Below are 144,179 nucleotides of genomic sequence, written 5' to 3' on the forward strand. Positions count from 1 at the left end.
TCTTCTGATACTGGTAATGGTGGAAATTCGCCTACTTCAATTATAGGTGTAGAAGAATATTTTCTTATTTAATTCGCTTTTTCCAAACCTTTTACATAGACTAGTTCAGCTATATCTGTTATTTCTTTGATAATTTTTTTAAATTCGTACAATGGGGTATAACCTTCATTCCAAGAGATGCAGTGATGGTGTTTACTTAACCATGACACCTGCTGAATTAAATTGGGAGGTAACATTAATAACACGCCAATTCTTTACAAATAAATTTATTATTCTCATTTTTAAAACCTTGGATGTCAATAACAAGTTTAATATTTGCAATTGTTTAAGTTTTCGTATAACCTGTTTGAGGTTCTCGTACTACTGAATTTGTTTTTTAAAGTTTTTTAAATTATCTATGAAGTTGTTTATTGTGTTTTCGTGTAAACGTTTCATTATCAGCTAACATTTTTAATTACAGTATACTCCCTTTATAACGAACACGGTTATTACGAGCTTTCGCTTATAACGAGGTACATTAGATGTCCCGTGAAATTTCTATTGAACTATAACCCTTTATAGCGAGGTAAATTTGTTTATAACGAGAGAAAATAAAATTGCAAAACGTGTTTTTTACGTTTTGGCCCGGCCCTAGCTATAAATAAATACCCTTTTTAACTGCGGGCCGCCCGCAATAAACTTCTTACAATTTATGATTCTTAGTCGGAAATGTAAAATTTATGATTCACAAGTGTCATTGTATTGGGTTGACCATTCACACCTAATAATATGGGTCCTAATAGACAAGATGTGGAAAGTGTTTTAAAGGTTGTCAGAAACTTTATCCAAAGACAAAACGCAAATGAAGAAGCATAAAACTGTTTCACATCTTTAGAAAATATGATAGAATACTGGACAATTTAAAGCAGTCAAAAATGACAAAATAACTTTATACGCTTTATACATATTTACAGAATACAGATTTTTTGTTTTAACATATATCATTGACAGTAAAAGTAAACAACTCTTTTTTGTTTTAATGCATTTCATTGACAATAAAAGTAAACAACTTTGTTTTAAAAACGCCATTCAAACAATATTTATTAGCATCTTATATTGCTCCGAATGGCTTCACTATAGAAAGTTAATGTTTTAGAAAACTACATATTCATATGTATGCACAATATTATTGTTTTTGGATATAACGAGATCCGCTTATAACGAGGTAATTAGTCTGCCATTTCAGTTCTCGTTATAGAGGGAGTCTACTGTATTACTATTAATTAACATACAGTTATAACGCATGCGTATTAATACTGCTTTACTATTTTTGTTAATGGATTATATGTGAATTCCTTCTCATGTAAAATTAAACAATATGCTGATACATCAGATGTTGAAGGAGCATTTGTTTCTAATTCGATACGTAGAACAATGGATCCATTTTGGATCACTTCTTTCTGTCTAGAGCAATCTATATGTACGAGCGGTGTTTTAGTTTTAAAATCTTGCGTTCTAAATATCGGTTGGTTTAAACTTAAATTATAATAACTTGTCTGAAAACTTCCAAACATCTCATAAATTTGAGCGAATCTGTTGGTGTCAAAATCTATTTGTAAATCATTATAAGGGTATCTTTCAGAATTCAAAAATACCTTTATATTTTTGAGGTCGTTATAGTCAAATTTGCTCATATCTTTAGTAATTTTTGATTTTCTTCCTTTTTGGAATGCGATAATGATATGTCTCGGTGTCTCAATGTTAGTACTAGTTTTTATCGCCCACGTATGCCGTGTTGTATTATTTAATGATGGATATTCAATCATTTGCCACGAACGGAATTTAATTGGTAGCTCAATATTTTTATGAGCTATGCCATTCCATTGTAATTTTGTAATTTCAACTTTAGGTCTTTCGCTGTCGTCTTTACTCACCACTGAGTCTACATCATCATTCGATCGTGTTAAAATAAGCTCTTGCTTTACATTCATAATAATTTTTCTAAAATCTTCAAAAAATCCTGATAATAATCGTAATGGGATACACACGTTAAAGTTTCCATGGGCGTCCACTATTATTTTTTCATCCCCTGCTTTTGGAAACCATCCAGCATTTTGGAACAGAATACGTTAAGACTTAAATAATTTTTAATCGTTGATACCCGTTCAACCTCTCGAACAGAGTCTATAATAACAAGGAAATAGCGTTATTTAGGAATTTAAGTTTTGTTGTCCTTATCGTCGTGGGTGAGTAGTTTTCCTTCTTGGGCTTTTTTCTTGAGCTGGTTTCAGTAAAGTGTTTTTTATATTACACCACTTTTTATTTACATCCATAATTTGTTTGTTGTTAGTTAGTGTTTTTTGCATATTAACATTCACATTATTTTTCAATTCGTTTTTTATTTCTTTGTTTTGTAGCATTCTTACATTAATTTTTGGTTGTTGTTTTCTGAGTTCAATTCTTTTTAATTTTATTTTCACGTCAGCCACTAACGCATTGTAGTCTGAGTTAACATTTGCTCCAGGATAAGATTTAGCTGAGGTAATAGAGTTTTTATATCTGCTATTTACGAGTATAAAGTCTATCTGGTTTCTGACAATGTGGTTTTCTGTATGTGAAGGAGATGTCCATGTATATAGTCATAGTTATAAATCATAGTTTATTAAAAATGTATTGCACTTTTTTAGATTATCATTAAATCTTCTGAATAACTAGTCATATTTTTATAGTAGTTTTAATATTATTGAGTCCGGCCATGATCCCACCGCCATATTGATATCACAGTTAGCCACGCCTACCTACGCCGTTTTTAGTACATACGTTAATATGCTCATAGCTTCTCCATAGATTCTAACTCGATGGGTCGAAGTGAGGTCGTTTTTAGTCACCTGATGCCCTCTCCATAGATTCTAATCAATGCTCACAATGTAAACAAATTTTTATTTGGCATTTGACAGTATTTTAAGTACTGCTTTCTGATTGGTTCCGGGAATACAACGGAAACGGGAAAGTTGAAAAATGGGCAACTTTCCCGTTCTCGTTACCGGACGGCTTCTCGTTCTCGGTTATTGTGCATCTAAACATTGATTTACGTAGAGGTTAACTTTTTTCCCGTTCCCGGGCAATTGTGCAGCCGCCTTCACCTATGTGGCGAATTTGTGGGTCCGCAGTCATATAAACCTAAACAAACAACAACTATAACCTATGGACTACCTTAGCTCTGACGTCAAAATGGGCGGAGCTTTTTAAAATCTTTCCAAACATTTCTAATTTGTGTCTATTTGTCCGATAAGAAGTTGGATATACTGGTTTCTTAATTGTTTGAAGAATAAGGTATTTTGCTTAATGCATGTTTAAAATGAATTCTTTTTCAAGTGTTCTGGTACATGTTACCTTCTTTTCTCACCCAATATGATCTAGGTTCATTTGCCTTTTCTAATACAATTGCTTTATGCCAATAATTATTTTTTGAACTTCTTATTACTACACTATCTCCCTTTCTAAACTCTACTGGTTCTCTTCGTGATGTCTTATCATAATGTAATTGTTATTTTTCTTTTTCTCTGCACAAATTCTCATATACTTGTTTTTGGATTGTATGTTCTAATTTATTAGCTGTAGTTGGTAATTGTCCTCTCAGGATCATGCTCTGTAAAATTTAAGCTGGAGATGCATCGAGATTTATTATGCAGGTATTATTATATTCCATTATAAGATCTCTAAAATCATTATTTTCCTCATGGCTTTTTTTTAAATTTGCTTGCTTATATTGACTGCTTTTTCTGCAAGTTCATTACTCTGGTGGTAATGTGGGGTGCATGTCATAATTGTAATGTATTTTTCTCTATAATAATTTTTACATTTCGCTGAGGTAAATGGTAGATTATCTGCAATTAAAATTTCTGCATATCTGCAGAAATGAGTTGATTACTGAACTGGAGGTTTTATCTTTTAATACTGAAATGTCCAACCAATGCGAAAAATAATCTACAATTACTAAATATGCCTTTGAACCATACTCTAAAATGTCTGTACCAACTTTATTGAATCTTAGTCTAGGAATGTCATGAGGCATCATTGATTCTTTAAAATTATTTGGTCTATATTTCTCACATATCCTGCACTTTTTTATATAGTTTGTTATATCATCATTAAGTCCTGGCCAATAAAATATACTCCTGGCTTTTTTTATAGTTTTACTGACTCATATATGGCCCTTATGAAGCAATTTTATCATGTCAAGTCTAAGTTTTCTCGGAATAATTATTTTGTCATGCATGAATGCAATACCAGCTTCAAAATCAGTGAATCTCTTATACCATAGTACTTTTTACATACTTGAGGAACATTTTTTTCTTTTGGCCACCCATTGTAATAAAATCAAAAATTACTGCCAATACTTCATCCTGACTAGTAGCTATGAAATTTTTGTAGCATAATATATTGCCAATAGTTCCTTCTCAGTTTGACTATAATTGATCTCAGTATCATTCATATTTCGTGATGCACAAGCTACTAATTTTAAAACTTTCTCATATTTCTGGAACATACAAACACCTAAGCCATTTTTAGATGCATCACATTGTAAAATAATTTTTTGATTAGGATCATACGCTGGTGACTAAAGCTGGTGATTTACAAATGATGTCCTTTAAATTATCGAAACATTTTTGATGTGAAGGGAGCCACACCCATTCTACATTATTTTTAAGTAATTGACAAAGAGGTTGAATATGTTCAGCCATATTCGGAATATACCGTCTAACATAATTGAATGCACCCAAAATTCGTTGCAATTCTATTTTACTATTTGGTTCTTTGAGTTTGCAAAGTGATTCCACTCTATCAGGATCTATTTGCATCCCTTTGTGTGAAAAAACTTGGCCCCTAAATTTGACCTCTTCTTGACAATATTGGAATTTGTCACTATTAAACTTCGCTCCTACTTCTTTAGCCCTTTCTAAAACTTTTTTAACAGTTGTGCCATGTTCTTTTTTTGTTGTTCCCATAACAATCATATCATCATGACAAATCAATAAATTCTCTATACCTTTAAATTTATCTTCTACTACTTCTTGAAACAGATCCTGGGAATTTGATAATTCATACGGCAATACTTTATATCTGAAAATTCCATATGATGTTGCAAAACAGCATTTCCAGGATAATGCCTCAAGTTCCAAATGATGATACCCTTCAGAGAGATCAAATACAGAGAATATCTTTTTACCCATCATTTGTGCACAAACATCTTCCAATTTATGTACTATTCTTGGTTTGCGGACAATTTGTTTATTTAAGTCTGATGGGTCTAGGCATAAACGTAACTTACCATTTTGCTTTTCCACAATAACAATACGGTTTATGCTTGCCCTCGGGTCAATTTTGTTAACTTTGGAACTCTAATTGCAACAGGTACATTTATGGGTGGGTAACTTACTGGTTCAAAATTGTCTACTGTAGTAATCCTATGTTTACCATAAAATTTACCATGACCCCTAAAAACATCAGGGTTAAGGTTTATAAATTTATTCCTTTCGGCTAGTTCTAAAGTACCACAACTCTCAACATTGTTGATTCGTTTAACTAATCCCAAATCAACACATAATTTACCACTTAAAAGAACTCGAGTTGCCCCATCAATAATAGTGAAGTCATCATAAACATACTTATTTTTATATTTACAAACTAAATTTACAACACCTATTGTTTTAGCCTGAGTACCGTCAAACCCTTTAAGTACATACTGATTATGCCTAATTTTAAACTGTTTATCAATTTTCTTAAAAATTTTTAATGGAATTATACTTACATCAGCACCTGTGTCAAGTGTTACTTTAATTCATTTATTTTCAATTTCTATAATTTCATCCCAAATATTTTGACAACTTACATCTTGGTATACTTTATTAACATTTCCTACAAAAATATCAGATGATCCATCACTGCTACCTTCATCTATGACATCAATATTCTTGACTCTGCACGACTTTGCAAAATTGTTTAAAATCCCATATTTCTTTCCATATGCTGGACATTCTCTGGCTCCATGAGTTAATTGACACCGTTTGCACTTGAATTTTTCATTAGTGTTGGTTTTACTTTTAGAGTTATTATAGTTTCTATGGCCCTGGAACTTATCTTTATTCCTTTCTTTATGAACTTGTCCTATATCCACATCTTTCGTTTCGTTATGAAATTTCAAATTTTGGTTTTTACTTTGCTCACTAGTTCTACAAAATTCGATGGCCTTTTGTAGGGTAAGTTTGTCTACTCTCAATAAAGCTTCTCTAGTGACTGAATCTCTGATGCCCATCAATATCTTGTCTCTCAGAGCTTTATCTTCGGCTGTTTGTTTTGGATCAATTTCATTATAATTACATGTTCGAATCAAATGTCTACAACTAGTAAGAAACTGCTCAAATGACTCTCCTTTCTGAACTCTTGTGATAAAATTGTATCTTTCAAATGATTCGTTCATCCTGGGATTAACATATTTGTCGATTAGTGACATCATTAAATCGTACTTATTGGTTTCGTCTTCTGGGATGGCAAATGTGGACATAATTTTGGCAGACTCAGTTCCAATTATATTTCTTAAAATTGACAGTTTTATTTTATCTGCTGACTGGTCTTGTCCTGTTGCTAGTAAGTAATCTTCGAAACAGGTTTACCAAAACTTCCATTCACTTGCCGCATTTTGTCCCTGTAGGTCAAAATCTGGTGGTAATTTTACACTTATTCCCATTACCATTTTAGGTTATGTTACCTCGTGCCTCACTATGTTCTTAAAGTTTTTTTTCTTTTATGGTAAAATTTAGTTTTTCGACTGTACCCAGCTAACTGTTTGACTGCGCCATGTTTTATATTTTATGGGTTTATCAGTTAAACAATATTGTACAAATTAAACTTATATTTTTTTACAATCTTATACAATATCAAAAACATGCCAATCTCATGTAGGTTGATTGTTGTTTGTTGGCCGGCCTGAAGTAAGCCATGCCATGTGTATGTAACGAAGCCCCCTGCTACACTGTTACATAGCTATATATTACATTAAACAGAATGTTCGTAACCAAAAGAACTAATTTATCCTTTAAACAAATAAAAAAACCAATATTTCCAACTTCTAATGGGGCAAATACACACAAATTAGAAATGTTTGGAGGAGTTTTTAAATCCCGCGCATTATAACTTCAGACTTGAGAATTTCATTCAGGATCGGTTATCGAGAGCTCTCCGTGCCGTAATAGTTACGACGAAGACCGACTGAGGGCGCTAGCGCTTATTGTCATTGGCGCAAGAAAAACCATAACATAATCATTTAAATTATTGCTATTTAAATAAAGCTGTTGTAATCGATTATAATCAGGGAACAGCGATTTTTTTTAATATGGCTGTTATGTGTAAAATTTGTAAAAGAATTCTCTCCAGTCAATCATGCTTGAATAGACATAATAAAAAGTTCACAACCGTCCGTGTGGATGTTGTCTGTCGCCCATCGGACGCGTCCCCAGGTGGTGGATAGGGGAACGCCCTAACCAGTCCTAGGACTGGCGGGTAGGTGGGAAATAAAATACCACCCGTGAACCAAAACAGACTGGCATGGCAACCCAACAGAGTCCCTGGCCCTCCAGGTTGGGGGTTAGGCTAGAGGCTAACAACCTCTTCCTGTAAAAATCATATGTTACGGAACCTCAAGGACTATTAGCCGGACGGAACTTACGACGACGACACTGCAAACGAAAAATGGAATTAAGATTAGGAACATGGAACACCCGAACCCTGTACCGAGCTGGAGCACTCGCATCTCTACTAGACATAGTGAACATGTACAGAGTAGATGTTTTGGCACTGCAGGAAATGCGATGGACGGGAACAGGCATTCTTGATAAGAGAACCCACTCCATATATTACAGCTGCAATGAAAACCAACACATAGATGGAGTGGGATTTATAGTAAACCAAAGAACAAAAGGCCTAGTTATTGATTTTAAAGCCTACAGTCAAAGAATGTGCTATTTACGCTTAAAAGGTAAATTCTTTAATTACAGTTTAATTAATGCACATGCCCCGACCGACGACAAACTAGAAGACATTAAAGAACAGTTTTTCGAAGACCTAGAACAAGCCTACAGAAGATGCCCCAGAAATGACATTAAAATAGTGCTAGGTGACATGAATGCAAGAATAGGACGAGAGCATGTTTTTATGCCGACTATAGGAAGGCATAGCCTACACAACATCAGTAGCGATAATGGATTACGACTGATAAACTTAGCAGCAGCACTGAACATGACCGTCGCTAGCACCTATTTTGAACACAAGAATATACACAAGGTAACCTGGACCTCCCCTGATTTAAGAACAACTAGTCAGATTGATCACATCTTAATAGATTCAAGACACGTAACGGACATAATAAACTGCAGAATTTTTAGAGGCGCAAACATAGACTCAGACCATTGTTTAGTGATCTCAACACTAAGGGCTGGAATTTCAAACTCCAACAAAGAAAAAGAAATAAATAGAAAGAAATGGAATGTACAGAAGCTGAGAGATGCAACTGTTGCAAAACAGTACTGGGAAAATGTTACCAATAGGTTAAGAAATCGAAGTCTAGGCGAAGAAGACCAGAGAGATATAGACTCATTCTGGAACAGGATAAGGGAAGATATTGAGTCAGCAGCACAAGATGAAATAGGAACAGAAACTTGTACCTGAAAAAATCACTGGTTTGACGATGAATGCAAAGACGCAACACAGAAAAAAAATGAAACCTATGCAAAAATGCTTACCCGCCGAACTAGAACAAGTATAGAGAATTACCAGACAAAGAGAAGAGAAGAAAAGAAAATACACAGAATGAAGAAACGAAACCACTTAAAAAAGAAACTTCAATATATAGAAAACCTCAACAGAGAGAAAGAATTCAGAACATTCTATAAGAAAGTTAACATCAACAGAAAAGAATTTAAGGCAAACACAAATCAATGTAGAAGTTTAAATGGCGATCTCTTAACAACAAGAACAGACGTACTAAACCGATGGACGGAATATTTTAACCAGATACTTAATATAGAGGAAGAAGAAAACCCGGAAGACGAAAGCTGCGAGGTAAGCGGAGCAGACGAGAGGGAGGAGGATCCACCAACAATCCTGGAAGTTAAAGACGCTGTAAACAAACTAGCCAGAAACAAATCACCCGGAATAGATAATCTCCCAGCGGAATTATATAAAGAAGGTGGCCACGATATCATAATAGCGCTACAGCAGCTTATAAAAGAAATATGGATACAGAAGTCCCTTCCCAATGATTGGAATATTGGAATACTTTGCACCATACACAAAAAGGGAGATATCTTTGAATGCTCTAACCATCGAGGAATTACGCTCCTAAATGCAGCGTATAAAATATTCTCCAATATACTATGCCATCGTATGGCACCATATGCAGAGCGAATAATAGGACAATACCAGGCTGGTTTCAGAGGTGGTAAATCAACAATTCATCAGATTTCAACCCTAAGACAAATTCTAGAGAAAACACTGGAATACGGTGTAGACACGCACCACATATTTATAGACTACAAGGCAGCCTACGACTCTGTAAATAGACGAGAATTGTTTAGAGCAATGATAGACCTAGGAGTACCAAATCAGTTGGTAAGTTTAACCAAACTAACCCTTGAAAAAGTTGAATGCAAAGTACGAATCCAGGGGAAACTCTCTGAATCTTTTAAAACAAATAACGGGCTACGTCAGGGAGACCCACTCTCCTGTATACTATTCAATCTAGCTCTGGAAAAAGTAATACGTACGTCACAAATCACAACTACCGGTTCAATATATAACAAATCTGTGCAAATTTTAGCATATGCTGATGATATCAATATTGTTGGGAGAACGGAAAACGCAGCACGAGAGGCGTACGTAGCATTAAAGGAAGCGGCTACAAAAATGGGTTTAATAATAAACACCAATAAAACAAAATACATGAAAATAGGTACGCAACCACAAACACTACGGCCACTTATTATAGAAAATGACGTCATCGAAGCAGTTAACGAATTTGTATACCTGGGAACGCTCGTCAATACTGAAAATGACACTACCGCAGAGATAAACCGCAGAATTTGCACGGCTAATAGATGCTATTTTGGGCTTAATCTCCTTTTTAAATCTACAGTTATATCAAGAAATACAAAAGTAAAACTCTACAAAACAATAATACGCCCAGTCCTAACATATGGTTCAGAAACCTGGACTTTAACAAAAAGCAATGAAAGCATGTTAGGATGTTTCGAAAGAAAAATACTAAGGCGCATCTATGGAGCGGTAAATGAAAACGGTGTCTGGAGAAGACGATACAACTTCGAACTCTATAGGATATACCAGGAACCAGATATCGTAAAACACATAAAGATAGGACGTCTGAGGTGGGTAGGCCACGTAATGCGGATGGAGCAAACTGACCCAGCTAGAAAAACGCTCCTTGATAGACCTATTGGTCAAAGAAGAAGAGGAAGACCCAGAACAAGATTCCTAGATAACATCGATGAAGACATGAGAAATATGGAAATACGTGCTTGGCGGAGGAAGGCGATGGATAGGGACGACTGGAGAAAAACTCTTGGGGAGGCTAGGACCCACACAGGGTTGTAAAGCCAAAATGATGATGATGAAAAGTTCACAACCAGAAAGAGACTGAAATAATCGTATACGAGTTAAATATGTTTAAAAAGTGTTTTGAAAGTGCAATTTCTTTTAAATTTATTAAGGATTTACGCACACACCTACAGGACAAACACAACGTAGCAATAGAAATGATCGAGATTAACTTTAATGCTTCTAAAGGTAAGTATTTGTACAACAAATTGTGTTATTAAAATAATAAAATATATTTTTAGAGTTTGACGATTGGTTGGAGGATATAAATAAAAAATAGAATATGTTTTGACAAGAGGATGCAAATTGAGGAAAACTGATGATGACACTGTTAAAATGTCTTATTACCACTCTAATAGAAGCTATAAGAAATGTAATGCATAAAACGTTTTGAATAATAAATGTTTTTCTAAATACTGTTACGATAACTATCCTGGCCTAAAAATAACTGTAAAATATATGATGACTAATGCTAATATGTTTTAGATTTTACGAGAGACTTCGATTTACCTGAATGACCTTCCGGAATAAGGGCGAACCGATGCGAGGGAAATCCAGTTTGCCTTTACCGTTTCGCCATCGAAGGTTTTAGACTTTTCGAGATAACGGCACTGGTATATAATAACGGAACTCTAATTGAAGGTTATTAGAATCAAGGAACGAATTGACAGTTAATAAAGAAGATTCGCGCTCGCGATATTGTTGTTACGCTCGCCTACTAATAAATTATTGTATATGTAGTGATAAATAAATAAATATCAGTTATTGTGCTTTTTAATGAATTAAGATAAGAACAAGACATTATAAATTAAATAGACATTGAAATAAAATCATCAAAATGGTGGCAGAAGTGGGATCGAACATAAATTAGACTTATAATAATAATACAAGTGAATATTTACAAATTGTGAAAATGACGACGATTTATGAGCTGACAGTGACTAATTTAAGAAGACATCTCGAAGACAGAGAATTAGCTTCTACCGGAAAAAAGGCTGAGTTAGTCCAACGACTAAAGAACGCTTTGCTAGAAGAAGGACTAGATCCAGAGACTTATATATTTGAAGATGCTGTTATCTCGTCGATTTCGAAATTAGAGAACAAAGTTTCTGACGATATTTCGAAGGTATCTTCTGATGTAGCCAAAGTTTCTGGTGATGTAGCCAAAGTTTCCGGCGACATCGCATCATTGGAGAACAAAGTATCCGGCGACATCGCTTCTTTAGAAAGCAAAGTTTCTAACGAGATTTCTTCTCTGGAAAGCAAAGTTTCTGCTAACATCTCTAAAGTCACTTCAGAGATATCTGCTCTTGACGATAGAGTGTCTTCGTTAAAAAACCAAGTTGCTGCCGATATGTTGGCCTTCGAAGAAAAGATTAAAGAGATGGAAAGGAAGATGGAGGAAACAGGGACAGCAGAGAGAGGAAACAATCCAATTACAGTGGAGACAAAAGAAGAGGAGACGAAATGTAAGTTGGAAACACGGCCGAAATTTGAAGGAAGTGGAGGTTCTGTCCATGTGAAAGTCCCAACTTTCGATGGAAAATCGTCATGGAACAACTACATGAAACAGTTCGAATCAGCCGCAAGAGCAAATGGATGGTCTGAAAAAGAAAAGGCTGTAAACCTGACTATCGCTCTTCGAGGAGATGCCTTAGATGTGCTTCAGACCATAGCCGTAGAGGAGACCGATGATTTCGAACAACTGAAGAAGAGGTTAAATATGCGATATGGCCACGAACATTTGGAGCATGTATACCAGTCGCAGCTTAAAAATCGTAGACAGAAGAAAGATGAGGCTCTTCAAGAATATGAGGTAGATATTGCCAGATTAGTACGATATGCTTATCCAACAGCTCCCGAAGACATGATGGAAAAATTGGCCGTTCAAACGTTTATTGATGGTCTTCGTGATCATGAAATGCAGAGAACACTACGATTAGCTCGTCACAAGAATACGAGTCAGCTACGCAGGCCTCTGGCGGGTACAGTAAAGTTAGGACTGTAAAAGAGGAAGGAGATGAAGATAAACTTGACCAGCTCGTTAATATGATGAAAATTATTACATGCAAGAAAACGAAGACCATAAAATCAAGAAACTCACCATCAGGAAAACCAGAACGAGTCGGCTTTAGGGGAGCAGCTTCGACCCAGAACTTTTCCAAAGACCCTCTCATACTAATAGCTTCTTTGAAATGTCGTGAAGATAGTGTATATGTAGATGGAGACATAAATGGTAAAAAGCATACGTTGTTGGTGGATACCGGAGCGACCAGAACCATTATACGCCCAACAGTTATAAACAGCCGTAAGAAACTGTTACCAACGAGGTTACGACTTCGGACCGCTACAGGTGAAAATGCCAACATTCATGGAGAAATCCAGGTACAATTGGGAATTGGGGCAGAAAAGTTTGTCCATACTGTTATAGTTGCTGACATCGAAGAGGATGTTATATTAGGAATGGACGTAATGAATATGCATGGATTCCAATTGGATTTTAAGAATAAGGTAATCAAAGTTGGCAACGAGGAGGTATTTCTCCATCCACATAATGACAACACTGTGCAAGCAGCCATTACAGAAGATACAGTCGTGCCTGCGAAACGATCATAGTAGCGCGACTACAGGGAATTGTAGACGAAGGGAGACCTGTTATGATGGAGCCTTGGAACCACGACGATGAGGTTGGCCGTGGAATCATAATTGGAAAGGAATTGGTGACTTTGGCTAAGGAAATTCCTGTGAGGCTTATCAATGTTAATGACTACCCAGTGACAATCAAGAAAGAGACAAAAGTAGGAACTTGTGTACCTGTGACATCCATAATCCGTCAGGCGACAACATCTGATAATTCCAACGACAAATTCGACCAAATGGTTGCAGTTGCAGGACAGTCTCTAAAACAGATGGAGAAAAGGAAATTAAGGGAATTTCTTCGGCAGTATCGTGATATTTTCGTACCGAAAGAAGGAAAAACGGGAAGAACTACCGTTGTTAAACATAAAATTGATACTGGTAATGCTAAGCCAATTCGTCAAACAGCTCGACGATTACCACAGGCAAAAAGAGAGGAAGCTGAAACGATTGTTCAGGAAATGAAGAAAGACGGGGTGATAGAACCTTCTACGAGCCCATGGGTCTCTCCGGTGGTCCTGGTTAAGAAGAAAGACGGAACGACGAGGTTCTGTGTGGATTACCGTTTGCTGAACAACGTTACCAAGAAGGATAGTTATCCTCTGCCTCGGATCGATGACACATTGGACACATTGGCTGGAAGTAAATTGTTTTCTACTTTGGATTTGAAGTCTGGATACTGGCAGGTAGAAATGGACCCAGTAGATAAAGAAAAGACAGCCTTCACCACAGGATCTGGATTGTGGCAATTCAACGTTATGCCATTTGGACTCTGTAATGCTCCTGCGACATTTGAGAGGCTTATGGAAAATGTGTTGAGAGGGTTATCTTGGAAAACATGCCTGGTTTATTTAGATGACATAATCGTCTTGGGGGAGACATTCGAAGATCATTTGAGGAATTTAGAAAACGTTTTTAATCGACTTAAAGCTGCCCAATTGATGCTAAACCCCAAGAAGTGCCAGCTATTTCAAGGTAAAGTCAATTATCTGGGTCATATAGTCAGTAAAGAAGGAGTGGCCGTGGATAAGGGAAAAATCGATTCTATTAAGGAATGGCCAAAACCAACTGACAAACATCAAGTGAGAAGTTTTCTTGGACTATGTACTTACTACCGGAGGTTTATTAAGAAGTTTGCAGATATCGCTAAGCCATTAACGCGACTTACAGAGGAAGCAAGAGAATACCGCTGGGATATAGACTGCCAAAATGCCTTTGAAACGTTGAAAAAGCATTTAATAACAGCACCAATTTTAGGGTATCCACTGGCAGAAGGAGAGTTCATCTTAGATACGGATGCAAGTAATGTGGGAATTGGAGGAGTGCTGTCTCAGATTCAAGGAGGACAGGAACGAGTCCTCGGATATTTTAGTAAAGTTCTTTCAAAACCTGAGCGGAATTATTGCGTCACGAGAAGAGAACTTCTGGCAGTAGTGAAATCAGTAGAGCACTTCTATCAATACCTCTATGGAAGGAAGTTTTTAATCCGAACCGACCTTGCCGCCCTTAAGTGGTTGATGCAGTTTAAGAATCCAGAGGGTCAGATAGCCAGGTGGATCGAACGACTCCAAGAATACGATTTTAAGATTGAGCACCGAGCCGGAGTTAGCCACAGAAACGCTGATTCTCTTTCCAGAAGGCCATGCCCAGCAGAGTGTTCCCACTGCAACAAAACGGAATCCAAGGAAGCAGCAGTGCTAAGAACGACGATTCTCAACGACGACTGGACGCCTACTAAGATAAGGGAAGAACAAGAGAGAGATCCAGTTATACAGAAAATCCGAAAATGGAAAGAGGAAAACCGTCGACCACCTTGGCAGGAAATATCAAACCTATGCTCAGTAGTTAAGACGTATTGGGCCCAGTGGGACTCATTTATCATCGAAGATGGCTTGCTCAAACGAGTCCTGGAAAATGATGACGGTTCAGAGAAGAGAAGACAGTTGGTGATCCCAAAGAGCAGAATAGCCGAAGTACTTCGTCAGTTACACGACAGTCCATCGGGAGGGCATTTTGGTGTAAGGAAAACCCTTCAGCGAATTCGGGAACGGTTTTATTGGATGAACAGTTCCGACGATGTAAAAGACTGGTGTAAGAAATGTACTATTTGTGCCACGAGTAACGGGCCTTACCGAAAAAGGAGAGCTCCTATGAGACAATATAATGTTGGAAGCCCGTTTGAAAGAATAGCTTTGGACATCGCTGGGCCATTTCCAGAAAGTGAAAATGGAGGCAAGTACATGCTGGTAGTAATGGATTACTTCACTAAGTGGGTCGAGATTTACGCACTTCCAGACCAGAAGGCCGCCACCGTTGCAGATAAGTTGATCCAAGAATATATCAGCCGATTTGGAGTGCCTTTGGAGATCCATAGTGACCAAGGCAGGAACTTCGAAAGCGATCTATTCCAAGGAATATGTGATAGACTAGGCATGAAGAAAACAAGAACTACCGCGTATCATCCGCAATCGGATGGTATGGTAGAACGAATGAATAGGACAGTTGGCAAGTATTTGACAAAGATGGTGTCCGATCATCAGCTAGACTGGGACCAATACCTTCCGTTCTTCACAATGGCCTACAGATCTGCTGTTAACGAATCAACAGGCTAGACACCAGCCAAAGTCCTATTCGGACGCGAAATGCGACTACCTTGTGATCTAGAGTTTGGGTGTCGACCTGGAGAAGATGTAGCGGGTGAAGATTATGTGATCGAATTACGAAAAAGAATGGACGATGTACATGAGTTGGTCCGTTCCCACCTTCAGATCGCTAGCGACCGAATGAAGAAACGGTACGATACACAAGCCGAAAAGGGTTGCTTTAAGAAGAACGACAAAGTCTGGCTGTATAATCCCAAGAAGCGAAAAGGTTGTTCTCCCAAATTGCAGCAGTTTTGGGAAGGTCCATACCTCGTCATGGAGAAAATCAACGATGTCATCTATCGAATAAGCAAGATTCCGAGGGGAAAGCCGATGATAGTACACCATAACCGGCTGGCGTCTTTCGAAGGTGACCACGACGTAGATGAAGAAGTGGAAGTAAACCAAGTCCAAGATGTGTCTGACCTCACGTTTGAGGAATTCATGGGTGCCCATGGAGGTACCGGTAAAGCGAGACATGGTGTTACCACTGAAGAAAAGCAAGATCTACTCGCGCTCCCCGATGACTACTCGCTGGCCCTTACCATCCCGGCCAGTATCAAAGACGCACCAGGGTTGGCATCCGTCTTTCGAAGGAAGTTTGGTCGAGTTGCAGAACTTCAATGCCAAGTGCCAGCTCCCGGTAAAACCTTGAAGCTCCAAGATGCATCACGTTACCTTTTCTACCTGGTGACAAAAGACACTGCCCGTGACCAACCTACCTACCGAGATGTATGGGAAGCCTTACTTCAATTGAGAGAGCACGTACTAGAGTCCGACGTGCAAAAGTTAGCCATACCAAAGTTGGAGTGCCGCCAATTAGATTGGAGGGTTATCCGAAATATGGTGGAGGAGATCTTCAAAGACACCGAAGTCCAGGTGTTAGTCTGTTGCAATCCGCATAGTTACTGGTGCGGAGAGAAAACCGTCCCTTGTCATTTTTATACAACTGGAAGTTGTAAAAGAGGGTCCAGTTGCCGATACCAGCATACAGTTCCGGTTCCAGTCCCGACAAGGTTCCAGGAGGAACCATCTTTTAAGGGGGCAATGTTACGATAACTATCCTGGCCTAAAAATAACTGCAAAATATATGATGACTAATGCTAATATGTTTTAGATTTTACGAGAGACTTCGATTTACCTGAATGACCTTCCGGAATAAGGGCGAACCGATGCGAGGGAAATCCAGTTTGCCTTTACCGTTTCGCCATCGAAGGTTTTAGACTTTTCGAGATAACGGCACTGGTATATAATAACGGAACTCTAATTGAAGGTTATTAGAATCAAGGAACGAATTGACAGTTAATAAAGAAGATTCGCGCTCGCGATATTGTTGTTACGCTCGCCTACTAATAAATTATTGTATATGTAGTGATAAATAAATAAATATCAGTTATTGTGCTTTTTAATGAATTAAGATAAGAACAAGACATTATAAATTAAAGACTTAACAATTAATAAATTCACAACAATACTTTCAATATTACAGGTAACATTTTTCAGGATGAGGTCAGAAAAAGGTTGCCAAAGATGCAAGGTTCAGAAAAACTATCGTTTTCTTGAACAAGTCAAATTATATCAAGCCAACTAAATAATGGAAAATGTATGGTTACATATTACAAAAGTCACTACCACCATGACAATCAAATTCGACATTTGCATTTATTAAAATAGCACATATTTTACATCAGTTATAATTTAAAATATTTTACAGGATACTGGATCAAAAATGAATTCACCTATTAACAAAAAAATATATATACAACATCAAAAATTCTTATGGTATAAGCATATCAGATGATGGTAGAAGAAATGAAAATTATGCTGTCAGTGTGGACATGTGGGTCCAAGAACAACGAAGTTTTGAGGAAAATACGGTCATATTTTATAAAAAGCAGGGTATTGAACATGTTAATCTTGAGCAGAATGATTTCTGTTTAATAATTATGAATAAATCACAGACATATATGTTAGCTTCAACACATGCTTTAAATGGTTATAACTTTGAACTTACAACATTAATGGTTCTGGACGAATTTGGCGAAGGGTTTCCATGTGTATGTATGTTCACAAACCAGCAGGGCACATTTATACATAAGCTTTTTTTTTAAAAACTTAGGGATGCTCTAGGACATATAATTACTCCTAAAACTTATATGACTGACATTACGGGGATATTCTACAAAGCTTGGCAGCGAGTAATTGGCAAACCTTGTTATCAATTATATTTTGCATGGCACATTGACCGTGCCTAGCAACAACATTTATTAAATATCCAACAGTGACAAAAAAAGTGGGTGTATAAAACTTTGAAATATTTGCAATATATTCCAGAGACAGAAGAATTTCAAAGCAGTTTAATTAACACTTTCAATTTATTTTATGAAGATCCAGATACTGTAGAGTTTGCAAAATAATTTAAGAACAATTATAGTACTAATTCCAAATTTTGGGAAGTCTGCTATAGGCGAGAATGTGGAATCGATACCAATATGTACCTAGAGTCTATGCACAAGATAATAAAATACTTTTATTTGCAAGGTACAACTGTAAAACGATTAGATAAAGGCTTACATGCGGTTTTAAAATATATTCGAAATAAAGTTGTTGATAGAATAATAAAAAAGCTAGGGGTAAGCATACTAAACGCATTTCTGCAATTGTTTCAAAACGTTGTCAAGCAATAACACTATCTTTTGAAGTAAATCAGAATGAAAATCAAACGCTTTTATCAACATTTGGTGATGATAATACTTCTTATACTGTTACAAAAGTAAACGACATTTCTTGTGAATTACAGTGCAAATACTGCAGTATATGTGTGCACGTTTACCAATGCTCGTGTGTAGATTACTTTTTAAATAACACAATATGTTAACATATACACTACGTAGGATTACATAATAATAAACCACCGACAGTAAACAAACATGAACATGAAAGTAGTGAAGAAATTAAAATGCACTTATAAACAATGAACATTGTAATATTGAAGTTGAAGCTATGCAGAAAAAAGTTTTTACTTTGCTAACAAATATATCTGAACAAGTAAGGGAATCTTCCAATATAAAGGCTTTACAAGAATGTTGCAGCTACTTAAAAAAGACTTCTTTAATATTAAATGTTGAAGCTAATAGTGTGTCGCCGTTGCTACCCAATACTGTTAGATCTGAACCTACAAACAAGAAAATTGAGAAGCAATTGCAGTTTTTCTCTACAAAGAATAAACAAAAACTTAAAACTTTTGTCAAAAAGCCAAATATGGATGAAGAAAGTTAATTTCGGATGTGTTAAATACACGTCCGTATATTAGCTGAAATGTAGATTACAAATATTGTAAAAGTACTAATAAATAAAATTTACAACAAAATTTTTGTTTTAAAATTCCATAAAATGAAAGTTTTTCAAAACCTGCTTCATTTGATAGTCAACTTTTCTGTAACTCCCTATGAATTTGTCTCTGTTAAAAACAACTATGAATTTTTTCCTTGTCTTAAAACAGGTAAAAGTTAATAAAGAATAACTTTATACCAACCTGTAGCCAATATCACAATGACCACGGAGAGCTCTCGATAGCCGTACCTGTTCATTCGCAATGGACTACCTGACCCTTTAAACTTACATTTAAGACTATAATAAAAAAAATTTGATAGTTTTTATCACGCAGAATTGGTATAAGAGCATAAGGATAATTTTTCTCATTAGAGCAACAGCAAGCATTACTTGCGCATTAATCCATCTTTCTGTCTATTCTAAATAAAATACAAATTAAACTTGTATGTTTTTATTTTTCAATTCTTGCCCAAACAAAAATCGAAATAAATAAAATATCAAATTGGAAAATTTATCAGCTAACAAAAATACATTTTAAGGTAGTTATTTTTTATTAAATAGACTTGAGTGCATAAAATAAATTTCACAAAATTTGATATTAGGGTGTCTATGGAAACCAAAAATTTGGGTAAGTGGTCTACGGAGCAAAAAAATTTGGAAGCCCTACTCTATATGGAAAACCTTTCGTTAAGTTTTATATTGCTGATTAACTGTCGCTTAATTTTTTGCACACTTTAACAGAAATAGCCTCCAGCAAATGTCCCATCCATATAACTAATTCGTGGTAGCCAAGCATTAATTGCAATGTTGATTTTTATCTCAATGATATCTGATATTTTTATCACTGTGAAGCAGAATTCGCTAAACCTTGGATTAGATTTTTACGCTCAGTACAAGAGAAATTCCTGTGTTCAAACATAGTATTTTTTCAAAAGCTATTTTTTTAATTACAGATTCCTAGTGTGCACTCCCAAATATTTTTTAACTTTCGAAGTACTTGTTAGGAAAAACTATTATTTCCTGTAAAAAAAAACAGTTTAAATCAAATTTTACACTTGTGTGCACTCTTAAATTTGTTTCAAAGAATCTGCTTGACTAAACTTTTCACAACAAATTTCTCACTTGTAATGCTTTTCTTCAGTGTTCACTCTCATATGTGTTTTCAAAGAATCTGCTTGGGTATACTGTTAAGAACAAATTTCACACTTAGTGAAAAATAAAGGTTCTTTTTTCAGAGTATACTCATAAATGTCTTTTAAAAGAATCTGCTTCGCTACACTGTTTATAACAAATTTTACACTCATAAGGTTTTTCACCAGTATGCACTCTCAAATGCATTTTTAGCACGTAAATGCAAGTATCTGCTTGATTAAATTTCTTAAAACAAATTTCACACTTGTAAGGCTTTTCTTCAGTGTGCACTAACGAATGGGTTTCCAAATAACTTGCTGAAGAAAACTACTTAAAACCAATTTCACATTTGTAGGGGGCTTTCCCCAGTATTCACTCTCAAATGTGTTTTTAAATTACCCACTTCAATAAATTTCTTAAAACCAATTTCACACTTATTCCGGTGTGTACTTATATGTGTTTTCAAAAAATCTGCTTGGCTAAACTATTCACAACTAGTTTCTCACTTGTAAAGTTTTTTTCAGTGTGCACTTTCAAATGTATTTTCAAAAAACTTGCTGTAGAAAACTGCTTAAAACAAATTTCACACTTGTAAGGTTTTTCTTCAGTGTGCAATATCAAATGTCTTTTCAAATTACCTGCTTGGCTAAACTGTTTAAAACAAACTTCGCACTTGTAAGGTTTTTCTCCAGTGTGTATTCTCAAATGTTTTTTCAAATCTCCTATTTCAATAAACATTTTCAAACAGATTTCACACTTGTAACGTTTTTCTCCGGTGTGTACCATCATATGATTTTTCAATTTAGATTTTTGAGAAAGCTGCTTAAAACAAATTTCACACTTGTAAGAATTTTTTCCAGTGTGAACTTCCATGTGGTCAGTTAAACTACCTTTTTGAGAAAACTGCTTAAAACAAATTTCACACTTGTAAGGTTTTTCTTCAGTGTGCACTACCAAATGTGTTTTCAAATTACCTGCTTGGCTAAACTGTTTAAAACAAATTTCACACTTGTACGGTTTTTCTCCAGTGTGTGTTCTCAAATGTTTTTTCAAATCCCCTATTTCAATAAACATTTTCAAACAAATTTCACACTTGTAACGTTTTTCTCCGGTGTGTACCATCAAATGACGTTTCAATTTAGATTTTTGAGAAAGTAAAACAAATTCCACACTTGTAAGGTTTTTCTTTAGTGTGCACTATCAAATGTGTTTTCAAAGATTTTGCTGTAGAAAACTGCTTAAAACAAATTTTACACTTGTAAGTTTTTTCTCTAGTGTGCACTACCAAATGTGTTTTCAAAGTACTTGGTGTAGAAAACTGCTTCAAACAAATTTCACACTTGTAAGGTTTTTTCCCAGTATGCACTAACAAATGTGTTTTCAAATAACTTGCTGTAGAAAACTGCTTAAAACAAATTACACACTTGTAAGGTTTTTCTCCAGTATGCCTTACCAGATGAATTTTCAAAATACTTGCTGCAGAAAATTGCTTCAAACAAATTTCACACTTATGAGGTTTTTCTCCGGTGTGAACTTTCATGTGCCTAGTTAAATAAACTTTTTGACCAAACTGCTTGAAACAAATTTCACAATTATAGGCTCCCTGTCTAATGTGAATTTTTATATTTTTATTCACGGGTTTCCCTTCAGCGGGTCGACTCATATAGTGTCCTTTATGGGATAAATGTTCAAAAGATGTCTCTATACTTTTCGATTTTTTCTCCTCCTGAGCAAAACCTAAAATACAAACGATTTTTTACAAGAGAAAAATTAATCCAGAGACAAAGTAATAAACAAAGTAAAGCATAATACATAAAATGCTTTTGCAGACAGTAAAATTCTACCCACTAATACACTACATATGTTTCAGGCACATGCGTTTTTAGTTTGTGGATGCGAAGTCGCACCTCTGTTTTAAGCAAGTCTTGGAAAATCAGTAAAATAGACGACAAGTCTAAGACGCTAATGACAACCGTTTGATACGCTCACGAAGGGTAATTCTAACAAGTGTTGCCATAATTATACAAAATATATTTTCTTATGAAAAAAATTAACCGATTTTTAACTATATTAACATTTTATTCTTAACTACTTTAAGAAAAAATTACTGTTTGTTAACAGTTTCATGTTTAATATGGTTAGATTAGGTTTAGTTAAGTTAGATTACATTAAATTTTTCAAATAAAATTTTTAGATCTTTTAAAAGTTAAAGGTAATAGAGTCGAATGTACATCAAATTTTAATTTAAAATTTTTTTGGGTGTGGGAATATCCGCTACCTTGTTTTGAAAGATTAAAAAACTTGATTATTTTAAACAATATTATTCATTTTTACACAAGCTAATAGTAAAAATCACTGATATTTTAATTGCGTTTATGATTAAGCAAGTTACAGAATTTTTTGGTTATTCTATTTCTTCCATTTTTGGCCACTTTTAGAAAATCTAGAAGAGGTAACCAATTTCTAATTTTATTATAAAATTAATCAATTTTTAAAGGTTAACATGTAAAAATATAATTTCACTGGTTTTTGAACTTTTTAGTTTATTTATTCTTTGTGTTATTTGTCCTGTTTTGAACAAAATCCGTTCACAGGGAACATATGTTTCCATAATACATTCTTCGTTCTTCACTAGTTCATAAAGTTTTGGTTTTCTTTGGAACCACCATAATAATGGGTATTCTCTTGTAATTAGAGGTTCATTGGGGTTGTATTAGGTAAAATTTAATAGATCAAAGTAAATTTTTGGTTGCCATAACATTTACTTGTAAGATTGAATAACAACTACATAATGCTCTTACACTCGATTATCCACCCACTGCTAAAATTATATATTGGTTTGCTAAACCAATATATAATTACTAACCCGATAAAGTAATCCGGTTCCCATAAGTAAACCGGAACCGGTGACCCGAATCTCAAAGTTGAACAGAAATTCCCGTCACTAAAGGTGACACACAGAAATGGATAGAGAAAAAGTATCAACAGATACTTGCTAAAAGGATCGAATGAATCAAACGGACCGGCTGTGACTCTGGAAGTACCAAAGCCTGCAGTATGTAGGGCTGTAGAGGACTAGATCTCAGAAAGTCATTAGTGATATTGGGAGAGGATCCCTAAATAAACACATAGGAAAATCTTCATTGGTGGACCACGTACAAAAAGAACAGAGGAACTGCTCCATATGGGCAGGAACAAACTGAGAACAATAACAGGAATGGTGACCGGGCATGCACCAGTAAGATAATTCCTGAATGAAATTATCACTCACAATATGAACTGCAGACTCTACGATAAGGAACCAGAAACTGTATTTATTTATGTAACAATAAAACACTGAAAACTTTGTTTTCAAAACTTCCACAAAATTTATTATAAAATCTTATCACTACAGCTGTATTTGGCTATTTTTGGTATGCGTTTACACTTTATAGTCGTTAACGAAATAGGTTGAGGAGAGGAGAACTGTTTAATTTGTTAATTGTCATAGATTCTAACAAAGATAGCTGAGGCCTTTATTTTGAATGTGAAATTCGTCATTAAAACAAATTTCACACTTGTAAGGCTTCAGTGCGCACTACCAAATGTGTTTTCAAACTACTTGCTGTAGAAAACTGCTTAAAACAAATTTCACACTTATGTCTGATGCAGTGTTGCCGATGTAACGATATGAAATTATGTTAGGCCGCTGCTAAAAATATCAGATTTTGCCAAAAATTATATTAAAATTTTTACAAAATTATGTTAAAATTTTTTATCTTGGTAGTTTCTAAAGGTAATAAAACTACATTAGAAAAAATTATTTTATTCAACTTAACTTAATTAAAAACTACATGAACAAAATATATGTAATATCAAATACTATAATAAAGCTAATTTACATCTGGAACGTTTTCAAATAAAATTCCCTGTCTTGTGAAGATGAAGAGTTCATGTGATTAAAATAACATTTTTTTGTCTGTTTGAAAGGAGTAACATTATTTTATTTCTTCACTTGCTAACACTAATCCATTTACTGTTTGGGTACATAATTTATTTCGTATTTTAGTTTTTATTAAATTGACCTTAGAAAATATTCACTCACAGGTCACATGTGGTTGAATGTGGACAAACAAGGATATCTAAAATAAAATGTGAAAGATTTTTGAATTTCTGTACTATCAGTTAATGCACCAACTTTGTCATCAAATTCTTCTTGAATATTTTTTGGAATTTCTGCAAAATATTGACAATACAATCGCCATTCATCGTCAATATTTTGTATTAGTTCATGGTCATTAATATTTACAATTCTAGGAAATGCACATTTAATATCGTAAATAGAATTAGGTTTTTCAATGGATTTTGGATCAAAAGTTGCAATATGTAATAATAAGGGACTTCTAAAATCAAATCGTTTTTTAATTTCTAAGCAACTCACAATTAAAAATTGATGGCACCTAGTATAAAAGTCAGTTTTCTTCTCTTGACTGAGTTTTCCAATATTTTGAATAACTTCTACACCGAGATAAATATTTAGAAAATTTAGAAATTGCTTTGAATTTTCTGGATTTATCTCTGCTAATAGCACATCGATGAACGTAATTGGGATTTAAATAACTTAATAACAATGTTTTATAAGTTTCTGAAACTTTTTTAAAAACAACTGTAATTACTACCTTTTCATTTCGAAAATATTGATTCAAGTCAGAGAACTTAGGCAAATTCCACTTTAAAAAATAATAAAACAATTTTGTTTCGGGGTCATGTAAACTTTTGTATATGGATTCTGAAGACTGCAAACGATGTTCTAAATACTGTTGTTCAAAGTTGTAGTGCTGGCCACTGTTCTAAAATCCTCTTTACAACCATTGTTAAAGACAACCACCTAGTTTGGGAAGGTTTTAAAATTTTGTGTGGTTGTACATTGCAAAAGTGCTGATATTCTAAAAAGTTAGCTTGTCTCTTAGAACTATTTTAAAAAAGCCATAAATTGCTCTAGCTAAATATTCGCAATGTCGGGACAAAACTTTGCAACCTTCACTAGCACATAAGTGCAGTGAGTGGTATATGCATTTTTGAACGATTATTCCAGGACAATTTTAAAATTGGTCTACTTACGACGGAATTATGTTTCCCAAACATTGTGTTGCAACCATCATACCCAAAACCAACTAAATCTTCAAAAGGTACACTCACCGTTTGAAAATAATTTATCAATTTGTCATAAATAGTTGCCGAAGCCATACCTTCATTTGTTTCATCACTGTCATTGTCATCACCTTTAAACCATTGGATTAAGCCAAAAAAATTGATGTAATTTGACTGTACTCCTCGTCAAAATATCTAACACATATGCAAATATTTTTCACTGAACTAATATCGGTAGATTCGTTTATAACCACACTAAAATTCTGTTTCTTCAAAATGTTCACGATTTTTTTAAACTGATTTTCTCCCAAGACGTTAGTGGTGATAGTTGTGGTTTTGGTTCTTCCATTGACATTTTTTTCAAAATTTGTGAATATGGAAAAGCGGATTGTAGAAGTGGAACTAGATGCTCACATAATCTCATTGAAAGTTTATGCTCTGCAATTAATGCTGCCAATTTAATTTCCGCACTATCAACTTGCTCTTCTTTTTTATGTTTTTCGCCTTTAGAGTGATTTTTATTACAGTAAGATATGCACTAAATTCTGCATCATAACTAGAGCATTTTGTTTTCGTAGGTTTATCTGTAATTGACAATATTTCAAATAATATAGAATCACAATTTTTCAAAATAATTATAAATTTATCTTTAACAGTTTCTAGGCATCCTTTAAAATCGGGTTTATTCTAAATTTTTGTGGATTATGTTGTCTTCGACCCGCACTGTATTTAGATTTTTTCTTTTCTATTTTAGAATCAGAGTCAGAATTAGAATATCTTCTTCTTAATTTATCTAAATTACTCGAACTTTGTTAATTTTTAAAATATCAAATGTAATACGTTATCTAAACTGTACAACTAAAATCCAGTAACAGAATTGCAATCCCAATGGCATTTGCTATTATTCATTCGTTTACCAAATTCCCATCAGTAAACATACGCATGTGTTGATATTCGCCGTCTCATTCGTCAAGAGGCTATTAAATATAATTTATTACCTTAAGCGAGACAGATTCTCATGTTACAGATCCCAACTTGCCATAATTTTAAATTAAAATTGTATCGTGTTAATTTTTAAGTTAATATATTGTGTTATATTTATGTTATACTTATTATTAAGTTATTTACTGGTCGTCTTATTTTTTAGAGTTTAGTTTAATTGTGATATAATGATTAAATTTCAAGAAATTCTTACACTAACAGTTTCAACAGTAAATATTTTTAAACATCATATGATACATAGATCGTACATCAGTACGACCCTGTTTGGCTTACACGTGGTTCTATTGACGATTGGGAATTTGTAGAATGAATACGGTTTATATATACTTTATGATTTGGGGAATCTCTGCGCGATGTAGGGATTCTCCAAATTATACTTGCTGTACTTCCCCGAGCTACATATAAGAATCAGAGTTATGTTAGGCAATTCTACATACCGGTAATTATTATTGTCAGCTTTTATTTTGATTTTAAATCTTATAATAGGCCAATGTATTATGTCCTAATTATCGACATAATTCCCACAGGCATATGAATAAAATTACGTAAAAATTATCAATTAAGTATGTTAAAAAAATATTTATTATCAGAATCCCATAAAAATTATGTTAAAATCTGATAATTATGAACTAATCGGCAACTCTGGTCTGATGGCAATTATATTTTCTTGTGTTTTCGTGTCTGGAACTTTATAAAATTCTTATTTGAAAGCGTTGATGTAAATAGGCCTTATTTTTACGCACGTGAAACTTTTATTGTTGTGCTTCAACGGTACAAAAACTAAGGCTCTTTTAGGAGCCACATTAAATAATAAAGTAATTACTAATTGGTGTTAAATACTTTGACAATAAACCCTCACATAACGTCAAATTTGTAAGAATCCCAGGTCAGCTGAGAGGCAATTGTAGGGCTTCTATTGGTTGGTTGAAAAAAGCTGGTTGGCATGGACCAGTATTGTGGAAATAAGTTGTTTTGCATGTAAAGGTGGTTTTTAACATGCGTTTACCATTGGTAATATTTTTCTTTGCATGAATCCGATAAAATAAACTACTTTGGCTACAACAGAACAGTGCATTGGCACATCTAACTCAACTTTGATTTTTGTGTGAATTAAGGCTGTTTGCATGTTACCTCCACAAGTATATGTTTGAATAAATTTCTCACTTTTAAAGCTTTTCTTCGTGGTGCACTCTCAAATGTGTTTTCAAATAATCTGCTTGGGTACACTATTTACAGCAAATTTCACACTTGTAAGGTTTTTTTAGTGTGCACTCTCAAATGTTTTTTGAAAGCATCTGCTTTGCGAAACTGTTTACAACAAATTTTACACTTGTAAGCTTTTTCTTCAGTGTGGACTATCAAATGTCTTTTCTTCAAATTACCTGCATGGCTAAACTGTTTAAAACAAATTTCACACTTGTAAGGTTTTTCTTCAGTGTGCACTATCAAATGTTTTTTCAAATTAACTGCTTGGCTAAACTGTTTAAAACAAATTTCACACTTGTAAGGTTTTTCTCCAGTGTGTGTTCTCAAATGTATTTTCAAATCCCCTATTTCAATAAACATTTTCAAACAAATTTCACACTTCTAACGTTTTTCTCCGGTGTGTACCATCATATGATTTTTCAATTTAGATTTTTGAGAAAGCTGCTTAAAACAAATTTCACACTTGTAAGGTTTTTCTTCAGTGTGCACTATCAAATGTTTTTTCAAATTAACTGCTTGGCTAAACTGTTTAAAACAAATTTCACACTTGTAAGGTTTTTCTCCGGTGTGTACCATCAAATGACGTTTCAATTTAGATTTTTGAGAAAGCTGCTTAAAACAAATTTCACACTTGTAAGAATTTTTTCCAGTGTGAACTTTCATGTGGTCAGTTAAACTACCTTTTTGAGAAAACTGCTTAAAACAAATTTCATACTTGTAAGGTTTTTCTTTAGTGTGCACTACCAAATGTGTTTTCAAATTACCTGCTTGGCTAAACTGTTTAAAACAAATTTCACACTTGTAAGGTTTTTCTTCAGTGTGCACTATCAAATGTTTTTTCAAATAAACTGCTTGGCTAAACTGTTTAAAACAAATTTCACACTTGTAAGGTTTTTCTTTAGTGTGCACTACCAAATGTGTTTTCAAATTACCTGCTTGGCTAAACTGTTTAAAACAAATTTCACACTTGTAAGGTTTTTCTTCAGTGTGCACTATCAAATGTCTTTTTAAATTACCTGCTTGGCTAAACTGTTTAAAACAAATTTCACACTTATGAGGTTTTTCTCCAGTGTGAACTTTCATGTGCCTAGTTAAATAAAATTTTTGACCAAACTGCTTGAAACAAATTTCACAATTATAGGCTCCCTGACTAATCTGAATTTTTATATTTTTATTCACGGGTTTCCCTTCAGCGGGTCGACTCATATAGTGTCCTTTATGGGATAGATGTTCAAAAGACGTCTCTATACTTTTCGATTTTTTCTCCTCCTGAGCAAAACCTAAAATACAAACGATTTTTTACAAGAGAAAAATTAATCCAGAGACAAAGTAATAAACAAAGTAAAGCATAATACATAAAATACTTTTGCAGACAGTAAAATTCTACCCACTAATACACTACATATGTTTCAGGCACATGCGTTTTTACTTTGTGGATGCGTAAGTCGCACCTCTGTTTTAAGTAAGTCTTGGAAATTCAGTAAAATAGACGACAAGTCTAAGACGCTAATGACAACCATTTGATACGCTCACGAAGGGTAATTCTAACAAGTGTTGCCATGTTTATACAAAATATATTTTCTTATGAAAAAATGTAACGGATTTTTAATTATTTTAACATTTTATTCTTAACTCATCATCATCATAAGTGACTCGACAATCCGTTGTGGATCTTGGCCTGCTCACAAAGAAGTCGCCACTCCTGTCGATTCCTGGCAACTTCCCTCCATCTTCTAACCCCTAGAATCTGTAGGTCTACTTCCACAACATCAATCCATCTCATTCGTGGTCGTCCTCTGCTTCTTGTGCCCTCTGGTTTTGAAAATGTTAATCTCTTCGTGTATTCGTGATCTGACATCCTAGCAATGTGTCCAGCCCATCTAAGTCTCTGCACTTTAACGAATTTCACAATATCTGGATCGGTGTATAACTGATACAGTTCAAAGTTGTATCTTCGACGCCAGAGCCCATTTTCATTTACGGCCCCAAAAATCTTTCTAAGAATTTTTCTCTCAAAAATACCAAGAAGTCTTTTATCATTTTGAGATAAGATCCACGTTTCAGCCCCATATATCAAAACTGGTCTTATTAAGGTCCTGTATATATTAAGCTTTAGTGCACGTTTTATATTTTTATTTTTTAAATGTCTCTGGAGGCCGTGAACAGTTCTATTTGCTATTGCTATGCGTCTTTTTATTTCGTCGCTTGTCGTGTTTGTTGCGTTTACTAGCGATCCAAGATATGTAAATTCTTTGACTTGCTCAAAGGTATGATTGTTAATTTGAATTCTTTATTGGATATTTCGAGGGTTTTTAGAAACCAACATATATTTGGTTTTTTTCTCGTTTACCACAAGTCCTAATTCACTTGCTGCGTCCGCAAGCCTTGTAAAACACTGCACCATGTCTCTCAGACTTAAATATGGTTAGATTAGGTTTAGTTAAGTTAGATTAGATTAAATTTTTCAAATCAATGTTTTTGATATTTTAAAAGTTAAAAGTAACAGAGTCGAACGTACATAAAATTTAAATTTAAAATTTTTTATGGTGTTGGAATATCCGCCATATTGTTTTGAAAGATTAAAAAACTCGATTATTTTAAACAATATTATTCATTTTTACACAAGCTAATAGTAAAAATCACTGATATTTTAATTACGTTTATGATTAAGCAACTTACATAATTTTGTTGCCTTTTCAATTGAATTTTTTTGGTTATTCTGTTTTGTTTGTATTTCTTCTATTTTTGGTCACTTTTGGAAAAACTAGAAGAGCTATCCAATTCCTAATTTTATTATAAAATTATTCAATTTTTAGAAGTTAAGTGTTGCGTTCTGCACATACGATGACCTCAATATAACAATTGGGTCATCAGAAAGAGAGAAAAGACATTCTGTTCAATCCAGAACTCGCTGGTTTTCCCCTTTTGCATTAGGTATGTATATTAAAATAGAAAAAAATGAAAGCCAGAGGACTATATAAAACTCTATTTGCAATTAAATAAAAGCCAAAAACAAATATACATACGTTAAAATATAATAAAACTATAACGAGCTACAAATTAATTGCGACGTGACAAATATGTTAAAATCAATATTTATTTGTAGCCAAGAATAAATTTACATAAGAAAAGTGTATAGGCGACAATCACTCAAAAGACTAAAATCTCAGAACTGGTAAAATAAAAAAATCGATACATATAAATAATCGGTGGTAAAATGAATCAGCCTTGTTAATAAAGACACACAAAATGTAATCCAAAACAATTCAATGAAATATATAATAACGTAATACAAATATTAATAAACTCTAAAATATACTCGGTAATTCAAAAGTATACTCGGTAACAAAATACACATTAAATTAATAATAAAATTAATGCAATTACTAAACTCATCACGTAAAAGCTGTGATATACATACAAAACAAAATAATGAAATTATTATTACAATATAAAAAATAAACAAATCTACGTAAAGGTAATAAAATGTTCTCAATAAAGTTCAATCGCGATCGCGGCACAACTGATAAAAAGTTCCAAGCAAATATGACATCTATACACCAAGTAAACGTACTTGATATATGCAGCAATGTAATTTTGGCAACAAATAGTATAATTTGTACTTTACCCCATAAATCATAGCACCAACCGCTATTACGGTTGGTGCTATGATTCAACGACGTCTTCATCGACGTACACCAGGAACCACAAAATTCATATTGCAACTTTTCTGCATAAACCGACTTCCTCGGTCAAAGGGCCCATGCCAAGTGTCTCAGGTACCTTACACACACACACGCGCGCACACACACACACACACACACGCGCGCGCACACACACACACGCGCACACACACACACGCACACACACCAGATGGCTGGTCTTGTAAATTAGTTCTTAAAGCCGCTGTGTTTTTCGTACAGGCAAATCTCAGTTTAAATATACGGGGAGAATCGAAACTATCAAAAAGTCTGTTAATACATTACTAATGTTTATGTTTATGTTGCGAAACTGCAACATTAAGTTAAAATATAATTTCACTGGTTTTTGAACTTTTTAGTCTATTCCTTCTTTCTGTTACTATTTGCCCTGTTTTGGAAAAAATCCGTTCACAGGGAACAGATGTTTCCATAATACATAGTCTTTTCTTCACTTGTTCATAAAGTTTTGGATACATGTTTTTTCTTTGGAACTACCATAATAATGGGTCTTAATCTCTTCTAATTAGAGGTTCATTGGGGTTGTATTAGGTAAAATTTAATAGATCAAAGTAAATTTTTGGTTGCCATAACATTTACTTGTAAGATTGAATAACAACTACATAATGCTCTTACACTCGATTATCCACCCACTACTAAAATTACCAGTAGTTTCAAATAAGCGAGTACACAAACAAACATATTGGCTATTATATTGAAAGAAACTAATGAAGGATATATTTAGTATAACTTAAAATAAATTAAACAATACAAATAGTACTTACATTTACATTACACATTATTAAATCGCGAATCTTCTAAATTGACATTTAAAAACATAAGTTTTTCCACTTTTCTTGTTAACCGCCTTCTTCTTTTATTTAAAATTAAACAAGATTTTGAACATGTGTTCACAAGGAACAGATTTTGTTACAATACTACAATATTTTATGAATATAGTGGTTAAGTTAGGATACACATGGCGATGGTTTTTCCACCACTGTAATGGACAGTTCCAATCTCCGTTCGAAATTTTTTGTGGGTAATATATCATCAGACAAATACATGTCGACTTCTTTTATATCTCTCGATACAGGTGTATGTTTACATGAGTCATGTCCAATTCATCAAAAATACACCATGGACTTAAGTCCTCTTTATCAGTTTCTTTTTCTTGTACTGGTTGATTTTCGCTAGTACAATCTTTTTTCTTTTTTTATAGAAGTAACCGCTTCTTAACTCTTTCTTTTGTTTTTTATAACTAGGTATTCTGATTAATGAATGAGTTTCGATTTACGATTGATCTGCATTTTCGATTTCAAATCTTTATTGATAGTTCGTCGAAGGATTTATTTATTGTAAATATTCAATTAAGAATTATTTTTCTTAGTCAAAATTATTGACCTAGTATAAGAATAATAATTTTATTTTCAAAAAATGCACATTTGTAGAAGATGCAGCGTCCACTTTCTGAATATTGCAATGATTGAAACTTCTCCTGACGCATTTCTGTCCGTTTCGACTACTTCTACTACAAGTACTGACATACTGCCACCGCCATCCAAGCGTCAAAAGGTGATGGATACTTCCATTAATAAAAATATTAGTTTAGAACAAAAGAAACAAATAGATATGGATTTACTAAACCTATACAAAGACTCGTTTAATCCGTTTTCCATAGTTGAAGAACGAGCTTTTAAAAAGTTTGCAGGGTGGATTACTGGATATAAACCGCCAACAAGAAAAACTTGTTCATTACGTCAGGTTCATTACTTCAAGAATGTGATATCAAAATTGAGCAAATTATTAGATCACAAGTTGTTAAAGAAGTAGAAAATATCTGTATTACTACTGACCTCTGGACATATGGAGTAACTGAGAGTTACATCGCAATAACAGGACAATATTTAACCGAAAATTTAGAATTTAAAACGGTTTTATTAGGCTGCTGCCATTTTTCTGGAAACCATAATTCAGAAAACATCGCTTTTGAAATTGGTGAAATTATTAATCAGCAGTGGGGTCTAAAAAGAAAAGTAAATTTTGCAGTAACTGATAATGCCTTAGATATGGTCAAAGCTATTAAAGATGTTTTGGAATGAAAACGTTTAAATTGTTTTGCTCATACGTTAAATTTATTGGTGGAGGACGCACTTAAATGCTGTCATGTACAAATAGATAAAATAAAAAGTCTTTTTTTCGACAATTCGGCAAAAAACACAATTAAAAAAAAGGACCTTATCTTCAGAAAGGCTTTTAAAGTATCAATTACAACATAACAAAATTCCCAAACGGCCAATCCAAGACGTGGAAACTAGGTAGAACTTCACCAATTACATGTTAAAAAGAATGACCGAGTTAGAAGAGGCAATCCGTTCCACATTGGTATTAGTTAATACAGACGACTTAGAAAAAATCTAAATAATGAAGACTGGATTATTTGTTCTCAACTTTTCCAAATTTTACGGCCTTTTAAAGACATAACAAGTACAATGAGTGGCCAAAAATACTTGAAGTGTAGTTCAGTGATTGTTATGGTACGCTGCCTGCAAGAATATTGCAATAAAATTTTAGCATCCATTGTATCCGACGTAGTACAATTACTAATATCGGGTGGTATTGTTTAGTTTATTTTTCAAGTTATCTACTCGTTACCTCTGTCCTTACTTAGATTCGGTGCTTTACGAATCGAGAGATCGGGAGACGAGACGTTGCCAAATAATTTTGAATGAAGCTTTTTTATTGTGGCATCATATGCAGTTTATTATTTTTAGTGGGAATAAGGTTCAATGTGACTTTAAAATAAGCTTATTTTGATGTTTAGATTTTTAATTCGGAAATCGTACTTAAAATACGAAACATTAATAAATTTTATTTATATAAAACGATTTCCGAAGTGGAAGTCAAAATGTTATATTACACTTATTGTAAAGTAAAATTGTGGCATATTCCCAATAAAAAACAGTAAGCTGCCATTTAAATCCATTTCGCCCAAATTTTATTATCTTAGAACATTATTCAAATGCTAAAAAGACAACAGGTCAAATAAAACCAATAAGTTTGGCAACGTTGAATTTCCCCTTTTTTATTATTTCAACTCATTCCTTTTCGGCGATATAAAGGGCTGACCTCTCTTTAAACAGGTGTTTCTCACTCCATCTCACGTAAGGTCCATACCGACCATAAACTTATACTTATACTTATACCTATACTATATATATATATATATATATATATATATATATATATATGTATATATATATGTATATATGTATATATACATCCTACTATCATTTTCGCATCGATACATTATGCTTTTACCATCAATTTAGCATCGTCTTGCAAAGTAGCATCTGTATATCGACGCTACTTTACAAGACCTTAATAACTGTTTTCCCGTACTTGTTACAAGAATTTTAACCATCTCATTGATTAGAGTCTTGATACCGTGTTGGTATTTTAAAATATCCGCTTTCTCTTTTTATCCCTTACTGAGTTATATAAGTTTATTCCAGAAAATGTTTGAGTCTAAAATGATGGTACAGTGAAAATATTATATATATTTAGTTCAGGGTTTTACCGTTTACTCGCTGCCATTATATACATGAAAATGTATATCCCACTTTCATTATCAATCATTTTAGCATCAGAAATTTGGCATCGTTGTTGAATATAATATTACCCACGACGAAATAGTAAATTTAAGAATATATATATATATATATATATATATATATATATATATATATATATATATAGAAAAGAAATTTAATCTTTGCAGATTAGTTAAATAGTAAACTCTTAAATATTGGGGAAATCTGCAAGAAATACTCTAATGTGTATCAATTGTTTCGCCGAACGTTTTCGCCAAAGAGAATTAATTTGGCTTCTTCAGGGCTGAAAGAGAATAAATTATAATTAGCTACCATATATTATCTATTAAAACATTGTTGATCTTACCGTAACTTAGAATTGTAGAGTTAGTATATTAAAAAACTTTGCTAGTAACATAGTGGTGTTTTTTGTTACTATGTGCAAAAAAAGTTTTTTTGTAAGGTTTGAAATGTATGGTAGCTTTGAACTTGACACGTAAAGGCTTACCCAAGGTTAATCGAAAAACCCAATGTAACTACATTTAAAAGGAGGTAATTCTTTGAATTGTCGGCAATAACTAAATTTTTGATTTTTAGATAGTTTAAAAGTGAGGTTCTGTTTTAGCCAGAACGCAAGCGCTGACAACTTCACTGTTCTTATGAATCTTTATGTCGTTAAGGTTCATTGGTAAAAAACGAATGAATTTAAATCCCAGTATAGGGAAATATTATTTTGATTTACTTTATTTAATTATATTATATTGTTCATGTATTATTGCATCTTATTGAGATGTATCTAATATCACTCCGGGAGATATCACTCCGGGGTTAACAAGGATTCTGAAAAGTGTTGAAAATAGCTTTGGCAATGATAATAACAACATTAAACTTAATGTGGCTTGTAGATCAGCCCTAACAATTAATAATCTTTATTCTAAGATAAAAGATAAGACTCCCATAGATAGGCTTAGTAATATTGTCTACAACATTCCATGTCTCTCTTGCAACAATTCCTACATCGGTCAAACATCTCAATTATTGAAATCACGTATTACACTACACAAAAGTGATTCTCGACTTCACCCTGACCGTTGTGCGTTAGCCAAACATGTCCATTCCACTGGTCATCTCATGGACTATACTAACACCACAATTCTCCACCGTGAGAACAATAAATCTAAAAGAGAGTTCATTGAAATGTCTTATATTTTTCTTAACGATTTCTCCATTAATGTTAAGAGTGACATCAAGAATCTAAGCGATATATACCACTTGTTACTTAAATCAGATACCAAGAACAATACTATATCACAGATAACTAACTTGACTGATATATCCATTAACAACTAACATACCTTTATAATTAATTTTCATTAACACACAAAAAAATATATATAACATTCCCTTGCTTTTCTTAGATACATCTCAATAAGATGCAATAATACATGAACAATATAATATAATTAAATAAAGTAAATCAAAATAATATTTCCCTATACTGGGATTTAAATTCATTCGTTTTTTACCAATGAACCTTAACGACATAAAGATTCATAAGAACAGTGAAGTTGTCAGCGCTTGCGTTCTGGCTAAAACAGAACCTCACTTTTAAACTATCTAAAAATCAAAAATTTAGTTATTGCCGACAATTCAAAGAATTACCTCCTTTTAAATGTAGTTACATTGGGTTTTTCGATTAACCTTGGGTAAGCCTTTACGTGTCAAGTTCAAAGCTACCATACATTTCAAACCTTACAAAAAAACTTTTTTTGCACATAGTAACAAAAAACACCACTATGTTACTAGCAAAGTTTTTTAATATACTAACTCTACAATTCTAAGTTACGGTAAGATCAACAATGTTTTAATAGATAATATATGGTAGCTAATTATAATTTATTCTCTTTCAGCCCTGAAGAAGCCAAATTAATTCTCTTTGGCGAAAACGTTCGGCGAAACAATTGATACACATTAGAGTATTTCTTGCAGATTTCCCCAATATTTAAGAGTTTACTATATATATATATATATATATATATATATATATATATATATATATATATATATATATATATATATATATATATTTTCATCTACAAATCATTCTGGCATCATGTTTGGTTAAAAGTAACGGGTTATGATATATTGCAACTACCTATTGTATGTTCACTCCAATTCGTCCAGTCGCGACGTACAGCACCTCAAATGATAGGATTTAACCAATAAAATACAAGACAGAAAAATCAAATATAGCAGCATGTCAAAAAGGCCTTAATTATATATCTTCGTTTCTATAAGTCCAATCGTGACGTACAGTATCTCAAATGACAGGATTTAACCAATTAAAAACAATGAAATAAAAAAATTAAATACAGCAACATGTCCAAAGGGCCGTAGTCACGTATCTTCGGTCCTATTAGTCCAATCGTGACGTATAGTACCTCTAATGATAGGATTTAACATAAATAATACAATGGGATAGAAAAATCAAATGCAGAACAATGTCAAAAGGGCCTTAGTTGTGTATCTTTAGTTCTATTAATCCAATCATGACGTGCAGTACCTCAAATGAAAGGATTTGACAAATAAAATACAATGAGGTATAAAAATTTAATGGAGTAGCATGTCAAAATGGCCTTAGTTATGTATCTTCGGTCCTATTAGTCCAATCGTGACGTACGATACCTCAAATGATAGCACTTAACCAATAGAATACAATGACATAGAAATCAAATACAGCATCACGTCAAAAGGGCCTTAGTTACGTATCTTTGTTTTTAGTGGCCCAATCGTGACGTACAGTACCTCAAATGATAGGATTTAACCAATCGAATACAATAAGATAGAAAAATAAAATACATCAGCTTGTCAAAAGGGCCTTAGTTATGTATCTGCGGTCCTATTAGTCCAATCATGACGTTTCGTACCTTAAATGATAGAATTTAACTAATATAATACAATGAGATATAAAAATTAAATAGAGTAGCTTGGCAAAAGGGCCTTAGTTATGTATCTTCGATCCTATTAGTCCAATCGTGACGTAAAGTAAATCAAATGGTACCATTTAACTAATAGAATACTACGACGTACAAATCAAATACATCAACACTAAAAGGACTATAGGTATATATCTTTGCTCCTATATATGTTATGTCAAAAGAGGCTTAGTTGCGTAAACGAATTAACGCACAGAAGTGTGTGGCATATTACGTGACAGGATTATTAGCGAATACCATACGATTACGTCATACATCTCTTTGCATACGTCCACTTTTAGTTAACTACTTAGTATGTATTCAGTACTTTGCTTTACGGTTGTTGAGGCATTAACTCTTAAACAGAAGAATGTTAAAAATCTTGAAAGCTTTGAGATGTGGTGCTACCGCCGTATACTAAAAATAAGTTGGGTGGATAAAATTACAAATGAAGAGGTAATACGCAGAATAAATAACGATTCAGAAGTTATACTGAATATAAAAAAGAGAAAACTTGAATAGTTTGGCCACCTGATGGTAGGACAAAAGTACACATTCCTCCAAAATATAATGCATGGAAAAATCCAAGGACGCAGAAATCCAGGCCGTAGAAGAATGTCCTGGATGAGAAATTTAAGAGAGTGGTTTGGCTGTACCACTAACGAATTATTCAAAACAGCAGTAAATAAAATTAGAATCGCCTTATGATATCCAATCTCCGATAGCAGAGGCACTCAAAGAAGAAGATATGATAAACTCGAAAAATCTCCAACGTTCACTGTTAGACATATGCCTCCCGTTCAGTATACACATTTACTGCTCCTTGACGCTGTGACGAGAATGAGATAGGATTTAACAAATAGAATGACAGAAAACTAAAAAAGACAATGTGTCAAACGTGGAATGCGTCGCAGAACGTGAAATATTAGCGTAAAATTATATGATGCCATAGACGGTTCTTTAATACCCAGCAAACTCGCTTTGTAAAGTTACATAGCAGGGATCTGTGCGAGCAAAAAGTCGATCATTCGTTTTATAACCCAAAGGGGACCATAAAATATTCAACGTTAAAATTTGACATAATGTAACGGTATGACAAATCTTTTTTCTCCCGCATGTGCTTGCCTGTGTACCTATACAAGGGGAGTCGTGCATAACCTTTAAGTTGATCGTAATACATAACTGCAACAACAAGTATGTTGACGACTTGGGTTAGTATATACAGTGCATTCCGTACGTTTTTTAAACATGGTTAGGAAATTGTTGACTGGAGGCTATTAAAGAAGTTCTTAAAATAATTGCGGGTCACCGCCTTTTCTGTAAATGGAGTGAATATTGTTATCGATTTAAATTTTTTCTTCAGTTGAATAATTCCTGCTGGTATTTGGTCTAAGCTTACTTCTTTTTCTCATTCAAACTGTTTCATAGCTAATTTTACTTCCTCTTTATAGTGCCCTGTTCACCTGTTTTGGTAATTTCGGACTATTTCATCTCTTATAACATAAAACAGTTGTTTCAGATATCTTTATCGCGTTTCCTTTTTTTTATGGATGAATATGCTGCCGTTTTCATCTCCTACTATTTCATATGGAGCTACACGATTAACAATTCCAAATCAAGAAAAGACAAATAACACTCCGAATTATATTATACAACTAATAGTCGAAAAATAAAGAGCAAGAGGTAGATAATCAGACAATTAAGATGAGCGCTACATGATGTACGCAATGCCACATTTGAACACTACATTAGTACATTGTCTAAAGAAGATCATTCACTATGGATAGCAACAAAACACTTAAAGAGACCTGATCAATACAACCCACCAATTAAGAAAGATGACGTTAGTTGAGGGAGATCAGACCAGGAAAAAATGTCAACATTTTCAGAATACCAGATAATAATAATCAAGCAATAGAACACTGAAAACTTTTGTTTTTAACTGTACGCCCGTGAATGACTTATTATTTTTTAAATAACACTTAATATTGCACTTTTTTATTGTATTTTTTTCATCTTTCAAGATAATTCTTATAGGAATATATTTATTTATAACATACGGTCTTATGGGAACAAGAGTTGCAGTAAAAGATTTTTCTAAATATAGAATGTAAACCATATTTCCAATATATTTGTGAAAAAGAACCAGTTTATAATATTCCGGACGACGTAATAAAACCTTATTTTAGACTATTGGTCGATGAATTGAAATCATTGTTCAAGAAACGAATTATTCATGTGCAGATGTTTTACTATAAAAACATGTAAAACCAAAATCTCGATTAAAAAAATTGCAACCAGTTACTCACGATGAAACTTAACCCCATTATTGATTTTACAAGTAATAAAATGGGTCGACAAAAGACCAAAAAATCGGAATATTAAAAAACCGACAACAGTGCCAAGCCTACAAAGGTGCCCTAAACGAACATACACAATTTATAAATAGAAAATGATAGCAATTCTTGGTGATGCTAAATTACTGCAACGTGAAAAGAGTTCTAAAGGATAGCGGGATGTATATATATATATATATATATATATATATATATATATATATATATATATATATAATATAGCTCCTGACATATCACGACGGTTCTTGAGTGAGGGTACAGATAATTGTTGTTCGATACGGAAATAATCATGATTTTCAATAGTAGTGTGAACATGGTAATCACAATATCTCAAAAATTTATGCTGGAATCTTTCTATGGTATCAATATTGTTCTGACAATAGGGTGACCAAATAACTGAACAGTATTCCAAAATAGTTCGAACTGAGCAAAAATACACTAATCTTGTTGAATCAATAAAAAAATACTTGCAATTTCTAGTAACGAAATCAAGAAGTTTAGATGCCTTTATTGAAATTGAGTTTATGTGGTCACAGAAAGTAAGGTTCTTATCAAAAAGTACACCCAAATCGCGAATAGAAGAACCATAATTCAGTGGCTAATTATTAATGGAATCGCTTGTTTTAATTCTATTGACTTTACCAAAGAAAACAATATTTTTTTACATTTAAGTGGAGTTGTAGTCTTTCTAAATCAGCTTGCAACAAGGCTTGATCTTTTAAGCTATCTATAACTTTCCAAAATTTCAAGTCATCTGCCAACATTAGACATTTGCTATTTAGGAAACAGAAGGTGATGTCCTTAAAGAAGATATTAGAAAGAAGTGGAGAAATGTGGTATCCTTGAGGAACTCCAGATGTTACTGAGATACTGTCAGACAGATGACAACCTATCTTGACTCTTTGAGTTTTACCAGATGTAGAGTTTTTAATCCATTCAACAAATCTAACATGAAAGCCGACATTAATTAATTTGTTCAAAAGTATTTGGTGATCTACACGATCAAATGATTTGGAAAAATTTGTGTATATTGCATCTACCTGTTTACAGTCTTCCATTTGAAATAATATATCAGACTGATAGCAAACCAAATTTGTTGCAGTGGATTTTTTGCTATAAACACCAAGTTGTGATTGAGATATTAGGCATTTACATAACCAAGAAAATTGCTTTGCTATAAGAAAGTTGAAGAGCTTAGGGACTGCAGATTGCATCCAAATGCTACAATAATTTTCAATGTTGTCTTTCTGGCCATTTTTAAATATAAGAACAACATAACTTTCTTTCCATGAAGAAGAAAACAAGAGGTTTCCGAAGATCTATTAAAAAATATAACAAACGGCATTACAAGGGTACAGACACACTTATTTAATAAAAAATTAGGCACTCCATCTGGGCCAGCAGCTAGCTTATTGGGCATCTCATTTATGCCATTAAAAATATCGGTCATGGTAATCTTAGAAGGAAAAATATTTGTACTAAAGTTGCTATTTAATTAATGGATAGGCACGTAAAGGTTGTTGTTATTTGGTGAATACACCGTTTGGAAGAACTCATCATAAACCAACTTATTTCTATTTGTTTCTTTTACATTGAGGTTTAAGCAACATTCATAACCCACATGATGGATGCTAAGATCTACAAGGGAATCGCTTGCTTTTAAGATATTTAGCTCCCTAACATTAAAAAAAACTAAATCCAAAATACATTACAATTATTGGGAATATTATTGTTTACGATTTTAAAAAACCAAAGACTTGAGCAATATTCACAGCTGGATCATTGGGTAGATTGTAATCACCAAAAACATAGATATCCTGTGCTGAGTATTGCAAAACAACATTTTCCACAATTTGACAATGCCAGTTGTGTACTTCGTGAGGTGATTGTGGAGGTATGTAGACACCACCGACCACAAACTTGACTTCATTATGTTGACTTAACGATACATATTTGTTCAACCCGATCTTCAAGAATACTAATGGTTTGTGATTTTAGCTCGTTGTTAACAAACACTAGTATACCCCACACAACTTTGCACTGGTTCTCTTGGATCTATCACATCTGTAGATACTAAAACCATCACATTTAATTTCGGACTCAGTTATGTTATCAGTTAAGTTACTCTTCACTAAAATAATTAAGTATATTGTACAAGCAGCAGGAAATACTTTTCAGGATATCAGATATTCTTTGTACGAATGCCTCCAACATTTTGATAAGAAACTGTTAATGGGAAGGATACTAGTTTTTTTGTTTTAACTTCTAGAGCATATATTTTCATCGCCAACAGATTTTCTTTCATATAGTTCCTTTTTAGCCTTCTTGTGTCTTGCTCCATCTTAGTTTGATCCTTAGAGAGTCTATAAACAGTATTTCAAAGTTTATTACTAGTCTTAAGAGCCAATATCACTGTGTGCATTACATATAACTTTGACTGGTCTAGCTTGATTGTAACTGAACACTTTGCCAACTCAGATAACATGTGATATGGTGAATTCCTCCTGTTGTAAGACAAGTAAACGAAAGACCTCACACACCTGAGATTTGCCATAGCTAATGTAATCAGCTAATACATTATAACTATATTCAGAAATTTTATAAATCATAAGGTTTTGAGCTCTGTCTATATGTTATTGTACTTCATAAAAAACTAAATTGGCTGTTGTCTGTCAATTGCTATTTTCCATTAATGTAATCTTTTCTTTGAGACTGATGATTTCTTCTTCAGGCTTGGCAAATCTTCGCTCAAACATAGGAACACTCTTAAATGCATCATGACAGGAAGCGCAAAAGTACATAAGTAGACAAGTGAGCAATTCAGAGCATTTTTCTGCAACGTGTATCCTCTAACGGCAATTGTTGCATGCTATTATTTGTTTTCCATCAGTACCGAGATCTTGGGAACAAGTGCTACAAATATTTTTCATTATAACCTCAAAATTTTATTTTAAAATATTTCAGCAATCCTCGGCTTTTTGCGATATTATTTATGACATATAAAAAGCAATAACCGAATTGACTAGTATGTGCAATATATTTCTGTAAAACATGTACCATGCGATTGTGAGGCGGTGGGAAACAACAATGGACAGTAAACACAATAAGTCAGCTTCAGTGATAACGGAGATCTTTTGGATCAGACGGTAAAAAACAAAAGCAGGAGACAGTTTGATCAATAGTCAAATACCCGGGGTAGGGGCTCTTACCACATCAGTATAGCTTGACTCTCAATATCTACCTAGACGGCGGCAGGCAACCGGCCATCAGATGTCCGTCAATTTTATGTCGTGTTCGCACTATACAGCAACTAACCACCGATTCCATGATTAGGCGAATGAAACCATAGGTTTCGCAATCAATATCCCAAGCACACACAACCACCGATTTAGCAGTTATTACTGTTTTCCTGGAAAAAGAGGATGAAGGGAAGGGGGTATCTAAAATGAAAGCTAGGAAGACAGGAAAAAGAAAAATATGGTTACATAAAAGTTTAATGGAAAGGAAAACTGAAGGGGAATTTTTCACACACAAAGAATTATTAGATGATGAAGTAAAATTTCATCAATATTTTAGGATGTCGAAATATCAGTTCAATGATTTGTTGTCAAAAGTTGAACATTTATTAATAAAAAGAAAAATTACATTTAGACAAGCAATAACTGGAGTTGAGAAATTGGCACTTGGTTTGAGGTAAGTTTATTTATAAAAAATAAATTAAGTAAAATAAGTACAAAAGTATCACATAATATATTCTATATATTTTTAATTAAATTTTATATAAAAAAAGTGTAGGTATATCATTACTCAATATTCTCAGTGTGCGAACTTGTACATGACCACAGACTCGAGTCTGTAGTGGCTGATGAAAGTTGCTGGTAATGAGAAGTAATGCCTGGAAACTCTTGCTGAAGCAAAGGAGGACTCACAACACTGTCAATGTAATTATGATTTTGGGTACTTGTTCCTGGTTGCTGATACCAATCGTATGCACTTGACTGTTGGTGAGGCCTTACTGAAGTTAAAAGTTGTAGTTTTATCTCTGATACAATATTAAATATTTTAGTCTTTGCCATGTATTGGTACATTGGAGGAAACGTTTTGATGGTTTAGCTAATACCATTCAGAAAAGCGTCTATTGCATTAGTGCTAGTGGGTTGCTCATTTTTGCTTATAATGTATTTCATCAAAGCGGTTGATGGTGATTCAATGGTTTCAGAATGAGATACTTTCGCTCTTCTCGATTTGTGTGCTGATGGACTTTTAAATGTTTTAGCACAGGTTTCAGGTTGTGAAAGCTGGGATCTCTCTCCAGTCTCTAATTGAGTACTTGACTCCTGTTCCCTGCTCGATTCTTCTTCATTTTGATTCTCCTCTACAACTGTTAACTCGTCAGATTTATTTTCTGATGCAACATTGGATATTGTGTCGTTTTTGAAAGTATGGTATTAAAAAATTTAGGTATTTGTCACACAAAAAATCAAATAAAAATAAAACATCAAATTGGGAAGAAATGTATCAGCCAAGGATTAAAGAAGCAAGCTTTACGATGGGTCTTAAAATAAACAGAGATAAAACAAGAATAAAACAATCAAAATGATCTAACTATGATAAACAATATCGCTGTTGTAGATAAATTTGTGTAGCTGAGCTCTAACTAACAGTGAGGGCTGTGCTGAAGAAATAAAGTGCCATTGAAAGCTAAAAAGATTATAGATGTATTTGATATGTACTACTGGAGAGAAATGCCGAGAATACCATGGTCAGCCCTACGAACAAATGAATCTATAGTGAATCAGCTAAACATAAAGAAAAGACTAAAAACACAAATATTAGAATAAATGATAAGCTATTTTGGACATGTGCTTCAAAGAAATGGTCATGAAAATTTTACCATCCACGGAAAGGTACTTAGGCAAAAAGATCTCCCACACAATACATGGACCATATTGTTGCTACTATTGGTGTTTCATTGTCAGAATGTGCTAGAATGGCAGCAGATAGAAAAATGTGGAGGAACATTGGAAAAACCAGCTAATAACTTCTTTAATAGATTTGGGGATAATAAATAAATTTTAAAAAATTCTACCTTAGGCATTGAAAGGAATTTTAAAAATTTTATTTAATGTTATAAAAAAACTGATGTATCAGGTTTCAATTCTTTAGTTGGACAAAATGAAACTGATGTAAATTAAAAAAAATATAGACAGTTATCTTATATGGGATCAGGAAACTGATGCATAATTTATTAAAATTAATCTGAAACCATTTTGTGTACCATGCATTTGATAATTTTAAATTAAATCTCTTAAACTTAATCTTATCTAGTTTCTTTCTAGGTTTTTTTTAATCTTATATTATTCTTTTCTTCTGAAAAGACATAACACAAACAAGTTGTTGAATATTATTTTACCCATTGAATAAATATATCACAGAATGTATATAAGAAAATTCAAAATAAAGTCTCAAGTAACATGATACAAACCTTGGCAAATATGTGTCTACAAGAGCATCTTATATATTAACAAGCGGATACTTAGAAATTATCACCAGTGAAAAACATTTCTCATATAAACACCATTTCATTTCCCATTTAAAAACATATGAAGCCCAAGAATCGATAGATGATAATGGCTCAAAGGTATGTTTAGAAATCTTTCAAATGTACTTTGTAGGTATAAATATATTTCATTTTATTTCAGAAATGTCCACTTTGTGAGTATCTGAGTTCATTTAGAAAAAAAATTAATAAGACACTTTGAAGCAAATCATGATATTAAAATTATCCGAAGTAATACCAATTTTGCTGGAATTGAGGAGTTCAAAGAGTACTTAAAAATAATTGAGAAAAAGACCAAGTCTCGTTTTGTGAAAAAAATGTCAACAACAAATATTTTGAAGTTTGAGTATAATAGGCCAGGGGAGTATGTGCCTATAAAGGATCGAACTCGGACACTGAAAACCAAGGGCAGTAATAAAATAAATGCATTTTTTCCTGCATCACTGACAGTGAGCATTAACAAGAACGGAAACTATGAGTGCGAATTTCTAGAAAATCATATAGGTCATACCAATAATATAGGACATTTATTTCTAAGTGAAGAGGAAAGAAATGATTTAACAGTCAAAATCGCATCAAAAATACCATTTGATGTTATTTTGGATAATGTTAGCTTAATTGTCAGAAAAGTGAATAATATTGCATATTGGTTAAATCTTAGAAAACATTAAAGTGTCATTGAAAATTTGAGCTTTACTAAAGAAATAATAGTTTTTAAAAAATGTCATTGATATTTTCAAATTCCTCGCAAAATTTCAATCCAAGTAAAGTTCAAATATAGACATTTTATAAACCAATACTTAATAAAGATGACACATAGGGTAAGTTGTAAATTTAAATATACCTAAATAAAAATCTGCTATGATCCAGTGCATTACAACTATGAATACATACTGTATGGAGGGTATTTGATAGCCTAATAAATGGTCAAAACACAGACACAGACTGAATAGGTAGATTTAAAATTACAAATATTTGTTGCGCATGCATTTCTGTACCGGGACGATTTGTGAGACTTTCTAGGTATCCGATATATTACTTTGTTATAGTATCATGACTATGACAACACTTAACATTAATTTCTATCAGAAGCAGAATTAATTAAGTTACATTTGAATATTCCAGATTCCTAATGCATATTTCTGTACAAGTAACCAACAACTTAGAGTTTCATAAAAGAAAGGGACATTTTTCACATTTAGGCCCAGTGAAGATAGCCTCAAGTTACCAGTCAATTGAAGAAAACATCATACTAAGAAACATAAAGAAAAAATCAGGTTTTGATATATGAAATACCTCAATGATATAAACATTTAAGTTGCTCTGCATTTTTTTATTATTTATCTCACCTAAGGTATCCTCATTCTTTAAGTCTCCAAGATCAAGAGAGGTGGATAGCTGACTGTCTATATATCTTGGATCATCTTCAAAAAACTCTTCATTAATTTCAGCTTTTACAGTACTATCTAAAAAAATTTAATTTCATCAAAGTTTTTAGTAGTAATTATTATTACTTATGTTACCTGAGTTATCGGCATCTGGTTCATTCTTCAAGTCCCTCAGATCAAGGGAGATGGATACCTGACTCTCTACATATCTTGGATTACCTTCAACAAACTCTTCCTTAATTTCAGTTTTTACAGCCCTAGCTAATAAAAAATACGAATTACATCCCATTTTTTAGAACTAATTACCAAAGAATATAGACGCTTTATATTCTTTGTAATTACTATCTGTTTTACCTGAGTTTTCTTCTGGTCCACTCTTTAAGTCCCCACGATCAGTTGATGTAGATAGCTGATTCATGTCTCTTTGACCACTTTCAACAATCTCTTCCTTAATTTCAATGTTAGATTCCATAACTAAAATAACTCAGCTCTCATCTCATCCCTCAATACTCATCAAGATTTCAATATCAACATCAACCAAAGTATATAGCCCCCTTGGTACAATGAATGAATGAATATATTAATATATGAATAATATAATATCATGGTACAATGAATACACAAGGTATGATACATAATGTTCCAAAATCGGTTCGCTTTCGCGCATGACGTAGTCAAGATCGCTTATTCCCGCAACATTTGAATGTAGTTGTATAGGAAAGACTTTTAATTTTAAGTTTTTTTATATAATTTGGCTAATTTAATTATAGTAATTATAACAAGATGATAAAATTATGTTATTATAATATTTATCCTTTACAAAACATAGATATCCTTTATAAGACAAGTTTTAATTATCTTTTATTACACGTAGGTACAGGTTAATTAACTTATACTCCAGAGTTCGATATTTCAGATGTTTAAAAAGATACAGAAAAGTGGTAATGGAGGTACACAAAATTTGTACGTATATATACCTACTGAACTAAACACAAAATCAAAATAAATAATGACAAAGTCAACTTTATTTATATCGAATGAGCTAGCTGGCCATCGAATATGAGTGTAGTGAGGGCACACAATATTGCACAACATTTAAAATGACATTTTTGTAATATTCACACATAAAATTATCTTGGTATTGTTTATAATAATGATAACATTGTATATTTTAATAATGATAACATGATTTAACAAAGAAAAATATGTTATTTTGGAAGATGCTAAATTGATTTCCTGCGAAACAGTTCTTATTGCAAATTGCATAGCAGGCTGAGGCTAATTTCTTACTTAACAAATCGATATGAAAAAACCATTAAGGTTTCATGACTAATAATTAATAAAAATAAAGATTTAGACTTACGTCGTTGACCTAGAAGTAGTAAGAAGCTGCTCAACATACTTTTTGGACTCTCTGTGTTCGCCTCCTTGTACGCGTTTCTTTTGGTTGGTTAAAAGTGTAGCCGATGTTGATTTAGGCAAATAAAGACTAGGTACTTCCTCAGGTTTGAGTTTTAGACCCTTTTTAGAAACGTAATTTAAAAGTTCCTGTTGTAGATTTCTTTGGTAATCTTCAGTTTTAAAATGTGTATAACAAATTCTTGCAGTATTACAATTAAAATTATCCTATCTACAACAAGATATAATCCACAGTTTTCTGGTCACGCTATCTTTAGGAAATGTATGAAACCTAAAGATTTTATCTTCATTGTCACTATTGCAACAAGCAATTGCACAGCGTACTTTGAAAAAGGTACAAAACCAGATATACAAAGGCAAATAAAAACTTTCAGTTTTACAAAAAAATACTATACAGTATAAATAAATAGTAACTAAACACCATTTGTATAAAGACACATATATAAGCATATATCTAAATTATTTTTCTATTATAAAATAGATGACTCAGTCAGTATTGAGATACTTTAAAATATATTTATTATCTCATAACTTGCAATTTGCAATAGTCACCATTGATAACCGATATTATTGTTGAACTTTTGTTTTTATACAAGCTTTCTGTCTTGCCGGTGTAAAGTCGTCTGAAGTCGATATTTATTGTGTTTTGCGTTTGAACTAATTTGTGTCTTATTTTCATATTATTATATTGTTTGATAAGTAAATTTTGCATATAATAATCGGTAGGTTATAGTAATGTGTATATTTTTTATTTTACTAAATTTCATTATAACTCATCTAAAATACCATATTGAATTGTAAAACAGATTTTTCTCTATTGTACTCTATTTTGTTTTTATTTCAGTAAAACTGCTTGGAAGTGAGTGACAGTGAATCAGAATAAGCAAATCTACTACTATTTACCTATTCACAGTATTTCCTCTGCAGAAAATTTTTAAATTTCAAGGGATTTACATACAAAAAGAGTACTTATATTATTAGTATATGTATGAAAACAAAAATAAATATTTTGCCTGAATCTCTAGGAGAAGTAAAGATTTTACGCTACTGAAAATATATTTTTTATTTAATTATAACCAAAACAAAACATTAAAAAAAAAAATTAGATCACTTTTTAACCATAATTTCAAAATTAATGTGTACATTAAGCTGTAATAATAGGTTCGAGGTGGTTCAGGCGATCTTAACTACGTCACACTCCTGGGCCAGCTGTCAAATGTCATTCGCAATATCATACCTTGTGTATTCATTGTACCATGATATAATACACATGTGTATTCATTGTACGCATGGTCATGGTACGTGATTAGTATTCTGTGATTGTACTGATCCAAGGTTAGTAGATGTTAAGTAGGTTGTCTCGTAACTATAGACCAATCAACTGCTCGCTTTTTAAAAGCGTACGTCACCCATACGACACTTTTAAAATTGCCATAAACTTCAATGCTAATAAAAGGTTCAAAAACTTAGGTTTTGCAATATATTTAGGGATTTTCTTGGGTATAGGGATGTTAAGTGGTTCTTATATTAGTAATTATATCATTTTTTTTTAATTAATAGTCTGATGACAAAAAATAGAATTGATTATATTGATAATACAGTAAAACCTCGATATAACGGACTACTTGGGGGGAGGGGGTGTCCGTTAAAGCCAAAAGTCCGTTATATAAAAATATGGTTAAAATAAATCAAAATACTTTGTTTTTAAAATATATATGTACACCGTAATTAGATATATATAAAAAATACAAAATACAAACAAAATTCTATTTAAGTAATTGTCTTCGGACATTCGTCGTGAAGTGACGTTGCTGTGGATATCGACGCGCTTGCTATCGGTAATCCCGTTTTGAACAAGTTTCGTTTGCTCTTTCCATGTTTGTTGTTTTTCTATCAACTCCCTAAATACAGTTTAATTTAATAATCAATAAATGTTGTTAGATCGTCGAGATGCGATCTTACCTCTGATAACTTAATTTTTAACAGTCTTGTTTTGTCGTCTTGTTTGCTATCTTTACTTCTGTCCTCATTTTTAAGGTTCATAACTTCATCAGCTATTTCACTTTCAGTCATGATGTTATACCTAGGGTCACCTTCATCTACTTCTAGCGATTGTAAAATATCTTCCTCAGCTACATGTTCTCCGGCATTATCACGTATTGTCCTACAGAAATTAGTAACTTTCAACCCTTATAAATCTATGTCTGCATCTTGGCCATTAAACAAATCCTTCCAACCATTTTTTAATGTTTGCTCTTTCACCTCCTCCCATGCTGCAGCAAAATTAAAAATTGTTGATTTTAAATTGTAAAACCTTAAATTTTGCAAAGTATGTTGCGCTCTTGTATCTTCTGCATTATCTCCATCGTACAATACAACCATTACTTCGTCTAAAAACTTTCTGCGATATATTCGTTTGGCTGCAAAATTATTCCCTGATCCATGGGTGAAATAAGCGATGTTGTAGTTTTTGGCAAAAACATACACCTGAAGTTTCCATCTTCTGAACGTAGAATATTTTCAGGGGGTGAGCAGGAGCGTTGTCTAAAAGCAATAAACATTTCACCTCTTCTGACGGTATTCCCAATTTCTCCTCTTGAAATTTTCTCACTGAAGGTATAATTTTCTATGAAAAACCAATTATTGAAAATATCTGAGGTGAACCATGCCTTCTTAGAGCTATAATATGAAAGGGGCATATGATGCATTACGTCTTTTAAAACCCTAAGTTTACGAGATTTGCCAACCACTACAGGTATCAAGCTATGCGATCCATCAGCGTTAGCACAAAGCAGTGCCAAGATCCTGTCTTTGCTGATTTTTCTTCCAGAATCCGATTTTTTATATTTGGAGGCTTGTGCGCTTTCAGGCAAAGTACGCCATAACAAACCAGTTTCGTCAACATTGTAAATCTAAGATTTTAATAGCATTTCGTTACTTACTTGCTATATGTGCTACTAATTTTTGCCTAAAAGGTTCTGTTTGTTCTTTAGGTGCAGTTGAAGCGTCGCCGTAAATTCCTTTATTCATGATTTCGTGCCTTTTACGAAAGCGCCAGAGCCATCCATTACTTGCTCTGGTATGTCCATATGATTTGCTAATTTAATTGCAGCAAATATCAATTCGACTACTCGGACCAGGATCCCACAGAACGTTGTTGACCATACCATTTTAAGATTGCTGCTTCCAGTGAAGTTTTACGAGCCAATTTCATTCGTTCTCCAAGATTGCTATTCTGTTCTACATCACACGTGAATGCAAATTTATTTATTTTATTTTTGTTTTTTATGTCCGAAAGTTTGTTTTTTTATGCCATATTGATTACTATTGATTACATATATGAGACGCATGTGTAATATTAACAGTATGTTTTTATTTTTTTTACATTTGACCGGATTTTTTGTCCGTTATATCCGAAGTCCGTTAAATAGAGGTCCGTTATATCGAGGTTTTACTGTATTGTGTGTTTTAAATGGAGATAACAGTTTATTTCGCACAAAAACCCAAAAAAACGGTAGAAAAAGTTCAAAAGCAAAAATACTAAGTATGTAGGAACTTACTTATTATGTTTTTCCTGGAATTTGCAGCATTCTTATCATATCTAGTGGTAGGAAAAAAAAACAAATAGGTAATATAAATAATATTAGAGTAAAATACAAAAAATGATTAGTCCTTCAAGCACAAATCTTCAGGCTTTATATACTTATCTCATCTAAAAAATATATCATTATTATAACGTACAAAACTACATATAATCGTTAGACAAACCTTGATATCACGGCTACGAAAACACACTTCACAAGTGTTTATGTACACAAATAACTAAATAATAAGTCTCTATAAATAATATTGTCCTTATACCTATACTTAAAAATAAAAACTAAACAATAACTAAACAAATAAACGAACTATAGAGACTATACTATAGAGACAACAACAAACGTGAACTTAAACTCAGACGTGCAGACAACTGTCCATCTGTCAAATTTGACTTTGTCGTATGAGTGACGTAAGCATTATGCCTTCCCCTCGCTTCGCCCACATAGTTACGAGACAACCTACTTAACATCTACTAACCTTGGTTCTGATCTACCATGTATAGCCCCTACTCCCCTACAATGACATCAACAATAGACAATGACAAATGACAATTAAAAAAAGAGAGGGGTAAAACCCATGGTACAATGAATAATTGTACCATGTGTATTCATTGTACCATGGGTAAAACCAATTAAAACACAGAATACACCTTCCCACCCGTTGGTTGTTGATCGTTGGACAACAAGTCACCTATTATAGTGATGTTATAAGATAAGTTCGTAGTTCTCTGGTTATAATGTCAACAAGTCAACTATTATTTTATATTATATTATATTAGTGATGTTATATACTCGGTTCGGGACGATTTTCACATTTGGTCCCATTGAAGATAGCTACAAAGGAACTGTGAATTAAATTCACAAAACAAATTTTTGACGTTTGACTGTGTGGTCATGTCTTTATAATGTATATGTTGTAGGCTTCAATTACAAATAGAGAAGCTTTCAAAAATACATTTTTATTATATTATTATATGAATTATGCAATTTTTTTTATTTTTTTATATACAACACGAACGAATAAATACTCGTTTCTTCTCATATTAATTGCAGTTAATTATTACAACATTTTTTTGGCATTTGCCTTTGATAATAAGCTAATAGATTTGCCGATCCTCAAACCACCAGTTGCCAGATTGTTACAGAAGGTCACCAGATGTCTGTGGAAAGTACCTGAATACTATTCTTATTATTTTTTGAAAGAATTTCTTTTTTACTGTTAGTTTGTTAACGTTCTATTGGATTTTTATTAATTATTAATCACATGCTATTTCCCGATTTATTAAAAAACATGGCAACACAGTCAAGCGCCAACATTTCGTTCTATGAACTTTAATTGACAGCTCAATTATAGCTATCTTCAATGGGACCAAATGTGAAAATCGTCCCTCGGTTCGCTATCTCCAGTCCGAACTGTCTAGTGAATTTAGTAATTATTTTTTTGCGAAGTTAGTTACTTTTTGACGGACTCGAAGTGGCTGGAAATTACTATACAACCGAGCACACGTACTTATAGCCAATATTAATAGTAAACAAACTAAATAGTATATAAAATAGAGCTTTACAAATTACCGACAATCAATATTTATTTATTTGCACCATATATAATAAATAGTTATGTTAAATTATAACAACTAAAATATATCTTTTAAATATATACTACCCAAAATGTTATGAGTTTAGTAAATTTCCACTATTTAGAATGATTCTTCTTTTTTCAAAGAAAGAAGTCTGCAATAGTAGTATACTTGAGCTATTAATACTGAGAAGTAGGAATTGTTGTGTTGTAGGTTTCCGACAATGAATCTGTCAAAATATGCCCGAGCTAAGCGAATGGAGTATACCACTCTTACCACACGTTACTTTTTTACCGATCGATGATGTTAAAACATCCATGTTTAGTTATCATTTATCATTTTTTGATATTTCACCATCGATGTCAAGTTCAAGACATATAAACTCAAAACCACAGATGTTTTTATTCCAACCTTACCATTAGGCAACCAGTAATACTGTACATTAGCAACTATTTAAAATACAGTAGACTCCCTCTATAACGAGAACTGAAATAGCGGACTAATTACCTCGTTATAAGCGGATCTCGTTAAATCCAACAACAATAATATTGTGCATACATATGAATATGTAGTTTTCTAAAACATTAACTTTCTATAGTGAAGCCATTCGGAGCAATATAATATGCTAATAAATATTGTTTGAATGGCGTTTTTAAAACAAAGTTGTTTACTTTTATTGTCAATGAAATGCATTAAAACAAAAAAAAGTTGTTTATTTTTACTGTCAATGATATATGTTAAAACAAAAAATCTGTATTCTGTAAATATGTATAAAGCGTATAAAGTTATTTTGTCATTTTTGACTGCTTTAAATTGTCCAGTATTCTATCTATCATATTTTCTAAAGATGTGAAACAGTTTTATGCTTCTTCATTTGCGTTTTGTCCTTGGATAAAGTTTCTGACAACCTTTAAAACACTTTCCACATCTTGTCTATTAGGACCCATAGTATTAGGTGTGAATGGTCAACCCAATACAATGACACTTGTGAATCATAAATTTTACATTTCCGACTAAGAATCATAAATTGTAAGAAGTTTATTGCGGGCGACCCGCAGTTAAAAAGGGTATTTATTTATAGCTACGGCCGGGCCAAAACGTAAAAAACACGTTTTGCAATCTTATTTTCTCTCGTTATAAGCAAATTTACCTCGCTATAAAGGGTTATAGTTCAAAAGAAATTTCACGGGACATCTAATGTACCTCGTTATAAGCGAAATCTCGTAATAACCGTGTTCTTTATAAAGGGAGTATACTGTATTATTAGAGCATGATCTATTTAGAGAAGCGATAAAATCGTCAATGCAAACGTTTTATTAGAATTTTTAGGGTATTTATATAATTAATTAGACTTTTAGGATTCATACTTCTTTTCAATTTACCTTTTACCTACAGATTAGAGATTCTAGTCTTGTACTTCACACAGTAGTCAATATTTGTTGAACATTTATTACAAATAAAGATCTGTTGACGAAACCATTTTTTCAGCATTAACTAGTTTTTTTTATTAAGTTTTATTAGACGCATATAGGACAGTTCAAATGGGAGAGTTGGTTATGGTTTATACTACAAAACACTCCTTAACACGGTGACTGCATAAGTCTACTATCATGAAAGATGTAGTTAGGGGGAAGTGGGAAAGGAGTACGAACGGAGCTATTTATTTAACTTATATGATCTACGCCTAATCAAATGCCGATGCCATTGATTTGCAAACTGCCTTTTTTTTGTTTTTTTCACAATAAAATGTTTATTTTTAATATATTAAATTATTATTTTAAAACTTAAAAAGGTAGGATATTTACAATACTCAAAGTATTTATTTTTTTTATTACATATAAATCAAATTTTATAACTTTAACCTATAAACTATAACCTATTAAAAATAGGTTTCTTCCAACACAACGAAAAACTGTCACATAACTTTTTATTATACTGTTTTTCTGTCAAAAAATTTATCGAAACATTTTTAAAAAATTTCAAAATTTTTCAAACAAAAATTTAATTTTCTCAGGATTTTTCATCAAACTTTTCAGACAATTTTACAAATTATTTCATTGAACAATTGTCCTGCTCAAAAAAGTATTCAATGAAACTTTTTACTAAATTTTGAAATTTTCCATTTCGCCGAAACTTCCAAACCTCCATTTCATCCATAATCTTTTAATAACAACAAAAAACATTCCTGATTTATTTTTGAAATATTTAACAGCAACTTTTAATGAATAGTCTATGTTAAAGTTTTTACGCTGTATGGGAACTATTTAATCTTGTTTTAAAATAACAACTACTAGTAAAACATAATTTTCACAATGAATAAATATTGGTGAAATTATTACAATATGGTCTTATATTGATTAAAAATAAACAGATGACATTAGTTAAAATTAAAATAAACTTTATCTATAAATTTATGACATTTACTAAAATATAATCTTCATAACTGATTTTTTATTCATATATGAATGAATGAATAAATTATTAGTTTCAAAAATGAAACCGAATGTAAACTTAGTGTTTAATTACTTGTTTAATATTACGTGTTTAATATATATATATATATATATATATATATATATATATATATATATATATATATATATATATATATATATATATATATGTATTGTAATGTTGATAAAATTTATCACAGTCTCTCATCTTTTTTCAATATACAAAACCTATTTTTATGTATAAAACTTAAAAATTACTGTACATCCATCATCATCATCATTGGTGCTACAGCCCTATAAAAGAGCCTCGACCTTCCCAAGTCTATTACGCCAGTAAGTTCTATCCATTGCCAACTGTTGCCAGTTTGCTGCGAGTATTTGTATACCATCCTCATCTACACCATCCCTCCATCTGAGTTTTGGTCTACCCCTACTTCTACTTCCCACAGGTTGTGACATAAGGATTCTTCTCGGAGGGTTGTTCTGCTGTGATCTTGCCAGATGTCCTGTCCATCTTAGTCTTCCTATTTTTATAAAGGATACTACGTCTTTACAACCAAATATATGTTTATATCTGTGATATATCTCGTAGTTGTACCTCCTTCTCCAAACACCATTTTCACAGATGCCACCAAATATTCTTCTCAGGATCCTTCGTTTAAATATAAGCAGGAGATTTTCATCTGCCTTGGAAATGGTCCATGTCTCCGACCCATATGTCAACACTGGTTGTATAAGGGTTTTGTATATGGTTATTTTTGTTTTTTGGTTTAAGTTTCTGCTTCTCATATGTCTACTCAGTCCAAAATAGCATTTGTTTGCTAGGATTATTCTTCGCTTGATTTCTTCCGTCATGACGTTCTCCTTGGTGATCAGGGAGCCTAAGTATGTGAATTTGTCCACCACTTCAAAGGTAGAATTATCAACCGTGAATTGGTGGCCGATGTTTCTGGCTCTATTGTTGGGTGTTGATGCCATTATCTTAGTTTTATTTTCATTTACTTGCAGGCCCATATTTTTTGAGGCGTTTGACAAGGTGGTATACATTTCTTCTAGCTTGCGTGTTGTGCGGGCAACTAGATCAACATCATCTGCATATGCCAAAATTTGGGATGATTTATTAAAAATGTTTCCTCTGCTGTCTACTTGGGCATCCCTGACCGCCTTTTCCAAAGCTATGTTGAAAAGGAGACACGCCAGCGCATCTCCCTGTAGCAACCCAACACGCGTTTCAAATGCCTGTGATTGTTCGCCCTGTATTTCGACTTTGCAGACAACTTTACGCATTGTAGCCTTAACCAATCTTATCAGTTTATCGGAGATGTGGAATTCATCCATGGCTTCATACAATTTATTTCTTAGGACACTATCATAGGCCGATTGAAAATTTACGAAGAGATGGTATGTGTCGATATTGAATTCATTGGTTTTTTCCAGTATTTCCCTTAGCACAAAGATCTGGTCTGTTGTTGATCGTCCAGGCCTAAAACCAGTTTGATATTCGCCAAGAAGCTCCTCTGAATATTCACTCAGGCGACCATATAAAATACTCGAAAATATTTTGTATGCTGTATTAAGGAGGGTTATTCCCCTATAGTTTCTACATTCTAATTCATCGCCCTTTTTGTGTAGCGGGCAAACGATCCCAATACACCACTCTTCTGGGATTTGTTCCTCATTCCAGGCTCTCAGTATGATTTTATATATATGATTAGTCAGAGTAGCACCTCCACATTTAATAAGTTCCGCGGGTATACCATCACTTCCTAGAGATTTATTATTTTTTAGGTGTTTTATTGCATTACGTACTTCCTGAATTGATGAGGGCTCCAATGGTGTATTGTTGTTTGCTCCTGGGGGTGGTTGATTTGGATCTTCTACTTCGATAGTAAGCAGTTCTTTATAGTGTTTCACCCACCTTTTCAGTACTTCTTCTTTTGTATTGAGTATATGCCCCTCCTTATCCTTACATAGTCCGATCCTTGGTTTAAATTCTTTTCTTGCTTTATTTAGATTTTTATAGAATTTTCTTGTTTGATTTTCCTTTTTTAATGCCTCAAGTTCTTCCAATATTCTATTTTCATAAGTTCGCTTTTTTCTCCGATGGATGTACTTCTCTTCTCTTCTGAGATCTTTATATTTTTGTTCTTTTTCTCGGGTTCTTCTTTGCTGCATCAGTTTATATGCATTGTTCTTTCTTCTTGTAATGTCCTCGCACTCAGCATCGAACCACTCATCGCGTGGTGGTGGTCTTTGCGGCCCTAGAATGTTATTTGCTGCGTCTTTAATGTAATTTTTACACATTTCCCATTGTTCACTAATTGTTAGATTTTCTTTAGTTATGTATTTAGTTTCGATATAGTTTTGAAACCTTTCTACCGTTTGCGGGTTTTTGAGGAGTTCAATATTAAGGCGCCTTGTTTTGGTACTTTGGTGCCTTCTTCGCATTTGAGATTCTAGCCCGTACATCCACAAACACTTAATTATTCTAAATACATACATGACATTATTCTGACAAAATTCTTTTAAATGTCAATTGATAAATTATTGTTTGTGTTATTATTGCATTTATCTAGTAGTAACAAATAGGAGAACATTTCATATATATATATATATATATATATATATATATATATATATATATATATATATATATATATGAGATATTAAAATTAACTGAAAATATGGACACATAAAAATAAATAAAAAAAAGTATTTAATAAAGCTTGTATATTTGTCACCAAACCAAAAATTCAGAGCTCAATTCTTCGAAGAAGTGAAGTAACGATTGGGCGCCAGTGTGTAACGATAAGACTACCAAAGAGAATTGAAGTACTATTATAAAAATAATACCTCATTCAACTATGGGAGCTTATCGTCTAAGCCTTGCCTAGCTCAGTATCTTAAGTGTGAGTTCGTCGTGTGCAGTAACATGTGGATGTAGCCTCCTGATTAAGTTCAGTTAAGTCCTGCGGTTAGGTCCTCAAATGGTTAATAAAATATGGTCTTGAATGTGGCCAATAAATTTTCATACCTTAGACAAGGAAAGAGAGAGGACGCGTAACCGTATCGCTAAAAGTGAAGCCAAACTGCCACCAGAGGAAGTAGTCAGCGGCGTATCTTTGGGGTATTTTTAAGGATTGACTAATTCGTATTTAAAATGAAACATTTTCGTACATTAAATGTTTTATTTAATTTATTTTATTTTATACAAATATGTTGGAATCAAAATTAACGAAATTTATTTATTTATACTCCACATTTACAGCAATGATGCCAATTATAAATACAAAGTTGGTCAATACAAAGAAATAAGAATATACAATTTATACAATACATAAAATAAATACACTTTAAAACAATAAATAAGGGTATCACAGTTTATGTAACATAGTACCCTTTTTCATATTATATAGGTCAAGGTCTTCACTCACGATAAAATCGTTCATTACCATTAATGCTGGACTCTTTCTATGGTATCAATATTGTTCTGAAAATAGGGTGACCAAATAACTGAACAGTATTCCAAAATAGTTCTAACTAAGCAACAATACATTAATCTTGTTGAATTAATGGAGAAATATTTGTAATTCCTAGTAAGAAATAGAGTTTATGTGGTCACAGAAAGTAAGCTTCTCATCGAAAATAACACCCAAATCCCGAATAGAAGAAACATAATTCATTGGCTGAAGCAGAGTATGCGACAGCTGGGCCAGACAGTATGACGTCACGGTCGGTAAGCATTGGATCTATATTACCGACCAACGCGTAACTTAGCATGGTTCCGAACCTTTAGTCGTGACTGACACCATATAGGAGAGGGGTAACGAATACGTTAACACAAAAAACATAGATGGCGGTGTATTGCCAAAAGGACACTAAGCTTGTAACGTCTGAACGGCTCAACGTATAACAATGTGTAAGGTATCGATGAAAAGGAATGGGGGTAACGAATACGTTAACATAAAAATCAAACGCAAAGACATTGCCAAAACGGCAGTAAGCTTAAAGTGTGTAAACAGCTCAACGTACAAGGTATCGATGGAAACGATACCTTGCACGTTGCTTGACACTAAGCTTGAAACGTCTAAACGGGTCAACGTACAAGGTATCAATGGAAAGGGGAACTGGTAACGAATAGGGTAAGACAAAAAGCATACAAAGCAAAGACATTACCAAAAGGACACTAAGCTTGTAACATCCAAACGGCTCAGCGTACAACAACGCTCAAGGTATCGGTGGAAAGGAGAGGTGGGAACGAATATGTTAAGCCAAAAAGCAAACGCACAGATAATTTCTAAATGGCATTACGTCACATCTTCGTTTCTATTGGTCAGATCGTGACGTGTGAGGTATCGGTGAAAAGGGGAGATGGGAACGAATAGGGTAAAACAAAAAGCAAACGCACAGACAATGTCAAAAGGGCATCACGTTACATCTTCGTTTCTATTGGTCAGATCGTGACGTGTGAGGTATCATTGGAACGGGGAGGAGACGGGAAATACGTTAACACAAAAACAAAGACATTGCCAAAGGGACACTAAGCTTGAAACGTCTAAACAATTCAACGTACAATAACATGCAAGGTATCGATGGAACGGGAAATACGTTAACACAAAAAACAAATACATTACCAAAAGGACACTAAGCTTGAAACGTCTAAACAACTCAACGTACGACAACGTGTAAGGTATCGATGGAAAGGGGAGTGGCCAACGAATACGTAGACATAGAAAATAACATGGCATATGCCAATATAATGACAAATAATTAATATGACAATATTGCATAAATACACAGAATGGCGTATAGATTAAGTAATATTATTATAAGTATACAAGTAAGATATTTTAAAATAGAGCAGCGTCATATCAAGAAGACACTAACACATATCATCGTTCTTCTTTTTTTCATCTACCACTTCATGTAATATACAGAGTATAGTTAGAAAGGCCAAGCAATTCATGTACCGCTGGAAAGGATATAACGTAAAGAATACAATGACAGAAATCAAACATGGTGACCGGTCAAAGAGGCATTAGGTTTGTAGAACGACATGTGAGGTATCAGAAGGAAGAATACGGTACGAAACGTATAGTTAAAGAGGAAATTTACAGATTACGTTATTTTTTACAGAATAAAAAACAAAAAAAAATTAAATTTCTTTTTATTATTATTGTAAAATTTAAAAATGTTTATTCATCATCATTGTATTCATCATCGTTTTCCTCATAGTCTTCATTATCGTCACCATCTTTACCATTGTCTTCATAGCCGTTTTCATCATAATTATAATCATCGAATCCTATCTCCAAATCCCATAACCATTGTTCAATATCGTTATGTCAGAGGGGTTTATCGCTAGTATGGTCTATTCCAATGTAATTGATCGATGTCATTATACCAGAGTGATCTGAAAGAAAAAATATGTGTATTGCTGCACGGCGACCGATCAGCTCAGGTTAAGTAATCTGTAACATACAAATCAATATTGTTACATCATGATTTCAGAAAATAATGATTGTGTTGGTTTCCAAGGCACCCGGGAGGTACAACACACACCTCGTTGGTGTTTTTATCGTGGACACCATCCCCTAGAGGCCCACAACCACCAAATTTCCTTATAGAAATCAAAACATGTAAATTTGATGCTGAATAAAGATACATTTTTGATAGCATAGAACAAGCTCCCCTTTCCATCAATACCTTGCCCGTTGTTGTACGTTGAGCCGTTTAGACGTTACAAGCTTAGTGCCATTTTGGTAATGCCACCACCTTTGTTTTTTGTGTTAACGTATTCGTTACCGCTCCCCTATATGGTGTCGGTCACGACTAAAGGTTCGGAACCATGCTGTTACGCGTTGGTCGGTAATGTAGATCCAATGCTTACCGACCGTGACGTCACACTGTCTGGCCCAGCTGTCGCATATACTCTGCTGGCTGATTATTAATAGTATAGCTTGTTCCAATTCTATTGACTTTACGAGAAAAACTTATAAAACAACATTTTCTTACATTTAAGTGTTACACTTTGATTCCAATATAATGTTTGCACTATATTTATGATTTTACTGTCAATGCGCTTGTTCATAAGTATTGATATTAGTTTTTCATGTCTTACTTTATCGAAAGTTTTTTCGTAGTCAACAAAGCACAAGTGTAGACTAACGTTTACATCCCGACATCGCTGAATCAATATGTTGATGGCAAATAATCCTCGAGTACCCATCCGATTTCGGAACCCGAACTGCGTCTCGCTAATATCCTCCTCTAGCCTTTCGTATATTCTCTTATGTATTACTTTCAGCAGTACTTTTAACGTATGACTCATGAGGCTCAGTGATCGATAATCAGAGCACTCTTTTGCTGCTTGTTTTTTAGGAATGGTTATAAATGCTCACTTCAGCCACTGTTGTGGTATTATTCCCGTATTGTACACCGTGTTGAATAAATCTGCCAATACTTCCAAGTTATCCTCTTCCACTAGTTTTAACAGTTCTACTGGTATTTCATCTAATCCAGCTGCCTTATTGTCTTTAGAGTTTTTGATAGCATATTTGATTTCATCTATCGTGATCTTCTGTCTCTCTAAAGGATTTAATTCTTGTATTTTCTGCATTTCACCTCTTTTATCTTGGAAAAGTTCTCTAACGTTCCTCCCATTGTCTTAAATTCTCTGGTAAATCTATTAGTAGTACTTCTTTTTTTGTCTTTTATGTGTCCTTGCTGTCTATTTCGACCCATTCCAGTCACTTCTCTTATATTTTTGTGCATATTTCTCGTATCATATTTTGTTTCTAGTTCTTCTATCTCTTTACATTGTTTCATCAAATAGATTTCCTTAGCTGTTTTGATTTTTTCCTTAATTATTCGTTGTATTTCTTTATACTTCTGTAGATCTTTTCCTTTATATTTTCTTCTTTCTTCCATCTGTAGTAGTATTTCTTCTGTCATCCACTGTTTTTTAGTCTCTGACCTATGTTGTATCAAACTCTCTTGAGCTGGTTTCAGTAAAGTGTTTTTTATAATTACACCACTTTTTATTTACATCCATAATTTGTTTGTTGTCAGTTAGTGTTTTTTGCATATTAACATTCACATTATTTTTTAATTCGTTTTTATTTCTTCGTTTTGTAGCATTCTTACATTAATTTTTGGTTGTTGTTTTCTGAGTTCAAGTGTTTTTAATTTTATTTTCACGTCAGCCACTAACGCATTGTAGTCTGAGTTAATATCTGCTCCAGGATAAGTTTTAGCTGAGGTTATAGAGTTTTTATATCTGCTATTTACGAGTATAAAGTCTATTTGGTTTCTGACAATGTGGTTTTCTGTATGTGAAGGAGATGTCCATGTATATAGTCTTCTCTTAGAAAGCTGGAACCAAGAATTGGCAATTACCATATTATTTTCTTGGCAGAATTCTATGAGCCTTTCTCCTCTTTCGTTTCTAGTTCCTAGTCCGAACTATCCAACTATATTTTCAACTGTACCTACTCCAATTTTTGCATATCCGCTTATAACAAGATAATTAGTCTACCATTTCAGTTCTATTTATAGAGGGAGTCTACTTTATTAATTCAGTCCTGAAAACAACATTTTATAGAAGCAAAACGCACTAGGTCATAGATGTTAAACATTTTGTTAACTTCAAATTCTAACTGGTTTTTCCTCCTGATTTACTATTGAATCACTAACAGAGAATTTACTGTCACCATTGCATGTGGTTGTCTTTTTCAAGACAAATCACATGTTATGATATTTTTTTTGTGACGGATATTGACAATAAAATGAACTATCTTTCAATAAAGTCGTCCCAGAAATGCAATTCACAAATATTGGCAGTATCGTTTTAAAGTCTTCTACCTTTAAAATGTATATTATATGTCTGAATTGCCGATATCAATGAGTCAGATTAAATTATTAGAATTTTTTTTTTACCAAGCAACAACATTTTTGGTTTAATTTAGTAATATTTTGTATTTTGATAACGACATCTGAGGTGTAAGTTGAAACGTCAATAAAAAAAATTTTTCAAGTTAAATTGTGGCTTATTTCCCAGTCAGAACAATAAATAAACAAAACTGTTAAGGGCATGTCAAAACATTGCTATCAATTCTTCAAATGTGCTGGTTTTCTTTGAAGCAGTTAAATAATTTTAATTTAAAATTATGACATTCACTTAGACGTCAACTTGTTTATAACTTTTAAAGTTATTTTTCAACTTAGTGCTTTCTACTTGTAGGCCCACGATATACTGTGTAAAAATTGTCTGGTACATTATTATAAATAATAAACTTGTTTTCATTAGACGTACAAAAATCTTAGTTCTCGTAGTGGTTTTAAACTCATTCATACATACTTTCAATTATGACAACCCTAAAGCCCAGTCATAATTCAAAAATGCAAAGATATAAAGTAATTTCATGAATATTTCCTTATTAAGGACAAGATTACTGATAATTACGTGTATAAGTAAAATTTTAAATTAAAATTTTTTTTTTCGTTTATGGGTAAGCCCTCATTTACTACTGACCTTGAAACAAAATTGCTTTTTTTAAATGGTTTCTAAAGAGCATCTATAATTTCTGATCTTCTTTTTGTAATAAAATAAATTCTAATATTTAAATATTTTAAAATTATAGATTCTATTAGAAAGTATATATGATTAGTTGTTGATGTTAATACATGGTCTTTAAGATTTTTAAATAATTGGAGCTGAATGCATTCGAACATAATTTTATTTTTTATAATATCGACAATTTTATTCGCATGTAAAGAGCTTTCATAAAGTTTTATAAATTGTTCTGAAACATTGCAAATTTGTATTACATCTTTTGATGGATAAGTTAAACCACCACGAGATTTTTTTGTAATTAAAGAATTTAAAAAATTTTGCGAATCCACATGGATAAATTTCAGTAAGAAATGTATCCAAGCGTTGCTACGCCACTGGCATTAAATAGCTAATAATTCTTAAAATCTACCTACTGTCTGTGTCAAGTTAAGAATTCATAAAGAAGCCTTATGGGAAGCGGTGATGCCAGAACTACCGATAGACTGAGATAGGCGAGAGTAGTGGAGTTGCAGCGAAAAAGCAGGGCCGAACTGCATGTTATATTGCACATTAGACGTTTTTTCACTTAGGTAACTTTAAATTTTTTTTGTTTTTTTGAAAAATAAAAATTAAAGACATGTCTTTTTCTCACAACAGTTATTTATTAAATTTCGGCTTAGGTCATCATCAGACTCTTAAAAATATTCTTAATTGTTTAATGAACAAATTGAGTGAGTATTGTGGTAGATATTATTAGTGTCAGTAAAAAACATAAAAAAACAATAAAAACTTCTGTATATTTTAAAAAAAATACAACAGAACCATAGAAATGTAACAAATTATTTGGTTTTTTAGTTTGACATTTATATATTTACAATATTACAATTATCAAAAACTATGTACATTCTTCGTCCATATCCAAATCGGAATTGTCACTACTATCATATAAATCTATAACTATGGGAGTTACGTCTTCCATTAGACCGTCCACTTCCCAAAATTTTTTCTCCAGAGTCATTACATGTTGAATATAGTTTTTCCAGTTATCAGACGTAACATTTGAAAACGCTTTTTTTATGAGGTCCTCCATATCCTTCGCTTTGAAGGTGCTGTTATTTACGGCCACATGCCTTTTTACTTGGCTCCATACCATTTCAATTGGATTTAATTCGCAATGGTATGGAGGCAAACGAAGCACTTTGACATTATTTTGTTGTTTACAAAGTTCTTCAATTTTGTAATTATCAAAATTTTGTTTAAATTGCGCGACTACCTCCAAAAGCTCGCACTTCAGATAATTTTCTTCAAAAAATATGTCTTTTTGTCTTAACCAGTCCATAATGTTATTCTTATTCCACGATTGGTTAGGCAACAACTCGGTTTTTACACTATGATATGGAGCATTGTCCATAACAATAACCGTTTTTCGAACTAAGTTGGGCAACAGTTTGTTTTCAAACCAGTTCTCAAAACACGGACCGTCCATTTCGTCGTGATAATCAGCGCTGTTTTTTTTTGCAAGGAAAAACATTTCAGCACCGTTTACAAAACCATTTTCACTTCCGGCATGGACAAGGATGAAACGTGGTCCACGCTGAGTGGGATGCTTTAGTCCAGTACTTAGCCCTTTTATGAACGCATCTCTTGCCGAGGTGACGGTTTTGTCTTTCCATTCTCTGGAAACCGAGTGCCCCACATTGACCCATGACTCATCCAAATACACAATGTCATAGCCCTCAGCCCGATATTGTTTAATGGCCCTTAAATATCCATGCCTCCATGCAATTATATCAGGACGTTCTATTAGCACGGCACTTTTATCACGTTTTGCATAAACAAAGTTCATGTCTTTTAACAACCTGTACATTGTACTGCGGGTAAAATTTGGCAAGTTTTCGTCTTGGTTCACTTTTGGCAGAAGACGATTCAAAGTAGGAGGAATGTTTTCAAAAAAAAAAACTATGCACTGTTCGACGAACGCCGATACGAACACCTTCATCGTAAGTATAGTCTCTGGAGTTGTTTCGGCAACGGGTTCTTTTTCTGTTTGTTTTTACCTCAGAAAGCTCACCTTCTTTGTCTTCCTGTACGATTTTTTGAATCGTACGAACTGACACTCCTGTCATCGCGGATACTTTGTCGAATACAATACGTTGACTTTCATCTCGAAGCAAATTAATGTGGTATCTCACTACGTTTAAGATCACTTTTTTAGCACTCAGATGTAAAATTTGACCACTTTTAAACGGCAAAACTGGATCCATTTTAACAATATAATTTTTTACACTTGAGATTTGAGTGCGCGATGGTTATGCCTTAACCCTTGTCCGGGCAGAAGAATTTAAAAACGTAATCGGGCAGTTTGGGCTTATGTATACAGACAAACATATAATCTCCACTTCACCTAATTACACTATTTTGAAAAACATACCGCTCATTTATCTATAACTCATAAATCTGTCTGCTTTCCAAATGTGCTTTCCAAATGACACTATTGTTTGGAATGACTAAGTACATAAAGAGAATTAGAAAACTATTAATAGTCAATTATAAAGTAATCAATATTGTTTACTGTTAGGGCCTGTTAGCCCGGCTTGCCCGATAATGGAAGTTTAAGCACAATATCTTAATTATTATTGCTTTCTATTTATTAACTATTGTGAAAGTAATATTTTATAAATAATTTTGAGAGTTGACACCTAAGCTGTCAGAATTACCTGTGCCATAATAATTAACCAATTGCGTAAAACCTAATATTTTAACCACTAATAAAGACATTTTTCTAATAATCTTTAAAATCACTTCCCTGAAAATGTAACCATATTTATAAGTAATTGTAGTCGTTAAGCTTATTAAATAGATACGTACCTATCTTTTTAAAATAAATTTGATTAACATTGGAAAATATAAATAAAAATTTGAATATAAATAAAGAATGGGTTATTTCGGCCGGCCCTGCATAGTCCCGTGAACTATTGGCAACATACGCCCGTAAGAAATGCACTGGCCTATCTGTTCAGTTGTGAATTCTTAACTTGAAACAGTCTGTAGATAAATTCTCCGACTAATTCCCTGTTAGAAAGCGAGAACCGGTTCCCCTCAAACCCCTCGGTGGTAGTTTGGCATGGCAATCCATGAGTATCGTTGTAATATTCAAAGTGTCACGTTGTATACCAGCCAAGCTGGACGCTTTACTTACAAATTTAGTTTAAGACCGAATGGGTCGATTCTTTGTTAGTTTGAGTTCTGTATAACTCCGCTTAGTAATAATTGTAGCATATTACTTGGTTAGCACGGCAGAAATATCCTTGGTTCAAAAGAATAAGTAGTATTAGTATAATCTAAATTGTATCAGTGTTCGTGTAGTGTTTATCGGACTAGTGTGGATTGAACAGTGACGGGCGGTTTACATAAAAGAACTTTACATAACAAACCCTTGGCTAGATATCAACTTAGTGTAGTAAAAAATCAATCATTAAATTAAGTATTGTTAACGCTTGTGGTTTTATTTCCCATGTAAAGTGGGTGGTCCTTCAACGTTGGAAATCATTACGATTTAAGATGCTCTAAATGGTAAGAAGATTTACTTCCTAATTGGTTTCATTTTGTTGGTCGTCTGCGAGTAGATGAGGAACCATTTAAACCATAGTATCAGCTATTATCTTCTACCATTTTTGTTGGTCATTCGACCGGATTTTGAACCAATTTATTTGCAAGTGAAATCTCACTTTTATTGAAAAACTCTCGCTAAAAATAAAAAATTTAAATTAGTTGACTTCCGCATTCTAGCCAAAGTTGTGTATCGCCGCTCTAAATATTTAATTTCAGAACTTTTCGTTGAAAAACAATTAAACCGCGTCGGTAGTGATATATGTGAGCCATCAAGTTACGCCATTGAGGAATTCATATTGTAGGCGCATACCTGTGTATTCTTATCGGACCGAGCAGCGGTGACCTATTGTTCCCAGGAAATTCCAAAGAAGGTCGCAAGTTTATAACATTTATTGTTTTCTATTGGTATCGTTAAATTTATTATTTACAATATTTCATAGAAAATTTTATACTCAAAAGATTTAATCATTTTATTGTTGTCAATTGTACTAATTTGTAAAATTTTCTATAATGACTTCTCAGAATTTAACCAAGCAAATTGGGGGTTTTAAATCTCAATTGACCCGTATTGAAAGCTTTTTGAATACTAATTCAGATGATTTGAATAATAAACAGCTAATACAATTAAAATATGATAGTTTATTTGGAACTTATAGGAAATTACAAGATTTATTAGATCATGCGGAAGAGTTAAGTTCTGATGGTTCAACGACTGATGATACTGTATCATCACAAAACGAAGTTGTGGCATCAGCAATGGAAACTATCGACCGTTTTGAGATCATTTTGGCCAAATTATTAAATTTAATAAATCACGCTGATGATTCTAGAGTTTCTCAAAATCATTTTTCTAATGTAAAGCTACCAGATATTAATATTAAACCCTTCTCTGGTGAAGCTCAAGAATGGCAATCATTCTTCGATTTGTTCCAAGCACTTGTGTTAAATAATGCCAAATTAAGATCTGATAGCGAAAAATTTTATTATTTAAAAACGCTTCTGAGAGGTCAACCGCTACAATTAATTGAATCTTTATCTGTGACTAATCAAAATTTAGAAATTGCTATATCAACGCTTAAAACTAATTACGAAGACAAAAATAAGCTTTTAAATTCTTTGTATTGTACATTATTCGATCAAAAAACTATGACTAAATGTAATTCTATTGAACTAAGGACGTTTCATATCACATGTAAAAAAACATTAGATTTAATTAGAAACTTAAACTTAACGGCTGAAATTAATTTAGACACATTGCTAGTATTTATCTTAGAAAGAAAACTAGATTATCAGACTAGACGCGCTTTTGAAAACGAACGCAATCCAAACGAACTGCCATCTACTAATGGGTTTTTTGAATTTTTGCAAAAACGGTATAATGTATTAGATAATTTAAACATATTTGAATCTAACGCAAAACCTAGAAGTAATAATAATAGTAATTTTGATAAGAATACATCTAGAGTATCATTACACACAAACGCCGCTGAATCTCGTCGTGACACAAATTTTTATAGTAAATCATGTAATTATTGCAAAGAGCGCACTCATCAGATATATAAATGTCAACAATTTTTAAATTTAGTTCCACAGGAAAGACATAAATTTGTTAAAGCCAAATCATTATGTTTTAATTGTTTGAGTAGTTTGCATATCTTGTCTTCCTGTAAATCGTTGTCCCGGTGTCAAGTATGCACGAAAAATCATCACTCTTTACTCCATTTAGACAATAACGGTCAGCAGCGATATCAATCGCAAGTTCGAACCTACGCTTCTTCTAATTTTCCACATAGTTCTCACCAACAAAGCGAAAACTTACATAGGCATAATTCTAATCCCAATAGCACTATCCATAATATTGTGTCCAATAATATTACTCCAAATGAAAATTCCCCTATTAATCTTCAGATGGACCCAACCAGGTCTACATCATTGTCTGCTGTGAATCGCAATAATAATCATGTTCTTCTGCCTACTGCACTAGTTAAACTTTATACGCGAGACAACCAACCTTTAATAATTAAGGCTTTGTTGGACTCAGGCAGTATGCAAAGTTTTGTCACAAAAAGTTTGGCCCAAAAATTACAGTACGACACAAGATCTCAAAAGTTAAATATTTCTGGTATAGGAAATAACATTGTAACCAAAAGTAGTGAAATTATTGATATAGAAATACATTCGCGAGTACACCCTTACAACAAATTTAATGTTTCTTGTTCAATAATAGACCAAATCACAGAAAATTTGCCACAAATTCCGTTGAATCCGCAGTCTTTTCAAATTCCACTAGAGTTTAATGGCGATTTAGCGGACCCCTACTTCTGGGAACCTAATAATATTGATTTATTAATTGGCGCGAATTTGTATTTCCAACTTTTAATAGGAGAAATAATCTCGCTAGGGGCTAATCTCCCTACGCTAATGAACACTCAATTAGGATATGTTATTGCGGGCCCACTCACATCAAAGAAATATCTAAGTCATACCAACGCATCCTTTGTAACACAAACTTTCTCCTTTTTATCTCGAGAAAATACGCATTATATTCGAGATAAAGAGGAAGAAAACAACGCAAAAATCGACACAATGCTAGAAAAATTTTGGGAAGTCGAAGAACTTCCATATACGCAGTCTCATATTGATGAAGACAAAATTGCAGAGACTCTTTTCCAAACCACCACGCGGATTTTGGATTCAGGGCGGTATCAAGTGGAAATGCCTCTTCGGCAATTGGAAAATAAAAAATTGGGCAGTTCCTTTGTTACTGCAAAACAAAGATTTTTACGTTTAGAGAAAAAATTTGGAAATGATCAAAATTTTTATAATGAATATAAAAAAGTTATTGAAGAGTATCTAACGCTACAACACGCAAAAGTTATACCTTTAAACTTGTATGATAATGTCACTAACAAAATAAAATATTTTATACCACATCGTGCAGTGATCAGAGAACAGGCAACATCCACGAAACTTCGCATCGTATATGACTTTTCTGCCAAATCTACCTCGGGATATTCGCTGAATGATCTTACACTAAAAGGTTATCAAGTACAGGATAATTTATTTGATATTCTTTGCCGGTTTAGGACTTTTAAATTTATTTTGACTGCGGATATAAAGATGATGTATAGAGAAATTGAAATGTCACCCAAACACCGCTATTTACAAAATATATTGTGGAGAGATTCACCCTCTGAGGATTTTAAATGCATTGAATTGTCCCGTCTCAGTTTTGGACAAAATTGTTCTCCATTTTTAGCCACCCGCGTCATTAAAGATATTGCACAAAATAACCCTCAATTTCCGCTAGCAGCTAGCGCTTTGTTATATCAAACATATATGGATGACATCTTAGGTGGAACCGATCAATTTTCTGAGCTTGAAGTACTTTATGGAGAATTGAGTCAAATATTGACCCAGCATGGTTTCTCTTTACATAAATGGTCTTCTAATTCGCTTCGTTTTTTAAATAAGATTTCTGATCAAAACGCGGTGGAACTGGATTTGAATTTGGATGATGCACCTTGCAAAATTTTGGGTTTAAAATGGGATTCAAAAACGGATCATTTAAAAATTGATGTAAATAACGCTACTAAATTAGACCGCATTACAAAACGTCAAATTCTTTCATGTATTAGTTCTTGTTTTGACCCTCTAGGTTTGGTAAACCCTTTAATTGTGAAGGGAAAACTCTTAATGCAAGAACTATGGCAGATGAAGGTTTCATGGGACGAACCGATAATTAATTTACGCATAATAGATCAGTGGGAGAAATTTAATGAAAATTTAGCTCAAATCGCTCATATCAAAATTCCGCGGTTCGTCTTTTTTGACTTAGATATTCTTAGCATAGATTTACATGGATTTAGTGATGCAAGTCAAGTTGCATACGGTGCTTGTATCTATATAGTGGCACGATATGCAAATAATTCCTTGTCATCAAATCTTGTTGCCGCAAAATCGCGTGTCGCACCTTTGAAAAGCAAGCTTACCATTCCTAAACTCGAATTAATAGCCATGGAACTCTTAGTCAAATTGATTGAAAAAATTATAACGACCTTTAAAAACCGTGCAAAGATTAATTCTATAAACGCATGGTCAGATTCGCAAATTGCTCTCAGCTGGATTAAACAACCCGCTAATAATTATAATACATTTGTTTCGAATAGAGTGGCCAACATTCAGAATATTGGTAAAAATCTAAAGTGGAGACATATTAAATCACAATTAAATCCCGCGGATCTCTTGTCCCGCGGTGTATTTAATCAAAAAACATTTTCGTTTTGGTTTCATGGACCTGAGTTTTTGCTAAATCCCAAAATATATTTTGATGAAATTGATACCTTTGAGCAAATTGAGAATTTGCCGGAAGTAAAGAAAATAGCTCTATTAGTTGTTAATCATGCACCAAAGAATTGGATAACTATGTTTGAGAGATTTTCAAACTTTTCAAAATTACAAAACGCAGTAGCTTACGTATTTAGGTTTGTGTATAATATGAAACATAGTAATGAAAAAATTAAGGGTACTTTGACACTTAAAGAAATTTCGAACGCTCATGATTTCATCATCAAAACTATTCAGCAACAATATTTTGCAACCGATATAGCCCGCTTATTAGAAAAAGAACTAGTCGTAGACAAAAAATTGCTCCCTCTTAATCCTTTTTTAGACTCCTCTGGAATTGTACGTGTTGGAGGACGCTTGCAATATGCAGATTTGGACTTTAATAATAAATTCCCTATATTGCTGCCAGCAAATGATCATGTTGTTTCTTTGCTCATTAAAAAGGAACATTGTAGACTAGGACACAGTGGTCCTCAAAATGTGTTAGGCAATCTGCGCCTACGATATTGGCCTTTAAGTGGGGTCAAGTATGTTAAACGCATTAGCAAAAAATGCCTTACATGTTATAGATTCAATGCACAAACCGCATCACAACTTATGTCTCCACTCCCATTGGATAGAGTTAGAATCTCGCGCGCTTTCTACACTGTAGGTGTAGATTTTGCAGGTCCTCTGTTTATTAGGGCTTCTAGATTACGAAAGGCGCAAACGCTTAAATGTTATTTTGCAATATTTGTTTGCATGGCTACAAAAGCCATTCATTTAGAATTGGTTAGTGAATTATCTTCTAACGCTTTTTTAGCAACGTTCAAACGATTCATTTCCCGTCGAGGCAATCCTCACACTATCTATAGTGACAACGGGACTAACTTTGTTGGTGCCAATAATCAACTTAAGGAATTAAATAATTTCTTCAGATCAAATTCTGAATTTGACAAAATTAGAGCTTATTTAGCTCAAACCGAGATTCAGTGGAAGTTTATTCCTCCCAGATCACCTCATTGGGGTGGACTCTGGGAGTCAGCAGTAAAAAGTACCAAGTTTCATTTAGTACGTTTAATGAGTAATTCTGTATTGACTTTCGAGGAGTTATATACAGTTTTAACCCAAATAGAAGCTATTTTAAATTCTCGACCGCTTTATGCATTATCTAATGACCCTAATGATTTACAACCATTAACTCCGGGGCATTTCTTAATCGGTACTCCCTTAACCGCATTTCCTGAGATTGATGTTACAAATACGCCTGTTAACAGACTTTCTATCTGGAAACAAATTTCGAAAATACAGCAATCTTTTTGGAAACGTTGGTCTGCTGACTATTTAAATAATCTACAACATCGCCCAAAATGGCTCCTTCCCAACACAGATATTAAAGTAAATGATCTAGTTCTAATCACAAGTGAAAATACACCTCCGTTACGGTGGCCCCTAGCAAGAGTGATAGAATCAATAAGCAGCAAAGATGGAAAAGTTAGAATTGTCCGTGTTCGAACTGCTGATGGAGAATATATTCGCCCTATCACTAAGCTGATTCCTCTTCCATTGTCGGAAGCCGATAGTCTTCTGTAGCATTGTAGTTGTGCTTAGTAAGTAAGTTTAGGATATTTCTAGCTGAAGTTATACTTCACCTAGCCGCGCGCCCCCCAGTATGGATAAATTTCAGTAAGAAATGTATCCAAGCGTTGCTACGCCACTGGCATTAAATAGCTAATAATTCTTAAAATCTACCTAGATAAATTCTCCGACTAATTCCCTGTTAGAAAGCGAGAACCGGTTCCCCTCAAACCCCTCGGTGGTAGTTTGGCATGGCAATCCATGAGTATCGTTGTAATATTCAAAGTGTCACGTTGTATACCAGCCAAGCTGGACGCTTTACTTACAAATTTAGTTTAAGACCGAATGGGTCGATTCTTTGTTAGTTTGAGTTCTGTATAACTCCGCTTAGTAATAATTGTAGCATATTACTTGGTTAGCACGGCAGAAATATCCTTGGTTCAAAAGAATAAGTAGTATTAGTATAATCTAAATTGTATCAGTGTTCGTGTAGTGTTTATCGGACTAGTGTGGATTGAACAGTGACGGGCGGTTTACATAAAAGAACTTTACATAACAAACCCTTGGCTAGATATCAACTTAGTGTAGTAAAAAATCAATCATTAAATTAAGTATTGTTAACGCTTGTGGTTTTATTTCCCATGTAAAGTGGGTGGTCCTTCAACGTTGGAAATCATTACGATTTAAGATGCTCTAAATGGTAAGAAGATTTACTTCCTAATTGGTTTCATTTTGTTGGTCGTCTGCGAGTAGATGAGGAACCATTTAAACCATAGTATCAGCTATTATCTTCTACCACCACAGTTAATTCTTGAACACAGCATTCGCATTTAATGTATTTTGTCAAAGAGTGTACCACAAACCCGGCAATATAAATAACAATTTGCTTAGTGTAATTATTTAATACACGTGTATTCATGATATAATCATGTTCACGCGAAATAAGTTCGACAACCTCGTGATCCCTCTCAGGTTCTGTGAGACATAGATTAAGGTTTTCCACTGGTGTTTGAAATTTTTTGGACCCAGTCAAAATTGGAATATCGTCCAGTGGAATACAATTTCCTAAGCCACAGTCTCTAATTTCTGCTCTTACAATAAGCCGCTTATAAGCTGCAGCAAATTTTCGAGCAGTTGGGTTGTTATTCCAACCTCCTTTAGATCTTATTGAAGAAAAAAATAACTCTAGATGATCTTGACTGATCTTGTATAGAGGTAAGTATATTATTTGTTTTTTTTTCAGCAACAATGTCATTGTAAAGAGCCAGTGCACTTTTTAGTGATATAATGAGACCTAAAAATCCAGTTTTTTTTAGACTCTACCACTAACTCACCATGCAAAAACATTAACTCTGAAATATAAGTAATGCTCTCTTCAATGAAACCTTTAGTTTTTATAATATTTTTCTCACAAAGTTCCTTTTTATACCCAGGTGGAATTAGGGACCTGCTGTTCAAAATGTCAAAACAATTATTAATAATATTTATGAATTTAATGGTTGCCTGACACCCTATAAACTGTTTTAAATTCAGCTGTTCTTCACAGTAAGACAGTGAATCTGCAACAGAAGCACTTAACAATTGGACAACAAGTCTAACTTTCATTTTTTGTTTAAAAAAATGTAAGGGTTTTGCGAAGTTTATTGCCCAAATGTAAAGGCCGTATCACACTATGCAGTTTCTTGTATAATTTCTTATATCGTTTCTGATATAACAAAAAATGAATAGTGTCATACAAGCGTATAAGTTCTTATATCAGAAACGATACAAGAATTTGTGCCCGCTGCAGTTTCTTGTACAAGAAATGCGCCAATTTGTGCGCACAGCCGCAAAAGCAAAAACGTAAAACTTCTGTCATAATGGCGGCTGGAGGAGAGGAGAACTTTGATATACAATTAGACCAAGCAGACATCAGAGAAAAGTGCCCACCAACAATAACCAAGATTAGAACAGCAGTAGCCAAATTGAAAAACAATAAATCACAGGGATTGGATCAAATAGCATCGGAACTACTGAAAGTAGGAGGAGATGTATTACTAAAAACAATACATAACCGCTTTAAACAATTCGTGATGAGTTTAAAGATTATTTTATATCTCCAAATAAGAGAGAAGAATTTCAATAGCATGCCATTCAAACACATAATTTGTAAAAAAAAACAAATAAATTATTACAACCAAATTATTTATTATTTCTGTCTTCCATTACAGCCTGTTGAATATGTTCAAAAATTGTGGTTTCCAATTTAGTTTTAATATTGGGACATTTTATTTCTTTCATTTTTTAAACTAAAAATAAAACTTTTTGAAATTAAAAATATAATCAGTAGCATCTGGCTTGGGGTCCTCAGGTACTGCAGTTCTATTTTAATATGTGTCGAAATTTCGACCAATCATGTGACGAATCACATACAATTTCCGATAAAAGAACTTGCATAGTGTCATACAGAGCACAAATGTACGTGCAAGAAACGATACAAGAAAACATAAATAACTTTCTATATCAGAAACGATATAAGAAATGCTACAAGAAAATGCATAGTGTCATACGGCCTTTAGGTTATATAATGGTCACTCACAATCATCGAGTTAGAATCTATGGAGAAGCTATGAGCATATTAACGTGTGTATTAAAAACAGCGTAGGTAGGCGTGGCTAACGGTGATACCAATATGGCGGTGAGATCATGGCCGGACTCAATAATATTAAAACTACTATAAAAATATGACTAGTTATTGAGAAGATTTAATCATAATCTACAAAGTGCAATACATTTTGAATAAACTATGATTTATTTATCCCGCGGTAAACACTAAAAACACGATATATTATTCATAAAGATAAATTAATACAGTCAAATACTATTAATTTATTCTCTGAAGTACGGGCCATTACTTTGTTTACATATTTGTATACTAACCTGTAGAACGTTATTCCTGAAGATTTTTTATTAACATTGCTTCTGCCACTGCAACTACGTTGAGAACAAGAAACCATTATTATGCACTATCACAATATATTATTACAGTTTCTATAAAAGTATTATAAAACTATAAACAAACATATACGATCTGTCAAAAGTGTCAAAACAATATGGTCGAAGTGAGGTCGTTTTTAGTCACGTGATGCCCTCTCCATAGATTCTAATCGATGCTCACAATGTAAACAAATTTTTATTTGGCATTTGACAGTATTTTAAATACTGCTTTCTGATTGGTTCCGGGAATACAACGGAAACGGGAAAGTTGAAAAATGAGCAACTTTCCCGTTCTCGTTACCGGACGGCTTCTCGTTCTCGGTTATTGTGCATCTAAACATTCATTTACGTAGAGGTTAACTTTTTTCCCGTTCCCGGACAATTGTACAGCCGCCTTCACCTATGTGGCGAATTTGTGGGTCCGCAGTCATATAAACCTAAACAAACAACAACTATAACCTATGGACTACCTTAGCTCTGACGTCAAAATGGGCAGAGATTTTTAAAATCTTTCCAAACATTTCTAATTTGTGTCTATTTGTCCGATAAGAAGTTGGATATACTGGTTTCTTAATTGTTTGAAGAATAAGGTATTTTGCTAATGAACATTATGTGCGATTGGTATTATTTGTTGCTCGTGAATTTGTGAGGTAAGAATATCATGATTTCATGATCAGGTTCATATTTTAAGGTTATGTTATGGATTGATTAAAACTTTAATTACTTTTTACTGTATTTAAAGGTATTTTGTTGTTTTTATCGGAGTCATTTCAAAATTAATCAATGAACCATTGAATTTATTTACGAAGTTAAAAAATATTTAAATTATTGTTTTATTCTTTTTAAGTGCTAGTAATTTTATCCCATAAAAGACTAAATATACTCGTCTTCTCGTAGTTTAAATAGTTGATAGTAGTTTTGTCGGTACTACTGAAAAATTCAGTACTACTGGATATCTTAAACACCTGTTTATTACTAGCCATTATATGCCCAGATTTAAAAAATAAATTTGATAGAAAGAATGTTATATTACAACTGAAACTGCGAGAAAACGAATATCTTTAGTATTTAACGGAATAAAATCACTGGCAACGAAAAAATAATAAAACATTTTAAATGTTTAAATAAACAATTTAAATATTTTTCAACTTCGTAACTAATTTAATGATTTATTTTGAAATAACCCTGAAAAAAACAACAACAGAATACCTTGAAATACAGTAAAAAAACAATTCAGGGTAATTATTTAGTAAGCCGGAACGCCTCAAAAATGCAAAATTTTGTGGACTTAGCCGAAAAAGTGGAAAAAACCTCAAATTTTAATGTTTTCTTTGCTTTAAACTAGTAAAAGTGCCCAAATAATCAAAAATACAGAAAAAATAACAAAAAAAGTAGTATGAATAAAAAACAATTACATAAAAAGCAAAGAAAAGTATATATACATGTCTTAATAAAAAAAACGTAACTAAAACATATTAAATCTCACTGTTTTTTACTGTTAAATTATGAAAAAATGGGTAAAATTGTTTAAAATAATCAAGATTTTTAATATTTCAAAACAATATGGCGGCCATGCGCAAGAAGTTAAATTGTATGTACTTTTGACATTGTTGCCAGTTTTAACCTTTAAAAGATCTAAAAATTTCATGAAAATTACCTTAATTAAAACAGGTGGATACAATCTTAATAACCACGTGCAAAACAAGTACCCGTTAACCATCGTCTTATTTTATTATTAAAAATGTAAACCAATAAACCAAATCTAACCTAACACTGGTAAAAAAAGCAGTAATATAAATAAATAAAATGTTATAATATAATTAAAAATCAAAATTTTTATATTTCATAAGAAAACATGAAATTAAAACTAAACCAACGTAACCAAATCTAACCTAACGCTGGTAAAAACGCAGTAATAATAAAATTTTATTAAAATTTTTATTGTTCATAAGAAAACGTGATAATAAACGTATAGTAACGTAACCAAATCTAAACTGACCCTTGTAAAAAAGGTATACTTTTCAGTTAAAAGTAGGTAATAATTTATAAACTTTACGTTTTAGGTAAATTTTTATTTTTCATTAGAAAACATAATTTTGAATAACTATGGCAACACTGGTTAAAATTACCCTTCTTGATCATAAGAAACAGTTGTCATTCCTGTCATTACTTGTTGTTTCATGGTGAATAATGGCGGTGGCTTTTAAAAATCGGGCATATTTTAAATCGGAATTACATAAAAAAGAACGCTTTGCACCGAATAAAAATCATTGCACAATCATTAGTAAGTGAAGGAGAATTCATTGATATAAATTTCATCTCCGTAGACACGGTTCCGGTTTATTAAACTAGTACCCAATTCAGTTTTAATCATATAATAACATAACCTTAAATTATGAACATTCATAGTACATATCTTAACACTTTGATAATCTTAGCTCACAAATTCACAAACAACAAATAATACCAATCGCACAGAATGAATGTGTTTTATATTATATGGGTTTATAAGTTAAACAATACCTATTGTACTAATTAAACTTATATTTTTTTACAATCTTATACAATATCAAAAACATGTCAATCTCATGTAGGTTGATTGTTGACTGGCCTGAAGTAAGCCATGTCATGTGTATGTAACGTAGCCCCCTGCTACACTGTTACACAGCTATATATTAAACACCTTCCCCCTAAGATCGATATCTATAAGGGGTTTTTATATTACGACCAACTCTGGTCTTATAACTGTTAGAAGTCGTCTCAATATTTGGGTTGACATTATGACTCAACATAGGTACTGATTTTACATTTGGGCTTGGACACCCAATTATTTTATTAACACTATCATTTACGTGGCTGCTAGCAGTATCTTTATGCACACTCTGTGACTGAATATCAGGGTACAACTCGGGTTCTAAAATGAATTCTTTTTCAAGTGTTCTGGTACATAAGTGTTTCATTTGGTGTGAGTTCCGTCTAATAATTCTATTGTTACCTTCTTTTCGCACCCAATATGATCTAGGTTCATTTGCCTTTTCTAATACAATTGCTTTATGCCAATAATTATCTTTTGAACTTTTCATTACTACACTATCTCCCTTTCTAAACTCTACTGGTTTTCTTCGTGATGTCTTATCATAATGTAATTGTAATTTTTATTTTTCTCTGCACAAATTCTCATATACTTGTTTCTGGATTGTAGGTTCTAATTTATTAGCTGTAGTTGGTAATTGTCGTCTCAGGATCCTGCTCTGTAAAATTTGAGCTGGAGATGCATCGAGATTTATTATGCAGGTATTATTATATTCCATTATAAGATCTCTAAAATCATTATTTTCCTCATGGCTTTTTTTTTAATTTGCTTGCTTATATTGACTGCTTTTTCTGCAAGTCCATTACTCTGGTGGTAATGTGGGGTGCATGTCATAATTGTAATGTATTTTTCTCTGTAATAATTTTTACATTTCGCTGAGGTAAATGGTAGATTATCTGCAATTAAAATTTCTGGATATCCAAATCTACTAAAGGTATCTTGAAATGAGTTGATTACTGAACTGGAGGTTTTATCTTTTAATACTGAAATGTCCAACCAATGCGAAAAATAATCTACAATTACTAAATATGCCTTTGAACCATACTCTAAAATGTCTGTACCAACTTTATTGAATCTTAGTCTAGGAATGTCATGAGGCATCATTGGTTCTTTAAAATTATTTGGTCTATATTTCTCACATATCCTGCACTTTTTTATATAGTTTGTTATATCATCATTAAGTCCTGGCCAATAAAATATACTCCTGGCTTTTTTTATAGTTTTACTGACTCCTATATGGCCCTTATGAAGCAATTTTATCATGTCAAGTCTAAGTTTTCTCGGAATAATTATTTTGTCATGCATGAATGCAATACCAGCTTCAAAATCAGTGAATCTCTTATACCATAGTACTTTTTACATACTTGAGGAACATTTTTTTCTTTTGGCCACCCATTGTAATAAAATCAAAAATTACTGCCAATGCTTCATCCTGACTAGTAGCTAGTCTTAACTCAGATTGCTTTTCCTGACTCATAGGTAAATGTTAACTCACGGAATGGACCATTTCAAACAATTCTGGGTCTTGTGTATTTATATTTAAACTAGACCTAGATAGCATATCAGCAAAATTTATGTCTTTTCCAGGAACAAAATAAACATTTAATCTATACTTGAGAAGTTTAAGTCTTAAACGTTGGAGTCTAACTGATCCAATTTTGCAAATTGGCTTATTCATAATGGAGACTATAGGTTTGTGATCTGACTTAACATCAACATCAAAATTATAAATAAAATTGTGAAATTTTTGAGTAGCCAATAGTTCCTTCTCAGTTTGACTATAATTTATCTCATTATCATTCATATTTCGTGATGCACAAGCTACTAATGTTAAAACTTTCTCATATTTCTGGAACATACAAACACCTAAGCCATTTTTAGATGCATCACATTGTAAAATAATTTTTGATTAGGATCATACGGGACTAAAGCTGGTGATTTACAAATGATGTCCTTTAAATTATCGAAACATTTTTGATGTGAAGGGAGCCACACCCATTCTACATTATTTTTAAGTAATTGACAAAGAGGTTGAATATGTTCAGCCATATTCGGAATATACCGTCTAACATAATTGAATGCACCCAAAATTCGTTGCAATTCTATTTTACTATTTGGTTCTTTGAGTTTGCAAAGTGATTCCACTCTATCAGGATCTATTTGCATCCCTTTGTGTGAAAAAACTTGGCCCATAAATTTGACCTCTTCTTGACAATATTGGAATTTGTCACTATTAAACTTCGCTCCTACTTCTTTAGCCCTTTCTAAAACTTTTTTAACAGTTGTATCATGTTCTTTTTTTGTTGTTCCCATAACAATCATATCATCATGACAAATCAATAAATTCTCTATACCTTTAAATTTATCTTCTACTACTTCTTGAAACAGATCCTGGGAATTTGATAATTCCATATGATGATATAATACTTTATATCTGAAAATTCCATATGATGTTGCAAAACAGCATTTCCAGGATGATGCCTCATCAAGTTCCAAATGATGATACCCTTCAGAGAGATCAAATACAGAGAATATCTTTTTACCCATCATTTGTGCATAAACATCTTCTAATTTATGTACTATTCTTGGTTTGCGGACAATTTGTTTATTTAAGTCTGATGGGTTTAGGCATAAACGTAACTTACCATTTTGCTTTTCCACAATAACAATGCGGTTTATGCTTGCCCTCGGGTCAATTTCGTTAACTTTCACAATTGCCCCTCTTTTTGTCAACCTATCTAATTCATCTCTTAACTTATCTCTAATTGCAACAGGTACATTTATGGGTGGGTAACTTACTGGTTCAAAATTGTCTACTGTAGTAATCCTATGTTTACCATAAAATTTACCATGACCCCTAAAAACATCAGGGTTAAGGTTTATAAATTTATTCCTTTCGGCTAGTTCTAAAGTACCACAACTCTCAACATTGTTGATTCGTTTAACTAATCCCAAATCAACACATAATTTACCACTTAAAAGAACTCGAGTTGCCCCATCAATAATAGGGAAGTCATCATTAACATACTTATTTTTATATTTACAAACTAAATTTACAACACCTATTGTTTTAGCCTGAGTACCGTCAAACCCGCCTAATTTTAAACTGTTTATCAATTTTCTTAAAAATTTTTAATGGAATTATACTTACATCAGCACCTGTGTCAAGTGTTACTTTAATTCATTTATTTTCAATTTCTATAATTTCATCCCAAATATTTTGACAACTTACATCTTGGTATACTTTATTAACATTTCCTACAAAAATATCAGATGATCCATCACTGCTACCTTCATCTATGACATCAATATTCTTGACTCTGCACGACTTTGCAAAATGGTTTAAAATCCCACATTTCTTTCCATATGCTGGACATTCTCTGGCTCCATGAGTTAATTGACACCGTTTGCACTTGAATTTTTCATTAGTGTTGGTTTTACTTTTAGAGTTATTATAGTTTCTATGGCCCTGGAACTTAACTTTATTCCTTTCTTTATGAACTTGTCCTATATCCACATCTTTCGTTTCGTTATGAAATTTCAAATTTTGGTTTTTATATGCTCACTAGTTCTACAAAATTCGATGGCCTTTTGTAGGGTAAGTTTGTCTACTCTCAATAAAGCTTCTCTGATGCCCATCAATATCTTGTCTCTCAGAGCTATTCTGAGAGACGCAGATTCGTTCATCCTTGGATTAACATATTTGTCGATTAGTGACATCATTAAATCGTACTTATTGGTTTCGTCTTCTGGGATGGCGAATGTGGACATAATTTTGGCAGACTCAGTTAAAATTATATTTCTTAAAATTGACAGTTTTATTTTATCTGCTGACTGGTCTTGTCCTGTTGCTGGTAAGTAATCTTCGAAAGGTCTTCGATTTTCGTAAACAGGTTTTCCAAAACTTCCATTCACTTGCCGCATTTTGTCCCTGTAGGTCAAAATCTGGTGGTAATTTAGGACCCTTAAGCTAGCGGGGACACATAAGCGGAATCCAATTTAACCTACGTAATATTTTTTCACCCATTTTTCACTAATTTATTACCACCCTAATAATTTTTCACCACCAAACCAACCTTAAGGGGAGCGATTCTGCTGGCTTAAGATTCAAGCTAGCAGAATTCAAAAAAGAAACTTTTTGTTGATGGCATATTTTATCACCCATTTTTCACTAATTTATTACCACCTTAATAATTTTTCACCACCAAACCACCCTTAATGGGAGCGATTCTGCTGGCTTAAGGTTCAAGCTAGCAGAATAATAAAATAAAAAATATTTTTGTTAATGGCATATTTTTTCACCAATTTTTCACTAATTTATTACCACCCTAATAATTTTTCACCACCAAACCAACCTTAAGGGGAGCGATTCTGCTGGCTTAAGGTTCAAGCTAGCAGAATTCAAAAAAAAAACTTTTTGTTGATGGCATATTTTTTCACCAATTTTTCACTAATTTATTACCACCCTAATAATTTTTCACCACCAAACCCCCCTTAATGGGAGCGATTCTGCTGGCTTAAGGTTCAAGCTAGCAGAATTCAAAAAAAAAACTTTTTGTTGATGACATATTTTTTCACCCATTTTTCACTAATTTATTACCACCCTAATAATTTTTCACCACCAAACCACCCTTAATGGGAGCGGTTCTTCTGGCTTAAGGTTCAAGATGGCAGAATTCAAAAAAAAACTTTTTGTTGATGGCATATTTTTTCACCCAATTTTTACTAATTTATTACCACCCTAATATTGTTTCACCATTAAACCACCCTTAAGGGGAGCAATTCTGCTGGCTTGCGGTTCAAGCTAGCAGAATTAAAAAAACATATTTATAATATACCACAGTGTTTTGCTAGGTTTTTACGAATTTATTACAATCCTATAATCTATTTCTAATGAGTGTAGAGTAATAAAATCTCATGAAGTATTCAAAAGCGCTACAGGGTAATCCGTCAATAATCCGTCAATAAATTCCGTCCGCATTGCAAAATTCTGTCGTTTCATAAAGAGCAGGTAGGTATCACCCTGTTTTAAGGGATTAGTCCATTGTTATCGACAGATAAACACTGAGCCAGAGGCGCGCTAGTGGGTTAATTGACAAAAGAATATGCATTCTTAAAAATCATATTAAAGGAAATAAAAATGTAATACAGCAGAACAGTGTTATTAAAAAAATATAAAATGTAACAATAAAATATATACGAACCGAAATCGGAAAATACTCACAAACACACACGAATGAACTTTACATATTGAAACACTTGTGGGGAGTTTAAATCAATTTATTCACAAAAACTACAAAAACTTTACTGGATACGTTATTACAATTCTACATCACTATAGTCTTCATCCGAAGAACTGTCATCATCCCCTGGTGTTATAATTATAGGGTCAACCACCTGATCGACCAAGTTGTCCAGTTCCCACATTTTATCTTCCTCTTTTAAAACATGCTGGATTGCTTTTTGCCAGTTTTCTGATGTGATTTCCATAATGGCTTGATCAAACAATACCTTGACATCTTTCATTTTAAATGTGGTATTGTGCCTTGCAACATATCCTTTAACTTGTGCCCATATAAGTTCTATGGGATTTAATTCGCAATGATATGGCGGTAGGCGTAGCACAGTTACTTTATACTTTTCTGCTACATCTTCTACGGCATATTTTATGAAGCGAGATTTATGTTGTTTTACTACGGCTAGTAGTTCCTTCTTTATTGAATTCGTCTCAAACTGAATACCTTTATTTGACAGCCAGTTAATAATTTCTTGCTTTCTCCAAGCTGAAGTTGGTACCTTCTCTATGCGCCTTGAATGGTAGCTTGCATTATCCATAACCACGACCGAATCAGCTGGAAGAAATTTTAACATTTCCCCGAAGTAGTCTTCGAAGACATCCGAATTCATGTCCTCATGATAATCTCCCGTCCGACACGACTCAAAGCTTAACAAACCTTCTTTTAAAAATCCTTCTTCGCTTCCAATGTGAGCAATTATAAGCCTCTTCCCTTTTCCCGAAGGCACTTTAATACCCGTCGAAAGGCCTTCTATGAAAGCTTGGCGAGCACTTGTTACATTTTTATCTTGCCACATTTTTTGGACTATATAACCTTCGTTTATCCACGTCTCATCAAGATAAAAAATTTTCTTGTGCTCTCTGCGGTACTGTTTTATAGTTCTCAAATATTTTCGTCTCCAGCAAATGATTTCATCACTTTCCAGTAATAGTGCCTTTCGATTGTGCTTTTCCCAGGAAAAATTCATACTTTTTAAAGTTTTCCATAAAAGTTTTCTGGATATCAAAGGAATATCGTTATCTTGGCTTATCTCCATTAGTACTTTGTCAAGGGTGGGTATTTCCTTTTTAAAATAAAACGAATGAACTTTTCTTCGAATGTCACGTTTGGTGTCTTCACCTAAGATTTTTATTGGTCTTCCTGATTTTCTCTTGCATGGACTTAACTGGCCTGATATCTTTCTTTCTCGCAATAATTTAAAAATCGTGGACTGTCCAATTCCAGTCATTCGGGCACATCGCTCAACACTTTCTTGCACAGACAAACTAGGGTGATCGTGTTTTATGCAATCATATACATTTAAAATTATAACTTTTTCACTAACAGATAGCGGAGAATTTTTTACACCTCTTTTCTTTGGAGTAAATGTCGCCATTTTATAACTTTTTCACTATTTCTATATCACAATATTACTGTACGTTTAATTGGTGTAGTAACAATTACTAACTCGAATGTCGAATGTCGAATGATAATAATAAAATAAAAGAGGGATTATAATGAAAGTGTAAGTAAAACCTCATTACGCGTTATTAGTCTTCATGTTGATTTATTTTAGTTCTTAGTAATATTAGGAGGTGCGTCATACCCTTATCAGTTTCTTCTAATGCTTTTATTCGTTCAGTAAGGAAGTGAATTTGTTTTTATAAATAAAAATGTAATTAGCTTTAATGACCATATAATGGAATACGAGTTTGAAGAATAAGTTAATCGAAAAATTAAATAAAATTGGTTATCACAAAATATCCAAAATATGATATTTTGAGGTACATCAATTTTTGACGACGAAGTTGACATCCGTCCATTTGCCTACGCCCATGACGACACCGAAATTCAGGCAAATTTTATGACACTTCATGAATTATTACTCTACACTCATTTGAAACCAATTATAGTAATTTTTCACCCCTTAACTACCCCTTGTGAAAAGTCAATAATTGTGTAAAATTTAAGGAGAATTTTTTTTTAATTTACTGTCCACTACTTATAACTGAAATAAAAAAGTGTTTTGTTAAGTTTATACTAAACGTTGACCATCCTGATAATTTTGCTCCCATAAACCTATTCGAAAACTTTCCTACTAGCTGAATATTTGAACCAGTAAAATAAGAAAAAAACGTATTTTTGAAATACCTCAGTATTCTGCTAAGTTTTTGCTAATTTATTACCACCCTAGTAATTTTTCACAACTAAACCAAAGAATATAGACGCTTAGCGTCTATATTCTTTGCCTAAACTACCCCTTGTGATAAGTCAATAATTCTATTAGGTTAAAATTTAACGTGAAAAAAATCTTTTTTTACAATTTCACTATCCTCTACTTATAACTGACATAAAAAAGTATTTTTACCCTGATAAGTTTCCATCTCTAAACCAATCTTATTTGGAAACGTTCCTCCTAGCTTAATATTCGAGCCAGCGTAATTAAAAAAAAATTATTTATGATATACCACAGTGTTTTGCTAAGTTTTTACGAATTTATTACCAACTTAGTAATTTTTTATCCCTCGACTAACCCTTAGTGGAAGTCAATAGTTCTGCTACGTTTAAATTAAAGATGAAAAAGTTTTGTTTTATAATTTTACTAAATACTATTTATAAATAAAATAAGAAACTCTCTGGTTAGTTTTTACTAAATGTTAACCAACTTCACCAATTCCACCATCTACACATTTACGCTGGTTGAATGCAAAGCAAATCTTTTCGGAAATATGAGATACTACAGTATTATGCTAGATTTGTACTAATACATTACCATCCTAGTAATTTTTCACCCTTCAACTACCCTCTATGAGGAGTCAATAATTCTACTACGTTAAAATTTAAGGTGATAAAAAATCTATTTTTATAATTTTACTGTATTCTACTTGTATCTGAAAATATAAATTGCTTGCCTGGTTTTTACTAAATTTGATCCACCCTTATAATTTTTGACCCCTAAGCCTCAGTTAATGGGAAACATTCAACAAGATACACATTGACGCTAGGTGAATAAAAAATCTTTTTGAAAACACAAGAGTGCTCTGCTAGAATTTTACTATATTTTTACCAGCCTAGTCATGTTTTTCTCAACTACCCTAATTGAAAAACATTTTCAAATGTTATTCTATACTAACTAATATTTATTTTTTCAATGTTTAAATATTAAAAATATGAAAACACTTTATTCCAAAAACTATAAATTTTACCTGTTTTAAAAAATTGACTCTGATTCGAGTCGTATTACATGGCTAAGCGAAATCGAATCGTTAGTCCCTTTTATGAATATAAAATAACTGAAATCAAGTTGAGTTTTAGTAAATACAATGGAATTTTTATATTTCACAGAATAAAATACCAGGTAAGAAATATTCAAATTGAAATAATTTTATTACGTCTATTACATTATTTAACTGATTGTAAAGGAGGATCGGGACCGTGCGCACCTATTGTTAAAAGATTTGTATTCATTAGGTAGATGAAAATTTGAAAAATAATTTAGGTATTTAATATTTTAATATTATTTAAATAAGAAGAGTATCAACGATTGGTCAAAACATTTAGCAGCATTTTAAAAATTTAAAGATATTTATATTTTAATTCTTTGTCGATTGTTCATTCATTGTCAGTTGAATATAGGTAAAAATTAAAGGTTATTACAAAAAAATATTAACTTATTTATTTTGTTTATGGAAATGTTAGAAAGAATCGCCCACGGAGAGATCTGGTTTCTCGGCACAATCCACACATTCATAAATTGGGTTTTTTCTTATTTTTAGGATAGGACATACTCTGCATCTTTTCGTTTTCGTTTCGCGTTTGTCAGATTTATTAGCAATTATTTATAGGTAAATGTTCGCGTGCGATATTCCGTCTTTCTTTGCTTTTTTATAAATTAATTTACGAATTAATTCTAACCTTGATATCGTCTTTTATGTCTTTTGTTTAGTATATTGTTTAAAACTAAGTCTAACTTTCCACGGTACCATCGATTCATCTAGCGATAATTCTTTTACTGAATAACGCAGAGCAGTCATTTTATTATTAAAAAGTCTATAACTGTTCTTATTCTATAAAACCGATCTTCAGGAATAACATTCGGTCCCATTGGATTATGGATGAAGATTAAGCACCTTAAAATTATAAAAAAAAAGATCTCTTCCGATGTTCTGCAAAAAAGATTTTAAGTTGAATAGTGGAGCTGTTTTCCAATAACCCTCCAATCTTGAAATCCGTATGTGTCAGTGTGGAAGATAATTCCCATAAATACTAGAAATTCAAATAAGGAAAGTAGTTTACATCTTTAAATGCTAGAATTTATACAAACACCAACTTCACCAACTTTTTTATATGCTAAACATTGCAATATTGTTGTTTTGTACATTGCCTATTTTTTAACAAAATTCTACAACTTAAAAAGGGATCATTCCCGTGAGTTGGCTGTATATCATATAGTTAAAAAAACTCGAACATTAAAGTAAAACACTGTTGTGATTGGTATATTTAATTAAATTTTAAAAATCCTAAGGGATTAAGTTCAAAACGTTTTCGGATTTATCAGTAAATCTTCAGTGAAATTTGTAGTACTTTTAGTAAGTAATAGGTAAGTAGTAATTTTTAATTAAATATACCAATTATTACAACCGAAGTGTTTTTCACACACACACACACCGTGGAAATGTATTGAAGTATTTTTGAAAAAACAAATTTATTTAATTTTTGTTAAAGGGATAGTAAGTGTAATATATTATGTTAAAGGTAAAAGAGAAGAAGACCGATGACAGACGGATGTCATCCGGTACCGCCATTCCGGCTAGGGTCATGTAACTTGTAAATTCTTGATTGCTATAATAAAGATTCTGAATGAACCTTCTTGTTTAATATATATATATGACCAAAGGAATCAAACATGGTGTCAGGTGTGAAGGCTGCTAGTTTGCCCGAATTTTGAGTACGTAGAAGTGTTAATGTTAATTAAGTTTGAAACCTCGAGGAAAGAGTGAGGTTAGAAGCCCGCCAATCCAAAGATTTCTGGTTGTTAGAGATTTTAACAATAATAATGGAATTTAAACCGCCTAGTCCATTATTTGAGCATCAAAGTCCAGCTAGTTATTGGCTTTTATGGAAACAGAAGTTTAGAATTTACCTTACCGCAAGTGGGAAGAGTGCTTCAACAGAAGAAGTGAAAATTGCAAATCTTTTACATTTCATAGGAGATGAGGGTGTTGATATTTTTAATACATTTACAGAAGACCAACAGGCTACTCTCGATAAATTAATAGGTGCGTTTGAGGATTATTTTTTGCCAAAAAAGATAGTTCCAATGGAAACCTTTAAGTTTCATAATCTTGTTCAAGGTAATGAACAATCTATAGACCAGTACCTGACTGACTTAAAGAAACAAGCAAGATTATGCGAATTTAAATGTACTAAAGCAACCTGTGGTGAGTCCTATGAAGATAGAATGATACGTGATCAGCTAATCATTGGGCTAAAATGTAATGAAAGTCAACTCAGACTCCTTAGAGAACAGGCTCTTACTACTGAAAAAATCCTTGAATATTGTAAAAGTATTGAGTTAAGCAAAGAGCATATTAAAGTTCTTACCAAAGAAGAAGATGTTAACTTTGTCAAGCAGTACAAACCATTGAAAAAATTATTGTGTAAGAAGTGCTGTTATGAACATTTTCCTAACAGATGTCCTGCTTTTAACAAGACTTGTGCTAGTTGTCAAGTTAAAGGTCATTTTGCAAAAGCTTGTCCTAATAGAAGTGAAGAAACATGTGAAGGTAGTAGTAAGAAGAACGCTGATCCACCTAGAGGAGAAAGAACTGTTAATACAGTCCAGGAGGAAGAAAATAAAGACAATTTAATATATGTATATGAGTGTCATTCCAAGAGTAAAAATTCATGGTATGAAACATTGATGGTAACTGGAAAAGAGGTAAAATTTAAATTAGATTCAGGTGCTGATATCAGCATTCTACCTAAGTATATTTTTGATTCTCTGTCAAGTAAGTTGCTACTTAATAAAACATTAACAACCCTAGTTGCTTATGGTAATTTTAAATTTAAACCAGTAGGTGAAGTTTTTTTGGAATGTCAGTATAAAAATAGCTCCTGTAAATTAAAATTTCTGATTGTTGATTTTAATGCTGAACCAATATTAGGCCTTAGCGATTGTATTAAATTTGACTTAATAAAAAGAGTAAATGCCATAGAAACCACCTTGCCAACTAAAAAAGAAGATATTTTGATAATGTTTAAAACGATATTTCAAGGGTTAGGTAGAATGCCAGGATATTGTAATATTGAACTTTCGGATGATGCTAAGCCAGTTATTCAGTATAGTAGAAAAATTCCATTGTCAATGCATGATAAATTAAAGGAGACACTAGATAGTTTGGAGGAAGACAAAGTTATTGAGAAAGTAGAGTATCCAACTGAATGGGTAAACAATTTGTTGATAGTAGAGAAAAAACCTTCAAATAAACTAAGGTTATGTATAGATCCCAAGCCACTTAATAAATTTATTCGTAGAGAACATTTTGCTATACCAACATGTAATGATATAGTAAGTAGACTTTCAGGAAAAAACATATTTAGTGTTATAGATATGAAAAACGGGTTTTGGCAAATTGAGTTAAATAAAAAAAGCTCAGATTTATGTACTTTTAGCACACCTTTTGGAAGGTACAAATTCAATCGCCTTCCATTTGGAATTTGCTCTGCGCCAGAGATTTTCCAACGGAAGAACTTTGAAATGTTTGGTGTCATTGATAATGTTGATATATATTTTGATGATATTATTATATCGGGTAGAGATGAACTTGAACATGACATTGCTCTTAAAAAAGTATTTCAAACTGCTATTGATAACAATATAAAATTTAACTGGGAAAAATTTCAATACAAATTAGTTGAGGTATCATTTATGGGACATATCTTATCAGGAAAAGGTGTTAAACCAGATTTTAAAAATATAGAAGCAGTAATGTCTTTAGAATCACCTAAAAATAGGTCAGAAGTTCTTAGAATACTTGGTATGGTCAAGTTTTTTTCAAAATTTATTCCTAATTTATCAGCTATAACTTCAAATTTAAGAAATTTAACCAGGAAAGATGTACATTTTTCTTGGAGTAGTGATCATGAATCTGAATTAAATCAATTGAAGTTTCTTATAACTAATTCACCAACTTTGAGGATATTTGACCATACAAAAGAAATAATAATACAGTGTGATGCATCTGGGGAAGGGCTAGGGTGTTGTCTTATTCAAGAAGGGCATCCAGTTTCTTTTGCATCCCGGTGTCTTACTCATGCTGAGAAAAGGTATGCACAGATAGAAAAGGAATTACTTGCAGTTGTTTTTGCAGTAGAAAAATTTCATTATTTTATTTATGGGTATAAAACAGTGGTTCAGAGTGATCACAAACCTTTGATATCAATTATTGAGAAAGATCTTAATAAAGTCAGTGCTAGATTGCAAAGAATGTTACTTAAATTATTAAAGTATGATATCAACCTTGTTTATTTGCCAGGTAGGGACATGGTAATTGCAGACACATTATCTAGGTCATATTTAAAAACAGAAGTTGAGGATGATCCAGAAATGGAATATGCCATTCATGCCATATCTAAGGATATTCCTATGAGTGAGAATAAGAAAATAATATTTCAAAGGGAAATTGATACTGATGAAACATTAAGAAAAATAAAAGGATTCTGTATTGAATCTTGGCCTGTTAGTGATAAAAATTTGAACAAGGAATTAAAGTTTTACTATAAATTAAGAGAAAAGATTTATTTATCTAATAATTTATTATTTTTGGAATATAAAGTTATTGTTCCAAATTCACTAAGGAAAGAAATGTTGGAATTGGTTCATAAAGCACATTTTGGTATTTCAAAAACTAAAGCCAAAGCTAGACAATTACTATATTGGCCCTATTTAAGTAGAGATATAGAGGATATGATTTCAAAGTGTGAAAAATGTCAAATATATCAAAGATCTAATCAAAAAGAGCCATTAATTAATCATTTAATACCTTGTAGACCGTGGCAATATTTGTTTTCAGATTTCTTTCAATACGATAATAAGAACTATTTACTGATTGTGGATTCCTACTCGAAGTGGTTGGAAGTAACTGAAACTAAAGGTAAAACATCTCAAGAGGTAATTAATTTTTGCAAAGAAAAATTTGTTTAATTCGGTATCCCGGAAAAATTTTATGCAGATAATATGCCATATAATTCTGAGAATTTTAAAAAGTTTGCTCAAGATTGGGATTTTGAAGTTATTTTTAGCAGTCCGTACCATTCCCAATCAAATGGACTTGCTGAAAAATATGTAGGAATAACTAAACAAATGTTACAAAAGTCTGAATCTACTAAAGATTTGCCTATTCTACTTATGGAATACCGTAACACCCCATTAACAAATCTAGACTATTCTCCATCCCAACTATTTTTGCACAGAATGTTAAAAACTTGGATACCTATATCTAATGAAAATCTAATTCCAAAAGTTTTAGATTCCAGTATTATACAGGAAAAATTAAAACAATCAAAATGTTCAAAAAAAATATTTTGACCGAAATGCAAAAGAATTAGATAAACTTAATAAAGGGGATAACATTTTGATTCAGAAAGGAAAAGTATGGGAAAGGGGAGTAATAAGAGACATAGTTAATGATAGGTCTTATATTGTTCAGGATTCAAAAGGTACAGAATGTAGACGGAATAGAAAGTTTCTAAATAAAACAAATTTATCGTGTAACAAAGACTTTTTATTATATGATCTTCATTTGAATTTATTTAAAAATGAAAATATCTTGCTTGACAATAACGAAGTACATAATGTTAGTACCCCAACTGGTCATGGTAGATATGATATCCCAACTGAATCTGATATTAAAATTGTAAGTCAGAATGATAGTGATATCTGTGAAAATCATAGTGACCATGAAGGTCTTACTGATATTGAGATTGAGATGTTTGAAAATGTTAATTTAAATAATGATGTTATTGTTGATTTACCTAGATTTAAAAATAACACTTGCATTTCAGATAACCTACTGAATGTAAGAGATGAGGAGGAAGGTAACACTATCATTAAAACAAATAAGAGATCTCACAAGCCTCCTACATATTTAAAGGACTATGTGTTAAATTGAAATTGTTTGTATTTGTTTTTACTTGTTTGTATTTGTATTTTAGTTGAATTTGTATTTTAGTTTTGTACTATATAAAAAAAAAAAAAAAGGGGAACGTGTAATATATTATGTTAAAGGTAAAAGAGAAGAAGACCGATGACAGACGGATGTCATCCGGTACCGCCATTCCGGCTAGGGTCATGTAACTTGTAAATTCTTGATTGCTATAATAAAGATTCTGAATGAACCTTCTTGTTTAATATATATATATGACCAAAGGAATCAAACAGTAAGGGGTGAAAAAATACTAAAGTTGTAATAAATTCGTAAAAACCTAGCAGAAGACTGTGGTATAGCATAAATATTTTTTTTAATTCTGCTAGCTTGAACCGTAAGCCAGCAGAATCGCTCCCCTTAAGGGTGGTTTGATGGTGAAAAAATATTAAAGTGGTAATAAATTAGTGAAAAATGGGTGAAAAAATATGCCACTAACAAAAAGTTTTTTTTTTAAATTCTGCTAGCTTAAAATTAAGCCGGCAGAATCGCTCCCATTAAGGGTGGTTTGGTGGTGAAAAATTATTAGGGTGGTAATAAATTAGTGAAAAAATACGTCATCAAAAAAAAGTTTTTTTTTTGAATTCTGCTAGCTTGAACCTTAAGCCAGCAGAATCGCTCCCATTAAGGGGGGTTTGGTGATGAAAAATTATTAGGGTGGTAATAAATTAGTGAAAAATTAGCGAAAAAATATGTCATCAACAAAAAGTTTTTTTTCTGAATTCTGCTAGCTTGAACCTTAAGCCAGCAGAATCGTTCCCATTAAAGGTGGTTTGGTGGTGAAAAAATATTAGGGTGGTAATAAATTAGTGAAAAATTGGTGAAAAAATATGCCATCAACAAAAAGTTTCTTTTTTGAATTCTGCTAGCTTGAACCTTAAGCCAGCAGAATCGTTCCCATTAAAGGTGGTTTGGTGGTGAAAAAATATTAGGGTGGTAATAAATTAGTGAAAAATTGGTGAAAAAATATGCCATCAACAAAAAGTTTCTTTTTTGAATTCTGCTAGCTTGAACCTTAAGCCAGCAGAATCGTTCCCATTAAAGGTGGTTTGGTGGTGAAAAATTATTAGGGTGGTAATAAATTAGTGAAAAATTGGCGAAAAAATATTACGTAGGTTAAATTGGATTCCGCTCATGTGTCCCCGCTAGCTTAAGGGACCTTGGTAATTTTACACTTATTCCCATTGCCATTTTAGATTATGTTACCTCGTGCCTCACTATGTTCTTAAAGTTTTTTTTTCTTTTATGGTAAAATTTAGTTTTTCGACTGTACCCAGCTAACTGTTTGACTGCACCATGTTTTATATTTTATGGGTTTATAAGTTAAACAATATTGTACTAATTAAACTTATATTTTTTTACAATCTTATACAATATCAAAAACATGTCAATCTCATGTAGGTTGATTGTTGTTTGTTGACTGGCCTGAAGTAAGCCATGTCATGTGTATGTAACGTAGCCCTCTGCTACACAGCTATATATTACATTAAACAGAATGTTCGTAACCAAAAGAACTAATTTATCCTCCAAACAAATAAAAAAACCAATATTTCCAACTTCTAATGGGGCAAATACACACAAATTAGAAATGTTTGGAGAAGTTTTTAAATCCCGCGCATTGTAACTTCAGACTTAGGTATTTCATTCAGGATCGGTTATCGAGAGCTCTCCGTGCCGTAATAGTTACGACGAAGACCGACTGAGGGCGCTAGCGCTTATTGTCATTGGCGGGAAGAAAAACCATAACATAACCATTTAAATTATTGCTATTTAAATAAAGCTGTTGTAATCGATTATAATCAGGGAACAGCGATTTTTTTTAATATGGCTGTTATGTGTAAAATTTGAAAAAAAATTCTCTCCAGTCAATCATGCTTGAATAGACATAATAAAAAAGTTCACAATTAGAAAGAGACTGAAATAATAAGTATACGAGTTAAATATGTTTAAAAAGTGTTTTGAATGTGCAATTTCTTTTAAATTTATTAAGGATTTACGCACACACCTACAGGACAAACACAACGTAGCAATAGAAATGATAGAGATTAACTTTAATGCTTCTAAAGGTAAGTATTTGTACAACAAATTGTGTTATTAAAATATATTAAATAAAATAAATAAAATATATTTTTAGAGTTTGACGATTGGTTGGAGGATATAAATAAAAAATAGCATATGTTTTGACAAGAGGATGCAAATTGAGGAAAACTGATGATGACACTGTTAAAATGTCTTATTACCACTCTAATAGAAGCTATAAGAAATGTAATGCATAAAACGTTTTGAATAATAAATGTTTTTCTAAATACTTTCAATATTACAGGTAACATTTTTCAGGATGAGGTCAGAAAAAGGTTGCCAAAGATGCAAGGTTCAGAAAAACTATTGTTTTCTTGAACAAGTCAAATTATATCAAGCCAACTAAATAATGTATCTGTTTCTAAGTAAGTTACTAGCACATATTCACCTGACGGTCTACTGACCTTCGGTGTGTAATAGCACATATTTTACATCAGTTATAATTTAAAATATTTTACAGGATACTGGATCAAAAAAGAATTCACCTATTAACAAAAAAATATATATACAATATCAAAAATTCTTATGGTATAAGCATATCAGATGATGGTAGAAGAAATGAAAATGATGCTGTCAGTGTGGGCATGTGGGTCCAAGAACAACGAAGTTTTGAGGAACATACGGTCATATTTTATAAAAAGCAGGGTATTTAACATGATAATCTTGAGCAGAATGATTTCTGTTTAATAATTATGAATAAATCACAGACATATATGTTAGAGAAGTTTGGTGAAAACGTAATTGCCATAAATTCAACACATGCTTTAAATGGTTATAACTTTGAACTTTCAAATGGTTCTGGACGAATTTGGCGAAGGGTTTCCATGTGCATGTATGTTCACAAACCAGCAGGGCACATTTATACATAAGCTTTTTTTTTTGAAAAACTTAGGGATGCTCTAGGACATATAATTACTCCTAAAACTTTTATGACTGACATTACGGGGGTATTCTACAAAGCTTGGCAAACTTTGTTATCAATTATATTGTGCATGGCACATTGACCGTGCCTAGCAACAAAATTTATTAAATATCCAACAGTGACAAAAAAAAGTGGGTGTATAAAACTTTGAAATATTTGCAATATATTCCAGAGACAGAAGAATTTCAAAGCAGTTTAATTAACACTTTCAATTTATTTTATGAAGATCCAGATACTGTAGAGTTTGCAAAATAATTTAAGAATAATTATAGTACTAATTCCAAATTTTGAGCAGTCTGCTATAGACGAGAATGTGGAATCGATACCAATATGTACCTAGAGTCTATGCACAAGATAATAAAATACTTTTATTTGCAAGGTACAACTGTAAAACGATTAGATAAAGGCTTACATGCGGTTTTAAAATATATTCGAGATAAAGTTATTGATAGAATAATAAAAAAAACTAGGGGTAAGCATACTAAACGCATTTCTGCAATTGTTTCAAAACATCGTCAAGCAATAACACTATCTTTTGAAGTAAATCAGAATGAAAATCAAACGCTTTTATCAACATTTGGTGATGATAATACTACTTATACTGTTACAAAAGTAAACGACATTTCTTGTTGTGAATTACAGTGCAAATACTGCAGTATATGTGTGTGTAGATTATTTTTTAAATAACACAATATGTTAACATATACACTACATAGGATTACATAATAATAAACCAGACAGTAAACAAACATGAAAATGAAAGTAGTGAAGAAATTAAAATGCACTTAAACACAATGCAAAACATAAACAATGAACATTGTAATATTGAAGTTCAAGCTATGCAGAAAAAAGTTTTTATTTTGCTAACAAATATATCTGAACAAGTAAGGGAATCTTCAAATGTAAAGGCTTTACAAGAATGTTGCAGCTACTTAAAAAAAGACTTCTTTAATATTAAATGTTGAAGCTGATAATGTGTCGCCGTTGCTACCCAATACTGTTAGATCTGAACATACAAACAAGAAAATTGAGAAGCAATTGCAGTTTTTCTCTACAAAGAATAAACAAAAACTTAAAACTTTTGCCAAAAAGCCAAATATGGATGAAGAAAGTTAATTTCGGATGTGTTAAATACACGTCCGTATATTAGCTGAAATGTAGATCACAAATATTGTAAAAGTACTAATAAATAAAATTTACAACAAAATTTTTGTTTTTAAATTCCATAAAATGTAAGTTTTTCAAAACCTGCTTCATTTGATAGTCAACTTTTCTGTAACTTCCTATGAATTTGTCTCTGTTAAAAACAACTATGAATTTTTTCCTTGTCTTAAAACAGGTAAAAGTTAATAAAGAATAACTTTATACCAACCTGTAGCCAATATCACAATGAGCACGGAGAGCTCTCGATAGCCGTACCTGTTCATTCGCAATGGACTACCTGACCTTTTAAACTTACATTTAAGACTATAATAAAAAAAAAATTGATAGTTTTTTTATCACGCAGAATTGGTATAAGAGCATAAGGATAATTTTTCTCATTAGAGCAACAGCAAGCATTACTTGCGCATTAATTCATCTTTCTGTCTATTCTAAATAAAATACCAATTAAACTTGTATGTTTTTATTTTTCAATTCTTGTCCAAACAAAAATCTAAATAAATAAAACATCAAATTGGAATTTCAAGGTAGTTATTTTTTATTAAATAGACTTTAGTGCATAGAATAAATTTCACAAAATTTGATATTAGGGTGTCTATGGAAACCAAAAATTTGGGTAAGTGGTCTACGGAGCAAAAAAATTTGGAAGCCCTACTCTATATGGAAAACCTTTCGTTAAGTTTTATATTGCTGATTAACTGTCGCTTAATTTTTTGCACACTTTAACAGAAATAGCCTCCAGCAAATGTCCCATCCATATAACTAATTCGTGGTAGCCAAGTATTAATTGCAATGTTGATTTTTATCTCAATTATATTTGATATTTTTATCACTGTGAAGCAGAATTCGCTAAACCTTGGATTAGATTTTTACGCTCAGTACAAGAGAAATTCCTGTGTTCAAACATAGTATTTTTTCAAAAGCTATTTTTTTAATTACAGATTCCTAGTGTGCACTCCCAAATGTTTTTTAACTTTCGAGGTACTTGTTAGGAAAAACTATTATTTGCTGTAAAAAAAACAGTTTAAATCAAATTTTACACTTGTGTGCACTCTTAAATTTGTTTCAAAGAATCTGCTTGGCTAAACATTTCACAACAAATTTCTCACTTGTAATGCTTTTCTTCAGTGTTCACTCTCATATGTGTTTTCAAAGAATCTGCTTGGGTAAACTGTTAAGAACAAATTTCACACTTAGTGAAAAATAAAGGTTCTTTTTTCAGAGTACACTCATAAATGTCTTTTAAAAGAATCTACTTCGCTACACTGTTTAAAACAAATTTTACACTCATAAGGTTTTTCACCAGTATGCACTCTCAAATGCATTTTTAGCACGTAAATGCAAGTATCTGCTTGATTAAATTTCTTAAAACAAATTTCACACTTGTATGGCTTTTCTTCAGTGTGCACTAACGAATGTGTTTCCAAATAACTTGCTGAAGAAAACTACTTAAAACAAATTTCACATTTGTAGGGGCTTTTCCCAGTATTCACTCTCAAATGTGTTTTTACATTACCCACTTCAATAAATTTCTTAAAACCAATTTCACACTTATTCCGGTGTGTACTTATATTTGTTTTCAAAAAATCTGCTTGGCTAAACTATTCACAACTAGTTTCTCACTTGTAAGGTTTTTTTCAGTGTGCACTTTAAAATGTATTTTCAAAAAACTTGCTGTAGAAAACTGCTTAAAACAAATTTCACACTTGTAAGGTTTTTCTTCAGTGTGCAATATCAAATGTCTTTTCAAATTACCTGCTTGGCTAAACTGTTTAAAACAAACTTCGCACTTGTAAGGTTTTTCTCCAGTGTGTATTCTCAAATGTTTTTTCAAATCCCCTATTTCAATAAACATTTTCAAACAAATTTCACACTTGTAACGTTTTTCTCCGGTGTGTACCATCATATGATTTTTCAATTTAGATTTTTGAGAAAGCTGCTTAAAACAAATTTCACACTTGTAAGAATTTTTTCCAGTGTGAACTTTCATGTGATCAGTTAAACTACCTTTTTGAGAAAACTGCTTAAAACAAATTTCACACTTGTAAGGTTTTTCTTCAGTGTGCACTACCAAATGTGTTTTCAAATTACCTGCTTGGCTAAACTGTTTAAAACAAATTTCACACTTGTAAGGTTTTTCTCCAGTGTGTGTTCTCAAATGTTTTTTCAAATCCCCTATTTCAATAAACATTTTCAAACAAATTTCACACTTGTAACGTTTTTCTCCGGTGTGTACCATCAAATGACGTTTCAATTTAGATTTTTGAGAAAGCTGCTTAAAACAAATTCCACACTTGTAAGGTTTTTCTTCAGTGTGCACTATCAAATGTGTTTTCAAATAACTTGCTGTAGAAAACTGCTTAAAACAAATTTTACACTTGTAAGTTTTTTCTCTAGTGTGCACTACCAAATGTGTTTTCAAAGTACTTGGTGTAGAAAACTGCTTCAAACAAATTTCACACTTGTAAGGTTTTTTCCTAGTATGCACTAACAAATGTGTTTTCAAATAATTTGCTGTAGAAAACTGCTTAAAACAAATTTCACACTTGTAAGGTTTTTCTCCAGTATGCCTTACCAGATGAATTTTCAAAATACTTGCTGCAGAAAATTGCTTCAAACAAATTTCACACTTATGAGGGTTTTCTCCAGTGTGAACTTTCATGTGCCTAGTTAAATAAACTTTTTGACCAAACTGCTTGAAACACATTTCACAATTATAGGCTCCCTGTCTAATCTGAATTTTTATATTTTTATTCACGGGTTTCCCTTCAGCGGGTCGACTCATATAGTGTCCTTTATGGGATAAATGTTCAAAAGATGTCTCTATACTTTTCGATTTGTTCTCCTCCTGAGCAAAACCTAAAATACAAACCATTTTTTACAAGAGAAAAATGAATTCAGACACAAAGTAATAAACAAAGTAAAGCATAATACATAAAATGCTTTTGCAGATAGTAAAATTCTACCCACTAATACACCACATATGTTTCAGGCACATGCGTTTTTATTTTGTGGATGCGTAAGTCACACCTCTGTTTTAAGCAAGTCTCGGAAAATCAGTAAAATAGACGACAAGTCTAAGACGCTAATGACAACCGTTTGATACGCTCACGAAGGGTAATTTTAACAAGTGTTGCCATAATTATACAAAATATATTTTCTTATGAAAAAAATTAACCGATTTTTAATTATTTTAACATTTTATTCTTAACTACTTTAAGAAAAAATTACTGTTTGTTAACAGTTTCATGTTAAATATGGTTAGATTAGGTTTAGTTAAGTTAGATTAGATTTTTCAAATTAAATTTTTAGTCGAAATGTAGTCGAATGTACATAAAATTTTAATGTAAAATTTTTTGGGATGTGGGAATATCCGCTACCTTGTTTTGAAAGATTAAAAAACTTGATTATTTTAAACAATATTATTCATTTTTACACAAGCTAATAGTAAAAATCACTGATATTCTAATTGAGTTTATGATTAAGCAACTTACAGAATTTTTTTGGTTATTCTATTTCTTCCATTTTTGGTCACTTTTAGAAAATCTAGAAGAGGTAACCAATTTCTAATTTTATTATAAAATTAATCAATTTTTAAAGGTTTAAATGTAAAAATATAATTTCACTGGTTTTTGAACTTTTTAGTTTATTTATTCTTTCTGTTATTTGCCCTGTTTTGAACAAAATCCGTTCACAGGGAACAGATGTTTCCATAATACATTCTTCGTTCTTCACTAGTTCATAAAGTTTTGGTTTTCTTTGGAACCACCATAATAATGGGTATTCTTCTCTTCCAATTAGAGGTTCATTGGGGTTGTATTAGGTAAAATTTAATAGATCAAAGTAAATTTTTGGTTGCCATAACATTTACTTGTAAGATTTAATAACAACTACATAATGCTCTTACACTCGAATATCCACCCACTGCTAAAATTATATATTGGTTTGCATATGATCTCTACTAACCCGATAAAGTGATCCGGTTCCCATAAGTAAACTGGTGACCCGAATCTCAAAGTTGAACAGAAATTCCCGTCACTAAAGGTGACACACAGGAATGGATAGAGAAAAAGTATCAACAGATACTTGCTAAAAGGATCAAATGAATTAAACGGACCGGCTGTGACTCTGGAAGTACCAAAGCTTGCAGTATGTAGAGGACTAGATTTGAGAAAGTCATTAGTGATATTGGGAGAGGATCCCTAAATAAACACATAGGAAAATCTTCATTGGTGGACCACGTACAAAAAGAACAGAGAAACTGCTCCATATGGGCAGGAACAAACTGAGAACAATAACAGGAATGGTGACCGGGCATGCACCAGTAAGATAATTCCTGAATGAAATTATCACTCACAATATGAACTGCAGACTCTACGATAAGGAACCAGAAACTGTATTTATTTATGTAACAATAAAACACTGAAAACTTTGTTTTCAAAACTTCCACAAAATTTATTATAAAATCTTATCACTACAGCTGTTTCGACATAGTGCCTTTCTCAAGTGATCTATTTTTGTTATGCATTTACACTTTATAGTCGTTAACGAAATAGGTTGAGGAGAGGAGAACTGTTTGTCTCAAGTTGGTCATTCAGAATGATGTCTGTGTTTTTTAATTTGTTAATTTTCGTAGATTCTAACAAAGATAGCTTAGGCCTTTATTTGGAATGTGAAGAATTTGAAATTCGTCATTAAAACAAATTTCACACTTGTAAGGCTTGTCTTCAGTGTGCCTTACCAAATGACTTTTCAAAACACTTGCTGCAGAAAACTGCCTAAAATAAATTTCACACTTGTAAGTTTTTCCTTAAGTACGGTTTTTCCTTAGTATGCAATCTCAAATGTTATTTTAAGTTCCCTGTGTAATTAAATTTCTTAAAACGAATTTCACACTTGTAAGGCTTCAGTGCGCACTACCAAATATGTTTTCAAACTACTTGCTGTAGAAAACTGCTTAAAACAAATTTCACACTTATGTCTGATGCAGTGTTGCCGATGTCACGATATGAAATTATGTTAGGCCGCTGCTAAAAAGATCAGATTTTGCCAAAAATTATATTAAAATTTTTACAAAATTATGTTAAAATTTTTTATCTTGGTAGTTTCTAAAGTTAATAAAACTACATTAGAAAAAATTATTTTATTCAACTTAACTTAATTAAAAACAACATGAACAAAATATATGTAATATCAAATACTATAATAAAGCTAATTTACATCTGGAACGTTTTCAAATAAAATTTCCTCATCCTCGTCTTGTGAAGATGAAGAGTTCATGTGATTAAAATAACTTAACATTTTTTTGTCTGTTTGAAAGGAGTAACATTATTTTATTTCTTCACTTGCTAACACTAATCCATTTACTGTTTGGGTACATAATTTATTTCGTATTTTAGTTTTTATTAAATTGACCTTAGAAAATATTCACTCACAGGTCACATGTGGTTGAATGTGGACAAACAAGGATATCTAAAATAAAATGTGAAAGATTTCTGAATTTCTGCACTATCAGTTAATGCACCAACTTTGTAACAGTACCTACTTATCTACATCAAATTCTTCTTGAATATTTTTTGGAATTTCTGCAAAAGATTGACAATACAATCGCCATTCATCGTCAATATTTTGTATTAGTTCATGGTCATTAATATTTACAATTCTAGGAAATGCACATTTAATATCGTAAATAGAATTAGGTTTTTCAATGTATTTTTTATCAAAAGTTGCAATATGTAATAATAAGGGACTTCTAAAATCAAATCGTTTTTTAATTTCCAAGCAACTCACAATTAAAAATTGATGGCACCTAGTATAAAAGTCAGTTTTCTTCTCTTGACTGAGTTTTCCAATATTTTGAATAACTTCTACACCGAGATAAATATTTAGAAAATTTAGAAATTGCTTTGAATTTTCTGGATTTATCTCTGCTAATAGCACATTGATGTACGTAATTGGGATTTAAATAACTTAATAACAATGTTTTATAAGTTTCTGAAACTTTTTTAAAAACAACTGTAATTACTACCTTTTCATTTCGAAAATATTGATTCAAGTCAGAGAACTTAGTGTAACAGTCGTTACTTTTACTACTATTTATATTAAAGCCATTTCAGAGATGTAGTATGGGTTGCCTAACTTTAAGTGTTCATTTGCTCATTAAGTGTGTATTTTTAATAATTTAAGTTGTCACTCTGATCTAAATTTGGTACCATTGCGAACCAGAGAGATGACAGGAGATTAGGGGGGAGTGGAAACTGGCTCTTGGTTAACGAACTGTGAATTAAAATTCACTTTTGATCTCGAGAGTTTGAAGTGGTATAAAGGTGGTAGTTAGCGAAAGAAAATCCAATTAATGCATAGAATTTCCTTCACTTCAAGAAGTTAAATGTTTTAAGTATAACCGTAACCATTTAATTGACGGTGTTTTCGGAAACTCTGGAGGCTGAAGTAAAATTTCTAGCACGGAATTGAGTAGCTATCTGGTAACTATTTTTTTTATATTATAAAAACTAACTTTTTGTGTTCCCACATCCTTAAGGTATTCAGAATGACCTTGGGTCACGAATTCAAGCATAGTATGGCCGCTTACAATCATTCTGGCATGAATCTGATTAAAATTCTGAATTTTCCGTAAATCTCTAACATCTATTACAATTTCCACAGATATTTTAATGAACATTAGAGTATAGAGCACATAAGTGCAGTGAGTGGTATATGCATTTTTGAACGATTATTCCAGGACAATTTTAAAATTGGTCTACTTACGACGGAATTATGTTTCCCAAACATTGTGTTGCAACCATCATACCCAAAACCAACTAAATCTTCAAAAGGTACACTCACCGTTTGAAAATAATTTATCAATTTGTCATAAATAGTTGCCGAAGCCATACCTTCATTTGTTTCATCACTGTCATTGTCACCACCTTTAAACCATTGGATTAAGCCAAAAAAATTGATGTAATTTGACTGTACTCTTCGCCAAAATATCTAACACATATGCAAATATTTTTCACTGAACTAATATCGGTAGATTCGTTTATAACCACACTAAAATTCTGTTTCTTCAAAATGTTCACGATTTTTTTAAACTGATTTTCTCCCAAGACGTTAGTGGTGATAGTTGTGGTTTTGGTTCTTCCATTGACATTTTTTTCAAAATTTGTGAATATGGAAAAGCGGATTGTAGAAGTGGAACTAGATGCTCACATAATCTCATTCAAAGTTTATGCTCTGCAATTAATGCTGCCAATTTAATTTCCGCACTATCAACTTGCTCTTCTTCATCGTTGTTTCGCTTATGCATTTCAGACAGCTTTTTTTGGTCTTTTTTTTTAACACAGACCCTTCTTTATCTTTTTCGCCTTTAGAGTGATTTTTTATTACAGTAAGATATGCACTAAATTCTGCATCATAACTAGAGCATTTTGTTTTCGTAGGTTTATCTGTAATTGACAATATTTCAAATAATATAGAATTACAATTTTTTAAAATAATTATAAATTATCTTTAACAGTTTCTAGGCATCCTTTAAAATCGGGTTTATTCTAAATTTTTGTGGATTATGTTGTCTTCGACCCGCACTGTATTTAGATTTTTTCTTTTCTATTTTAGAATCAGAGTCAGAATTAGAATATCTTCTCCTTAATTTATCTAAATTACTCGAACTTTGCATGTTAATTTTTAAAATATCAAATGTAATACGTTATCTAAACTGTACAACTAAAATCCAGTAACAGAATTGCAATCCCAATGGCATTTGCTATATATACTTTATGATTTGGGGAATCTCTGCGCGATGTAGGGATTCTCCAAATTATACTTGCTGTACTTCCCCGAGCTACATATAAAAATCAGAGTTATGTTAGGCAATTCTACATACAGGTAATTATTATTGTCAGCTTTTATTTTGATTTTAAATCCTATAATAGGCCAATGTATTATGTCCCAATTATCGACATAATTCCCACAGGCATATGAATAAAATTACGTTAAAATTATCAATTAAGTATGTTAAAAAAATATTTATTATCAGAATGCTTATTTTATATGACAGTAATGTTTTACCGAATTATCAGTTTGGGTCTAGGAAACAACATGGTACTATCGAGCAAATTCATAGGGTGGTAAAGACTATCAGAAATTCGCTTGAACAAAAAAATTACTGTACTGCTGCATTTCTAGATGTCTCTCAAGCATTCGACAAAGTTTGGCATGTAGGTCTTATCTCCAAAATTAAATCTATATTTCCTCATCCCATAAGTTCACTTTTAAGATCCTACCTGACAGATCGATTCTTTCAAGTCAAAAGAGGGGGGAATCACTAACCTGTTTCCAATTTGTTCCGGAGTTCCACAAGGAAGCATACTAGGACCCACCCTCTACTTAATATACACATCAGATCTCCCAACGACGACCAATACAACAATCGCTACATATGCCGATGACACAGTTATCATGGCTTCAAATTCTACAGCAGCTGAAGCAGCCCAGGTATTACAGAATCACCTACTTAAACTAGAGAGCTGGCTTAAGCTGTGGCGAGTCCAAGTTAACAGTTTAAAATCAACACAAATAACGTTTACTTTAAAAAAAGGTGTCGCGCCACCAGTTTCTATAAACAACACTCCACTACCAGTTAATACTGTCGTTAAATACTTAGGGATCCATTTGGATAGCAAACTAAATTGGGGCATCCACATCTGGAAGAAACGCCTTCAACTCAGCTTAATCTACAGGAAAATGTATTGGTACATGAGTCGAAAATCAAATCTTAGCCTGGAGAACAAACTTCTGATATATAAATGTAGTTTAAAACCGGTATGGCAATATGCAGCACAAATCTGGGGTACAGCAAGTAATACCAACATACAAAAACTTCAACGTTTTCAATCGAAAGTACTGCGCCAGATCTGTAATGCCCCTTGGTATATCACGAACCACAAACTACACCACGATTTACAGCTACCAACAGTTTGCGAAGCAATATCTGCTGTAAACTCTGTATACAAGAACAGACTATCCTGCCATCCAAATCCGCTGGCCACGGATCTGCTCAACATTTCACACGTAAGAAGATTAAAACGACCAGACCCTTTGGACCTCTAGTAAATCAGGAAAAATAGAGCATAGTGTCATGATGCGGTGAAAAGTGTTTTCTAAATATTTCCTTAATTTGTGTTTCTAGCCTTGTAATTCTCATATGTGTGTCAGTGATGTTTACCTGTATTAAACTCTGTTTGTTAAGTGAAAGTTTAAACTAATTGATTATCATAGATTATATTTATATTATATTCTACCTGGGTGCTCGCCACTGGGCAGCTCCCCACTGTTATTGTACATAAATCATACATATTGCTTATTGTTTATAATGAGACAGATTGCAATAAACATTGGATGTTAAAAAAAAATTATCAGAATGCCATAAAAATTATGTTAAAATCTGATAATTATGAACTAATCGGCAACTCTGGACTGATGGCAATTATATTTTCTTGTCTTTTCGTGTCTGGAACTTTATAAAATTCTTATTTGAAAGCGTTGATGTAAATAGGCCTTATTTTTACGCACGTGAAACGTTTATTGTTGTGCTTCAACGGTACAAAAACTAAGGCTCTTTTAGGAGCCACATTAAATAATAAAGTAATTACTAATTGTTGTTAAATACTTTGACAATAAACCCTCACATAACGTCAAATTTGTAAGACTCCCGGGTCAGCTGAGTGGCAATTGTAGGGCTCCTATTGGTTGGTTAAAAAAAGCTAGTTGGCATGGACCAGTATTGTGGAAATAAGTTGTTTTGCATGTAAAGGTGGTTTTTAACATGCTTTTACCATTGGTAATATTTTTTTGCATGAATCCGATACAATAAACTACTTTGGCTACAACAGAACAGTGCATTGGCACATCTAACTCAACTTTGATTTTTGTGTGACTTAAGGCTGTTTGCATGTTACCTCCACAAGTATATGTTTGAATAAATTTCTCACTTTTAAAGCTTTTCTTCATGGTGCACTCTCAAATGTGTTTTCAAAGAATCTGCTTGGGTACATTATTTACAGCAAATTTCACACTTGTAAGGTTTTTTTTAGTGTGCACTCTCAAATGTTTTTTGAAAGCATCTGCTTTGCGAACTAGTTTACAACAAATTTCACACTTGTAAGGTTTTTCTCCAGTGTGGACTATCAAATGTCTTTTCAAACTACCTGCGTGGCTAAACTGTTTAAAACAAATTTCACACTTGTAAGGTTTTTCTCCAGTGTGTGTTCTCAAATGTGTTTTCAATTCCCCTATTTCAATAAACAGTTTCAAACAAATTTCACACTTGTAACGTTTTTCTCCGGTGTGTACCATCAAATGACGTTTCAGTTTAGATTTTTCAGCAAGCTGCTTAAAACAAATTCCACACTTGTAAGGTTTTTCTTCAGTGTGCACCATCAAATGTCTTTTCAAATTACCTGCTTGGCTAAACTGTTTAAAACAAATTTCACACTTGTAAGGTTTTTCTTCAGTGTGCAATATCAAATGTCTTTTCAAAGTACCTGATCGGCTAAACTGTTTAAAACAAAGTTCACACTTGTAAGGTTTTTCTCCAGTGTGTACCCTCATATGATTTTTCAATTTAGATTTTTGAGAAAGCTGCTTAAAACAAATTTCACACTTGTAAGAATTTTTTCCAGTGTGAATTTTCATGTGTTCAGTTAAACTACCTTTTTGAGAAAGCTGCTCAAAACAAATTTCACACTTGTAAGGTTTTCCTTCAGTGTGTACTACCAAATGTGTTTTCAAATTACCTGCTTGGCTAAACTGTTTAAAACAAATTTCACACTTGTAAGGTTTTTCTCCAGTGTGTGTTCTCAAATGTTTTTTCAAATCCCCTATTTCAATAAACATTTTCAAACAAATTTCACACTTGTAACGTTTTTCTCCGGTGTGTACCATCAAATGACGTTTCAATTTAGATTTTTGAGAAAGCTGCTTAAAACAAATTCCACACTTGTAAGGTTTTTCTTCAGTGTGCACTATCAAATGTGTTTTCAAATAACTTGCTGTAGAAAACTGCTTAAAACAAATTTTACACTTGTAAGTTTTTTCTCTAGTGTGCACTACCAAATGTGTTTTCAAAGTACTTGGTGTAGAAAACTGCTTCAAACAAATTTCACACTTGTAAGGTTTTTTCCCAGTATGCACTAACAAATGTGTTTTCAAATAACTTGCTGTAGAAAACTGCTTAAAACAAATTTCACACTTGTAAGGTTTTTCTCCAGTATGCCTTACCAGATGAATTTTCAAAATACTTGCTGCAGAAAATTGCTTCAAACAAATTTCACACTTATGAGGGTTTTCTCCAGTGTGAACTTTCATGTGCCTAGTTAAATAAACTTTTTGACCAAACTGCTTGAAACAAATTTCACAATTATAGGCTCCCTGTCTAATCTGAATTTTTATATTTTTATTCACGGGTTTCCCTTCAGCGGGTCGACTCATATAGGGTCCTTTATGGGATAAATGTTCAAAAGATGTCTCTATACTTTTCGATTTGTTCTCCTCCTGAGCAAAACCTAAAATACAAACCATTTTTTACAAGAGAAAAATGAATTCAGACACAAAGTAATAAACAAAGTAAAGCATAATACATAAAATGCTTTTGCAGATAGTAAAATTCTACCCACTAATACACCACATATGTTTCAGGCACATGCGTTTTTATTTTGTGGATGCGTAAGTCGCACCTCTGTTTTAAGCAAGTCTTGGAAAATCAGTAAGATAGACGACAAGTCTAAGACGCTAATGACAACCGTTTGATACGCTCACGAAGGGTAATTCTAACAAGTGTTACCATAATTATACAAAATATATTTTCTTATGAAAAAAATTAACCGATTTTTAATTATTTTAACATTTTATTCTTAACTACTTTAAGAAAAAATTACTGTTTGTTAACAGTTTCATGTTAAATATGGTTAGATTAGGTTTAGTTAAGTTATATTAGATTAAATTTTTCAAATCAAATTTTTAGATATTTTAAAAGTTAAAAGTAACAGAGTCGAACGTACATAAAATTTTAATTTAAAATTTTTTACGGTGTGTAAATATCCGCCATATTGTTTTGAAAGATTAAAAAACTTGATTATTTTAAACAATATTATTCATTTTTACACAAGCTAATAGTAAAAATCACTGATATTTTAATTACGTTTATGATTAAGCAACTTACATAATTTTGTTGCCTTTTCACTTGAATTTTTTTGGTTATTCTATTTTGTTTGTATTTCTTCTATTTTTGGTCACTTTTAGAAAAACTAGAAGAGGTATCCAATTCCTAATTTTATTATAAAATTATTCAATTTTTAGAAGTTAAGTTAAAATATAATTTCACTGGTTTTTGAACTTTTTAGTCTATTCCTTCTTTCTGTTACTATTTGCCCTGTTTTGGAAAAATTCCGTTCACAGGGAACAGATGTTTCCATAATACATAGTCTTTTTTTCACTTGTTCATAAAGTTTTGGATAGATGTTTTTTCTTTGGAACCACCATAATAATGGATCTTAATCTCTTCTAATTAGAGGTTCATTGGAGTGGTATTAGGTAAAATTTAATAGATCAAAGTAAATTTTTGGTTGGCATAACATTTACTTGTAAGATTTAATAACAACTACATAATGCTCTTACACTCGATTATCCACCCACTACTAAAATTATAGATTTGGTTTGCATATGATCTCTACTGACCCGATAAAGTGATCCGGTTCTCTTAAGTAAACCGGAACCGGTGACCTGAATCTCAAAGATGAACAGAAATTCCCGTCACTGAGAGTGAGACACAGGAATGGATGGAGAAAAAGTATCAACAGATCAACTTACTAAAAGGATCGAATGAATCAAACGGACCGGATGTGACTCTGGAAGTACCAAAGCCTGCAGTATGTAGGGCTGTAGAGGACTAGATCTGAGAAAATCATTAGTGATATTGGGAGAGGATCCCTAAACAAACACATAGGAAAATCTTCATTGGTGGACCACGTACAAAAAGAACAGAGGAACTGCTCCATATGGGCAGGAACAAACTGAGAACAATAACAGGAATGGTGACCGGGCATGCACCAGTAAGATAATTCCTGAATGAAATATGCATTCACAATATTAACTGCAGACTCTGCGATAAGGAACCAGAAACTGTATTTATTTAATACACAAGATAACCCCTTTAACAGTTTAAATTACAATATACAATATCACAGTTAGGATTCAAAATTTGAAATTACTTATAATCACGATACACTTACACCGGTATGCTAACGCGCAGAGAGAGTAAATGAATATTGAGTCTATTACTCTCACACTTTGACGTCACGGCGAAGCAACTTGAATATAATATCACATAATATATTATTGGTTTATGAGTTTAATTGGCCTAAAATAAGATAAAGAAAGCATTTAAATTATTAAGATTAATTAATATAATATAATGCTAATTTAAATTGTATCAAGAGCTACATAAACATAATTCCACTAAACACATAATAAAAATAAATAAATAAAAAATTAATGACTAAACGCGAAATGAAAAGACGGTTTTCGTCTAAAGCAAATGTGATAATTTTTGAAAATATTTAGTTTATAATATGTTGTGAATAAAAAAAAAAAGAAAACAAAAATGTGTATCATTATAAATTACAAACTCAACCAATATTACAGATATTAAAATTTTACAGATTTGGTTTAAAAAATAGGGAAGTTACAATGAAAACCGCACAAGGTTTTTTTTTGGCATAGACTTTTAGTCATTCAGCCAGACTCAACATGGTAGAAATGGTTGTCTGAGTTTATATTAAAATAAATATACAAAACAATAAACAGGTAAACAGGGTCACTCTCTTCTCGCCTAGGGGCCCATCAAGGCATTTTTTTTTAACATACAACACTAGGCCACGGTAAGAAAGGAATTTAAACAATTGGGTTAAAGACAAAGGTTACGTTATTAACTAATGTATAATTATTTACATGGTTATTTTACTATCTTTTAAAAACATAACTAAGAAATCATACACTGCTCTCGAGTCTAGCGATAATAGGTACTGAAGGTTCCAAGGGGCTAATATATTGTGTTTATGTAAATTATTTATTAATCTGGATGAAATTATAGTATTTCTGGGGCAACTGAAAAATATATGATCTAGGTTTCCTTCTTCTGTACAAAATTCACATTGATCATTATCTAAAACCTTAAGTTTAAATAAATGTTTGGGGTAACAAGCATGTCCAAATCTCAGTCTTATGATCGTGGTAACATATTTTCTAGGTACATTAAAAAACTTATACCAAGGAGTTTTAGGAATATCTGAAGAGAAGTGTATCTATTTGTGCTAACAATGGAATATTCCTTCCATATATTATCCCACCTTTGGTATAATCTTAATTTTAAGGAAGCCAGAAAGTCGCAAGCCGTGATTTTATACGAAGTTTCTCTACCAGACATAATACTTTCTCTTGCTAATTGGTCTACATGTTCATTATTTCCCAAACCTATATGTGATTTAATCCAAACAAAAAGTACATTTTTGCCCCTTGTTACTAACTTTTGTTTGATATCCTTAAGTTTGTAAATATAAGAGCAACTGTACGTATTTGGCAATCCCGGTTTCCCAATAGAGGTCAAAACGGATAAAGAATCGGATAATATCACTATATCGTCCGAGTTACTTTCTGTTGCATAAAGTAAGGCCTCATATATTGCAAGAGCTTCTGCTGTAAAAATAGAGATCTGGGAGTTCAACTTAAATGTGCGTTCTATTCGTTCCAATGGGATAAAAAAGCGCATCCAGTGCCGTTTGATGACGGTGCATCGGTATATATAACGACGGAGTTTTCGAACTCTGATAATATTGAGTGAATAATCTTTCTATTTATGTGTATATTGTCACTATATTTTGGTACCATGATATCTGTATTTGAATCATGATATGTTGCATATGAGATGTTTTGAAGTGTATACGTAGCTTTATCTATCTCTTTTAATGCTTCCATATTATGTTGCAGAGCTTCGCAGACTAAAGGCGATTTCTTTTTTTCCCAGTATTTAGTAGACAAATCAATATTTGCCCCTTTCAAACAGATGCTCGCCATAAATTTATTACTTACTTATAACTTATTTCTTCAAATCTTGCAATTTGTAAATGTTGACATTTTATTTCTAATTTTCTCTTGCAGTTCAAAGCTAATTTTTTTTTAAGATGTCTTAATCTAATATATGTACGTGTTTTGCTTAAACAATAGACTACTTCATACGGTATGGCATTATCATTTTCTTCTAATTTTGCCATGGTCCTAGCAGTTAAAGTTTTAAATAAATTGGTGTCATGTGATAATGAAGACCCTTGCCTTGGATGAAATTCATGATTCAATATTTGTGCAGCAAAAAGTAAGTCGTCATTAGGATTTAATAACAAACCTTTTAAAATAAATTGTATCTAATCCGGCATGCCAGTAATGCTTATGTTGTCCACTTTACATCCTAAGTTGGAATTTATAGGCAACGTATCCAGCTATATATTTCAAAGCATCTTGGTTAGTTTTTTCTCAGCATTCAAGAAGATTTATTGTAGGAACAGCATCAGGTTTAAGGTTCCTAATATTTAGCGGCATAAAATTTGAAAAATATCTTTGTTTTATAGATATTTCAAAACAATTCTCATCGAAATGTGTTGAACAGATGCATGCTGTAGGGTATTTCAAATATTATTTTATATATTATATGCTATATTCAAAAATTTTGCATAAACACTTATATGTAAGTTTAGGCAAATACAACATAATTATCTCCTTACATGTTTAAGCGTTATTGAGAATTTATTTTTGGTACAAACTTTTCCTCTTTATGCAAATTTTTACACACTATTAATATTAAGAGACATTTACCATTTTTGAAATTTATTTTATCTTGTCGTATATCAGTCCCTTTTGTTTTTCTATTATAATTGCCACATCCAAAAACGGCACACTCAGGCATAACTATAATTATTTAGTTTTATACACAAACGTTAATTTCAAATAAATTACCAGCGAATTAATATATCTAAACGTTAACAAAAGCTATGAATAGCTATCTAATGTGTTTCGCGCGTTATTCTTGCTTCGCTGTGACGTCACTGCGCCAAGCCGACGCGTTTAGGATTTTGATCTAGCATACCGGTGTAAGTGTATCGTGCTTATAACATAAAATCAATACCAAAAAGTTTTAAAAATGAGACTAAAAATGTTACATACTAAAAATATAACAAGAACAAAGTTCAACAATACCAATACACATATCACAAAGCAGGAGATCTTTTAACTGAGTTGAAGTTATATTGAAAATATCAACATCGAGAACATTTAATAGCCCCATGTATCTATCCAATGGGTTGTGAATACCATAGGTTGTTCTGTGTAAAGGAATATTGAAAATATTGTGGTAACATAGAGCTTGATGGGGATCATTCAAGTTAGTCTTGCTTAACAGGTTTGGATAATTAATAAATCCACGTGTGATCTTATAACTGTTTTGGATGGGTTGGAGTCAATAAAAGGGCTATTTATATCTCGAGCTTTCAATTGTGTTTACAATTATTATCAAGAGCTGATAAAAAAAAACAAAATATCTTACAAGTTTGAATTAGAAAGAAAAAACAATTTTTGTTAACTTGCCAAATAAAAATTAGTTTAGTAAATAAAAATTGCTGCTAATACATCTTAAAAATAATTAATATAAAAATGTCCTAATCTAATAAATGCTTCTCTGAAATTTTTTAGTATAATTTTGAAAACATTTTTTTAATACAAAAACAATTGAATTTATAAATAAGTTAAAATAGCAACCAATTACAAATAAGCCTCAATGTCATAAATGCCAACTTAAAATTTTTATTTTTGACAATTATATTGCCAAAAATAAAATTTTGTTTAAAAATTCTTTTTTGTTTAGTAACAAAAATGAAGATTTATTCACCATTGACAGATGTCTGAAAAAATGTAACATATATGGAAAATTAAATCAAAATGTGACATTTTACAAGTTTTATATATAAATTATAAAGAAAGAATATAATTATAAATTTTGCTTAGATTTTGAATTTCTGATCTTTTGTTTAAATTATTATCACTTTTGCTACTACAAACCATTTCCAAAAAGTCCTTTTGAATTTATTACTTTCACTACATAAAATTTTAATGTTATCAAAATCCATAATATGGTCTTTATCGACTACATGCTCTGCCAAAGCACAAGATGGTTTTTTAATTCTGCAATCACTTTTGTGAGATATAATGCGATTTAAAAGATTTCTTCCGGTCTCACCAACATATTCAGCCTCACACTGAGTACAACTAATGCTGCATACTAAATTTGTTTTTTCAAATTTGTCTATAGGATATTTAGTTTTGGAATATAAAGGTGAAATAGTTTTGATGTTCTTTGTTGCTATTTTTATATTGTTAATAACCTTTAGTGTTTGTATTAATTTAGGTGTTAATGATGGTATAAAAGGTAGTGAATGATAATAGATGTTCTGATTGTTAGATACAATGTTTTGAGATTTAGCAAAAAATGGTGTTAAGTTATTTATATTACCAATATTAGAAAAAAGCATCCTATGTAGCATATCTGGAAGATAAGAGTTTTCAATTAGAATATTTTTTAACAATTGAAGATCTTCTTGTAGATAATCTGGATGAGAAAGTTTTAAAACACGTTCTTTTAATCCTGTTATAAGGTTCATTTTCATCTTATTTGGATGATGAGAGTAACAGCTTATAAATCTATTACTACATATGGGTTTTCTGAACCATCTGGTTTTCAACATATTGTCTGTATTTCTTACAATTCTCATGTCAAGGAATGGTAGAGAATTATCTACCTCTTCCTCAACTGTAAATTGTATATGTTGATTATGACTGTTGAAAATGTTGACTGTTTCATGAATTTTGTGTTTAGGAAGTGCCAAAACTAAATCATCTACATATCTTTTAATAAAAGGAATGAAAAAAGTGCAATTGCTGATACAATCACTGATAACATCATCCATGACATAGCTACTTAGAATGGGTGAAAGACTAGATCCCATAGGACTACCAAAAATTTGTTTATAAAAGACACCATTAAATATAAAAATATTAGAATCAAAAACAAAGTTGACAAGTGTTTTGAAATGTAATAAGTCAATATTAGTGTGTTGCTAAATCTCATTCCAATGTTTTTCAACACTACTTATGATTAAATCTAAAGGCAAATTGGTAAAAAGAGATGTTACATCAAAACTAACTAAAACATAATTTTGTGGTAATTGGAAATTATTAATGAAAGAACTAAAATCAAATGAATCTTTAATCTAAAAATTGTTGTTTAAATTATAAGCATTAGTTAAGATCTCAGTGAGGAGCTGTGCTATTGGTCCATTAGGAGGGCATAAAGATGAAACAATTGGTCTCATAGATAAAGTTGGTTTAAGTATTTTAGGTAGAGCGTAAAACCGTGGAGCAATAGAATTATAAATTTTGAGCTCTTTTGCTTTTTTATTATCAATAAATTTTGCTTTTTATAAAAATTTATAATTCTATTGCTCCACGGTTTTACGCTCTACCTAAAATACTTAAACCAACTTTATCTATGAGACCAATTGTTTCATCTTTATGCCCTCCTAATGGACCAATAGCACAGCTCCTCACTGACATCTTAACTAATGTTTATAATTTAAACAACAATTTTTAGATTAAACATTCATTTGATTTTAGTTCTTTCATTAATAATTTCCAATTACCACAAAATTATGTTTTAGTTAGTTTTGATGTAACATCTCTTTTTACCAATTTGCCTTTAGATTTAATCATAAGTATTGTTGAAAAACATTGGAATGAGATTTCGCAACACACTAATATTGACTTATTACATTTCAAAACACTTGTCAACTTTGTTTTTGATTCTAATATTTTTATATTTAATGGTGTCTTTTATAAACAAATTTTTGGTAGTCCTATGGGATCTAGTCTTTCACCCATTCTAAGTAGCTATGTTATGGATGATGTTATCAGTGATTGTATCAGCAATTGCACTTTTTTCATTCCTTTTATTAAAAGATATGTAGATGATTGAGTTTTGGCACTTCCTCAACACAAAATTCATGAAACAGTCAACATTTTCAACAGTCATAATCAACATATACAATTTACAGTTGAGGAAGAGGTAGAGAATTCTCTACCATTCCTTGAAATGAGAATTGTAAGAAATACAGACAATATGTTGAAAACCAGATGGTTCAGAAAACCCATATGTAGTAATAGATTTATAAGCTATTACTCTCATCATCCAAATAAGATGAAAATGAACCTTATAACAGGATTAAAAGAACGTGTTTTAAAACTTTCTCATCCAGATTATCTACAAGAAGATCTTCAATTGTTAAAAAATATTCTAATTGAAAACTCTTATCCTCCAGATATGCTACATAGGATGCTTTTTTCTAATATTGGTAATATAAATAACTTAACACCATTTTTTGCTAAATCTCAAAACATTGTATCTAACAATCAGAACATCTATTATCATTCACTACCTTTTATACCATCATTAACACCTAAATTAATACAAACACTAAAGGTTATTGACAATATAAAAATAGCAACAAAGAACATCAAAACTATTTCATCTTTATACTCCAAAACTAAATATCCTATAGACAAATTTGAAAAAACGAATTTAGTATACAGCATTAGTTGTACTCAGTGTGTGGCTGAATATGTTGGTGAGACCGGAAGAAATCTTTTAAATCGCATTATATCTCACAAAAGTGATTGCAGAATTAAAATAAAATAATTTAAACAAAAGATCAGAAATTCAAAATCTAAGCAAAATTTATAATTATATTCTTTCTTTATAATTTATATAAAAAACTTGTAAAATGTCACATTTTGATTTAATTTTCCATATATCTGTTACATTTTTCAGACATCTGTCAATGGTGAATAAATCTTCTTTTTTGTTACTAAACAAAAAAGAATTTTTAAACAAAATTTTATTTTTGGCAATATAATTGTTAAAAATAAAAATTTTAAGTTGGCATTTATGACATTGAGGCTTATTTGTAATTGGTTGCTATTTTAACTTATTTATAAATTCAATTGTTTTTGTATTAAAAAAATGTTTTCAAAATTATACTAAAAAATTTCAGAGAAGCATTTATTAGATTAGGACATTTTTATATTAATTATTTTTAATATGTATTAGCAGCAATTTTTATTTACTAAACTAATTTTTATTTGGTAAGTTAACAAAAATTGTTTTTTCTTTCTAGTTCAAACTTGTAAGATATTTTGTCTTTTTTAGCAGCTCTTGATAACAATTGTAAACACAGTTGAAAGCTCGAGATAAAAAAAAATAGTCAACCAATAGCCCTTTTATTGACTCCAACCCATCCAAAACAGTTATATATTTTTTCCAAACGAGTCAGAAGTACTTCTTTTTTCTTATATATATATATATATATATATATATATATATATATATATATATATATATATATATATATATATCTTGAGTGAGGGTACAGTCACGACGGTTCTTGAGTGAGGGTACAGATAATTGTTGTTCGATACGGGAATAATCATGATTTTCAATAGTAGCGTGAACATGGTAATCACAATATCTCAAAAATTTATGCTGGACTCTTTCTATGGTATCAATATTGTTCTGACAATAGGGTGACCAAATAACTGAACAGTATTCCAAAATAGTTCGAACTGAGCAAAAATACACTAATCTTGTTGAATCAATAAAAAAATACTTGCGATTTCTAAAAACGAAATCAAGGAGTTTAGATGCCTTTATTGAAATTGAGTTTATGTGGTCACAGAAAGTAAGGTTCTTATCAAAAAGTACACCCAAATCCCGAATAGAAGAACCATAATTCAGTGGCTGATTATTAATGGAATAGCTTGTTTCAATTCTATTGACTTTACGAGAAAAACTTATAAAACAATATTTTTTACATTTAAGTGGAGTTGTAGTCTTTCTAAATCATCTTGCAACAAGGCATGATGTTTTAAGCTATCTATAACTTTCCAAAATTTCAAGTCATCTGCCAACATTAGAAATTTGCTATGTAGGAAACAGAAAGTGATGTCCTTAAAGAAGATATTAAAAAGAAGTGGAGAAATGTGGTATCCTTGAGGAACTCCAGATGTAACTGAGATACTGTCAGACAGATGACAACCTATCTTGACTCTTTGAGTTTTACCAGATGTAGAGTTTTTAATCTATTCAACAAATCTAACATGAAAGCCGGCATTAATTAATTTGTTCAAAAGTATTTGGTGATCTAGACGATCAAATGCTTTGGAAAAATTTGTGTATATTGCATCTACCTGTTTACAGTCTTCCATTTGAAATAATATATCAGACTGATAGCAAACCAAATTTGTTGCAGTGGATTTTTTGCTATGAACACCAAGTTGTGATTGAGATATTAGGCATTTACATAACCAAGAAAATTGCTTTGCTATAAGAAAGTTGAAGAGCTTAGGGATTGCAGATTGCATCCAAATGCTACAATAATTTTCAATGATGTCTTTCTGGCCATTTTTAAATATAAGAACAACATAACTTTCTTTCCATGAAGAAGAAAACAAGAGGTTTCCAGAGATCTATTAAAAAATATAACAAACGGCATTACAAGGGCACAGACACACTTTTTAATAAAAAATTAGGCACTCCATCTGGGCCAGCAGCTAGCTTATTGGGCATCTCATTTATGCCATTAAAAATATCGGTCATGGTAATCTTAGAAGGAAAAATATTTGTACTAAAGTTGCTATTTAATTAATGGATAGGCACGTAAAGGTTGTTGTTATTTGGTGAATACACAGTTTGGAAGAAGTTCATAAATCAATTAGCTATGTCTTGACCATTTGTTGTAGATTGGACTTGATAAAATAAGGAGTTAGATAGGTTATGACTAGATCGCTTATCATTGATGTACTTCCAAAATGATTTTGGATCATTTTTTAGGACAGCATCTATACCTTTGATATAGTTGCTGAAGCAAATTTCAGACAGTTGTTTACATTCACCTCTTAGGTAGGAAATCTAATATAGTCATCATCAGAACGATTATTAACATAAATATAGTGAGCATGTTTTTCCCCAGAGTCAGTCTTCTAAGATCAGCAGAGAACCACTTTGGAAAAGTTCTATATTTCTCGAATGGCACAAATTAAGAAATTCCTATAGAAAGAACTTCATAGAATAATTTTGTAGCAAAATCAATATCATTAAGCATACATATCTGCCAGTCTATGGAAGCAAGGAAGTTCGTCCATTCCGAAAATCATAAAACAACTCATCATAAACCAACTTATTTCTATTTGTTTCTTTTACATCGAGGTTTAAGCAACATTCATAACCCACATGATGGATGCTAGGATCTACAAGGGAATCGCTTGCTTTTAAGATATTTAGCTCCCTAACATTAGAAAAAACTAAATCCAAAATACATTACAATTATTGGGAATATTATTATGTTGATACGATTTTAAAAAACCAAAGACTTGAGCAATATTCACAGCTGGATCATTGTTGGACTTAATTATGTTGACTTAAGATACATATTTGTTCAACCCGATCTTCAAGAATACTAATGGTTTGTGATTTTAGCTCGTTGTTAACAAACACTAGTACACCCCACACAACTTTGCACTGGTTCTCTTGGATCTATCACATCTGTAGATACTAAAACCATCACATTTAATTTCGGACTCAGTTATGTTATCAATTAAGTTACTCTTCACCAAAATAATTAAGTATATTGTACAAGCAGCAGGAAATACTTTTCAGGATATCAGATATTCTTTGTACGAATGCCTCCAACATTTTGATAAGAAACTGTTAATGGGAAGGATACTAGTTTTTTTGTTTTAACTTCTAGAGCATATATTTTCATCGCCAACAGATTTTCTTTCATATAGTTCCTTTTTAGCCTTCTTGTGTCTTGCTCCATCTTAGTTTGATCCTTAGAGAGTCTATAAACAGTATTTCAAAGTTTATTACTAGTCTTAAGAGCCAATATCACTGTGTGCATTACATATAACTTTGACTGGTCTAGCTTGATTGTAACTGAACACTTTGCCAACTCAGATAACATGTGATATGGTGAATTCCTCCTGTTGTAAGCCAAGTAAACGAAAGACCTCACACACCTGAGATTTGTCATAGCTAATGCAATCAGCTAATACATTACAACTATATTCAGAAATTTTATAAATCATAAGGTTTTGAGCTCTGTCTATGTTATTGTACTTCATAAAAAACTAAATTGGCTGTTGTCTGTCAATTGCTATTTTCCATTAATGTAATCTTTTCTTTGAGACTGATGATTTCTTCTTCAGGCTTGGCAAATCTTCGCACAAACATAGGAACACTCTTAAATGCATCATGACAGGAAGCGCAAAAGTATATAAGTAGACAAGTGAGCAAGTCAGAGCATTTTTCTGCAACGTGTATCCTCTAACGGTAATTGTTGCATGCCATTATTTGTTTTCCATCAGTACCGAGATCTTGGGAACAAGTGCTACAAATATTTTTTATTATAACCTCAAAATTTGATTTTAAAATATTTCAGCAATCCTCGGCTTTTTGCGATATTATTTATGAAATATAAAAAGCAATAACCGAATTGACTAGTATGTGCAATATATTTCTGTAAAACATGTACCATGCGATTGTGAGGCGCTGGACCACCAAAGACAAAACCTATACGGGCAACCCATAAGGAGGCATAATATATTTAGGACACACCAAGCAAAAGACCTGTACAAACTTCTTCACGGTACAAAAATTGTAGGAAACAACAATGGACAGTAAACACAATAAACTTCACCTTCAGTGATAACGGAGATCTTTTGGATCAGACGGGTCGAGGGAAGAAACAAAAAGCAGGAGAGGACAGCTTGATCAATAGTCAAAGACCCGGGGTAGGAGCTCTTACCACATCAGTATAGCTTGACTCTCAATATCCACTTAGACGGCGGCAGGCAACCGGCCATCAGATGTCCGTCAATTTTATGTCGTGTTCGCACTATACAGCAACTAACCACCGATTCCATGATTAGGCGAATGAAACCATAGGTTTCGCAATCAATATCCCAAGCACACACAACCACCGATTTAGCAGTTATTGCTGTTTTGCCGGAAAACGAAGATGAAGGGAAGGGAGTATCTAAAAGGAAAGCTAGGAAGACAGGAAAAGGAAAAATATGGTTACATAAAAGTTTAATGGAAAGGAAAACTGAAGGGGAATTTTTCACATACAAAGAATTATTAGATGAAGTAAAATTTCATCAATACTTTAGGCTGTCGAAATATCAGTTCAATGATTTGTTGTCAAAAGTCGAACATTTATTAATAAAAAGAAAAATTACATTTAGACAAGCAATAACTGGAGTTGAGAAATTGGCACTTGGTTTGAGGTAAGTTTATTTATAAAAAATAAATTAAGTAAAATAAGTACAAAAGTATCACATAATATATTCTATACATTCTAAATCAAATTTTATAAAAAAAAGTGTAGGTATATCATTTCTCAATATTCTCAGTGTGCAAACTTGTACATGACCACAGACTCGAGCCTGTCGTGGTTGATGAAAATTGCTGGTAATGAGAAGTAATGCCTGCAAACTCTTGCTGAAGCAAAGGAGGACTCGCAACACTGTCAATGTAATTATGATTTTGGGTACTTGTTCCTGGTTGCTGATACCAATCGTATGCACTTGGCTGTTGGTGAGGCCTTACTAGAGTTAAAACTTGTAGTTCTATCTCCGATACGATATTAAATATTTTAGTCTTTGCCATGTGTTGGTAGATTGGAGGAAACGTTTTGATGGTTTCGCTAATACCATTCAGAAAAGCGTCTATTGCATTAGTGCTAGTGGGTTACTCATTTTTGCTTATAATGTATCGGTCTTCTCGATTTGTGGGCTGATGGACTTTTAAATGTTTTAGCACAGTTTTCAGGTTGTGAAAGCTGGGATCTCTCTCAAGTCTCTAATTGAGTACTTGACTCCTGTTCCCTGCTCGATTCTTCTTCATTTTGATTCTCCTCTACAACTGTTAACTCGTCAGATTTATTTTCTGATGCAACATTGGATATTGTGTCGTTTTTGAAAGTACGTATGTATGTACAGCGTTAACAGGCCTTTTAGGCCCATTGCTGGATGGATAATTTCCATCGTTTTCTATTCTTAGCTAACAGCTTCCAATCTCTGATTCCCATCTCTCTGACATCTTCCATTACTGCATCTCTCCATTTCTTTCTTGGTCTTCCTCTCTTTTTTTGCCCTCAGGTACTCTCCAAGCAATATTCTTGATTAGTCTATTACCTTGCATTCTTTCTAGATGGCCGAGCCATTCTAGTCTACGTTTTTTCACCACTTTTGTAATTGTAGGGTTAGCATACAACTGATACACTTCTGCATTAGTTCGTCTTCTCCATTCTCCCTTTACTACTTTTCCACCAAATATTGTCTCGGCATCGTATAGCATTGTGGGTCTAATTATAGTTTTGTATACTCTTATTTTTTTATTACGAGATATATCTTTGGCCTTAATTATTTTGCTCATGGCTCCAGCACACCTGTTGCTCTTGGTCAGTCTCAGGTTGATTTCAATTTCTTCTTTACATGTCTGATCAATAAGAGTACCTAAGTACATATATTCATCCACCTTCTCGAATTCTACAACTGATCCATTCTCCACCTCCAATTTAAAGGATCCCCTGGTGCTTATTCCTTTTTTGCTCGAGATCTCAATGTACTTCGATTTATTAATATTAACTTTCAGTCCCATTTTAGAGCTTTCCCGAATCAGTCTTTTTGTTATATTTGATAGTTCTTTTCCATTTCTTGCAATGAGAACCACATCATCAGCGTATGCTAAGCATTGGTGCTCCTTGTATAAAATAGTACCGGACCTATTTATCCCACTAATCCTTACAATTTTTTCTAGAACTATATTGAATAGCAATGTAGACAACGGGTCTCCTTGGCCTTTTTTCACTTCGAATTCTTCTGAGACTGTACCGTTGCATCTCACAGCACAAATGGTTTGTCTAATTGTCATTTTTACCAATCTTATTATTTTTTCTGCCACTTGGAATTCTTTTAGTGTTTCTATTAACTTGTTTCTGTTTATTGTATCGTAGGCAGCTTTGTAATCAATGAAAAGTACTTGTGCTGAAATGTTGTATTCATAGCAATTGGTCAGGATTTGTTTTAGCATAAAAATTTGATCGGTTGTTGATCTTCCTTTCCGAAATCCTCCCTGGTATTCTCCTAGATTCTTCTCTATATATATTTCTAATCGTTTTTTAATTAGTATGGCGAGTACTTTATACATTACTTCTAATAAGGATATTCCTCTATAGTTTGTGCATTCAGTTCTATCTCCCTTTTTGTGTATAGGAATTATAATCGACTTATTCCATTCTTGAGGCATTTCTTCGGCATCCCATACTTCTAGTATTAGCTCACCAAGTTTGGTCATTAAGACCTCTCCTCCATATTTTATGTTCTCTGCCACAATGCCGCTCTCCCTGGGACTTTTTTGGTTTTTCATATCTTTTATTATTTCTTCAATTTCTTCTCTTGTGGGCTTTGGTATTTCTTCTATTACTATTTGAGGTCTAGGAACATAAAAATTTTCTTTAGTAGTCACTTCGTCATTTAGTATCTCTTCGAAATATTCTTTCCACCTTTCACATATTTGGTCTTCATCCACTATCAGGTTTCCTTGCTTATCTTTTACATTCATTGTTCTTCCCTGGTACCCAGTTTTAATGTATTTTACTTCTTTATAAAAAATTTTATTTCATTTTTCTTGTAATTTTCTTCAATGCGCTTAATTTTATTCTCCATATACTTTCGTTTCCGCTCCCTTAGGATTCTCTTTACTTTTTTTCGTTGTACGGCATACCTTTCTAGGTCGTCTTGTTTTTGCGAACGTAAACTTTTTAATCTCAAATCTGATCTTTTTTTTAACTCTGTTCTGCATTCGTCATTGAACCAGTGGTTTTTTCTAAATCTTTTTGCTCTTGGTATGTTCTTCGACGTAGCTTCCCTTATAGTGTTTGTCATTTTCAAGAACTTTTGTTGTATGTTACTCACAGTAGTAATATCTTATTTGGCGTAGGTTTCTTGTATATCCTTTTGATAGTCCTGCTTTACCTCAAATTTTCGCAGTTTTTCAAAGTTAAATTTATGTTGCACTTTCTTTTTCCGTTTATGCTTTTTAATTATTGCTTCTCTCATATTAATTCTAACCAAAAAATGATCTGAGTCTGTATAAGCCTGATGGAAGGTGTAATAAATAAAACAAATACTAGATTGAGTAATTGTATAAGCAACAAGTATATTAACTTCACATGCCAGTAACTTAACCTAACAACTGTCTCTAACCTAATAACCTGTCTTGTCACCCTCTGTCATGCCATCCTCTTACCAACATGAATAATAATATGATTGTCACTTAACTGGGTATCATACATCCTCTTTTCTTTTTCCTTATAAGTTCAGCTTACAAGGTTTTTTAATTTGTCTCCCTGACCTTGTACAGTAAGTATTATTATGATTTGATGTTTCAAGTATATGATTATTATCAGGGATTAAAACTTCTGTTGCTTGATGTTCCTGATGTGTTTCGATACCCTCACTGTCTGGCAATTCATGATATACACCACCATTGCCACCCATATGATGATCATCACCACAGTCTACAACATGTTTATTTACTGATGATCTTATGTGAGATCTGTTTCTTCTGATAATGTTTCCACTGTCATCTTGCAGGATGTATGATCTAGGCGATTCATGTTGATTCAAGATTTTTGCAGACTTCCAGGTGTTATTACAGTGATCAAGGACTGTTACATCCATGTCCCTTTTCAATGGCTTCAATATTGTTGCATTTTTATTAAAAGTTGTCTCATTTAATTCTTTTTTAGCTTTCATTTTCATTTCCACATTTTCACACAAACATGGATGCAACAAATCAACTGAAATTGGAACTTTTGTTTTACATCTTCTGCTATTAAGAAGTTGTGATGGGGAGTATCCCATACCTTTTAATGGATAATTTCTATAATTTATTAATGCTGACTGAAGGTCTGCATGCTTTCTTTCATCTATAGTTTTCCTTAACATGTTTTTTGCAATTGACACTGCTTTTTCTGCTAATCCATTTGAACGTGGATAATTAGGACTACGAAAGATTAAAGTAAAGTTCCAATTTCTGCTGAACTTTCTAAATTTTTCACTATTATATGGTACGTTGTCAGTTACAAGAAAATCAGGTGATCCAAATCGTGCAAAAACTGTCTTAATTTCAGCAATTACTGAATCAGCACTTTTATCTTTAATGGGTAATACCTCTAACCAGTTAGAATATGAGTCAAATAAAACTACGTAACTTTTTCCAGCATATGTGAAAATGTCGGACCCAACCCTCTCCCATGGTCTTTTAGGTAGTGGATATGATAAAAGAGTTTGTTTTGGGTTTTTTCTAGCAAATTTTTCACAACTCTTACATGCCCTTATATATGATTCAATATCCATCGCCATACCAGGCCAATAATAAATTTGGCGTGCTAGTGCTTTTGTTTTTTCTATGCCTAAATGTCCCTCATGAAGTAATCCTAGAACTTCTTTTCTTAATGAAAAAGGAACAACTAATTTATTGTCTAGAAAAAGAAGGTCATTAGTTATAAATAGGTTCTCCTTAAGTTTGGCAAAGTGTCTGACATTTTCTGGAATTTTATATTTTTGCTCTGGCCAACCACTGATGATAAAATCAAAAACAACTTGTAGTTGGGGGTCTGCTATTGTCTGTTGTCGAAACTGATTTTTTCGTTCCTCAGATAGCGGTAAATCATTGACAATTGAATGAACAGCAAACTCTATCTCCGTATCAACAGATTTTTTGTTGTCTTTTAGAAATGCCCTTGATAGTGTGTCAGATATGTACATGCTTTTTCCTGGTTTGTATGACACAACTAAATCATAATCTAATAATTTTAATCTCATTCTCAGGATTCTTGGTGAAATTGACTGTAAATCTTTTTTAAAAATTGATTCCAGTGGTTTGTGATCACTGTGGACTTTTACACAAGCTCCATAGACAAAGTAGTGAAACCTCTTTACAGCAAATAAAATAGCTAGAGTTTCTTTTTCTATTTGAGCATACTGCTGCTCAGTTTTTGTAAGGCTCCTTGATGCAAAGGCCACAGGTCTGCCTTCTTGCAACAAACATGCCCCCAATCCATCTTTTGATGCATCTGTTTCAATTTCTGTTGGTTTCTTTGGGTCAAATACTGCCAAGATTGGCGAGTTAGTCAACAGATGCTTTAGTTGATCCAGTGAATCTTGATGCTCACTTGACCACTGCCAATCTACATCCAATCTTGTCAAGTTTCTTAACGGGGCAGATATTTTTGATAGGCTTGGTACGAACTTGGCTACATATTTTACCATTCCTAAAAATCTTGCAACATCTTGTTTGCACTCTGGTGTGGGCATGTCTAAGATTGCTTTGATATATTTATCACTTGTTTTCACACCATCCTTTGAAAATATCTGACCCATGTATTTAACACTACTTTGTTTGAACTGTACCTTGGACTTATTGAACTTTATATTGTATTTGGTAGCACAGTCAAGAACCCTTTTTAAGTTCCTGTCATGTTCTGCTTCTGAGGCACCAGTGACAATTAAATCATCAAAGTAAAGGCCTACGCCTTCAAGATCTCCAAATATTTCAAAATTCTTTTTCTGGAATACTTCTGGGGCTGAGCAGATACCGAAAGCCAGTCTATTAAATTGATATCTACCAAATGGTGTGCCGAAAGTCATTAAATCTGCACTTTCATCATCCAGCTCCACTTGCCAATAACCATCCTTCATGTCTAAAACGGTGAAGAACTGTCCTCTACCAAGTAGAGTTACAATTTCGTCAACAGAAGGAATTTGAAAATGTTCTCTCTTGATGGCCCCATTAAGTTCTTTTGGATCAAGACATAGCCTTAAGTCACCATTTGGCTTTTCCACAATGACAAGTGGGTGAACCCACTCTGTTGGTTTATCTACCTTTGTTATGACTCCTTGCGCTTCAAGATCACGCAGTTTATTTTTTAAACGTTTTCGTAAAGCATGTGGAACCCGTCTTATGGTGCTTATTCGAGGTTTGGTATCTTCTCTCAAGGTTATATGGTGTTTTGTTGGAAATTTTCCTAGACCTTCAAACACATGTGCATATTTTGTTACTAAATCATTTAAATTTTTAAATTTAGAACTTACTAATGAATCTACCCGTTTGACTAAATTTAATTCTATACATTCCTTAAACCCCAGCAAAGGAACCTGATTTTTTGTATCTACAACTACAAAAGATATATCTTTTTTATCATTTTTAATAACACAAGTTAATGTAACTCTACCTACAGTTTTAATTTTGAACTTTGAATCCCCATATGATACTAATGATATATTAGATTTATGGATATGTGCTGTTGGGGCTATTTCTTTGAGAATACTTAAAGGCAATGTGCTTACCTCAGCTCCAGTATCTAATTTAAATGACACAGGCTTATTGTTAACATAAATATCAGCTGACCACATATCTTGTCCAACCTCATGTTTACATTTAGAGTTTACTGACCTGACAAAATACTGATACTCACTACCTTCACTCTCACTTCCTGAACTGTGCACATCACTTACACTAGCTTCTGTTACTTGATGCACTTTCTTCTTCTGCTCTTTCATCGCCTTTCTTGGAATTTCTGGTTTGATTCTCACATTGCTCCCACTAGTTTTATGGTCTTCTCTACAAACTTTTGCAAAATGGTTATGGCCTTGACACTTAGCACATGTTTTACCCCAAGCAGGACATCGATTGTCTCTCAAATGATTATATCCACATCTGGTACACACACGATCACATCTTGGTTCTCTTCGTTGAACTGCATTTATTAATGACTCATTTTGTAACATTTTAGACTGGTCTTTACTAATTTCTATCGCTCGACATATGTCAACTGCTTTCATTAACGTTAACTCTGATTCTCTGAGCAGTTTTTCTTGTGTTGCTTTGTTGTGTATGCCCATTACTATTCTATCTCTGATCATCTGGTCTTGTTGGCTATACTCTGTTGTTTTAATGGCTTTCCGTAGTTCTGTAACAAACGAGTCAAATGGTTGCCCTTCTTGCTGGCTAATACTATTAAACTTAAATCTTTCAAATATGACATTTTTCTTTGGTGAACAATACTCTTCAAACTTCTTTTTTACGCAAGTTACTGTTCTGTCTTCATTTTCATCAAATGTGAAGGTATTGTACAGCTCTAATGCCTCGTCACCCACCAGACTTAAGAAAACTGCCAGCTTTTTACTTTCTGGTTTGGAGGTTAGGTCCGTAGCTATCATAAATAGATCAAACTTTTGGCTAAATTTACGCCAGTTTTCAGATATATTCCCATCTAATACTAGAGATTCAGGTGGCTTAAACGTGGATTCCATTATGATACCAAAAAAAATGATACTCACGTGTTACAATACAAGGTTACAGTTGAGTACCTATCCAAACAAGAAATGGTTACACCACGCAAAGATTATCACACCTGACACCATGTATAAGCCTGATGGAAGGTGTAATAAATAAAACAAATACTAGATTGAGTAATTGTATAAGCAACAAGTATATTAACTTCACATGCCAGTAACTTAACCTAACAACTGTCTCTAACCTAATAACCTGTCTTGTCACCCTCTGTCATGCCATCCTCTTACCAACATGAATAATAATATGATTGTCACTTAACTGGGTATCATACAGAGTCTACGTCAGCCCCTCTGCACGTTTTCACATTTGTTATTAAATTCGCAAACTTCTCTTGTATTAAGATGTGGTCTATTTGATTAGTTCCATTTGACCCCGGAATTTTCCACGTTCCTTTATATATATTTTTTTTCTCCTAAAATGGGTACTCATTATCTTCATCCTGTTTTCAATTGCGAATGTGATTAATCTCTGTCCATTATCATTTGTATTCAAATGTTTACTTTCACCCCCTGTTATGTTTTTATATATATCTTCTCTTCCGACCTTTGCATTGGCGTCGCCTATAATAATTTTAGTGTCTTGTCTGGGCATTTCTTCACACAATGACTCTAATTCTTCATAGAATTCATCTTTCACTTCTTCTTCTTTTTCTTCTGTTGGGGCATGTATATTTATCAACGATATCATGTTCTGTTTTCCTTTAATTCTAATTGCACACATTCTGTCAGATTTTACTACGAATCATTTTACCTGCTCCACGTCTTCATGTACCAGAAAACCCACTCCAAAATTCCTATTATTGCCTCCACTTGTATAAAACGTGTATGGGCCAATCTTTTCGACGTTGTTTCTAGTTAAATGTGTTTCCTGTATTGCTAAGATGTGTATTTTATATTTTTTTAGTTCTTCTATTAGGTTCATTAATGCTCCCTCCTCGTATACTCCTCGAACATTCCATGTCGCAATATTTAGGTACATATTCTTATTTTTTATTTTGCTATTTATGTTCAAACTCATTTTCCTGTTCATCGCTAGGGTCCGTTGGCATAATGGGCCATCGTTTTTGAAAGTATGGTATTAAAAAATTTAGGTATTTGTTACACAAAAAATCAAATAAATAAAACATCAAATTGGGAAGAAATGTATCAGCCAAGGATTAAAGAAGCAAGCTTTACGATGGGTCTTAAAATAAACAGAGATAAAACAAGAATAAAACAATCAAAATGATCTAACTATGATAAACAATATCGCTGTTGTAGATAAATTTGTGTAGCTGGGCTCGAACTAACAGTGAGGGCTGTGCTGAAGAAATAAGTGCCATTGAAAGCTAAAAAGATTATAGATGTATTTGATATGTACTATTGGAGAGAAATGCCGAGAATACCATGGGCAGCCCTACGAACAAATGAATCTATACTGAATCAGCTAAACATAAAGAAAAGACTAAAAACACAAATATTAGAATAAATGATAAGTTATTTTGGACATGTGCTTCAAAGAAATGGTCATGAAAATTTTAAAATCCACGGAAAGGTACTTAGGCAAAAAGATCTCCCACACAATACATGGACCATATTGTTGCTACTATTGGTGTTTCATTGTCAGAATGTGCTAGAATGGCAGCAGATAGAAAAATGTGGAGGAACATTGAAAAAATCAGCTAATAACTTCTTTAATAGATTTGAGGATAATAAATAAATTTAAAAAAATTCTACCTTAGGCATTGAAAGGAATTTTTAAAATTTTATTTAATGTTATAAAAAAACTTATGTATCAGGTTTCAATTCTTTAGTTGGACAAAATGAAACTGATGTAAATTAAAAAAAATATAGACAGTTATCTTATATGGGATCAGGAAATTGATGCATAATTTATTAAAATTAATCTGAAACCATTTTGTGTACCATGCATTCGATAATTTTAAATTAAATCTCTTAAACTTAATCTTGTCTAGTTTCTTTCTAGGTTTTTTTTTAATCTTATATTATTCTTTTTTTCTGAAAAGACAACACAAACAAGTTGTTGAATATTATTTTACCAATTGAATAAATCTATCACAGAATGTATATAAGAAAATTCAAAATAAAGTCTCAAGTAACATGATACAAACCTTGGCAAAATATGTGTCTACAAGAGCATCTTATATATTAACAAGGGGATACTTAGAAATTATCACCAATTGTCCTGGTACAGGAACGCATGTATGCCAAGTGTGCAATTTTATTTAATCTTGACCATTTGTCATTCAAGTATCATCAAAATATTTTTGTTTATATCTATATCCCCTATACAGCTTTGATTCTGAGTTTCTTTGTTGTTTCTTGAATTAAAATTTCACCCTGAGGAAGTCAAAATACTGGGAAAGTATAAAAAAACAGAAAAAGATTATACAATTACTTGTCAACTTTGTGAAAAACATTTCTCATATAAACACCATTTCATTTCCCATTTAAAAACATATGAAGCCCAAGAATCGATAGATGATAATGGCTCAAAGGTATGTTTAGAAATCTTTCAAATGTACTTTGTAGGTATAAATATATTTCATTTTATTTCAGAAATGTCCACTTTGCGAGTATCGGAGTTCATTTAAAAAAAAAATTAATAAGCCACTTTGAAGCAAATCATGATATTAAAATTATCCGAAGTAATACCAATTTTGCTGGAATTGAGGAGTTCAAAGAGTACTTAAAAATAATTGAGAAAAAGACCAAGTCTCGTTTTGTGAAAAAAATGTCAACAACAAATATTTTGAAGTTTGAGTGTAATAGGTCAGGGGAGTATGTGCCTATAAAGGATCGAACTCTGACACTGAAAACCAATGGCAGTTATAAAATAAATGCATTTTTTCCTGCATCACTGACAGTGAGCATTAACAAGAACGGAAACTATGAGTGCGAATTTCTAGAAAATCATATAGGTCATACCAATAATATAGGACATTTATTTCTAAGTGAAGAGGAAAGAAATAATTTGGCAGTCAAAATCGCTTCAAAAATACTATTTGATGTTATTTTGGATAATGTTAGCTTAATTGTCAGAAAAGTGAATAATATTGCATATTGGTTAAAGCTTAGAAAACATTAAAGTGTCATTGAAAATTTGAGCTTTACTAAAGAAATAATAGTTTTTAAAAAATGTCATTGATATTTTCAAATTCCTCGCAAAATTTCAATCCAAGTAAAGTTAAAATATAGACATTTTATAAACCAATACTTAATAAAGATGACACATAGGTTAAGTTGTAAATTTAAATATACCTAAATAAAAATCTGCTACCATCCAGTGCATTACAACTATGAATACATACTGTATGGAGGGTATTTGATAGCCTAATAAATGGTCAAAACACAGACACAGACCAAATAGGTAGATTTAAAATAACAAATATTTGTTGCGCATGCTTTTCTGTACTGAGACGATTTGTGAGACTTTCTAGGTATCCGCTTGTATATATTACTTAGTTATAGTATCATGACTATGACAACACTTAACATTAATTTCTATCGGAAGCAGAATTAATTCAGTTACATTTGAATATTCCAAATTCCTAATGCATATTTCTCTACGAGTACCCAACAACTTAAAGTTTCATAAAAGAAAGGGACATTTTTCATATTTAGGCCCAGTGAAGATAGCCTCAAGTTACCAGTCAATTTAAGAAAACATCATACTAAGAAATATAAAAAGAAAATCAGGTTTTGATATATGAAATACCTCAATGATATAAACATATAAGTTGCTCTGCATTTTTTTATTCTTTATCTCACCTGAGGTATCCTCATTCTTTAAGTCTCCAAGATCAAGAGAGGTGGATAGCTGACTGTCTATATATCTTGGATCATCTTCAACAAACTCTTCATTAATTTCAGCTTTTATAGTCCTATCTAAAAAAATTTAATTTCATCATTTTTATTAGTAATTATTATTACTTATGTTACCTGAGTTATCCCCATCTGGTTCATTCTTCAAGTCTCTCAGATCAAGGGAGGTGGATACCTGACTCTCTACATATCTTGGATTACCTTCAACAAACTCTTCCTTAATTTCAGTTTTTACAGCCCTAGCTAATAAAAAATACGAATTACATCCCATTTTTTAGAACTAATTACCAAAGAATATAGACGCTTTGATTAACTTGAATTTGGGTGCAATGAACATAACCTATAGATGTTTGACGTTAACGTTAAATCAAAGAATATAGACGCTTATAGAAGAGCAGTTCAAATGGGCGATTTGGTTACGGTTTAAGAGGGTGGCTGCATAAACTCACAGCGTGGTGCCGTGTCCGTCGGCTTAAAACTATCATGAAAATTTCGTAATGAAATATGTAGTTAGGGGGAAGTGGGAAAGGAGTACGAACGGGTAACTTTGTATCTACGCCGCAACAAATTTCGATGCCATTGATTTGCAAACTTTTTTTTGTTTTTTCACAATAAAATCTTTATTGTCAATTTAAATTTTTAATTTTAAAACTTAAAAATGTATGATATTTACAATATTCAAAGTATTTATTTTTTTAATTGTATAACTTTGAATTAAAAATTGGTTTGTTCCAACACAACGAAAAACCGTCACATAACTTTTTATTATACTGTTTTTCTGCCCAGAAATTAACGAAACATTTTTAAAAAATTTCAATTTAAAAAAAAAAGTATTCAATGAAACTTTTTACTAAATTATGAAATTTTCCATTTCGCCAAAACTTCCAAACTTCCATTTCATCCATAATTTTTCAATAACAACAAAAAGCATTCCTGATTTATTTTTGAAATAACAAAATAAACTTTAACAGTACATTTTAATGAATAGTACCTATATGTGAAAGTTTTTACGCTGTATGAGTACTATTTAATCTTGTTTTAAAATAACAACTAGTAGTATCTAAAACCTAATTTTCACAATGAATGAATATTGGTGAAATTATTACAATATAGTCTTAAACTGATTTATACTTAAGATTTGTACATATTTCAATTAAAACTTTGAATCATAATAATTTTTCTAAAAAGATTAATTTATTAAAAGGTAAAATAATATTATTTTCTTTAAAAAAATTTATAAAACGCAAAAATTGAATCCTATTCTGCGACCACGCGGCATCTACATATAAAAATATCTAAAGTTGCATTTATTGCCCCACTCTTTCATATTTTAGAAGCAATGGTAGAGCCACAGCTGACATGACCGCTCCTTAGTGGTACACTTCCCGTCATATAAAACTGGTACACTTTGTTTTCCCAATGTAAACCTGGGTTCAGACTGGATACAGTGGTTCGTGAATTAATTCGCTGTTGCCATCACAGATAACGGAATTGCACTAAATCTAATTAAAAAAAAAATAAAGTTATTATTAGATAGGTATTATTTTTATCATTAACAACAAAAAACCGTATTTAATAAATTTAATAACCAGAGATAGGGTTCAGCTAATATCCAAAATATTTGAAGGATCTTTAAACCTAGATTATTGGCACAGGGAACATTGGAATGCATCTACTGTACCTAATTTTTTACTTCAATTACCTACCGAACACGAACTGTATTTTGTATCAATAAGTTTAGTCACAGGCCAGCTACCAAGATTTATTTATTATTTATTATATGAACGATAAAATTAACAAAAACTAACATTATACTTTATCCTACGTAGATTATAAAGAGACAGTTACAATCCAATACCTCACTGTAATGTTTTATTATAATAATTTAAAGTTATGTCTAGATTGATTTTATCTATCACTATATTTGAATTGAAATATTTTCATAAATTATAATAAAACACAAATCAAGGTATGAGTACTTAATTGAGATAATGAAAAATTACAAAATTAATATGAGAATTTTTTAGGATGCATGTTTAAACAAATTTAATGTGACTGACTGATCGAGAATGCTAGATGTTTTAGTTTTTATAATAATCAAAACTGGCGGTCTGTCACACAGCCCTGCTTTTAGCTGATTTCATATAATATTTTCGTTGAACTGGCAACAGTGCCCTAGAAATTAGAATGACACATGTGACAAGATCAACTTACACAACTTGAAAAACATGATTTTCGGTAATAAGAGTTGTACCAGTTTTTTATGACGCGAACGGTACCACGTGCAACACGTGCGTTCCACTCGTCCCACTTTTCTTTATCTATGTCCCACTTTTTGCTAACTTTCAAAAATAACAGTGAACAATTCTTCTATAAGCGTCTATATTCTTTGGTTAAATGTAAGCTTAATATACGTCAGTGTTGCCATATACTCAATTATTTCACACTCTCACATATAAAATTATGGGCCAGATTTATATTATATGAAATGAAAATTTAAAATTGAAAATTGCATATATAATTAAACAAAAACGTGAAAGATATATATATATATATATATATATATATATATATATATATAAATATATATATATATATATATATATATATATATATATATATATATATATATATATATATATATATATATATATATATATATATATATATATATATATATATATATAAATATTATAAAATAAAATTATACCTTACATTTAAAATACTTCCTACCTATAAATATTTACATTTAAAATACTTATATAATAAAAACCATTGAAATTATGCTTAATGTAAAAATTAATAGTTTAGAAACTTTTTAAAAACTACAGAATAAAGTAAAGTTAAATGAAAAAAAAAATGGGTTAAACAAAAAAATACACTAAATATTTAGCTATATTTAAAGTAAAAAATACTATTTTATGAATGCTTTTTAATATGAATTATAAAATTGTGGCTTCTCATAACAAAACATATAAAAATTAATGGGAAAATCCCAGTAGTTGGCTGTATACCATCGTTTAAAAAACTTATACAGAAGTAAAACACTTCACTATAGTTCGATGCCAAGGTTATGTTCATTGCACCCAAATTCAAGTTAACCGACGCTTTATATTCTTTGTAATTACTATCTGTTTTACCTGAGTTTTCTTCTGGTATTCTGGTCCACTCTTTAAGTCCCCACGATCAGTTGATGTAGATAGCTGATTCTCTATGTGTCTTTGACCACCTTCAACAAACTCTTCCTTAATTTCAATGTTAGATTCCATAACTAAAACAACTCGGTGATCTCTCATCTCATCCCTCAATACTCTTCAATATTTCAATATCAACATCAACCAGAGTATATTCTTTGATATTAGTAAGCGTCTATATTCTTTGATATTAGTATATAGCCCCTACAATGACATCAACAATAGACAGCCAATGAAAAAATAGAAATTATCCGAATGTTGGGAGCAAAATATCCGAAATTATCCGAATGTTAGGAACCAAATATCCGAAATTATCCGAATTCATAAAAATCGAAAAAGAAGACTAATTAAAAGGCATAATTGACAAGAAAAATGGCAAGAAAACAAGATTAGTTTGATAGAAATATATATTTATTTAAATAAAAAACAACAAACCATACATAAACACAGCAAATTAACAAATTATTAACTTAAACCTATATTAAAAATACTTATTGTTTACATACATAATCATAATAGGTTGTAGGAACTAGCTACAAAGCTAAATCAAATACCAATGAATAAATAAAAAAAGCTAAATAAAAAGTTGAAAAAATGAAAAACTAAGTAAAGAAGGGATAACAATTCCTACTTCCTACATATTGTTCTGAAGCTATTTTCTTGTGGCATTTTAAATTAATTTATATTTAAATGGGAATAAGCCACAATTAAAGGTTAAAATACGTTTATTGACGTTTCAATTTCCACTTCGGAAATCGTTCTCAAAATACTTGTATTTTGACAATATTAAGAAACCGTTATGGGCCCAGCGTTATTCAAAATTTTCGGAGATTGGAAATTCTATACAAGAAACTGGCACATTGTCAAAATTCAATCAAATTTTTACGAAGATGTAGAGACAACAACCTAATACCAAAGGGCTCGAAGTTACGTCCAGCACATTCAAGCAGTATTTTGAGAACGATTTCCGAAGTGGAAATTGAAACGTCAATAAACGTATTTTAACCTTTAATTGTGGCTTATTCCCATTTAAATATAAATCTAGTTCCTACAGTTTATTCATTTTTTTGTTCCATATTTTACAATTAATCATATTCAATTTTTGTCAATTCCAAAGATCCGTGGATTTTTGTACAGTAAAACAGTAAACCAAAATTATACTATTTATCAACAGAGGGCGCTGAATTAATTCATAGGTTCCATCATCTTCACAGACCACTAATAACTAGACGTTTCACGTAGGTAGCTCAAGGTCAAACTAAACTAAATGGCATTTGTAGTACCGATACAAATCTTCAGATGTCGCTTTACTCTGTCTTTACCTTTACTCTGCAGTTTAGGTTTAGAACACAACTAAAAATTATAATTGTCAATATGTCAATCGCTAATTGACAGTAATTGATTAGCGTCTATATAGTCAGATTTTGATTTGAATTTGATGGTTATTATTGCAAAGAAATTAAACTAAACTTGGTTTAATATCTCTGGGTTATTGTTAGCATTAACCTCAAATTAGTTTGTAAATTACAAATCACCTACCTCAGTGATCTGTGTTTTAAATGTTCGTGGCGGTGTTCAAACAGTATTTTGCAGATTAATAATAATTAGTTAAATATGGTTTTTCACAATAAATGTCGTATCCTACAATGTACCAATTCGTCATCAATAAAACATGTCTTTCCAAATCCTGATAAAGACATTATACGATTTAGGAAGTGGCTTAGTGTTATAAAAAATCCATGATATGATATGATGAATTCCAGTTTTACCTGAGTTTTCTTCTGGTCCACTCTTTAAGTCCCCACGATCAGTTGATGTAGATAGCTGATTCTCTATGTGTCTTTGACCACCTTCAACAAACTCTTCCTTAATTTCAATGTTAGATTCCATAACTAAAACAACTCGGTGATCTCTCATCTCATCCCTCAATACTCGTCAATATTTCAATATCAACATCAACCAGAGTATATTAGTATATAGCCCCTACAATGACATCAACAATAGACAGCCAATGAAAAAATAGAAATTATCCGAATGTTGGGAGCAAAATATCCGAAATTATCCGAATGTTAGGAACCAAATATCCGAAATTATCCGAATTCATAAAAATCGAAAAAGAAGACTAATTAAAAGGCATAATTGACAAGAAAAATGTCAAGAAAACAAGATTAGTTTGATAGAAATATATATTTATTTAAATAAAAAACAACAAACCATACATAAACACAGCAAATTAACAAATTATTAACTCAAACCTATATTAAAAATACTTATTGTTTACATACATAATCATAATAGGTTGTAGGAACCAGCTAGGTACAGCTAAATCAAATACCAATGAATAAATAAAAAAAGCTAAATAAAAAGTTGAAAAACTGAAAAACTAAGTAAAGAAGGGATAACAATTCCTAGTTCCTACAGTTTATTCATTTTTTTGTTCCATATTTTACAATTAATCATATTCAATTTTTGTCAATTCCAAAGATCCGTGGATTTTTGTACAGTAAAACAGTCAACCAAAATTATACTATTTATCAACAGAGGGCGCTGAAACAATTCATAGGTTCCATGTAGGTGATCTGTGATTGAAACTGGAACCAGAGAACAACCGAACACAGAGAAGCGACAGTCCTTTGAAGTTACGTGGCCAAGCCGCCAATGACAGCTAACAACCAGAAAATTAAAAGTCGATAAACCCTTGAATTATCCGAAATTATCCAAAAAATTGTTCAATCCGAAAATTATCCGATGGATTTTCCGGACATTGGCAACCCAGTTATTAATATCAATCAATGTCAACATCAAGAAAAGAAAAGAAAGGGTTAAAATGTCATGTCAACAAGTCAACTATAATTTTCATCGATGCTTTTTTCTGATGGATGATGTTAAAACATCCATGTTGGGTTATCATTTTTTGATATTTCACCATCTATGCCAGGACATCTAAACTCTAAACAAACCATCGATGTTAACAATTTGGAATTTTATGTTCTTTATTCCAACCTTACCATTAGGCAACCAGTAATAAGGTAGATTAGCAACTATTTAAATTATTATTGGAGCATGATCTATTTAGAAAAGCGATAAAATCATCAATGCAAACGTTTTATTATTAGAATTTTTAGGTTATTTATATAATTCGTTAGACTTTTGGGATTCACACTTATTTTCACTTTACCTATTACCTACAGATTAGAGATTCTAGTCTTGTACTTCACACAGTAGTCAGAAGTCAGTCAACGTCAACAGTCAGTATTGGCTGAGCTGAACATTTTCACAGATAAAGATCTGTTGACGAAAACATTTTTTCAGCATTAACTAGTTTTCTTATTAAGTTTTTACTTCATACTGCATATTTCTATTATATTTGTAGGTTTTACTAAACTTTTAACAAAAAACTGAGTAATTCGATTACTGTCAACGAAGAAAAGAGGTGAGTGTTTGTGCCAAATAGAACAGAATCAAACCTATCCTTGTAAATTGAACAGGTATTTTGAGCATTGTACTTTGTTGTAATATTATTTTGAATTTTAGTTTGATAAAAATAATTTTTTATTCATTTTTTGTGACTAAAAATTTGACATTTCTGACTGATTCTTTATGAATAAGGTGGAGGGGGGGGGGTTACCCCCCCTGATCCCAATGTAAATAAAAAATTAAATTCAACTGTCACTGTCAATATGTATTCTGAAAAAGATGTTGGTCCATTTTTTGTGTTTATAGAGTCAACAAATATAAATAATATTAGAGTTGGCTCTTTTAATAATATAAAAATTGCAAGAGATATTTTTAATTTAAAATTAAACAATATTAATAAAATTAGAAGCAAAGGTTCAAACAGAATTTCTGTAGAGCTTAATAATTATCAATCTGCAAATACATTCCTAAATAACAAAAATTTATTAGATCAAGGTTATAAAATTTATATACCTTTTAATTATATATCTTGTAAAGGTATTGTACGTCAAATAGATGTTGAAATAAATAAAAATGAACTTATTGAATGTTGTTCTACTAACAGCGATATTAAAATTTTGAATGCTAAAAGGCTAAACAGGAGAGTAGTCAAAGGGGATACAACTACATACAAACCTACAGGTACAGTTTTGTTCACATTCAGTGGTGTTTTAATGCCTAAAAAAATAAATTTTTACGATCTACCAAAATTGGTTAATGTGTACATTCCCCCAGTAACACAATGTTACAATTGTTTAAGATTTGGACACACCAAAACAAATTGTAAAGCAAAAGAAAAATGTATGAATTGTGGTGAACTTAAACATACCGATGATTGTACTATGAAATGTTTCTTTTGCAAAGGTCCACATGTTTCAACAGCGCGTACGTGTCCGGAATATTTACGTCAAAAAAATATTAAAGAACTCATGTCTTACGAAAATTTAACTTTCTTTGAAGCTAGTGAATACATTCCCAAAAATTACATAGAAAAAAACAAATTTATTTTCAACTCAAAAGATTTTCCGTCCCTTCCGAGTAATAGTACTAAAGTAAAACCCCTTAATAATAAAACTATTCAACACAATACCGTTTCACCATCAGAAAGAAGAACACACAATTTCAAATCTTCGAAAAGGACATTTCAGCAGGTAGTATCAAATACAAATAATAAAAGAAGAGTAATCCAACAAAGTTATGACAGAAATGCACATGATGTGTAATATATTATGTTAAAGGTAAAAGAGAAGAAGACCGATGACAGACGGATGTCATCCGGTACCGCCATTCCGGCTAGGGTCATGTAACTTGTAAATTCTTGATTGCTAATAAAGATTCTGAATGAACCTCTTGTTTAATATATATATGACCAAAGGAATCAAACATGGTGTCAGGTGTGAAGGCTGCTAGTTTGCCCGAATTTTGAGTACGTAGAAGTGTTAATGTTAATTAAGTTTGAAACCTCGAGGAAAGAGTGAGGTTAGAAGCCCGCCAATCCAAAGATTTCTGGTTGTTAGAGATTTTAACAATAATAATGGAATTTAAACCGCCTAGTCCATTATTTGAGCATCAAAGTCCAGCTAGTTATTGGCTTTTATGGAAACAGAAGTTTAGAATTTACCTTACCGCAAGTGGGAAGAGTGCTTCAACAGAAGAAGTGAAAATTGCAAATCTTTTACATTTCATAGGAGATGAGGGTGTTGATATTTTTAATACATTTACAGAAGACCAACAGGCTACTCTCGATAAATTAATAGGTGCGTTTGAGGATTATTTTTTGCCAAAAAAGATAGTTCCAATGGAAACCTTTAAGTTTCATAATCTTGTTCAAGGTAATGAACAATCTATAGACCAGTACCTGACTGACTTAAAGAAACAAGCAAGATTATGCGAATTTAAATGTACTAAAGCAACATGTGGTGAGTCCTATGAAGATAGAATGATACGTGATCAGCTAATCATTGGGCTAAAATGTAATGAAAGTCAACTCAGACTCCTTAGAGAACAGGCTCTTACTACTGAAAAAATCCTTGAATATTGTAAAAGTATTGAGTTAAGCAAAGAGCATATTAAAGTTCTTACCAAAGAAGAAGATGTTAACTTTGTCAAGCAGTACAAACCATTGAAAAAATTATTGTGTAAGAAGTGCTGTTATGAACATTTTCCTAACAGATGTCCTGCTTTTAACAAGACTTGTGCTAGTTGTCAAGTTAAAGGTCATTTTGCAAAAGCTTGTCCTAATAGAAGTGAAGAAACATGTGAAGGTAGTAGTAAGAAGAACGCTGATCCACCTAGAGGAGAAAGAACTGTTAATACAGTCCAGGAGGAAGAAAATAAAGACAATTTAATATATGTATATGAGTGTCATTCCAAGAGTAAAAATTCATGGTATGAAACATTGATGGTAACTGGAAAAGAGGTAAAATTTAAATTAGATTCAGGTGCTGATATCAGCATTCTACCTAAGTATATTTTTGATTCTCTGTCAAGTAAGTTGCTACTTAATAAAACATTAACAACCCTAGTTGCTTATGGTAATTTTAAATTTAAACCAGTAGGTGAAGTTTTTTTGGAATGTCAGTATAAAAATAGCTCCTGTAAATTAAAATTTCTGATTGTTGATTTTAATGCTGAACCAATATTAGGCCTTAGCGATTGTATTAAATTTGACTTAATAAAAAGAGTAAATGCCATAGAAACCACCTTGCCAACTAAAAAAGAAGATATTTTGATAATGTTTAAAACGATATTTCAAGGGTTAGGTAGAATGCCAGGATATTGTAATATTGAACTTTCGGATGATGCTAAGCCAGTTATTCAGTATAGTAGAAAAATTCCATTGTCAATGCATGATAAATTAAAGGAGACACTAGATAGTTTGGAGGAAGACAAAGTTATTGAGAAAGTAGAGTATCCAACTGAATGGGTAAACAATTTGTTGATAGTAGAGAAAAAACCTTCAAATAAACTAAGGTTATGTATAGATCCCAAGCCACTTAATAAATTTATTCGTAGAGAACATTTTGCTATACCAACATGTAATGATATAGTAAGTAGACTTTCAGGAAAAAACATATTTAGTGTTATAGATATGAAAAACGGGTTTTGGCAAATTGAGTTAAATAAAAAAAGCTCAGATTTATGTACTTTTAGCACACCTTTTGGAAGGTACAAATTCAATCGCCTTCCATTTGGAATTTGCTCTGCGCCAGAGATTTTCCAACGGAAGAACTTTGAAATGTTTGGTGTCATTGATAATGTTGATATATATTTTGATGATATTATTATATCGGGTAGAGATGAACTTGAACATGACATTGCTCTTAAAAAAGTATTTCAAACTGCTATTGATAACAATATAAAATTTAACTGGGAAAAATTTCAATACAAATTAGTTGAGGTATCATTTATGGGACATATCTTATCAGGAAAAGGTGTTAAA

At 32.3% G+C, this 144,179-nt stretch overlaps 5 protein-coding genes across 6 annotated transcripts; 2 read left to right on the forward strand and 3 right to left on the reverse strand.

The window, feature by feature from the left end:
* Positions 1-1,289: 1,289 nt before the first annotated feature.
* On the reverse strand, positions 1,290-1,970 carry LOC140451215 (uncharacterized). Its single transcript, XM_072544951.1, has one exon. The coding sequence runs from the start codon at positions 1,968-1,970 to the stop codon at positions 1,290-1,292; it is 681 nt and encodes a 226-aa protein (XP_072401052.1).
* Positions 1,971-19,715: 17,745 nt separating this feature from the next.
* LOC140450223 (uncharacterized) lies at positions 19,716-47,978 on the reverse strand. Of its 2 annotated transcripts, none has more exons than XM_072543728.1 (4): positions 47,654-47,978; positions 47,435-47,560; positions 47,261-47,377; positions 19,716-22,127 (listed from the first exon to the last, which is right to left on the reverse strand). In XM_072543728.1, the coding sequence occupies exons 1-4, from the start codon at positions 47,769-47,771 to the stop codon at positions 21,529-21,531; spliced, it is 960 nt and encodes a 319-aa protein (XP_072399829.1). In that variant the 5' UTR covers positions 47,772-47,978; the 3' UTR covers positions 19,716-21,528. The 2 variants fall into 2 exon arrangements, with proteins under 2 accessions (XP_072399829.1, XP_072399828.1); XM_072543727.1 differs by lacking the exon at positions 19,716-22,127 and adding an exon at positions 24,129-29,008 and having other exon boundaries at positions 47,654-47,975.
* A 21,045-nt stretch (positions 47,979-69,023) lies between these two features.
* Positions 69,024-74,432, forward strand: LOC140451216 (uncharacterized). The gene has a single exon (XM_072544952.1). The coding sequence runs from the start codon at positions 69,024-69,026 to the stop codon at positions 74,430-74,432; it is 5,409 nt and encodes a 1,802-aa protein (XP_072401053.1).
* Positions 74,433-90,318: 15,886 nt separating this feature from the next.
* Positions 90,319-94,435, forward strand: LOC140451217 (uncharacterized). The gene is made up of 2 exons (XM_072544953.1): positions 90,319-93,003; positions 93,974-94,435. Exons 1-2 carry the CDS (start codon positions 90,319-90,321, stop codon positions 94,433-94,435), a joined length of 3,147 nt encoding a protein of 1,048 aa, XP_072401054.1.
* Positions 94,436-103,758: 9,323 nt separating this feature from the next.
* LOC140450222 (uncharacterized) lies at positions 103,759-139,229 on the reverse strand. Its single transcript, XM_072543726.1, has 4 exons — positions 139,051-139,229; positions 134,205-134,330; positions 134,034-134,150; positions 103,759-110,194 (listed from the first exon to the last, which is right to left on the reverse strand). Exons 1-4 carry the CDS (start codon positions 139,196-139,198, stop codon positions 108,663-108,665), a joined length of 1,923 nt encoding a protein of 640 aa, XP_072399827.1. The 5' UTR covers positions 139,199-139,229; the 3' UTR covers positions 103,759-108,662.
* Between the last annotated feature and the right edge of the window lie 4,950 nt (positions 139,230-144,179).

The sequence above is a fragment of the Diabrotica undecimpunctata genome, chromosome 9, assembly GCF_040954645.1.
Source record: "Diabrotica undecimpunctata isolate CICGRU chromosome 9, icDiaUnde3, whole genome shotgun sequence".
Taxonomy (NCBI): Eukaryota; Metazoa; Arthropoda; class Insecta; order Coleoptera; family Chrysomelidae; genus Diabrotica; species Diabrotica undecimpunctata.

What these genes read in the sequence shown, in the direction of transcription:
- LOC140450223 (XM_072543727.1), bottom strand. Translation starts at nt 47,771, where the DNA reads ATGGAATCTAACATTGAAATTAAGGAAGAGATTGTTGAAAGTGGTCAA. An exon ending in ACCAGATGCCGATAACTCAG is followed by an intron (nt 47,378 to 47,434) that starts GTAACATAAGTA and finishes AAATTTTTTTAG; the next exon opens with ATAGTACTGTAAAAGCTGAA. An exon ending in AAAGAATGAGGATACCTTAG is followed by an intron (nt 29,009 to 47,260) that starts GTGAGATAAATA and finishes TTTGTATTTTAG; the next exon opens with GTTTTGCTCAGGAGGAGAAA.
- LOC140451215 (XM_072544951.1), bottom strand. Translation starts at nt 1,970, where the DNA reads ATGAATGTAAAGCAAGAGCTTATTTTAACACGATCGAATGATGATGTA.
- LOC140450222 (XM_072543726.1), bottom strand. Translation starts at nt 139,198, where the DNA reads ATGAGAGATCACCGAGTTGTTTTAGTTATGGAATCTAACATTGAAATT. An exon ending in TGGACCAGAAGAAAACTCAG is followed by an intron (nt 134,331 to 139,050) that starts GTAAAACTGGAA and finishes ATTTTTTATTAG; the next exon opens with CTAGGGCTGTAAAAACTGAA. An exon ending in AAAGAATGAGGATACCTCAG is followed by an intron (nt 110,195 to 134,033) that starts GTGAGATAAAGA and finishes TTTGTATTTTAG; the next exon opens with GTTTTGCTCAGGAGGAGAAC.
- LOC140451216 (XM_072544952.1), top strand. Translation starts at nt 69,024, where the DNA reads ATGACTTCTCAGAATTTAACCAAGCAAATTGGGGGTTTTAAATCTCAA.
- LOC140451217 (XM_072544953.1), top strand. Translation starts at nt 90,319, where the DNA reads ATGGAATTTAAACCGCCTAGTCCATTATTTGAGCATCAAAGTCCAGCT. An exon ending in TCTGTATTGAATCTTGGCCT is followed by an intron (nt 93,004 to 93,973) that starts GTTAGTGATAAA and finishes TATATTGTTCAG; the next exon opens with GATTCAAAAGGTACAGAATG.